Source organism: Perna viridis, chromosome 7, assembly GCF_037379345.1.
Source record: "Perna viridis isolate PV_CMFRI_1.1 ecotype Kerala chromosome 7, ASM3737934v1, whole genome shotgun sequence".
Classification (NCBI taxonomy): domain Eukaryota; kingdom Metazoa; phylum Mollusca; class Bivalvia; order Mytilida; family Mytilidae; genus Perna; species Perna viridis.
Window position 1 is genome coordinate 39,955,676 of NC_142451.1, and position 118,630 is coordinate 40,074,305.

A 118,630-nucleotide genomic window follows, 5' to 3' on the forward strand; every position below is an offset into this window, starting at 1 on the left:
AGGAATCTACAATCCATTAGTTGTCGTTGCGTTTTTATATCCTTTGTTATTCGTTTTGCATTTTTACTATCTATATTAGGTCGATTTTCGTATTTTATTCATAGATTTACTTCACTTGTATTGGGGCTTTTACAACTTTCTTCATGGTATGGGTTTTGTCCATTATTGAAGGCCACAAGGTAACCTGTAGAATTTTAATTGTTCTTTACTTGGTATTTGGTGGATGTCTGTCTCATTGACGATCATACAACATCTATTTTAATAGTTCAGTGGGTTGTCAATCCGAAAAGATGTGAAATATTATTTTGCTAGTTTATCTAAAATTATTTATAAATACAGTGATACGTACAACAAATAAAGAATTAAAAAAATATATTGATATTTAATAAATACTAAATATAATTTTAAAATTATCTAACTTGCTATATAAGTATCTGCAAGAGTGGACCTAAATCAAAACATTGAATGATAAAACATATTTTTTTAATCTTGCTTATTATCAGCGTATAATTTTCGTTGTACGTCATTTAATTTTTAATTGATAGTCAATGATTTCCTATAACAGATTGGCGCCTATTTAAATTTACGTAGACATTTCAGTTTTCCAAGATGCCAAGTTATCTTGACCATTGACCCTTTCTTGATATTAAAGTTTTCCCTAGCTGTATGACCCAAATTTGGATTTTTGATCAAAATATTTATAATCAACCGTCAAGAATGTTCTTCAATTGACTTACTAAATGACCTTGAAATAATTTGATGTTTTTCCTGAAAGAAAATTATGCTTAAAATCAATATGTATTTATTTTCTTATATATCTAGAAGGAAGTAATCGAAACATAGTAATTTAACATAACAGAACAAATTAGATAACAGATGTATTCAGGATAACTGTTTGCTTGTTTGTTTTGTTTATTTCTATATTTTGCACTTTTTTGTAAACTCCACTGTTAATGTTTCCGAGCACTGTCCGTTTCATTTCAGACAAAATAAAACTAATTTTGTTGAAATCTTCAATGTTTAACCGCTGGACGAATTCACAAGGAGTAATACGTTGCATATCGGATTTTCGCGGTTAACTAAATAAATGATTCTATCTAAAATGTGTCAAATAAACACGGTATGTCTTTTGTCCGTTATCTTCAAGTGTCCTTGACCTAATCAAGACCTGATCTAATTTCATGTCAAGGTATAATACAACTCCTCAAACGGATCTTAGTTATTGGCGTAAAGACAATATTCAACAATTATTGTTTTTTTTATGGAATGTTATTATGCCTATATTAAGTAGTCTTTGAATCAATCTCAATATTAGACAATATATGTGTCTTTATAGGAGATGTGGTATATTTGCCAATGAGATCAAATGTCATCCACCAAACACCAATCAATAAACAATTAAAATTGTACAGGTCACCTTACGGTCTTCAATGATGCGCAAAATCCACACCTAAACATTACACTGTTTATTTTTCAACATATCACTTCAGGTAAATGTATGTTAATCTTAATCATTATTTGATACATTAAAATTTGATTCATTTGTGTTTTACAATGAATTGGAGAGTTATTCGAAGATGAATTTAGTTAATACTTTATATAGAGACATTTTTTTTCTCATGTTGTTATGTTGCGACCTTGAAATCGATATAGCCCTTTCTCGTTTAGACCACTGCGCAATAACGCCAAATTATATGTTTTTATGCAACCAGTATGTATGTGGAAGACTAATGTATATATACTGTAATTTATTTTAGCAAGGAATTGAAAATATTTATAAATGATAACCATATATTTCTTAAAATTACAAATGTATTAAAATATTTTCTACTCAGAAGTCCACATAAATAGGCAGGGACTATAAAGGCATAAAATTGCCCCTATATAAAGTATCTTTTTACTAACTGAAAATGTTCGCATTTGAATTTCTGATAGACAAACTGATTTTAAAGTAACAAAAAAAAAAACAACAAAAAACAAAAAGTATGAAATGGTTTAATGAAAATTCCTAATTTTTCCACTAAAAAGTCCTTCTAATATGTTTTGCATAGTTAATTTTGGTTGGTAAAACCCCTACCACTTTATTCATAGCTACCTGTGATTGTTTAATATAGTCCGAGAAGATATTAAATTTATTTTTTAAAAGACCAGCTATACTTTGAATATGATTTTAAAACAGAAATACTTATACACACAAAACAAGAATCACGCTGTTCTTAAAGCAGTATAACATGTGATACCGTCATTTATTATCTAAAACCTTGATAGGAGGATTGCGACTACGACGATTTTCAACTTTATTTGCTTATCGCCAACAAAACACATCATCGGAAATGGACTTTAATTGTCTAAGGTCAAGGAAAAATTATGTCTACTGCAAGAGTCATTACGTAATTTACTTCCTTTCTACCGTATTATTGCTTTTTAAAATTCACTGATATACACGAGGAGCTGACGGACTATTCTAAACATAGGTAAGTCACTCCGTTATATTTATATGTTTAACGATCGATATCAGTAATATCAATAATTGATGTAAATGAGGCACAACAGAGATGTAGCTCAGTAAAATAGGCACAACAGAGAAGTAGCTCAGTAAAATAGGTAAAAAGTGTTATTGTTAAATCGACCTATGACAAAATATGCGATTGATCAATGGCACTTGACGAGATATTGATGCTATTTTCTTTTTATCAGTGTAAATTACATAATATTGCTCATGTCATTGCCAGTGTTCGAAGTTAAGCATTGTTGCGTAGTCTGTGTACATTTTGTGATACTGACTAAGTTTTAGCATCAGAAATAACGTTTGTTTTAAATTTTAGAAGGTCATTTCTTCGTTGTTTTACAGGTACTACAAAATGTTAAATCAACTTCTACTGCTAGTCATCATAGTAATAGGTATGTCTTTAAAATTAATTAAACTACTTTATATATTCCCTTTTTTTGCAAAAATGTTCAAATAGTTTACCTTCTTTCCAGTGTTTCAATTGTAGAATACATTTAATTGGTATGTTTTTCTTTTGTTTTTTTTATATTGAAAAACATATGCTAACATACTGAGATAATATGATATAGTGATGACATTTTGTCTTTGTGTGTAAAAAGAGATCAACAAGATGCATTTTACAGGGGCGTATTCAGGCGGGGGCGTGGCGGGCGTTCGCCTCCCCTTGTCTTTTGTCATATTTGTTAAGCTGTTTTTATCCTCTATCGATGTCAAGAGAGATTAATTCAAATTCGACAGATTTTTTATAGTTCGTTTATTACATTTTCTCACGACTGTCTTAGGTGAGGAGAGGGTTAAGCGCCCACAAACATTTTAACCCCACCACATACGTTATGTGCCTGTTGCAAGCCAGGAATCTGTAATCCATCAGTTGTCGTTGCTTTATTATGTCCTTAGTTGTTCGTGTTGCGTTTTTACTATCTATATTAGGTCGATTTTCGTATTATATTCATAGATTTACTTCACTTGTATTGGGGCTTTTACAACTTTCTTCATGGTATGGGTTTTGTCCATTATTGAAGACCATATGGTAACCTGAAGAATTTTAATTGTTCTTTACTTGGTATTTGGTGGATGTCTGTCTCATTGACAATCATACAACATCTATTTTAATAGTTCAGTGGGTTGTCAATCCGAAAAGATGTGAAATATTATTTTGCTAGTTTATCTAAAATTATTTATAAATACAGTGATACGTACAACAAATAAAGAATTAAAAAAATATATTGATATTTAATAAATACTAAATATAATTTTAAAATTATCTAACTTGCTATATAAGTATCTGCAAGAGTGGACCTAAATCAAAACATTGAATGATAAAACATATTTTTTAATCTTACTTATTGTCAGCGTATAATTTTCGTTGTACGTCATTTAATTTTTAATTGATAGTCAATGATTTCCTATAACAGATTGGCGCCTATTTAAATTTACGTAGACATTTCAGTTTTCCAAGATGCCAAGTTATCTTGACCATTGACCCTTTCTTGATACTACAGTTTTCCCTAGCTGTATGACCCAAATTTGGATTCTTGATCAAAATATTCATAATCAACCGTCAAGAATTTTCTTCAATTGACTTACTAAATGACCTTGAAATAATTTGATGTTTTTCCTGAAAGAAAATTATGCTTAAAATCAATATGTATTTATTTTCTTATATATCTAGAAGGAAGTAATTGAAACATAGTAATTTAACATAACAGAACAAATAAGATAACAGATGTATTCAGGATAACTGTTTGCTTATTTGTTTTGTGTATTTCTATATTTTGGACTTTTTTTGTAAACTCCACTTAGTGTTAATGTTTCAAAGCGCTGTCCGTTTCATTGACAATGATATATGTTTTAGTATCATTGTACAGTAAGCGTGTGTATGTGTGAAAGTCACAATTCATAACACATTTTAATTTACATTGACATTTTTCAGATTGTGAGTGTTTAGCATGATCACAAATAAATTTCAGACAAAATAAAATTAATTTTGTTGAAATCTTCAATGTTTAGCCGCTGGTGGATTTCACAAAGAATAATACGTTGCATATCGGATTTTCTCGGTTAACTAAATAAATGATTCTATCTCAAATGTGTCAAATAAACACGGTATGTCTTTTGTCCGTAATCTTCAAATGTCCTTGACCTAATTAAGACCTGATCTAATTTCATGCAAAGATATAATACAACTCTTCAAACGGATCTTAGTTATTGGCGTAAAGATAATATTCAACAATTATTGTATTTTTATTAAGCGTTTTTATACCTACATTAAATAGTATTTGAATCCCAAGCACTCTCAATATTAGACAATATGTGTGTGTTTATAGGAGATGTGGTATGATTGCCAATGAAATAGTCATCCACAAACACCAATCAATAAACAATTAAAATTGTACAGGTCACCTTACGGTCTTCAATGATACGCAAAATCCATACCTCAACATTACACACTTACTACCACATGTTTAACTGATGATGAAAATGTAAGTTACAATGACTTGTCGAAATGTGAAGATTATTAACGCTTTATTTTAATTACCAAGTTAATTTTACATTACTTTTCAACGTATCACTTTAGGTCAATATATGTTAATCTTAATCATTTGTTGATACATTAAAATTTGATTTATTTGTGTTTTACAATGAATTTGAGAGTTATTCGAAGATGAATTTAGTTAATACTTTATATAGAGTAATCAAGGGAACCAAGGTTATAGCGGTAATCAAAAGAATGTAATCCAGGGACAAAGACCAGACAAGGAAAACAGACATACACAACAAAGAACATAAAGTAACTAAAATCATACATACAAAGTAACAAAAGTAAATGAGCAACTCGGACTAGAAACACCCGCCGAGTTGCTCATAAAAAGTCAAGTCCGGGGTAGACAAACGAGGGAAGGAAAACTATGACCCGTTTAATAAATCAGTTCTCATGGTGCTGATGGATACACCATAACGATCCACGAGTTCATGATAACGACCATAAAACTTTTGTAGTGATGACTTCAATCTTGTAGCAACTTAACCTTGTTCCAGAAGCCTATTTGTGAGAGTTGTAGCGCGATACAAAAAGTCTGCGTAGGTTCTGGCATAACGTATGAGTTGTGATATGAACACTCCATACACAGGAGCCGAAGTTATGTTGTCAGAGATGAAAGGAAAGTTGACAATTCTGAATGAAAAGTCATCACGTCTATCGTAAAGTTTGGTCAATAGTTTTCCTTTACCATCGTATTCTAAGTGTAGGTCAAGATAGAGAAATTATCATTTTTACTCACGGTTGTTATATTGCGACCTTGAAATCGATATAGGCCTTTCTCGTAAAGAAGGTACAACGGCTAAATATATTTTTATGAAACGTTCACATATCATATAATGCCACTGCGCAATAGCGCCAAATTACATGTATTTTATGCAACCAGTATGTCTCTTTCGATATGTATAGTTTGCAGAGAGAATGCTATGTGGAATACTAATATATAAATACTGTAATTTATTGTAGCAAGGAATTGAAAATATTAATGAATGATAACTATATATTTCTTAAAATTACAAATGTATCATAATATTTTCTACTCAAAAGTCAACATAAATAGGCAGGGACTATAAAAGCATGAAATTGTCCCTATATAAAGTTTCTTTTTACTAAATGAAAATGTTCGCATTTGAATTTCTGATACACAACCTGATTTTAAAATTTTACGACATTAGAAATATCAATTATTGAGAAGATATAATGAGGCACAACAGAGAAGTAGCATAGTAGAATAGGAAAAACATTTTTACTGTTAAACCGACCTATGACAAAATATGTGATTGATCAATGGCACTTGACGAGATATTGATGTTACTTTCTTTTCATCTGTGTAAATTACATAATATGTACTAATGTCATTGCCACTGTACGAAGTTTAGCATCGTTGCTTAGCCTGTGTACATTTTGTAATACTGACTAAGTCTTTGCATCAGAAATAAACTTTGTCTTAAATTTTAAATGGTAATTTACGTTGTTGTGTTACAGGTATTACAAAATGTTGAAACAACTTATTTTGCTTGTCACCTTAGTAATAGGTATGTTTTTTTAAAATTAATCGAAATCCTTTCACATATTCCTTTTTTCTTTTGCAAAAATGCTAAAATAATCATTTTCGGTGTTTCAAGTGTAAAATGAATTGAATTGGAATTTTCTTTTTATATTGAAAAACATATGCTAACGTACTGAGATAATACGATAATGATGAAAATTTGTGTTTGTGTGTAAAAAGAGATCAACAAGTTGCATATTTACACAGAAACTGGAAAGACATTTATGTTTCATTCTTTTAACTCCGTGTAATAAGTGGTAAAAAGGGTATCATTGACTACCACAAATTTAACACACACACACACACACACACACACACACACACATACAAACGTCTCAGAATGTGACGACTCTATTCGCTTCACTTCTCCATCGGATCAAATTGATACAGGGAAGGTCAATGACAACGTATAGAAAGATCTGAAAAATTCCCAACGATGTTAGAACTGTTAAATTTGCGATGCATATATATATATTGGTCGCTCAATCCGAGGACTCGAACTCGTACCGCTGTGACATCTGTGGCAACACCATCTCCTGCACAAATCCAGCGCCTTAGACAACTCGACCAGCTATTATCTATATAAAAATATAGCTTATGCTGGCCGGGTCATTCCTCCTCGTAGGATTAATCTAGGGCTGTAACTTAGTACACGATGTATAGTAGTACGGGATAGTTCATCTAGGTGTCATTATTAGGATAGAGGAACAAATTAACGATACATGTCTCACAAATCTATACTATGAAACGTCTCAGGATGTGACGACTCTATTCCCTACACTGCTCCATTGGCTCAAACTGATACAGGGAAGAAAATGTAAGGATATAAGTGTCTGAAAAATATTACAACTGTCGAATTTGCAATGCAAATATTTGGTCGTTCGCTCCGCAGGGCTCGAACTCGTACCGCTGTGTCATCTGTGGCAACACCTCCTGCCCAAAGTCCAGCGCCCTAGACCACTCGGCCAGGTAGGCTATATAAAAAAACAATTTTTGCTGGCCGGGTCATTCCTCCTCATAGGATTAATTTAGGGCTGTATCTTAGTACACGATGTATGGTAGTACGGGACAGTCTATCTAGGTGTTATTATGTAGGATAAAGGATCAAAGTAACAATGTCACAACAAATCAATATTATCCAACGACTCAGCTATGTTAAATTGCATTTCAGGCAAAGTTGTGTGCCAGAACTTTGTTTGTTTAAAAGCGGTTGTCATCAAGAACCAATTACTCCTAGAATGTAAGATCGACATATTCGCACACAATGTTGAATTTGTTACCCCAAATGGGTCATCGTACGGATCGTGTAATGCCCTTACTCCCCCTGAGTTAGAGGCTAATGATCATATTTCCTGCGGGAACAACATCACCCAGTACATTGATAGAAAAACCACTGTGCTACGACTAGAAAAACCCACAGAATGGCTTGGTGTATGGACTTGTAAACATGGCTCTGGTTTGTCAAACGATACAATCAATATCACCAGCTTGTTCATTGAGCAGAACATTCGACCGGACATAAATAACAGTAAAGTATAGCTGTATATCCACATTGCAACCGTTTTCTATACTTCGCTGCACTAATGATTAACTGAATGTACAAACAATTGATTCTTTTTTTTTGCATAAAAAGCGGTTGTTTTCATACCCTCTTTCACTTGTAGAGAATTCTGTGAATTAATCAGAACAGAAAATTCTTAGGAAGTAAACTTTTATTCGTTTTAAAGTACACAGCATATTTTCATTAATTCAAATGTAGTGGTATTTTCTTGTTTCATACTGAATATATTATTTATTATATTTTTTAGAACCAACTACATGTAGTAATGATAACAGATACTGTGTTGGATTAGCATCTGTTATTTCTCCGATTTTCCTGATTGTCGGTTTTTTATTGTCTTATTTGGAACCCCTTCGAACTTCTGTTGACAGCGTGAAAGGTAGATATATCTAGTAGAAAATTACAAAAACTGAAGATAAAAATACAAAGTATACAAGTACTGCAAACTATAATTGAAAATTAGGATGCATGCATATACTCACAGCCAAGTACTTAACAAATTAACAGGTTCAAATGTATTAGTTAGCCACTTTTCTGTTGATTGATGCCATATAAATCATTTAACTTGATATTGTTGTTACCTAGTCCATCACTCAAAAACATTGCCATGGAGATTCAATTCTTGATTCTATTTATAGAAGCCTGAGGTATTCCTAATAATCTATACACTTAAAAATCCTTCTACATATACTCCCGTTTAGTCACCTCCTCTCTCTCTCTCTCTCTCTCTCTCTCTCTCTCTCTCAAGATAAATTGTGTTGAATAAAGTTGAGGTCAGCTGCTTGAACATATTTGAAATGTTTCATGATGAAGTGAACCAACATTTGAGTTGTTTAAAACAGACTATTAATATCACGCACTAGCAAAACAGAACCCATAGATTCCAGCAGACCTCTTTTTTAATCTGTTCTACATGTTTCACCACTTTAAGAGGTGTCATCAAGTCTTAAATCCTATAGGTGCTTGTTTTGTAAAATCTTTTTCGCCTTTTTCTTCTATCCGATATATACATGTGCTTCACAATTGATCTGCCCGAGCTTATATCAATATTTTGCACAAATTAGATAACTTAATTTTGGTCATGTTATAATTTTGTAATCTGCAAATAAACATCTTATATACGATGAATTACTAAATTGAAGTTGTTCAACATATTATTGTAGATGATTTTATTGGGTGGTTTAAACGACGCCGAGGCACTCGTGAGGACATTGAATTTTTACATCACTTCGGTAAGTCAATAATCTACATCACACAATATTAGTGTGTGTTTATTCAACATTTTTGCCGCTTAGTTACCTTATGAGTACTATAATTTTCGGAAAATGTTGTCTCTTGACAAATCTGTTCGAATTGCTTCTTGACCATACATGTATTTGATTAATGATTCAGTAGTCAAAACATTTGACAGTAGTTATTGTATTGTAATACCATTTTTAGGATAGCAGTTTATATCGTTGTGTAATCACAATCGAAGTATGTGGAAATACTTACTAGTATATTACCAGCTTTTCATCAATATAATGGTTAGTTTAATGGTTTCAGACAAGACAAGTTAACGACTATAAAGTTTAACATCTGCCATGGTCCGCATAAGAAGCATTTACAAGTCAATTAACCCTGACTTCAGTCACATAATGAAAAGACCATGTTCCATGTTAATTATAACGACTATCAACTCTTTGAAACTGAAATAGTTTAATCACAGTCAAACACAACAAATGCACCATTTTATAATCTTTATACTTACGGTCTTCAATAAGTGTAAACACACCACTAACTAAGCTCTGAAAGACCCGATTAATAAAAGTAATATATTGCGCAGTAACACAACGATGACACCTCCTCAAAATAACCTAAAAAGTCAAATAAATACACGAAGACATATTAATGACCAACATCTCCTGACTATTTATGGACAGGCGCATGTCTGCATTGGGTTTAAAATAATTCTATAAGGCCTTAATTATCCCTTTTATTGTAAGGTAAAAATGAACTGAAACAACAAATACACACATTATACAATTCGCTCAGTAATAAACGCAATTCTATTCCATTGAACGCCGTATAACATATGGACACAATGAAATATCTAATTAATGAACGCTCGCAGTTTGTACGACAACCATTAGTTTCTTAGGGGGGACCTGACAAATTTATTTGGTCAAAAATGTTATTTCCTGCCTGGTAATAATTATTTATTTTCATCATAACCTTGGCTAGATTAGTGATTTCCCATACTCATAAAATAGTCTAATGTTTTTCTTTGAAAATTTAAATGTGCATATCTGGGTTAATAAAATGTATGGTTTGGGTTCTATATCAAAGCATGTGTTACTTTTTATGTATATTATTAAAGACATTATTAAATGAAGTTTTGAAGTTTATTCTCTGTAACACAAGGCATAGTCTCTACTATATCCGACAGCTGGCATTCCTGGGCCTGAAATATGCCCCAGATGTAACGGGAAATGTTGCGAGAGACATTTTAGGGGACAGATTCGCGTACACATGTATATGAATGAAATCTACAATCAATTGCAATGTTCAACTATAGAACGTGGGCTGAGATAACATCCCGTGCAAGCCCCCCCCCTCCCTGCTTATCCGACAAAATATGATATTCAGGTACCCTTACACCTCTTATTTAGAAATCTGTTTGTCGCCAATTAAATATTCTGAAGCATTTTTGTAATTTGTTTTTGCTACTTTTTATACCTCGTTGAGACAAAAATCCGTTTTTGACGTTTTTTTATTTTTTAATCTCCAAAAAAGTGAAAAATGGGATTTTTTCCATTTTACCCCAAAATCATAAGTGTTACCGCAACTGTTTTGGTACCATTGTGAAGTTGAGACATTGGGCTACATGATGATATCCGTATATTTGTTTGGTTTGTTCACACATACTGCCCCAAGAAGACTTAGACGCTCAAACAATGGAGTCACAAAAATCTTGGCTTTTTGACCCAGTGGGATACAAATATAGGCTTAGACTGAAAAAGAATCAGGGGATATTCTTTGGCGACAAATTGATTCGGTAATGGGAGGTATAAAGATACTTAAAATTACCATGAAGTTGATGAGTGGGGGTGCATGGTGGACCCTCCCACTGGTGGTCAGAATATTTATTCTCAATTTACTAGCCAAGGTCAGAATATTTATTTTCTGGTATAATGAGGGCAGATCATTTATTTCCTAAATAATCAGAGACATATTACTTATTTTTCAAAAGCCTCCCTAGGAATCTAATGGTCGTCCCCTTACTGAAAGCATACTCAGAACAACTGATGAAACAACAAAAAAACAATACCAGCATTAGAGATGTAATACTTGGATAAGTTCCAAAGTATCATTTTCCAGCTCATTTTCTTCTTCAGATAAGCTTCCGACCAAGATGAACTGTCAGATGTGTAAACAATCAGCTTGTTCGTTGTGTGTCGAATGTGTTGCATATTTTTGTGGTGTCTGCTTTAACGTGCATCAAGACAAATACAAAGATCATGATGTATGTACATTCGAACCACCATTAAAGGCAAAAGGTAAATTTGATGTTAAGTGCTTAATATGCAACGATAAGCAATGTAAATATCACTGCATAACTCACAAACGCCTGGTTTGTACTTCATGCGATTGCAGACGCTTGGAAGACTTAGTTACGAAATGTGAGCGGATTAGAGTAATTCCACCGACTGATCAAGCTGTAGAGGAAATAAAGACCACTAATATTAAATGCATCCGGGATATAGATGTGAAGGACAAAACCGTTTTTGCTGATCAAATACGTATATGTGGACTTTGTACGTTACCCGACAATATTCTAGTTATTGCTGATACCAACAGCAAAGAAATCTTGTGGTTTCAGAAGTTTGAAAACAAAGGTAAAATGCAGCTTCCCGGAGAACCAAAAGGCCTAGTTCATTTATTCGATACACGTTTTGCGATCTCTTTTCCACACATTGTGAAAATTGGGGTATACGATTTTAAAGATCAAATTCCAACAGAAATCGACACAATTGACATGAGTGAATATGGAAAACCAATTAGTATGGCTTACAACGATGATTGTTATGCTGTTGAGATTGGCGAAGGAGACAGCGGTTACATTGGTATCTTTAAAGACAATGGAAAAATTTGGAAGGAAATAAGAAATTTCGATTCAGCATACTTCACTGGAAACACTATACGATTGGCCTTAGATACCAAGCACGAAAAAGTTTTTGTCTCAGCATTAGGTGTTAAGCTGTTGTATTGTCTGAATTTCTCTGGAGAAGAGGTATGGAATATTGAAATGCCTAGTCCACGAGGTGTGCTGTGGATTCCCGATATCCCTGACGGTAATGGAAAAGTATTGGTTGCAAGCAAACGGAATGATGTCATCTACAAAGTTAACCCGGAAGATGGCAAGCGCGAGATTATCGTGTCCGACAGCTCGCTTAATCGACCCCGTTATATGACTTGTGACAAAGCAGAAAAGTTGTTGTACGTTCATGTGCATTATGGCAAAATCCGTGTGCATGAATACCCATCTGACTTATAAGATTTCATCATTTTTGCATTAAAATGATTAGTTGCCTTCCTTACGTGATTATGAAACAGAGAATGCTTTAAAAAAAGTCAAGCTGACAATTAAAAAAAAAGGGAATTGCTTATGTTAATAACATGAGAGTAATGCTCCAATTTGCAAGGCCCTTAACACTGTTCAATAACTAATCAGTGTTAATTTTTGCTTTTATTTTTTTACCTACATGTAATGGTATGTATGTTCTGTCACCATAATAACCTTCATACTTTTTGGTTCATAAAATATGTTTATGTATCGTACGTAATTGTTGTTTATATTTCACTACCTAATTAATTTTTAATTTCTGAAAAATATAAACTTGTATTGTGTAAATAAACAATACTCTTTTCAATTTACACACCATATTATATATGTAACTATTTTTTAGTAAAAAGCATACATTTATGTCCCTCTAAAATTTGCCAAATGAAAGACGATATATGTGAATCTTGCAGAGTGTCAATATTTCATACACGAACTAGAATGAAAAGCTATGACTTCTTTTTACGTGTATATGATCTGTAACTGTTCTGTATAAGAATTAAAATTTTGTAACATGCACGTATCATCTCATGTCTGTTATCGAAACTACTGAAAATGCTTGCGAAATACTTCTGTGTTAATTCTTAGCATTCATTTAACCAATTGCATCATCTGTAAGTACGCCTTTTCATATGTACATATGCTCTGGAAAAAATGTGATTTTGTTTTCTATTTATTAATGGTATTATTTTTTTTTATAAAAAAGTGTTTTACTAGTTTTTATAATACTTTTCTTTATATTGTTTTACTAGTTTTTATAATACTTTTTGTTTTACTTTATAGTTATAAATATCTGTACTATCAAAATGAGGTTTTCTTTCAATCAATTTTAATTGTTTGAATATATATCCTTGGATTTTTCATGTATCTTTATTTTAACTTTAAGCATTTAATGACGAACAGAATACTCATAACTTTTAAAGGTACCTGCTATTAATATGACTTCCGTTATATATACCTGACACTTAGCATTTATTTAAATGATCTTACATAGATGCACAAATGCTTATGCTTGGTAAGGTTGTACTATTTACATGTAAAATTTGTTTTTTATGTAAGTCAACCTGATATTAAGCATTTTTCATATGTTAATATGAAAGTATATACTGTTGCACATTTTACTTCAAGATTGAATTTTTAAGGTCAACCAAGAGCGATTGATATTTTTGAACTTTTAAAATTTAATGTTAGATTTGATTAGTAGTGAGCACATCGGACCGAAATAATTATTTCACAAATGCCGAGCAGTATAACACATTGAGCCATTGCACTTGAAAGAATATACCTAGGAAAGGCCAACCTGGTATTTACTATATTATTTTGTTAATTTACATAGTCATTTTAATGGTACATTCAAGTCAGCTGCCGTAAATTGAAAAATTATGGCCGTAGTTATATTTCGGTTTATTTGGGGTCTCTCTTAAACACACCAGAACATAAGTTTTCGATAATTAAGACAGACAATATATATCGATGTATTAGTAGGTTCAGACAAATACAAGATTAATATAGTCATTTGTGTCTGTATAGCAAATGGACCCTTTGTTTCGCCCAGGTAAAATGTAGTAATGAATATTACGCTAGAAGTGCTAAATTCTTGTAAAGATAGTTTGATTCTACCGTGATGATAATGCAAAAAGAAAACATTTATTATTGTGAATGCACTAAAATAAAACACACCAATATTGAACAGGCATATTTTGACAGAAAACTGCCAAAATAACTCGACGCCAAACTATTCCAATTAAGGGTGTGATATCTTTACGCTGGTCACTATCTAAAAACGTACGTTAACATACACGTTAAAATCATTTTCTTATATCATTTAAATTTACCTTTTGTAAAAATATACAGACACATTTTACGTAAAGAATATGAGTAAATTGTCTTTTATTAATATCTCATTAAGTTTTCAGGAATAGCCATATTAATTAATATAAAAAATCAATGCATTCTTTGGATGTTTAGAAAATGCGTTATAATAGCTTAATTTTAATATATATATATAAACATACTAGTCTAAAATGTCTAACATTATTTTAATATATAACATTTGATATATATATGTTTACCATTTTCTTTTAACGTTGTTTGGTTTGTTCACACATACTGCCCCAAGAAGACTTAGACGCTCAAACAATGGAGTCACAAAAATCTTGGCTTTTTGACCCAGTGGAGTACAAATATAGGCTTATACTGAAAAAGAATCAGGGGATATTCTTAAGCGACAAATTGATTCGGTAATGGGAGGTATGAAGATACTTAAAATCACCATGAAGTTGATGAGTTGGGGTACATGGTGATTCCTCCCAGCCCAGCAAACTTTGTCAAGGCGGAGACACGAAGATGTTCAATCAAAAAGAACAGAGCGACTTCAGAGGCGATTCAAACCAGGGTGTTTTTATTGATCTAACAAAATTTCATAATACGAATAATATGGGTACTGTTGAAAGAGTAATCAAGGGAACCAAGTTATTGCGGTAATCAAAAGAATGTAATCCAGGGACAAAGACCAGACATGGAAAACAACAAAGAACATAAAGTAACTAAAATCATACATACAAAGCAACAAAAGTAAATGAGCAACTCGGAATCCACCAAAAACTGGGAGTATGGACCAGGTGCACCGGTAGGGTAAGCGTCATCTGCTTTTCTAGAAATACCCGCCGAGTTGCTCATAAAAAGTCAAGTCCGAGGTAGACAAACGAGGGAAGGAAAACTATGACCCGTTGAATACATCAGTTTTCATGGCGCCGATGGACACACACCACAACGATCCACGAGTTCACGACGACGACCACAAAACTTCTGCAGTGATGACTTCAATCTTGTAGCAACATAATCCTGTTCCAGAAGCCTATTTGTTAGAGTTCTAGCGCGATACAAAAAGTCTGCCATAACGTATGAGTTGTGATATGAACAATCCACACGCTGGAGCCGAAGGGATGCCGCCACAGACGAAAGGAAAGTTGACAATTCTGAATGAAAAGTCATCCCGTCTGTCGTAAAGTTTGGTCAATAGTTTTCTCTTACCATCGATTTCTAAGTGTAGGTCAAGATATGAGCCTGACTTCACATTGTCTGTAGTATCCCTTATCTCAAGCTCCCCTGGGCAGACGCGATGTATCAAATCCCCGAAACTAGGATTGTTTAAAGATAATACGTCATCTATATAGCGGAAACTGAGATTGAAGGATCTAGCCAAACGATATTCTTTCTTTCTGATCAGATCAGCTATAAAGTTGAAAATGATTAAATAAACAAACTAAATGTCAAGATAAAAAAAAACACATTAATACTGAGAACAATTCAATCTGAATAATTGAATTTACATCTAAACAATTCCATGCGAAAGGTAATATCAAAAATTTATTTAAAAAGATTCTCAAAGGAAAGGAAATGTATCTATCTCATTTCAACGCCCTTAAATATTAGCAGTGTGATAAAAATGAAGAAAATATATGTTTCCAACGTTCTGAATCAGAAGACTTAGCCCTGAAGCTCCCAGTCGAAGCTACACCAATGCAGTTAGTAAGTGTCTAAAAATAATAAACAATTCTCGAACTTCGTATTCTGAACAAAATTAATATTTGACTTATTCTTAGCTTATTCTTTAGTGTTGTCTTCACCGTATCATTGTTAGATCTTTAAATTATGTTAAACTTTATATTGTGTTTATACTGGCTAGATTGACTCTCTTATTAATGAATTATATATTGATTAACTCTATACAACGGTATTATATTCCCTGTTTTTTTTGGGGTTTTTTTTTTGTATGTCGGTGGCGTTTTATTGTTTTTTTTACAAAGTTCAAGATTACCGAATCTCGCTTAACGTGGTTCTGAGTGTGTCATCTCTTTTTATTTTTGCATTTGCACAAAAAATTGTTTTGCTTAGACTTTGTATGATATTTTTTACTATGTTCAATGGTACGTGTTTTCATTGATACTTTTTGTTAAGTAAACTGGGTGTATTTATCTTTTCCTTTTTGGATCTTGAACTGACTTACAGAAAAAATCGAGTACTCTTTCGAGGTAGATACAGCTTATTGTCTTTTTTCCTATTTGTTAAGGTGTTTTTTTTATCCTGTATCGATCTAAAGAGATGAATCCAAATTCGACAGATTTTTATAGTTTGTTTTATTCTTATATTTTCGTACGACTGTCCCAGGTTAGGAACGTGGGTTAAGAGCTCACAAACCCCACCACATACTTTATGTGCCTGTCGCAAGCCAGGAATGAATCCTTAATCCATTGGTTGTCGTTGTTTTTTTTAATGTCTTTTGTTATTCGTTTTTGCGTTTTACTATCTAGATTAGGACGATTGTATAATTGTTTAATAGTTTTACTTCACATTTTCATTGGGGCTTTTTACTTCTTCCTTGATGGTATGGGTATTGCCCATCATGGAAAACCGTATGGTGACCTGTAGAATTTTAATTGTTCGTTGTTTGGTATTTGATGGTGTGGCTTTCGTACAACATCTATTTTTAGAGTGCGGTGGGTTGACAATCCGATACAACAGTAATACCTTTACCAAATAAAGATTTAAAAAATAAAATTTTTAATAAAACATTGGCGCCTAATTAAATTTACGTAGACATTTGATCTTTCCAAGATCCAAGCTATCTTGACCATCGACCTTTTCTTCATATTAACGTTTTCCCCTGTATGCCCCAAATTTGGATTCTTGATAAAATGTGTATAATAATGTGTATAACGTCAACAATGCTTTACAATTGACATGAAATGAATTAACCTTGAACCAATTTGATCTTTTTAACCATAAAGATAAATATGATATAAAACTCTATATATTTTTTATAACTCTGGAAGGAATTTATTTAAACAGAGTATTTTAATATAACAGAACAAATAAGATAACAAATGTATTCAGGATTTTGTTTGTTTTGTTTATTTCTATATTTTGCACTTTTTGTAAACTCCACATAGTGTTTATGTTTCCTAGCGCTGTCCGTTTCATTGACACTGATATATGGTTAAGCAACATTGTACAGGAAACTTTTGTACGTATCAAAGTCACATTTTTTCCAATGTATCATTCATATACAGATATTCATGATATTGTGAGTGTTAAGTATGATCAACTATAAATTTAAGACAAAATTAAACTAATTTTGTTGAAATTTTCAATGGTCAGCTGCTGGTCGAATTCACAAAGAATGGTACATTGCATATCGGATTTTCTCGGTTAACTAAGTAAATGGTTCTATTCAAAATGTGTCAAATACACACGGTTTGCCTTTTGTTCATTATCTTTAAATGTCCTTGCCCTAATCAAGACCTGATCTAATTAATGTAAGGATATAATAGAGCTCCTCAAACGAATCAAGATCTTCCATGTCTGGTCTTTGTCCCTGGATTACATTCTTTTGATTACCGCTATAACTTTGGTTCCCTTGATTATTCTTTGAATCCCATTCAATCTTAATATTAGACAATATATGTGTGTGTTTATAGGAGATGTGGTATGATTGCCAATGAGATAGTCATCCACCAAACACCAAGCAATAAACAATTAAAATTTTATAGGTCACCTTACGATCTTCAAGGATTGGCAAAACCCATACCATAATGCAACCCGTATAAAACTCTTTAAACAAATGAAGTGTAACTTTTCATAAAAGAAGAAAATCACCCTATACATTACACACTTACTACAACATGGTTAACTGACGGTGATAATGTAATTTACAATGACTAGTCGAAATGTGAAGATAATTATTGCTTTATTTCAATTACCAAGTTAATTTTACATCACTGTTTCAACATATCATTTTACATAAATGTTAAGTTAATCTTAATCATTAGTTGATACATTAAAATTTGATTTATTTGTGTTTTACAATGAATTTGAGAGTTATTCGAAGATTAAATTACTTAATAGTTTATATAGAGAAATTATTACCTTTTACCTTGTTATGTTGCGACCTTGAAATAGATATAGCCCTTTCTCGTAAAGAGGGTTCAACGGCTAAATATAATTTCAGAAACTTGCACATATCATATAATTCCACTGCGCAATAGCGGTAGATGAAATGTATTTATGCAACCAGTATATGTGTTTCGATAGGTATAGTTTGTAGACAGAATGCTCCATGGAAGACTAATACATGTACTGTAATTTGTTTTAGCAAGGAATTGAAAACATTTATGAATGATACCCATATATTTCTTATAATTACAAATGTATCATAATATTTTCAACTCAGAAATCCATATAAACAGGCAGGGACTATAAAGGCATAAAATTGCCCCTATATAAAGTTTCTTATGGCAAACTGAAAATGTTTGCATTTGAATTTGTGGTAGACAACCTGATTTTAAAATAACAAAAAACCAAAAGTATGAAATGATTTAATGAAATTCCTAATTTTTCCACAAAAAAGTCCTTCTAATATGTTTTGCATATGCACAGTATTTATGAAGAATTTGTTGGTGTTATAATCTGGAGATTTTTAAGAAATTTGAGGGTCAATTTTGGTTGCTGAAGCTCCTATCTCTTTATTCATAGCTACCTGTGATTGTCTGATATAGTCAGAGTAGATATTAAAACTATCTTTAATTGACAAGCTATACCTTATACACACAAAACAAGAATCACACTGTTTTTAAAGCAGAGTTACATGTGATACCGTCATTTATTGTCTAAAACCTTGATAGGTAAATAACGACCACGGCGATTTTCAGCTTTATATGCTTATTACCCACAAAACATATCACAGGAACATTGATTTTAATTGTCTAAGGTCAAGGAAAATTTTCGTCTGCTGTAGGAAGCATTACGTAATTTACTTACTTTCTACCGAATTACTGCGTTTTAAAATTAACTGCTTTTCACGAGGAGCTGACGAACTATACTAAACGTAGGTAAATCACTCCGTGCTATTCATATGTTTAAGGATATCAGAAATACCAGTTATTGATAAGATGTAAATGAGGCAAAACAGGTAGGTAGCTTAGTAGAATAGGTAAAATAGTTTTACTGTTAAATCGATCTATGACAAAATATGCGATTGATCAAAGGCACTTGACGAAATATTGATGCTAATCTTTTTTTATCTGTGTAAATTACGTAATATTTACTCATGTCATTTTTCACTGTACGAAGTTTAGCATTGTTGCTTAGCCTGTGTATATTTTGTGATACTGACTAAGTCTTTGCATCAGAAATAAACTTTGTTTTAAATTTTAAATGACATTTTTTGTTGCTGTGTTACAGGTATTACAAAATGTTGAAACAACTTCATTTGCTAGTCACCTTAGTAATAGGTATGTCTTTAAAATTAATCGAAATCCTTTTATATATTCCTTTTTTGCAAAAAATGATTAAATAATCATTTTCAGTGTTTCAAGTGTACAATATATTTAATTGGCATGATTTTTCGTTTCTTTTTATATTGACAAACATATGCTTACATACTGAGATAATACGATAATGATGAAATTTTGTCCTTGTGTGTAAAAAAGATCAACAAGTTGCATTTTGATAGAGCAATCGAAAAAGGAATAAATTTTTCATTCTGCTTGCTACGTGTCCACGCGTAATAAGCGGTAAAAAAGGTATCATTGACTACCACGTATTTAACATATATATATTAATCTCATCTCAACATTTCGTCTGTTTTAAGTGTAACAGTGTTGACGGCAAAGTATTTCTCAAATGCAAGGTAGATAAAATCTCACATTTTATCTACTTCCATGGACCAAAAAGGCTGCTCCATGGATCTTGCTTTCCTCCAATACAGGGAAATACCAGCAGAATAAATTGTGGTGATTTTATCACCCAGTATCCAAACAGAAATCTTACAGTTCTAGAGCTTGACCTATCGGATAACGTGTTAGGTGTTTGGAATTGTAGTCATGGAACTAGACTGTCATCTGACATTGTGAATATAACATATATACCAATCCAAAAACGGTATTACAGTTTACAACCTGAAACAGATTGAGAAAAAATGCTTTTAGAAACCATGGATTTTACAAAAGTTACTTTTAAATACAATAAATAAATATTTTATTATTAATAATTTATCTTTCATGTTATTATTGTTTGATGATTTTCCAAAATGTCTATGTAATTTGTATAAATTATTCTTAAACAAAATAGATCGAATGTTATTTGTTTATACAGGACCTGCTGAACAACAAACTGACTGCCGCTTAAAGACTTGTTTCTTTATAGCAGTGCCATTTGTTCTGCTTTCAATCCTCGTCACAATAGCTGTGTCTACTGTAGACGCTATTCGCCCAAAGCTTTACAAATGTAAAGGTGAGAATTATTCGTATAGAAATAGAAATAAAAAAAGTATTTTTCATTGAGTGTTATTCAGCACTTTAAGTAAAGACCCTCGATGAAATGCAAGTTCTAAGATATGATCACTAAAATTATATTAGCCTTCGTGTTCACTAATAACTTGATCTAAGTGTATTTGACTTTATAGTTGTTCTGATCCAAAAGAGGGAACATCGTTTAGCTGGATCATTCATTTAATTCAGTTTCTGCTATGTAGATGACATATTATCGTTAAACAATCCTAGTTTCGGAGATTTGATACATCGCATCTACCCAAAAGAACTTGAGATAAAGGGTAATACAAACACTGTGAAATCAGCATAATGCATGTATCTTGACCTACACTTAGAGATCGATGGTAAAAGAAAGGTATCGACCAAACTATACGACAAATGCGACGACTTTCCATTCTGTGTTTTCAACATTCTTTTCATCTGTGGCAACATCCCGTCAGCACCTGTGTATGGAGATTTCACATCTCAACTTATACGTTATGCCATAAGTACGCAGACTTTTTGTTTCGCGCTCGACTTCTAACAATTAGGCTTCTGGAATATGGTCATGCATTAAGTAACATTTCTATTTCTTTGAATGGAAGAGAAAGTTTATGTTTCAATCTATATTACTATCCAGTTAATAACAAACACCTGATTTGTAAAACAACACACTGTGCATTATTTTTCTCTCCAGTCCATTTTTTGGTTAACCGGTCCATCATTATAGCTTTTCGGACAGGTCCATTATGTCATTATAAAATAGGTCAGGCTACATCATCAATTGTAATAAAAGTTATGATGAAAGTGTAGGGATGTCAATTTCAACTAAAAGGACTAATTGCAGATTTTAGATAACTGGTTATTTAATGTTTTACGAAATGTGTTTTTCTCATAATCGACCAATCACGTATCCTCAGTCAGTAATGACGGCCCGCGTCGTTGCCTGGAAGCATTACAGTCTTACTTGAGGCAATACAGACTTTGGACCAATATATTGCAACTGCATTATGGACAAATACATTTATTTTACTATATTATAGTATAGTACTCGAAAAACACTAAACACTAAACATTTGTAACTCAGGGCACCATTCATACTACCGACTTATTGGTCATTGTCTAGGACATTATCTGCTATTGAAGCCCTATGGCATTGAAGTACCATTAAAGCTCGTCCGGAAATATTTTATAATCAAATGTTACTCACACGCGTACGCATTTATGGAAAAATATTCTAGAAAAAATATTTTATTCATATCATATATTTAGAAAAAAAATATACCCTTTTTTATGCATTATAAGTGTTTGTTTGAACCTCATATACCTTATATCGGATACCCTATATCTTACCTCTCGACCTATATAACATTTATCACACCCCTAGACCTATGTCGTATACCCTATATCGCATCTCTTCACGGACCATATTTGATGTAAAGTTAAAATACAATGTATATGATATACTGAACACATGTCAAAATCTGTATCACATGTGGTATCAACCATCAAACCATATCACCCCGCGGGACGGTGGCCCTTGGGTTGATACCGCATGTGATACAGTTGTAAATAGTAGTGTTCAGTAAATAAGCATACTTTTTACGATAAATCAACATTAAAATGATTTAGTTCGATTTGTAACAAGCTTTCTGATCTTTATCGTATGGAAACCATGTGTTTGTGTTTGCCTGGATTAGACCTGTGACGTAATGAGCATATGTTGGTCCTAAGCCAGGGAGTTATTATTTAATACCAACTAACATTTTGATTATGAACATATTATTTGTAATCCTAGAATATGAATTAAGTTTCTTGTTTTGAAAAAAAATTATACGATAAAACATCTGCTTTAGAGATGTTTACACTTTAATTAAACTCATCGTGATTTATAGGTGATAATACGCTCAAACCAGGTTACTGTATATCTGTTGTTGGCAGATATGATTTTCCATTCCCTTAATCATAATAATTCAGATGTTACATATATAGATCTAGCTAATTATAAACCCCAATATCATACATTCATAAATGAACATCATCGGACAGATCAAGAGCAAAAACAACGCACATCATGTCTGACACTGAAGGGCCAAGTGTTTGCAAAATATTTAATAATTAACATGATATATAGCCAAATGGACTTACAAGTCACCACTACAAACATTCTTGGTGGTGAAAATTTCAATATCGCAAATGTTATTTAGTCTTTCATACAGTAAATACTGATTTTCCCGCCTAAGTCAAAATCTAGGACATATTTTCATTTATAATTTTGATGTTTTAGATGTCTTGAAGACAAAATGTTACTGCGCAATCGAATCGCGAACTACGGACCAATCGACATTAATGACGTCACAGTACCAAACCAGCATTTACCGACTTCAATGTTACATATATTGATCATTGTCAGAGTGGTTAAAGGCCCTGAGGTTTTTAATTTTGAAACGAAGGAAATTGTTTTTGTCGTTTTACAAAACGTTTTACATCCAATGTTTATTATCAGAGGTAGACGTAGAAAATGATCGCAGTGATAAGACCTATACTGCTACCACACTCTCCAAAGAAGAGATTGTGGAAAACCATAAATATGTGCTATCCTCTTTTGGTCTCTCTACCAAGGCCTATGATCGTAATCTACCGTCTATGTACAGGATTCCTAAACTCCACAAGAATTCATACAAACAACGTTTCATAGCGGATCTGCAAAATGTACCACCAAACCTCTTTCAAAACTTTTAACTTCTATGCTCACAACTGTCAAATAGGGTCTGCAGTCCTACCACAACACTTGTTACTCCCGTAGTGGTATTAATTCAATATGGATCCTGAAAAATTCGAAAGATCTTTTGGAGACAAGCAGTTCAAGACTATTATCAGAATATAATAGCATTAAAACCTATGATTTTTCAACACTGTATACTTCTATTCCCCACACTCAGTTAAATTCCGACTTAAAAACATTATAATCGTTGTTTTTTCCAAAAAAGATGGTACACCTAGATACAAATATATAGTTCTTGGTAGAGATTCCTTATACTTTGTAAGAAATAATTCCAAATCATCTTCCAAATATACAGAGGAAGATGTTTTCAAAATGTTGAAATTTTTGATCGACAACATATTTGTCCAGTGTTTTCAACAAACCAATGGGAACAAACTTGCTGACCTATTCCTTCACTCTTCTTAGGCTGACATTAAAGCTGATCTGATCAGAAAGAAAGAATATCGTTTGGCTAGATCATTTAATCTTCCGCTATATAGATGACGTATTATCTTTAAACAATCCTAATTACGAAGATTTGATACATTGCATCTACCCAAAAGAACTTGAGATAAAGGATACTACAGACACTGTGAAGTCAACCTCATATCTTGACCTACACTTAGAAATCGATGGTAAAGGAAAACTTTTGACAAAACTTTACGACTAACGTGATGACTTTTCATTCAGAATTGTCAACTTTCCTTCCATCTGTGGCAACATCCCTTCAGCACCTGCGTATGGAGTGCTCATATCACAACTCATACGTTATGCCAGAGCTTGCCGAAACTACGCAGACTTTTTGTATCGCGCTATAACTCTAACAAATAGGCTTCTGGAACAGAGTTATGTTGAGATTGAAGTCATCACTACAGAAGTTTTATTGTCGTCATCATGAACTCGTGGATCGTTATGTTGTATCTATCTGCACCATGAAAACTGAAGTATTCAACGGGTCATAGTTTCCCTTTCCTCGTTTGTCTACCCCGGACTTTTTATGAGCAACTCGGTGGGGGTTTCTAGAAAGGCGGAGAACGCTCACCTTACCGATGCACCTGGTCCATGCTCCCAATTATTAGTGGAGTCCGAGTTGCTCATTTGCTTTAGTTACTTTGTATGTATGATTTTAGTTACTTTATGGTTTTTGTCCCTTGATTACATTCTTTTGTTTACCACTGTAACCTTGGTTCCCTTGATTACTCTTACAAGTATCGCATGCGAAGCTAACGATAGACATTCAGTTAAACCGGAATGGCTATACATCATATAAGCCCGGAGAAACGTTTCAAGGAAGTGAACTGAAATTGAAAGTAGCCTTTAAATTAATTAAAAATTAAAATATGCAATTTAAAAACAAAGAAAAAAATTTAAAAAAAGAATTATATACAATAACTTGTTCCGTTACGCTGAATAATTTTTTTAAAGGACATTTGTTTACCTATCTTATATCGTCCCTTTCATCCATCGCCCCTTTTGCTGTTTCTTAACAACCGAAGGAAAAGTGCATGTATGTGTGATGCTCGGTTGTAGACTATGTTAACTCATATTTGCTTACCATTCTTTATTCTTTATTATACCGAATGATAAGTCAACTGGCGTGAAAGAATTATTATATCAGACATGAAAATTTGAATTAATCATGTACATGTTGTATATAAATGCACTATAACAAACTACAAATTAGTACATGACTAACAAGTAAAATCTTGTTTAAAGGAAGTCACCTCACAATTTTAAAAGCTCTATGTATAAAATTCCCAGGATCATTTTTATATTTAACAGCTGAAGTAATTTGTAAAACTGAAACTTTTTTGGGGCGACTATTTTGTCACATCTATGATTTACAAACAATTAAAGTGCAATTTGTATATTATGAAAGAAACATACCGGCGTCAGAAACTAGAACTAAATTTAAAATTCAAATATTCTTGTTCTTAAATGCATTACAAACTGAAAATTTGCTTCTATTAGCTTGATAAAGTTTGATTCCTTATCCTGTTTTCAAACTAGTTTAATTATTTAGGTTAAAGTTTTCATTAAAAATTTGGTTTCTTATTTATCAGTGCTGCTAGCTTACATTCACAGAAGAGTTGCATAGTAAATAATAAATCTGCTCTAGTAGAGTTATACAATTTATTTCAACATTGATGTTAACAACTTTATTTATTTGCGGAAATCTGTAGTTCAATGCCCACTAGTGATACCCCCCAAAATCAAATTAAGTGTATTGTATGAATTCGTGTTCAAACAAACCCAAAATTATATTCCGCTATATGGCATACATGTACTTATATAAACTTGTTTCAAAATATCAAGTGGATTGACAAGTTGTTGCAGAGAAAACTGTAACAGAAATGTGTATGGTTTTGACGGAATGACGAAAACAGGTAATTCTGTCATTTAAATCCCTTTCTTGAGGAAAGTTTTAATATTTACTCTATCACAAACGAAACTACTTTTTTCATAACTGATCTATTGTCCAGCTACGCAATCAAATTGAGTTTTTATATTGTGTTTTGCTACCATTTTAAAGACTTTCTATAATAACAATTGTGCGGGTTACAAAAACTTCACTTAGATACTTCACAAACGAAACTACTTTTTTCATAACTGATCTATTGTCCAGCTACGCAATCAAATTGAGTTTTTATATTGTGTTTTGCTACCATTTTAAAGACTTTCTATAATAACAATTGTGCGGGTTACAAAAACTTCACTTAGATACTTTGCAAGGAAAGGGTTTTCGGTAGGAAATTTTACGGCTGTAACCACATCCTGATTTACAAAGGTTGATTTAAAGGTTCGACAACGACTGCGTCTTTTCACCATCATTCCCATTTGAGAGAGAAGCATCCAATAATCAGTTAGAAAGATCACAGATCATTCAAACCATGTATACGTGTGATCTTTTCTTGTAAAACAAAACGTTTGACATAGTAATATGGGCATTATCAGTAAATTTCCATTTAAAGTATAACTTTTTCGACAAAGTAAATTTGTCTCTGTCCATCAAGTAAAGCTGTGCATCTGTCACGAAAGGAAGTGTAATCGGCATTCTAAAGCCACTTCGTCGAAGGGTATGTTAATGGGACATCTGCGTTTATGATAAAAAATTAGAGTGGTCAAAAGTTTGGCATGAACAGAGGAGCTAAAAGTAATGGTAAAACTTTCAAACAGCCTAGTAGAAGAATTCAATTGGAAATAAAGTTGATCTGATTCTTCTTCCTTTTCTTTTATGCAAGGAGAAATGCTTAAAAGTTCTTTTTTCGCATCTGTACATTTTCCTAGACCACATCATGATTTACGGAACACATGTACAGCTGTTTGTGCGTTTTATACTTAATTTCATTGGCTTATTTATATGTTACATTAAGCAGATCGATTTATTAATTTCATTTTGTTTGCTTTCTTATAGAAAAGGAACAATATCATAAGTGCACTATGTGTAACAAACAAACAGTTTATGCCTACTGTGATTGTGGAAGCTGGTTTTGCGAACATTGTGCAAAATACCACAATGATAATTCCGATGATCATCATATAGTTCAGACAATACAAGATTTCAATATCAGAAAATATAACATGCATTGCACAAAATGTTTAAATCTGCCATACAAATTTTGTAAAGATTGTTCTGAAGTTTTCTGTGATAAATGTGAATGTAGGTATTCGAATCATTTTTACAAGAACTTCGTACCTACTAATCCAAAATCACTTCTTCCTTATTCAAAAAAGAAATGGAACCAAGATCTTTAACTAAAGTTCACCATGATAAAATAGCCATTTCATTTGCAAATGAAAAATGCATCCGTCTCTTTATGATACATCACGATAAGGTTGTTGAATTGCTTGAAAAAAAAATCGATCTCAAAGGTGTCGGCAAGCCTTTTAACATTTCATATAGTGATGGTTTTTATGCTGTAGAAGTTGGTGAACGTACAAACGCGTTTATTTCTATTATTTATAAAGACGAAAATGGCGATTTGGCGACCAATTGCACAATTCAGCATGGAGGTTACTCACTTGGCTACTTTACTGGAAACACTCTTAGACTTGCTCTATATATGAAGAAAGAATTATTTTATACATCTGGCATCGGGAAAAAGGCCGTCTACTGCATAAATTTTCAAGGAGAGACCCTATGGCATAGAAAGGTGCCCAGTCCTCGAGAGATACACATTATACCCTCAGATTCTAACACTATTTTATTCGCAAGCAACAAGGGTAATGCGATTCATCGAATGAAAGGGGGAAATGAAACAAGGTTGAGTACAGAAGTTGATGATATGGTATTATTGAATGAAAAAGACGAAATCAAGAACCCGGAATATATCGCTTACAACCCAGAAAGTAATTTATTGTGTGTAGGGATGGACAAAGGGATCATTAAAGTGTATCATTTTCCTGATGGTTTATAAGACATTGATAGATTACATATCCATAGTAAATACAAAGCAAATGCAAAATAATAACATATTTTCGTGTGAGATTTGTTGTAATCACCATGCAAAAGCATATTAATTGTTTCTCCTGTTTCTTTTTATTCAACGATTTATCAAATCGTTGGACATTGTTTGTGTAAGGATAGTCATTACTCTGTATTCTTTTGATATAGTAATGAACAAATGTAATGGTTGAATAAGAATTGTTTTTGCGCGGCTTTTCTTCACTTTTTATCATTAGAATATATTTGAATATGGAACTATACGTCTGTTACAGACAAAGTCTATATTTTACGAAATGAAAACGAATTTCGTCTTTAGATGGATGTAGTAATATGATATAAGCACTTGCGAGTAAAGTTTATGCATTTAATTTAAGGATTTCATAAATAGCTTAAAATATAGCTCATGACGTAGGATTGTTTTCACCTTAGATGGAGATAGTTTTGTATACTTTGATCTATCATAAGAATTCACAGTCAGTCTGTCACTTTCATACCTTAATTTGTAGAAGGCATAGCTTATATAAGCACACATTTCGACCCTGCATATTCTTTACTTTTCATTTTTATCCCTTTTAGTTTCAGGGGGACAGATTCACCTCAAACCCAAAGCTTTATAATTTTTTTTAATGATTGCCTTTTCTGACGAAGAAAATATACTTCAATTTGAATAATACGGGACTATAATTTCCAAGGCGAGTTATGGTTTTGAAGAATCAATCAGTGGGTGATGAAGCAGAATAAATGATTACAACAATCCGTTGGAGACAAGTCTATAAGTTAGTACAAAAAACTTTCCCGGAAATTTTTAAAACATAGCTGTTCCTATTACTAAAAGAAGTAAAGAATGCATTAAAAAGGAGTGTATATATTTTCAATGAGAAATCTATTTTTGTGAATAGATCCGGATAAATGTCAATTTCTTATTTTCTTGCTGCGGAACATCCTTGTTAAGACTGTTCCTGCTGATAACCAACCGCATCCGGCATGGATGATATAACTACCACTCGGGCAATCTCAAGAATGTTTTTACTGTACGTTTTACACACACGCGCGAATATGCTATTGTTGAGGTCATTTTCTTGCTATCCTCACTTATATACCCAATCGTACTATGGCTTATATTAAATGAGAGAACTCTTCCACGATATTGATTGCTAGCTATTCGATTAAACGTGGGCTTTTATCAGCCTTAGCTTTACATATTTTCTTTCGTGTCGTTTTACAATGTAGTGGTGAATATAGTAAAATTGACATTATGTTTTAAAAGACTTGTTTCTTAATCAGAATAACAAATCAAATTACACGAAACGGTCATATGCTTATATGAATTGAAATATAGGGGTTCATTCGCATATATATATGTCTCAGAATGTGACTATTCTATTCGCTACACAGCTTCATCGGATCAAATTGATACAGCTTAGATTTAATTTTATGTATGTATGTATGCATCCTTGTATTAACATCAAATGTTGATCCTCGCCGTTCATGCTATGTACCTACATAATAATGCACTAGCAAGTAAGATGGTAGAGTTGCCACACCCCATTACACTTCGTATATGAATTATATACTTGTGTGGCTTACTGTCTTACTCGAAACCATCAGAGGTTATCCTATTCAGTTACATTATTTGCTAATGTATGCGCTCTAAATTTACTTACAAGGAGGTATCACTCGGTAAACGAAAGCTATATTTTCATATAGCTTAGTTGGCCGAGTGGTCAAGATTATTGAACTTAGTGCAGGTGATGTTGCCATAGCTGTCAAAGAAGGGGAAGGTTTGAATCCCCCTGAGGGATCGACCAAATTTGCATTGCGAATTTGCAAACTTGCATCGATTCTAGAGTTGGGGCGTAGCTTAGACATGAATATATATGTATGTATGATTATATGCATAAGAAATGCTTTATTTGTATCCTTGTTCATGCATCTATATTGATCTATTTTAAGAACATACTCTTGTGACTTTTATTGATAAATACTTTCTATTTCCATTTTTGAACTTAAGCCTCAAATGATGTACAATCATTGGTGGTATGTGTTGTTTACATTTAGGCATAATTTGTTGTGATACTAAATATGTTTCATGCAGTCAATATGACTATGTGATATAGTTAAGTATATAAGACACGATAACATTATTCGGTTTTAATATTCGTATCTGGCAAGTCACATAAAGCGTCGAACTCAATGAATGTCCAATTTAATATATTTGTATATTGTACACTGAGCGCGAAGTTGCATTACCGAATGAACAAACGATGGAAGTTTTGGAGACAAAATACTAAACTGCCATCAAAGGAACAATAAATCGAACAAAATCACGAAACCATTACAATTCGTAGAAGACTCATCTGCTCCAGAAGGGTGAGCAGTGATTGTGTTGTTTTTTTTTTTTTTTCGAGAATTCATGATATATCTTAACGTCTTTTTCATTATTTAAGCATTTTTATAATCCTGTCCTATTTGGTTCATAGTTGTGAGCTGTATTGCATACATTTCAATATAAAAAGAAAATGAATGTAGACAAATACTTTATATCTTTATAACATAACTTTGGTACAACTGGATGAAGTGAATTATTTGTAATATAATGATTTTCCCATTTTAAGCGTCATGCGCTTTGAAACTCCCATTAAGATTGTTTTGAATGTTATTCTGGTTAATGAACGACCTTATATTTAAGAACTAGTGGAATTTCAAAATGAGAAATATAGATTTGATATCAACACTTATTAATATGTGCAATAGGATGTCAAAACAGTAACGATAACAAAATATTTACAACTCTTCCTTGAAATAAAATCAGTAACGTCATATAATATGTAATGTGATGAGATACTATCATTATGCATTGTACATGGTTATAATTTTTGCGTTTGTTTTAAAACTTACATGACATATGAAATAAGTTACTACAATTTACTGAACAAAAGTCATGACTATTATAAACTGTTCAACTCTACAAGCAGTAATGCTCCACAATGTATTTCTTATTTCGATACTCTTGGTGTTGAGTACTGACTTTTGTATAAAGATCATATTTATCTTATTTTGATGCTGCTAATTAAATATTATTCCTTTAAACACTTGTACAGGATATCAAAATTTGAAATAAATAAGACTACTATTGTTGTATCTAATAACCACTGGGTCGATGCCACTGCTGGTTAATCTAAGATCCCCGAGGGGGTATTCACCAGTCCAGTAGTTAAACTTGCCTGACGCCGAAATTTATCAGATGTTATTTATCACATTTATCAAAATTTGCAGTGTTACAAATTTCAAAATACCTAAAACATTCCGTTTTCAAAATAAGAGGTTTTGAAGTTACGGTTAAAATGCCTATGTCTTTGTAAGATGAAGAACAGTCTAATTCTCACATTTAAACAGTTTTGGAATAATCGTCGTTATGATGTATTTCATTCAACCATTATGATAACTGCTATGTTTTTTTTAAATAATTGAAGAATAAACATGGTAGAAAAGTCAAAAAAAAAAGGACAACTCTAAAACGGGTCGTTGGAACAACATGCATTTTCAGAAAGAGAAATCATCTACAAAAATAGAAAAAAAACGCCACCTGACAACAAATAAAGACCATAACTAACGCTACCACATAAGCGAAATTCATATTTCAAGTGGCTCACGCGACGTACAATATTTGAATATATCGAGGAATTTAGCTAGTTTGCTAGATTGCTATGGAGGTCAGCATGTCGCCTGTTAAATATATGCCAAATATCTAGATTGCATCAAATATGTAAAAAAAAGACTATTTTCAAAATATGTAATGGGATCAGGAAACGTCTGTAAAGTATTATCGTTTTATCATACTAGTATATCACAGATAATTTACCAAAATTTGTTATTATACGAGATAAAATTTTTCCTTGCGAAATATGACATCCTATTTCAATGTACTTTGGTTCAGACTACTTCTTGTACAATTGATTTAATATTTTAGATCTCCCTGCTTACTTTGTTCTTCTTAGACTACCAATTGCATTGTGTGTTCAGTATACCAAAATTTACAAAATTTATATAATCGGTACTTGTATATGTGTTTTTATTTCACTAGCGGTAGCATGATGTAATCATCCAGTTATTGCCATGTATTGATATATAAAATTTACAACTATATCAAATTGTTTTTGAAATTTTTAGTGAGAAATTTCATAACCAAATCGCTTATTTTTTTTAAACGAAAAAAATCCCCAAATATAAATAGCATGCGAAACACTGCAATTCAGATTAGCCCACAAACCTGTTGAGTTCACACATATATATCACATACCACACTACGGCCGATAGAATACAAGCATGGATAAAAACACTAGATTTGTTTTACTACAACCATCTAGGCTGTAATGAACACTACAACATAAAGTGGCGTGATGAGTCCGAGTCGTGGAGAGACCCTGAAAGTGAAAACCTTGAAAATGGACAGGGAAATACAATCATCATAGAAGTGCATGACAAAAACCAGAATCTACAATACAACCTTACCTTTTTCATAACCACTGGAATTCTCCGTGCAAAGGGTCAAAATTTATGACCTTCGTCAATGAACATTTCCCAGTGCTGAAAATCATTTTGCAGAAAATCCTTGAAACAATTGAGATCACAGAGCAAGACACAAACCCTAAAGAAGTGCTTGAAACTGCTGACAAAATTCCTGAATCTCATAAACCAGTTATCATGACCAACAGGAAGATGCAGAAAACCAAGTAAGGGTTGAAAACCTGGAGCAGACACTAGTGGGTGCCTTGACTAAAATGGAGGCCTAGCAGGACACAAACATGAATAAACTTATCACAGCGACAAATAATGCTTCCTCGGACACATATCAAGAGACACTTAAAAACTTATCAATCCTCCAAAACAGGAAAGTAGCGATAAGAAAACTATTCTAGAGAAGAAAATAAGTATACTAAAAGAAGAGAAAAAAACAACTACAAACTGTAAAACATAATGCAGCACTATCACAATCCCAAAATGATGCCTCTATGAGTCACACCAACAAGCTGTTACAGGAAACTAGAGAACAACACAAACAATTAGTCAAGACCGTTGAGGAAGACAGGAAAATTCTTACAGATTCCGTTACATCAAAAAGCAGAGATATTGAAAAACTGGAACAAACTGTGCAACTTCTACAGGCAAAGTTAGATGATGCTAAAGAGAAAATTATTATGCTGAAGACTCAACTAGCAACAACAAATGATGTTAACCAGAACAATCAAACCAGTTATAAGTCTTCTCGTCAGGAGAATACGCAAAAACCCAAGATTTTGCTTATTGGGACATCAAACACGCTCGGAATTAAGGAAGATAAACTTTCAGATGCAGTTTATGTTACCAAAGTTATTCAATATACCGTAGAAGAGGCATCACACTTCATAGCTGAGTACAGAGATACAGCACCCGACCTTGTATTACTCCATGTACTGACTAATGATATAAAAAAATCGGAAGCCAGAATTATGTGTCAACAATTTTGAACAATTTGTTTGCATGATTAGGGAAAAGTGGTAAAATGCAAAAGTATTTTCCCTTTGTACACCTAGATGAGATGACATACGTAATCAAACAAATTATCAGATAGTAAATGCTCTGCTAAAACAAAAACTCCTGGGTGACCCATCCCCTTTGGTATCTTTCTGTGAGCATAATAATATGTTTTATGGGGGTAATCCTAATAAGGAACTTTTAGACCAAGATGGCTACCATCTAAACCAGGAGGAATATCTTTTTTGGCGAATAATTTTAAGAAAGCCATTCATTCAGCACTGAACATACCCCTACCACAAACTTTACAGAAAAGGGGAAGATCCAGATCTAATAGAAGTGGGAGGCAGAGACTCACAATAAATATTTTCATTTACAAAATGTACACAAACTATTAATTTGTTATGTCATGTGCACCAGGATTAGTGAAATACTTTTTGGTTTCGTACATGTAAATGCTTTGAAGTTAATTTAAACATTTTCCGTATATGTATCACATAAGTTTATATGGTGTATATATATATTACTAGTATTATGCTGTGTTTAGCTTTGTGCATTACATTGTGTGTTTTTTTTTCTAATCATTAGTTCAGATTGTAATATTGTTTATATGATATGTTACTGACATCCATACAGTGTTGAAGGAATCAAGACAAAAATGGGGGAAAAAACAAGTAAGTACTTGCAATATCACAACTGACAAAGAGTTAATTATATTATACATATACATACATGTATATATAAGACAGCCTTGAAACATCAAATATTTCCTCTGTTTGTTAAGTTTTCCTCAATTGAACATAGAAGCTCTAAAGCCCCAGTTTAAGTTAAAGTATACATTAATATAAATCATAAGAAATATTAAGACCCAGTAATTGAAATTTATTAGAATCCAATTTCTATCTTTATTTTTCGGTAGCAGGTAAACTTAAATTGTTGAAAATGACCTCAGTTAAATGGGGTTTTGGAACATAGGGGGCATGATTACAAAATATAACAATAAGACAGAAGACTCATCTTTCATAAATAAAGTTAACAATTTTGACATACTGTTCTTTCAAAATGACCTTTTTTGTGTTTTGTACAATCCACCAGATGTGTCACCTTACCTACAAAACTTAGATTATGATATTATGGAGTGAATTGAAAAAGATATTTTGACTTATCAAAATCAGGGGGACATACTAATCTGTGGAGACTTAAATGCTCGCGCTTCCACACTACTTGACTTTACTGAAGGAGACAGCAGTATGTACATGCCCTTATATTCAGATTATACTCATGATACCCCACTTTTGAAACGTCTAAGTAAAGTTACTAAAATTGATATTATCAACAGTTTTGATATCCGTTTCTGCATCACTAATAATGTCAACTGTAGAAACTGTTCACCTGAAGCTTATTAAATGCAAAGGTAACTTTTACGCACCATTGGTTTATAGAAGAACTTTTAAATACAACTTATAGGTCTTGAACATGTTAGAGTGATCCAGAGTATTACATGTAAGAAGCGTATCTGAGTTTTTTTTTTCTAAATAATTTGAATTTTGAAAATTGATTTTAGACTGTAAAAGTAATATAGTGCCTACAACATGCATTAGCCATAATCTGCTGTTATCATTGAAGTTACTGGCGATTTTATTTGGATTTTCTTTTCCGTGAATCAATGTCAATGTAGTATAACGACAGATGTCGAACAAAAAGAGGGATTATAAATCAATTATAATTTGCGCATGAGTGCGTATTCAAAGAGAACGTAAACGAACTTTTAATCTGCATTGTAGCATTCATATACAATCAAACTCGACAAAGGTGGCAAAGGCTTAACAGCGAGAGAGAGTATTTGGTAGGTAAATCTAAGTTAGAAAAGCGTTGTACATTTTGTACTAAATGACAGATAACTTCTTTATACCGTATTGTTAATTAGCTTTTATTGTTTCTTAATACTTTTAATTAGTAATAATAGTACTTGCTTTGATGTAGCTTATTTAAATTGTACGAAGTATCAATTAATAATCGCATCGTAAATTATGTTGTCATTTTTTTTTACAGTTCTCCCGCTCCCTGTTCCTAATATTTATATTCTGTTCGCATTACTTGCTTTAAAACTTCCATATTTCTTGTCAAGTTTGATCACTGAATTTGGGAAGTCAAGAATATTCTTTTTATTTGAATACTGCGTGTTTTCAACATGTTCTTTCTGTACTTTGTCATAACCACCGAGTTGTTTCTGAAGTTATTTCACTTCCTTCTTGCAGTTAAAATTATATTGGAATAGTAGATTTCTTCAACATCACTATATAAAACTAATAGTTTTTGTAATATTGTTCTTTATTCTTGTACTTTTTTTCACAGACGAACATCACAAATGCAGAATATGTGGTTTAGAGACATAGTTTGCATTTTGCGAGTGTGAACGCTGGTTTTGTGAACATTGTTCCGAAGAACACAATAAATTAAGCGATCATGACATAGTTCAGACGATACGTGAATTTAATATTCGTCATCGCAATTTACGTTGCAAACGATGTCTTAATTCTTTACCACAGAAAGTGTGTAAGACCTGTTCCGTAATTTACTGTAGCAAGTGTAAATGTAACGATAACAATCATTCATCGAATCCGATTTTGCTTTCTCCTTCACAAATAACGTCAAATGTTCCCCCCACAAATGCAATCCTTTACTGGACAAAGGGAATTGAAAAATGAATACTAACTGCCGTTAAATGATCCATTAAAAAATATATGTTCTCTCTATTATGAAAAAAACATAATCCATTAGAGCAGTATAGCGATTAGAATGGCCACATTTTAGCAATAAAGGCAACACATGATATAGCTTTGATGTTGGTTTTTGTTCTCTAATTTAACTACCTTCATTAATTCATACTGTCAAATTAGTTTATTCTAAAATATTTTGTTGCTCCCTTACCATGTGCTCAATTTGATTACATTAAATAAAACGACGAAACGCAGCTCTGAGGACCCATAAAAACAGCAGTTCATTACATGCAAAAATAAAAGCTGGATATTATTGTATTGTGCATGTACAATTGTTTCTTTGTACGTGTTATTTTGGGTATTTCATGTTCTTTGTGTGTGTCTTATTCCCTATTCAGTATTTATCCTTGGAATATATTCTTTTGATTTCCGGTAGAATCTTGGTTCTAGTAATTACTCCAAATGATAATTGCAAGAATTCTTAGTGATTTCTTGAGATAAAAATATCGCTCTGTCGAATTAATTCAACCATAACTATTAACAGCATCACGTGTTTTACCCCAAATGGATGTTTTATCATAATTGCTGATCGTACCTGTTTAGAGTAATCAAGGGACACAAGGTTATAGCGGTAATCAAAAGAATGTAATCCAGGGACAAAGACCAGACATAGAAAACAGAAATACTCAAAAAAGAACATAAAGTAACTAAAATCATACATACAAAGTAACAAAAGTAAATGAGCAACTCGGACTCCACTAAAAACTGGGAGCATGGACCAGTTGCACCGGTAGTGTAAGCGTCCTCTGCTTTTCTAGAAACACCCGCCGAGTTGCTCATAAAAAGTCAAGTCCGGGGTAGACAAACGAGGAAAGGAAAACTATGACCCGTTGAATAAATCAGTTTTCATGGTGCTGATGGATACACCATAAGGTACCAGTATCGTATTGCATATCCTGAGCAGGTGTACGTCAAAACATGGATGCTATAAAAATATAGTGCATTTTCTTTTTGCCTCTCTACAAACTAATATTTTGTCAAAAGATATGAACAATGACTTATAAAATAGAGCAAACATCACACTGTAAGATGAAGAACTTTTTTAAAAGAAAATCTAACATAATATCATAAAAATGTTCCACTGAAAAGGTTGGTTTGGTGAGTGCAAAACGAAAGTGAAAGAAGGGAAAATGGCTATTTATAGTTCGAGACTACTTTTCTGTCCGATCTTCGTGGACTCACCCTATTTTCTTTGCGGGAAATTATTTTTTCACATGTCCTTAGAAATGCTACATAAGTGAAAGTTTTATTGAATCAATTTACATATTTTTTTAAAAAATCCTAAAAATATGCACTTCACTATAGAAGTCTGTGAGAAAATTAATACGATACTGAGACCTAGTAAGCCAGTTTTTCAAGTAAAGTTGGATATTCAGCAAGTTGCCTTTTACCGGCTGAAAAAGTAGTAGCCCAATGCAGGTAACACTTTTAAGATGAATTAGCCAACTTTTGAACCTGATTTTTTATGGTAGCTCTGGTTTTTTGCATTTATGGTTAATCTTTACCGAATTTGGAAATGCATTTTGTTTTCATGAATTTTTATAATATCAGTTCAATAAAATTATTATATTGACTGTTTATGATGAGCATATCTATATTCATGTAACCTAAAGCAAGTAATACACCTGCATAAAGGATAGTTTTCAAGTTACAACACATTTTAAGTATGTGGTTAGGACTTGAAAATAGTCATTTTCCATACATTGCCTCTTATATATGAAAAAATGAGAATATTTTTTCACATGTCCTTAGAAATGCTACATAAGTGAAAGTTTTATTGAATCAATTTACATATTTGTTAAAAAATCCTAAAAATATGCACTTCACTATAGAAGTCTATGGAAAAATTAATACGATACTGAGACCATAACGATCCACGAGTTCATGATGACGACCATAAAACTTCTGTAGTGATGACTTCAATCTTGTAGCAACATAACCCTGTTCCAGAAGCCTATTTGTTAGAGTTCTAGCGCGATACAAAAAGTCTGCGTAGTTTCGGCAAGCTCTAGCATAACGTATGAGTTGTGATATGAACACTCCATACGCAGGAGCCGAAGGGATGTTGCCACAGATGAAAGGAAAGTTGACAACTCTTAATGAAAAGTCATCATGTTTGTCGTAAAGTTTGGTCAATAGTTTTCCTTTACCATCGATTTCTAAGTGTCTGTAGTATCCCTTATCTCAAGTTCTTTTGGGTAGATGCGATGTATCAAATCCCCGAAATTAGGATTGTTTAAAGATAATACATCATCTATATAGCGGAAACTGAGATTAAAGGGTCTAGCCAAACGATATTCTTTCTTTCTGATCAGATCAGCTATAAAGTCAGCCTCATAAAAGTGAAGGAATAGGTCAGCAAGTAAAGGAGCACAATTTGTTCCCATTGGAATGTCGACCGTTTGTTGAAAAACACGTCCACCACACTGGACAAATATGTTGTCGATTAAGAATTCCAGCATTTTGTAAACATCTTCCTCTGTGTATTTGGAAGATGATTTGGAATTATTTCTTACAAAGTATGAGGAATCTCTACCAAGAACTATATATTTGTATCTATGTGTACCATCTTTTTTGGAAAAACAACGATGTATAATGTTTTTAAGTCGGGATTTTAACTGAGTATGGGGAATAGAAGTATACAGTGTTGAAAAATCATAGGTTTTAATGCTATTATATTCAGATAATAGTCTTGGACTGATTGTCTCCAAAAGATCTTTCGATTTTTTCTGGATCCACATTGAATTAATACCACTACGGGAGTAACAAGTGTTGTGGTAGGACTGCAGACCCGCTTGGACAGTTGTGAGTATAAAAGTTAAAAGTTTTGAAAGAGGTTTGGCGATACATTTTGCAGATCCAGCTATGACACGTTGTTTGTATGGATTGTTGTGAAGTTTAGGAATCCAGTACATAGACAGTAAATCACAATCATCGTCCTTGGTAGGGAGAGCAAAAGAGGATAGCACAGATTTATAGTTTTCCACAATCTCTTCTTTGGAAAGAGTGGTAGCAGTATAGGCCTTATCACTGCTATTATTTTCTACGTCTACCTCTGATAATAAACATTTAATATAAAACGTTTTGCAGACAAAAACAATGTTGTTTTGGGCTTTGTCTGCTGGTACGACAACATATTTGTCATGTATAGTAGACAATGTTTTTGCTACATCAGGGTCTTTGAAAACTGATGTAGCCTTGGCACTCATTGACCTACTTAAAACTTTCATTCTCACAGCCTTTAACCACTCTGACAAAGAATCAATGTCTTCTTGTTCTCGTATTATCCATTTTCTTGCATAGTCCTCGACGGCATCCATAAAAACTTTAAAGTTATAATTCCAATTTATGGAGCGTGGTTCACGGTTCTTGGGACCTTTAGAGAGGATATTACGCAGAAATTCGTTTTTGATAATGGTTAAATCTCCCGTAACGAAGTGACCAGAAGGATGTCCTATTATGTAGGACAGAGGATCAAATTAATGTGCATGTCACAACAAATCAATATTATAAAAACGTCTCAGAATGTGGCGACTCTATTCGTTACATTGCTCCATCTGATCAAATTGATACAGGAAAGATAATGTAAGCATAGAAGGGTCTTTAAAATTCCAAACGATGTTAGAACTGTCAAATTTGCGAGGCAAATATCTGGTTGTTCCCTCCGCGGGATTCGAACTCGCACCGCTGTGACATGTGACATCTATGGCAACGCCGCCTGCACAAAGACCAGCGCCCTCGACCACTCGGCCAGCTAGGCTATATAAAAATATAGCATCCGCTGGCCGGGTCATTCCTCCACGTAATATCTATCTTGGGCTGTAACTTAGTACACGATATATGGTAGTAAGGTACAGTTCCTGTAGGATAGAGGATCAAATTAATGATGCGTGTCACACAAATCAATATTATACAAACGTCTCAGAATGTGACGACTCTATTCACTTCACTGCTCCATCGGATCAAATTGATACAAGGAAGATAATGTAAACTTATAGAAGGGTCTAAAAAATTCCCAATGATGTAAGAAATGTCAAATTTTCGAGGCAAATTTTCAGTCGTTCCCCCAACGGGACTCGAACTCGTACCGCGGTGACATTTATGGCAACACCGCCACATGCCATGAACAAATGTACAAATAAACAAATATAAACAATACGGGAAAACAACCAGACCCTATTCCCTTTCACACAAAAATAAAAATCTCAAAAAATTCCTCCACACAGATGTACTTACTACGTTAACGATATCCATTCCTATCGAAAAATTCCTAAAGATATAAAAGACTTCATGTGGTCAACGTCATTACCTTAATATCTGTTATTTGACCCTCTCCGTCAAAGTTATGCTTTGTTCCATAATTATTACGAAGTGATACAATCAGGAAAATGTAATAAAATAAAGATAAAGTTTACAAGCTGCCTAGTTTTTGCTAAGCAATCTTAATGTTAACATCTTTATATGTGACCCCGTTATAATATTTAGATTACTAGTGAATAAGTTCGTTAATAATTTGTTTCGGTTTGCAATGTACACAGACCAATCTTTCATTAAATACTTTACAGCTTTCCCTCTGGTGTAAAGTACAAATGTATATGGAATACTTTCTTGCCATGTGCATAATTGTCGTATAATCTTTCTAATCTGCTGTTTTGATCTACACTTACTGAACTTCATATTGAATAGCACAAAGTAAAGTGTATTAAGCATCTGCGTGTGGAGTTTTCATATCACAACTCATACGTTATTCCAGAACTTGCCAAAAACTACCCGGACTTTGTGTAACGTGCTAGATTTCTAACGAGTAGGCTTCTGTAATTGGAATACGTTGCTACAAGATTAAAGTCATCACTACAGAAGTTTTGTGTTTGCCATCATGAACTTAGGAATCATATCCATCTTCACCTAAGAAAACCGATTTGATCACCGTGTCATAAAGTTTCCTTTCTTTTTTGTCTATCCCAGACGTGGCATTTTATAAGCATAACGATTGGTGTTTTTTTTCTAGAAAACCAGCGGACACTTACACTACCGGTGCACCTGGTCGGTGTTCCCAGTTTTTAATGGAGTGTGGATTGCTCATTTACTTTTGTTATTTTTTTGTACATTTTATTTTGGTTATGTCATGTTCTTTAGTTGTGTGTGTCTGTTTTCCCTATATAGTCTTTATCCTTGGAAAGTTTTCTTTTTATTTTCGCTCCAATTTCGATTCCAGTGTTTACTAATATACATAAATCTACTACTCTTGCTGACACCGTTCCAACTAAAACAGGGTACAGTACAGTTAGAGTCTTATTGTGATAACTGTCCCATTCGGTCATGTCCAAAATTAAAATTCCGACAATTTTATGGCCAGTAAGTAGCTGGAGGGTCATCAGACCATGGTATGGATGGTCATAAATAGTTCTTTAATCATTACCGATGCTACCTGAATAATTAATGATTGAGTGCTTCCAGGTTCAAATATCTGTAATTTATATATATACTACGTATTTTGTGTCTTTTCAGGTACATTTACATGTATGAAGCAAATCATTTTTACATGTTCAAAAGTTTAACCTCTTTTTATTGATTATTAACACATTCTTCTTCATGCTGTTCTTGTCATTAAATGCATGAGTTTATTTTCTTTTGTTACTATAATAAATACATATTCCTAGTACAGCATGTTCATCCTACGCATTGTTATGACGTTTTTTATAATATTTTTAACATACCGCATGTGTTTTATTTGGATTAGTAAATTTAAAACAACCTTAGGCAAATTGTGCGAGTTCTATTTATTTTTACGTTTATAAATACAAATCTATAAATACTTTTATTTATCTGACGTCTAGATTGTTTATTGCAAGAAAACGTTTTTTTTTTTTTTTTTTTTTTTTTTTGCTTTTTGTTTTTTTTTATTATTTGAAACGCTTTTGCATTTTTTTTCTGTGTGTACAAGGGATTTAATTTTAACTGAATTACATGTAATACAATAATAGTTCAGCGTTGCGTTACCCTGAGGTTGATTAGAAGATAATTCATAGTAAATGAGGAGGGTAGTAATTAACTAGTTTTTTTTATATAATAGCTTTTTTTCAGTTTCAGCGATATTTGTGAAAAATGAATACACTATAAATTAAAACAAAACTTGTATGTTTCGAATATAATATTGTATTATATTAAACACCTTTTATAACATCAGGTTCTACAATACACAATCAACGGGTCAAAGATTGTTTAATTCTTATGCACGGGTTGGCAAAAGTACTGGTTTATCTTTTCAATTACCATGGCGTAGTAGGCTGTTTCTTCTTCCCATGGACAGGTAGAACGCTGTCACATATCTTCTTATAAAGTCCTTTCTTGTGTTGTCTAGTGGTTTTCTACTGAGTTTACCTCCCCCACGGTATGAGTAGTATACCCTTAACTGGTCTGGAGTGAATACTTCTGGGAAGTGCTTTAGAAGAATTGCGAGTGCTCCAGGGGTTTTGGCACTACATAAATATCTGTTTAGGTCGTCTTCTGTCAGGCAGCTGGATGCTGGAATATCGTTGAAGAGGTGCATAGGAAGACGGCTGAAAGTGGTTGGTGTGTGTGGTGAATCAGGTACTGTTGATATTGGGTCTGGTAAACTGGGTGTCTGGTTTGGTCTTCCTGTTGGTGTTGCTGGTAGTGAATCTACAAGTCTTCGTGGAGTCGGAGGTACAAATAATGTATTTGACAGTATACAAAAATGTACATTTCAGTACTATACTTATATTGGTATTATCAATCTATGGACCACAGGTGCCAGACCGGCAAGATAGGCTACGAAAACTTGCAAGAGAAAAAGATTTCTTTCAGATACTTGACCGACCGCGACATTAATTTTGTAAAGAACACATTGAAAGAAAACCCAACCCAAACATCTTCCGATATTCAGCGTTCGCTAGCAGACAAAGGTCCACATACCAGCAAATCGACCGTTGAAAAGGCAGATAGCCCAACCGGTTATACAGCTTCATCACCCAGATATGGTCAGATGGTTCGGGAACCAAATAAACTCAAACGCGTTCTGTTTGCCAAAACAGTAATAGCCGACAACGACAATTTCAATAATGTCATATTCACCGACGAATGCTCTGTACAGTTACATGACAACAAATCATCATCTACAGAGAGAAAGATTCGGTTGCTCCTGTTCTACCAAAACACTTGCAGGTTGAGCGTATAATATTAATAACTTGTACTAGTTGATTTACATGCTCATAGTATAAAAAAATTGAAATTTTTGCTCATTTCTTTTTTTTAAATAACTGCATTTAAGTATTTTAGTAATATCCTTGGAAAAAAAGTCTGCTGTATGTACACTGTCCGTCGCCTGCAGAGGTCTAGCTATTCACTTAACAAACACAATTCTTAAACATTTTATTTTGATTATACAACATTTGTTTCTGTATTCCTCCTCCTTTGTCACGGCAATTATACAATATTATTTACTTACATAATAATATACTATAATTCGCCAGTGACAACTGTGCCTAAATCTGTAAGTATACCTTAATAGGTAGAATAAAAAACGTAATGATATACTTCACATGTGCATTTCAATCTATTTATAGCAATGGGGATGTAATGTAAAGTTTACAAACAATACATTGTAGTTTCATTACCGGACGTTCTACATGTATTTATTCAAAAATAATTACATAGACATTATAGAATCATGTATTTTGAGCCAAGAAAAAACCCAAAATGCATATATGTGCTTTATATATACATATATGTTAAGATTTATTGATTTAAAAACTATTCACAACTGGATTAAATTAACCAAAATCTAAAGTAGACAGGTAAGATTTAATTATCACAAGTGATCAGCCAGGTACATATTTACGACCTCCCCACGGCTTGAAACAAGGCAATAAAAATTACAGATATTTATTACCCTTAATTGACCGACAGGACCGACATAATGACGGATTCGGACAATTATCATCATAAGACTCTACCTGTACTGTATATGTATCACATACTGTCACAGCACTACATTTATTCTTTATGTAATGTCTCTGAATACTCATAGAAATGAAAGGCATTATACTGTAAACAATGCTCGTGGAAAGCAGTGGGCCAGCTATATATTAAAGCAGAAGAATGTAATCAAAGAAAAGATACTCCAAATTTTACCTGAATCAAAAAGGCTCAAGTGAAGTATGACAAAGCATATTTTATTTTATAAACTTCTGGAAATCTTCATTTCTAAAAGCATGATTTTATTGTTGTCAAATATCAATGAAAATATATGTGCATACAGCTTTATTTTAAAATTCGTAATGCATGTAAAGTTTCCAAATAAACTCGGTAAAAGTATTTTTGACAAAGTTTATTGTATATCTTTTGAAAGGCAAATGCCAGACACATCATATGAATTGCACACCATAGGCCTAATACAACAATGTACAGAAGCATGTACATGCACTCAAAAGGATCAAAAGTTTTGTTAATGAAGTTACTATGTTCATTTGAGTTTTTCCCATGAAACATATGGTTGAAATTGCTTGAAATGTATTTATTTTTCTTCTTTTATTAAAGTAAAATACTAAATAAGGAATTCAAGGAATTTAAAACAACCAAAATAAATTTTAGAGAAAATATTAGGAACATTTGTACCCCTTTAAATTAAAAAATAAACAGTCTATAAATGTCCTAATGTTAAATATCTATGCCCCAATTCTTTACATATTCTTTTATAAAATCTATCCACTCACATTTTTTAAGCAATTTTAATGCTATTTTTGTTAAGATTGTGCATTTGTTGCCTTTTACCAAAGTCGTGTCTTTCATATATAATCACTCAACACATATCATTCTACAATCAATTTTATCATGTAATTCTTGTATAAATCCACTCTACATGTAATCTACCTCTAATATTGTATGTTAACCTTATATACAATCAATCAAAACTCATTTTGCATTCAATTTTATTCAGTAATCCTAATATAAAATCCCCACACACACATTCTATATTCAATTTTATTAAATTATCCTTATATAAAACCACTTTACATACAATCTACATACAATTGTGAGAGTTACTTTTATTTAAATCATTCTACACACATTCTAAATTTGATTTCATTAAGAAATTCTGATATAAAGTCATCCAACACACATTCTTCATTGAATTTTATTAAGTAGCCTTTATATAAAACCACACTACATATAATATTCTTACAATTTTGTGATATCCTTATATTGCATTACCTCACACATATTCTACATTCAATTTTATTAGGTAATCCCGATATAAAATCACCCTACACACATTCTACTATCAATTTGAATAAAAAATAAATAAATAAGATATATATTTTTTAAATGAAATTGACTTATGCATTGTTGCCATAATATATGTCAAACTTTAAATGTTCTTGTTATAAAACATTATTAATTAGATAGAATGTTTTATAGAATGTTCCCAGTGTAATAAATTTCGATAATTCACTTCAAAGACTCCAGTTTTTGATATGATTCTATAATAAACGATCTACAAAGCATGTCATATTTCTCTGTCTGTGATTCGTTTACAAATGATAGTCTTGCGTGCTTATCAAATAAATGGGAACGGGGCTTCATTACAACTGAATGAAAGAATAATGAAGGGAACCTATGTTCTAGCGGAAATCAAAAGAAAGCAATCCAGGGACCACAACGAAACATCGAATACTGACATACACAACAAAGAACATTAAGTAACTAAAATAATACATACAAAGTTACAAAGTCAAATGAGCAAATCGGACCAGACATGGAAAACAGACATACACAACAACAAACATAAAGTAACTAAAAATCATACATACAAAATAACAAAAGCAAATGAGCAACTCGGACTCCACTAAAAACTAGGACCATGGACCAGGTGCACCGGTAGGGTAAGAGTCCTCTGTTTTTCTCGAAACACCCGCCGAGCTGCTCATACAAAGTCAAGTCTGGGGTAAACGAAAGAGGAAAGGAAATTTACGACACGATGAACAAATCAGTTTTCATGGTGAAGATGGATGTATCGTAATGACCCACGAGTTCATGATGGCGACCATAAAACTTCTGCAGTAATGACTTCAATCTTGTGGTAACATAACCCTGTTCCAGAAGTCTAACTGTAAGAAGTCTAGCGCGATACAAAATGTCTGCGTAATTTCGGCAAACTCTGACATAATGTATGAGTTGTGATATGAACACTCCATATACAGGAGCTGAAGGGATGTTGCCACAGTGAAAGTTGTCAATTCTGAATGAAAAGTCATTTTGTCGTAAAGTTTGGTCAATAGTTTTCCTTTACCACCAATCTCTAAGTGTAGGTCAAGACATGAGACTGACTTTACATTGTCTGTAGTATCTTTATCTCAAGTTCCTTGAGGTAGATGCATGTATTAAGTCCATGAAGGTATGATTGTTTAACGGTAGTACGTCATCTATATAGCGGAAACTGAGATTAAAAGATCTAGTTAAATGATGTTTTATTTTTCTTTTGGATCAGATCAGCCATAAAGTCAGGCTCATAAGAGAGTAGGAATAGGTCAGCAATTAGAAGCGTACAATTTGTTCTCATTGGAATGCCGACCATTGGTGAAAAACGCGTCCATCACACTGGGCAATTATGTTGTCGATAAAAAATTCCAGCATTTTGAAAACATCTTCTGTATATTTGGAAGATGATTTTTTTTTATTTTTTTATTTTTTTATTTTTTTTTTTGAATTCTTTTCAATAAGAACTGTAAAACAGTTTTCTGTGTAATTATTTATGAGAAACTCTGTCAAGTTTAATCGTATTTTATAGAACAAAATGACGTATCAATTACTATTTCAAAGTATTTGGAGTATTGATCAATGTCTAAAAATATCGCTTTGCCTGGTTTAAACTTGATAGTTTTTTAACTTTAAATTTTCAACAGTCTGTTTTATATAACTTTCTTACGATGACTACACAGTTATTTACTAGAGAACGCTGAAAGATATTCGTCTTTCCGATTGACATATTACAGCTAAAATATTATTCAATTAGTTACCACAGTTACTTTTTGTCATTCATTGCACTGTGATGCATTTATTGTTTTTACATTGTAGTTTTAGATATCAGCATAATATTCTGTTTACTTTACGTTCTTTGTTTGTTGACATGATTTTGCTTCTTATAGAATATATTTTTTATGATGTGTAACTTACGCATTTATTGAATTTTGTGTGGTGAAATGTTGAGTCGTTCAATGAAGACAACTCAGAATTAAAAAGACAAACGGTGAACAAACCTCAATTGGTAATACCATAGCTTCCCTTCCAAGAAACCATACAGGATACTCCCATAAGTCATTTAAGCAAATTCAGGTGCAAACACAAAAAGGGAAGTGCACAATGGCAACATGTAATAAAGAATCTGTGGTAGTTCATCGAATTACATTCAGCAGTTTCAGAGGAAATGCAGATTAGAAGGGGCTCTCTCCTTGAAAAATGAAAATATCCATATTTTCCGGCAGGAAACCCCCAAAAGCATTCAGAAGTAAAAAAGACAGGAGATGCACAATGGCATCATAAAAAAAATCTTTCCTCAAGCTCCTGTCATCTGCACCATGAAAACTGATTTATTCAACGGGTCATAGTTTTCCTTTCCTCGTTGTCTACCCTGGACTTGACCTTTTATGAGCAACTCGGCGGGTGTTTCTAGAAAAGCAGTGGACGCTTACACTACCGGTGCACCTGGTCCATGCTCCCAGTTTTTAGTGGAGCCCAAGTTGCTCATTTGCTTTTGTTACTTTGTATGTATGATTTTAGTTACTTTATGTTCTTTGTTGTGTATGTCTTTTTTCCATGTCTGGTCTTTGTCCCTGGATTACATTCTTTTGATTACCGCTATAACCTTGATTCCCTTGATTACTGTTTCAGCGGCTTCAGAGTAGTTTCGGATTAGAACAGTGGACAGACTAATGGACTGATGGACGGACCGACGCTTTGATCACTAAATATATCCGCTTTTCAACCAGAGTACATAATAAACATACATATTTTCACAAACAATACTTTCTTGTTATTTCGTCATGCTCTGTACTCTTGATTTGAAAAGTTATATAATGATATTTAAATCTAGTAATCTACTGGTACTATATATGGAATTAATTACTGACCGATTTATCCCCTGTCTTAGGTAATGTAAAACATATTTACAAAAGAATCACCGATAAAATTGATAATTCAAAAGTTCGTACTAAATAAAATTATCTAATGCCAACAATATTCATAATGTAAAGTAATTTTGAAAAACATACCTGAAGCCAATAAAGAACACACGTGTTATAGATCAAAAGGTATTACTTTGATTTTCATTTTGTAAGGTTTGTACCAAGTCAAGATCATTGAGATGAACAGCTCAGAAATCATGACTGATTTAGACATTTAGTGAATAAACTTTATGTACGTGCTGCGTCACAAGTGCGCTATACTCTTCTGGAAATATCCGAAGAACTGTAAATGTCATGTCATTAAAATTCAGCTAAAACTTAAAAGTATTACTTTGATTTAAAAAAAACCAATGAGAGTCAAATCAAATATTTATCATATATGTTTTAAATTAGACATTGCCATCAGAAGCAAGGATTAAAAGGAAGATTTCCATATCATTTTAGTAAAATGAGTTTAAATTCCTAATATTTGCAATTGGGAGCAGATAAGCCTGTCAAAAACATCAATTTGCTACAATTCTATTCAAAAATAAATTTCAAGCATCTCTAGACATGTAGATAAAATATGGATCATTTAAAATAGAAAAAATTTCCTGAATCAAATTATATTGTCAGATCAGTTGGAATGCATGATAAGTGTCAGTCTTTGTAAGAATCAGGCAGAGGGTGAATTATGGTATAAAAAAAACCCATCATTTTGATGATTTAATTTGACTATTTGCACCATCAGAATCAAGGAAAGCAGACAAGATTGTCCATATCATGCTGGACAATTCAGTTACAATTTCATTGAAATGCATTGAAGATGAACATTTCAAGGGCAGATAACTCTGTGGAAAACCTCATTTTTTATTGAAAAATTTCTGAGCAAAGCCAGTGATGCAGAGAACAAATAATGGTCTTTTCAAATAGAGAAAGCATCCTTGAATGATACTTTATTGTAAGATCGGTGGGGTTTTGACATGCGTGTTTCTGATTTTACAAATTTGGCTTGATTCTTACAAACACTTACACTTAAATAATCTTGTTTTCACATTTCCCTTAACTTTTGAAAGAACATGTAATTAAGTGTTTCTGGTAAGCATTTCATTTTGAATTTTATCTTCTTAAAAATTTGTTACTTTATGTCTCATCGATTAAGTGATTTCATTCCTTATAGGTAAAAGAAAATTTGTGTGGTTTCCAACAATGAACATAATTCTCTTAGTTGTTCTTGGTGTTATGTTAGGTAAGTACCATTAACATTATATACAAGAAAGGCGAAAAAAGTCTAAATTATGGAAAGATAAGGAGAAGCAAATGGCGCAATCGCGGACCACTTTAATTGACAACTGTTCGGAAATGAATGGTTTATGGTATATACATGTATTTGTCTTTTCTTTTTTTTTTTTTTTTTTTTTTGTTTTGTTCGAAAATCTGTAACATGAAATGCTTCAATCAGTCAGATACAAATGAGAAAATACGTCTTACTTTGATATTAGATTTTTTTTTATTTTTACGTGTAAAATTGAACATATATTGATTTAAAATGCAAGTGCTACTTTCTCACTTCTGTTTATAACTTTAGAGTCAGTACGATGTCAAGATCGTGTCTGCCTGAAAGCTAACATTACAGATAATGCCATACTCATGTAGGATCGACAAGACATTGAATGACGTTTACTTTTATAGCCCGAATAACACACTGATTGGGTCGTGTTTACTTCCATTACGTCAGGAGTACAGACCTGAAAGTTATATTGATTGTGGTCAAAAAATCACTCAGTATTTTGATGACGAGACCACGGTTTTAAAAACCATCTGAATGGATAGACAAATGGACATGCAAACATGGATCGGCTAGATCATTCGACGTAGTCCATATTACGAAGTACCATATCGAGAGTGATATGATTTTGTCAAAAGGGAAAGAAGATGGTAATAACTTGTATTATCATTAAGAATGAAAAAAGAACACTACCAAAATTATCGTTGAAACTCATTTTCTAGTTCATCATGATGTATTTTAAAATTTTCTTCAAATGTATGATTAGAAAACCTTGATCTGGTATCATTTTCGATTGTATCTTCATACGTATTTCCATATGCAATCAATAATAACCTAATTCGTTTTGAAAAGACCCTTTCAGTTTATTTATTTCTATTTTTATTTTTATTTATTTTTTTTTGTGCAAACAAGTCAAAAAGTCAAAAATTTCATTAAAAAATAATATTTTACAGTCCTTACAGCTTCATATTTTTTTTTGTGTTTCTTCGGTTAGCTGTATTTTATTATTCTTGTTGGAGATGTATATGAATCGCCATCTCCTGATAGCCATAATAATTTCTTATATATTATTCGTACGATTGTATTGGTGGTTATTGTTTCAATTCCTGTATGTATTTGGAAATTGAAACACCGTTGGATATGTAACAGAAAGAAAGGTAAGACAGTAACTATGTGTTTAAAAAGAAGGGCAAACAGAGAAAGGAATAAATATTGGTGTTTGAATGCAAATGAAAATCGTTCACAGTTGAACACAAATTTAAAAAACGAAAAGTATATTGATGTCGCTACACATTGGGTTAATTTTCAGTTTAGATTATATTGACAGATACTAGTCAACGATACAAATTTCCTACCTTGGCTTTTATTATAATGATTGAGTCTGGATTTTTAACCTTTATATCAAACGTTGTATGGTTTATAAAAGAATTTTTTGTCAACCCAGGATATTTCAATTTAGCATTTAAAAAAATGTTCCTTATGTAAATGACTTTGTCTAAATACAAAATCAAAAGTTGATTCATCACGATTCATCCATTCATATACAAGCATAAATCGGCTTGGATATTGCATCAATGGGAACAACGGTTTTCAAGGATTTTCAATACTTCAGTGCAAAGTGTATATGGTGAGACCTGTCTATATCGAACCCGGAACAACCAAACTCCTATCTAAACCAGACAGTCAAGAGTATCTTTGTGTCAATTTAAATGTATTTTGAACCTGAATTAATCTAAACCAAACAAATTTTACAATCCAAAAGTAGTTCATTCTGGACATATTTCGCTGTAGAACTGCTAAAAAACAAGAACTGGTAAAACACTGGTGTACTTATTGTAGTTAACTTATGTCAGTATGTGTCCTGCTTGTGTTGTTTTGTGTCTGTTTATGTAAGAGTCGTTACAAGCTTAATATGTACATGCAGAGAAATATGACACTTCGGTTGAGCTATCGATAAGAAATGATAATAATTCATCTGATAATCTAGCGGTCAACGAAGATAGTACAAAAGCCTCTGATTAGCCAAAGATCTAAAGCCAAAACTGAGAGTTCATTTTCTAACAAAGAAGCCATACTTGGCCGTTTGACAGAACAACCTATGGCCAAGAATGAGAGTTCGAATGATAAGCAAGAAGCCATAGATGGCAGTTTGTCAAACGAACCCGTAGCTTAAGATGAGAGTTCCTTTGGTCAGCCATATTTATCTGAAATCAAAGATTACAGCTCTTCTGGGCAAGACAAAGGTATAATACTGATTTTTTTATGTACACATTTTGTGTACATACAAAATGTAAAAATTGTGCATGCCATTCTATAGGATCAATTTCCACATCCCAAAGTTCCATACCCCTTTTCCCATTGATTTTAACTATCGCCACATACATGAATTATACATGTAATGAAGACATGTTTTTTTTTTTACTTTTATATACTAGTACATTACATTAAACAAGATTCAATGTCGTATACTAATTTAATTTCCCACCAGACCAATTCTTCATTACATAGAAAAAGGATAATATGTAGATCGTTTAAGAGTAATCAAGGGAACCAGGGTTACAGCGGTATTCAATTGAATGTAATCCAGGGACAAAGACCAGACATGGAAAACAGACATTCACAACAAAGAACATTATGTAACTAAAATCATACATACAAAGTAACAAAAGCAAATGATCAACTCGAAATCCGCTAAAAACTGGGAGCATGGATCAGGTGCACCGGTAGGATAAGCGTCCTCTGCTTTTCTAGAAACACAAATTATTCTATAGTTTTTAAATCTTCCGAATTGGAATATTAAAAACATAACGTTTATCTTTTATTTAAATACTCGGTAAAAGAACCAATTGATGGTTAACTTTCAATAATGTCATTCGCATGTCTTCATGAACTGAAATGTTCCATTTTAGTCAGTTTTCCAGAGTTACTCAGATTTTTCTTATAGTTTGACTGATCCATTTTCATCAGTCTCCACTGCATTGAGCAACTTATATATGTTGCACGATTCTAGTAGAAATATCTCATTAAGTACGGATTTGTACGATAGTATTGAAATAATGACACATTTTTTATATACATTTAGAGTTCTGTTTTTGCTGTACTGTGATTATTTCCATATGCCGTTCATTGATCTAAACATGTTTTTAGTCTGTCTTTTCTGCATTGATTGGATTACACATTATTGTCGATCGTTCCGATACAATAAAACTAACAAAACATACGTATGAAACATATGTCTGTAGAAACAAAAATCATTTTGTGCATTAAGATTTTCAACTGCATACATCCAAAAGCTTAATTTGTTCATAGTAATTTCTATATTTTGGTTTTGGAACGTCACACATGTATTTTATTTCCACCCATGTATTTTTTTTCAAATTGAAGTTGAGGTAGACCGACATCACAATTGCAGAACTTGTAAAAAAAGAAACGTTGTATGCTTTCTTTTTTACCTGCCCTGGCTGGTTCTATGAACATTGCTCTCATCAACATAGTACAAATCGAAACAAACATGATATTGTACAGATAGCCCATGCATTAAAAAACAGTGAAAACAGAATGCAATGTGATAAATGCAAATATGGGATTCTAAATACTCTTTGTAAAGTATGTTGGCATGCGTCTTGTCACAATAATGAATGTTCATGTGATCATGACAGTACCTTAAGTAGGGAAATAATTTGGCCAAAAGTTGTTGTGTCCTTCGCTTATCAAAAATTGATACGTATTTTTTAAATACAACATGATAAAATAGAAGAAATAACAGGAGAAAATATAGACCTTAAAAAAGTTGGAAAGCCGTACAGTTTTGCTTTCAACTGTGATTTTTATGCTGTAGAAGTTGACGAAAGAAAATACGGTTTTATTGCTATTATTGATACACAAGGTAACGTTATGAGTCGTATTTCACATGTCAACTATTTCTTTGGATATTTCACTAGCAATACTCTAAGACTTGCTCTAGACATGCGGAAACATGAATTTTACACATCTGCCATTAGCAAAAAAGTCATTTATTGTGTAGATTTTAACGGAAAGATTAAATGGTGGGTAAACGTACCAAGTCCACCGGAGTTATAGGTTATACCAACAAACGATCAAAGTGTAACGCATATTCTTTTTGTCAGTAACAAAGGAAAAGCGGTATACAAGATAGTAGAAAATGATACACAATTACAGAAAAGCGACGATATCGTTGGAATTTTTATGGAAGAAATTCCGAATATATTGCGTACAATGTGGAAAAGAATTTATTATGTCTAGGACTCGAAGATGGTAGAATAAATGTTTATGAATTTGAACATGAGCTCTCATCATGGTAGTGGGTAAATTCCGTACATGGTCTTAAAGTAACATAAGTTTTGATAAAAGCTTGATCAAATTTGCTTGATATGTTAGCAGGTTAGCAAAATATTATTTGTGGCTAGTAGACATATCGAACAAGTGGTGTCCCAGGCTGACGAGTACAGCTTGTTAAATTAATTCTTTATACAATATTTCTTTATTTGAAACCCTGTGTTATGATATTGTCATGTACACATTTTGATACTCATTTGCAAATACAATGTCCATTCTTATTTTTACTGTTAAAATTTATCTTGATTTTTTTTCTTTAAAATTGCAATTCATTATAGGTTTTGGTATATAAATTGTTTAGTGGATTAGGCACATCTAGGGTTTTCAACTTTGTAGGGTCATCTCGTTAAACAAAAACAGGTATTGGTTACATACCTCTAATTCAACGGATATTGCAGCCTTATCTTCCTTGTGCTGTCAAAAATTAGTAACCATTTTGCAAATTTCACAACTACATTTATCTTCTGTGGTTTAAAACTTCATCTCCATAATGACACCTAAATATATTACATAATTGGTGAAAATAAGGGAATTTCCCCATGCTATTTATAGGTCCGTCAATATCGTTGGTCAGTGTTTCACTACGTGTCTGCTGAAATACCATATTCCATTTTGAAGAATTTAAGCTGAAAAATGTAAAATTTTGCTGATCTATCACATATTTAATTGGTTGAAATAACATCGTTTTGCATATGTAATAAAGGCGTTGTTTTCTTATGTTATCTGCCCCTGGGCAATGGCATTTTATATAAGAGCAATATCTGCCTTTTCGTGAGCTCTTCTGACGTCACTTCCGCACAACTGTTCAAAACGTTAACGACAGAGTCGATTTGATGAGTGTTAAAAAGATCACTACATGGCCTTTTTAATATTGTCCTTGTTATCAGCCTTTAATTGATATCGTCTCTCGGTCTGATACATGTATATAACAAGGGTAACATTAAAAAGGCCATTAATCTATAAGTATATACTTCTTGTTTAAGTTAAGTTATAGTCTTGAGAAATCATTTAACATTGTTCAATTACCATCCTCCTCTACTTACGGGTAGAGGATAAACTGGTTTCAAACCTACATCATGTACAACCCCTGGAGAAATAATTTGACAAAAAATAATATCATCAATTCTTAATTCTATTCTTATGCATATATCTTGGACTCCGAATTGACTCTTTTATCTTTCCGGCAAGACGTACCAATTCATTTAGGCTACATAAATTCAGTGTACAAAGGTCTGGTGCATCAATTCTAAATTTGACTGAAAGGTTTGCGCTTTGTAAACGAAAATTGTTGTTATTGAAATACTCCTTTCATGTTATTTTGTATCTTTATTATACATAGGAAAAATTGCAACATATATTTATATGTTGCAATTTTTCCTATGTATAATAATGATACAAAATAAAATGAAAGGAGTATATCAAAATCAGATTAAGACACCTGCTGGTTTTGTAAAACTTACTGTTTTGTTGGACTTGATGCATTCCAGATATCATGAAGGTGAACCGTTTAATTATGAAACAGTTGTTTGAGAAAATGTATTTACACTAAATTCCCTTTTTGGCGATTTTATTTTCGAAGAATAACATTTAACACCCTGATTGAAAAATATATAGACTTTCCAACCAAAAAATACATTTGCATAATTCTTAGATGGAGTGCTACTTATAACACTTACATATATACATAAGTCTTAGCTTGATTTGATTGAGTAAAAATTCTTGATACAATTTGAATATAATGTTGAACCTATCATTATTGTGGTCTTAAATTGTCATGCCTTTTATGTGCAGTCCATGCCGATAAAGTTTTTTATATATATATAGAATATATCACTAACTTTTTGCAAGGGGCTATGTTTTTGTTGATATCAATATGTACAAGTTCAAATGTACATAATAATAATATAACGAACATTAATGCGTCGCAATAGACATACAATTTTGGCTTTCAACACGATTTGTGCATAGATACTCGTGACACATGAATGATAATAGGATAGTTATCCTTGACGAGGTTTTTTTAAATGCAAAATGAAAATACTCATTTGAATTTTTTTCATTCAGTATTGTAAATACATTTTTACCAAAGATCTCTATACATGTTTGCATTCTTATGGCATTATGCGTTGTTTTGACACTATATTACTATAGTATATAAGATTGACTTTTGTATATGCATTTAGTTTTATGTATTTGTTCAAATATTTGTACCCTTATATTTTATATTTGTGTTCAAATAATATTTTTAATATTCATGCATTGATTAAATTGTGTATTCTTATTTCTCATAAATCATAGGTTGCATCAATCTGTGGTATGTATTGCAAACGTGATTGCACGCTCAACAAACTTGATATATTGATTTGCTTGTTCTGGGGCGGATCCAGACAGTTTGAAAATGAGGGCTGTCAGCAGGGGTTCTTCCGAAAAAAAGGGTGCTAGGACATTATTAACCATTTTTTGTCGATTTTACTCATGTAAATGACATTTTTTTCCTTAAAAAGGAGGGATGCATACCCCCCCCCCCCCCTTTGCACCCCCTGGTTCCCTCACTGTTGTTTGCTTCCAATCAGTGTTACTACAGCTGTATCTAAGTAAATCACAATTATAATTATTATGTATGATGTACGAGTTAATACTATTATTTCTATTAAGGATGTAGTGCATGTAAAATATTCGGAAGGTAATAAGTATACCAAACAATCATAAATTCGATTCACCACGTGCATTGATATTTACAAAATTTGATAAATATTTTTTTCATTTGCACTTGCTGTATCATCACAAAGACTTGCATTCTTGAAATGGTGTTTAATTTATGTTGTCGTGGTTACCTTCGTTTATAGCTTTCTTGTATCCGGACAACTTGAGTAAAGAAGCGGTGATGGATTTTTTTTTTTTTTTTTTTTTTGGGGGGGGGGGGTTGTGACGAACGAAAAATTAGGAAAAAGCAATCAACAAGCATTAATGAAAGTGAATAGACTAGGCTTGAACGTTGTTCCCGAACCTGCTCCAGTCGTTTAGGGTTTCGAACGGCCTATAAGAGTATTTAAGCAAAAGGGGAACGCCTTATCATGTTTTAGTGTCATCTGTCGTTATCGGGAGAAAATTATCATATTGTAGAAAAAATTATTTTTGATGGATTGATTAGTTACTTGGCAATATTTTCTGTACTGCGTATGTATTTATGTTTCAATTATTTACATTGGTTTTAGAAATATCCATATGAAAGATACATAAACTTATTTACAATACACACGTGTTGCTTTCCATTTTTTTTTTTAATGGTCATTTATTAGTATCATTTTTTTTTACAAATGTGTGTGTATACATATACGTATACTTGTCAATGAATGTGTGTTTGATTTTGAGCTGTTGGAATTTTTTTTTTAATTTATACGCCTGTCTGTCTAGACAAAGCGTATAATGTTATACCTGAGTCCATCCGTCGTTCAAACATTATGCAATAACTCAAAAATACGCCGCTCACTTTTGTGAAACTTTAATGAAATGTTTTTTTTCTATTGGTATGAGCGCCCTTTCGATCTTATTAAAATAAATTTCCGTCTTTTCGTTTTTGAGTTTTGGAAATTTATTCACACAAAAAATTGGTAATTTTCTGACTATAACTCAAAATGCATGCATGTAGCAATGTCAAATAAACTTTGGTGAATTTTGGTGAATTGTTCACTTATGTTGATGTATGGTCCTTTTTATTGTTTTGTAATTTTTTTTATTTTACTACTTTTATAGGACTTGGTTCATCAAAGGAGAAATTATTTGTTTTTGGACTATTACCTATGTGCGGCTGTACCCATTTTCTTGAAACGTTGGAAAATAGTTTATTACCACTAATTTTAGCTACCCTTGTGAATTTCCGAACTCGAGGTTTTGGACTTTATTCTTAAAAAGTGGGAAATTCCCATAATTACATAATATTTCACAATGCTTCCAGCAATTTTCCTGAAACTTGTTGAATTTGTTTTGCTTTTTGTTTTTTTTTCCTTTGTTGTTTTGTTTTGTTTTTTGTTTATGTTTTTTTTGGGGTTTTTTTATTTGTTTTTGTTTGTTTTTTGTTTTGTTTTGTTTGTTTGTTTTGTTTTTTTTTTTTTTTTGTTAATAGTGGTAGCTTCTTTTTAATTTTTATATATTTGGGTCAAATACATGTATTTAATCATTATCAAATGCAGAGTTGTGTCAAGCTTGACTTTTGTGTCCATTTTTTGCCCATCTACCCCAAAGAACTTGAGATACGGGATAATACAGACACTATGAAGGCAGCCTCATACCTTGACCTACACTTAGAGATCGACAGTAAAAGAAAAGAAAACTATTGACCAAACTGTACGTCAAACGTGCTGACTTTTTTGCGTATTGTCAATGTTCCTTTCATCTGTGGCAACATCCCGTCAGCACCTGAGAATGTAGTTTTCATAGCACAACTCATACGTTATGCCAGAGCTTGCGGTAACTATCCAGACTGTTTGTACCACGCTAGACTTCTTGCGATTAAGCTTATTTAAAAGTGGTATGCTGCTACAATTTTGAAGTTATCACTACATAAGTTTTATGGTCGTCATATGAACTTGTAGGGTCGTTACAGTGTATCCGTCTGCACCATGAGAACCGATTCGTTCAACGTGTCACAGTTATCATTAAAAAAAGTTTCCTCTTTTGTCTACCCCGGATTTGACTTTTTATGAGCAACTCGGCGGGTGTTTTTAGAAAAGCAGAGGACGCTTACCATACCGGTACACCTGGTCCATGCTCCCAGTTCTTAGTGTACGTATTATTTTTGTTATTTTATGGTCTTTGTTGTGTGCGTCTGTTTTCCTTGCCTAGTCTTTGTCCCTGGATTGCATTTTTTTAAAATTTCCGCTAGATTTATGGTCCCCTTGATTACTCTTGCTAAAATTTGTTTAATAGAATGTTAGAAAAACGAAGTTTTTAAAAAAGTTATCTGCCCTTGAAATATTAATTTTCAGTGCATTTCAATGAAATTAAGTTCACCAAAATGATATAGAAAATCTTGTTTCTTTCCCTTGATTTGGGTGGTGCAAATAATCAAATTAAACAATCAAAATGTTTTTTTTTCATACGATATGTTTCACCCACTGCCTGATTCTTACAGAGACTGATACTTAAATATACGCTTATGTCGGGAAATTAAGACACAAATAAGTTCTATTCAAATATACTGACCATGTGTATCACAAATTTCCTTAAAACTTCAAATATCATAGAAAAGGCTTGTAGCCTAATTTATATTCTTTGTTGTGTATGTCTGTTTTCTATGTCTGGTCTTTGTCCCTGGATTACATTCTTTTGATTACCGCTATAACCTTGGTTCCCTTGATTACTCTCTTATACCAGACCAATTATTACAAGTCTTTATTCATAATAAATGCATTACTATCAATGTTGTTTTTATTTGAGAATATAAGTAAAAAGGTCTGCATGTCATATAAAAATATATGTAATTTACTATGTCTTAAAAGCTCAGTCTATTTGTAAACAATTGTATTGACCTATTAAATATGACCATTAATTCAACGTTCTTTAGTGTTAGTCGAAAAGAAGCAATGATCTAAGACCAACCAAAATGAACGTTGGCGTGCCGACTGAACTGAAAAAAGGTTATTAAATGTCGTTGGCTTAAGATGTAGCGTCAATATGGTCTGACCAATTTTGAAAACTGCTCATATTTGAGAGAGGAACCATCAAAGAGTATAATTCAATTTTCAGTTTACAAACTCGACTGTTTTATTCGTATGTTAAGCTAGATTTTGACGACGCTTAGTTAAGCAATACAGAAAAAAAGAGGAGCGAGTAGCCCAGCCCTTCAAACAGTTTCCGTTATATAGATGAAATACATGTATTATATTTGAATAATTACAGTTTCAGAGATTTACTGTATCTACCCAAATGAACTCGTAATGAGGCAACTGATATCTTCCCTGTATCAATTTGATCCGATGGAGCAGTGTAGCGAATAGAGTCGTCACGTTCTGAGATGTTTGTATAATATTGATTTGTTGTGACATGCATCATTAATTTGATCCTTTCTCCTACATAATAACATCTACAATGAACTGTCCCGTACTACCATACATCGTGTACTAAGTTACAGTCCTAGATTAATCCTACGAGGAGGAATGACCCGGACAGCGAAAGCTATATTTTTATATAGCCTAGCTGGCCGAGTGGTCTAGGGCGCTGGACTATGTGCAGGCGGTGTTGCCATAGATGTCACAGCGGTACGAGTTCGAGTACCGCAGAGGGAACGACCAAAAATTTGCATCGCAAATTTGACAGTTCTAACATCGTTGGGAATTTTTCAGACTCTTCTATAAGTTTACGTTATGTCCTGTATCAATTTGATCCGATGGAGCAGTGTAGCGAATAGAGTCGTCACATCCTGAGACGTTTATATATATATATAGAGAGAGAGCAAAAAAAGATTTTGATTTATCCACACGGGTTGAAATCAATAGTGAAAACAAGAAGTCGGAAATGCACTGTTTTGTATTTATAGATGCAATACAATTAAAAAATACACAATATATATATATATATATTCATTTGTGTTATATATATCTTTGGACATCTATAAAGGGGTTCCACAGGGATCAATTTTAGAATTTTAGGACCGGTCCTTTTTTATATGCTGATGAAAATACTTTATCATATAGCAGCAATGAACTACAAAATATTGTAAACGTACTCGAACAGGAGAGTAGTATATTAATCAAATGGTTCTCAGATAATCATATGAAAGCCAATCCTGACAAGTTTTAAGCTATTGCGATTGGCAAGTAAGACCCAAAAAGAGAACATTACTTTTAATTTAGATGGAAATGACATCCTCTGTGAGGACGAGGTAAATCTACTTGGTATAACATTTGATTTAAATTGAACTTTAATAGTCATGTCTCTAATGTATGTAAAAAAGGCATTACAACAATTAAATGCATTAAAAAGAATTGGAAATCGCCTAAGTAAATTTGGTAAACTTACAATGTATTATTCTTTTATACTTGCAAATTTCAACTATTGTCCATTAGTATAGCATTTTTGTAATGAAAGCTGTACAAAAAAAGTTAGAGAAGATTCAAGAAAGAGTTTTAAACGCTTTATTTATAATCATGATAAAAGTACATATGAGGAGTTGTAAATAAAATCTAAGATGCTATCCTTAAGAGTTAGACGATTGAAATTTTTAGCTATACATGTATATAAAATAATAAACAAACTTACTCCTGTATACTTACATGATATGATAACTGCTAAAGAAAGTACTTACTCTTTTAGGTATACAAACTTGGTGAACATACCAAGAGTAAACACAACCAGGTATGGCCTAAAAAGAATTAAGAGGGGACATGGAACTTGATCAATTTAAATGTTTGATAAATAAGTGGGAGGTGAAGGGACGTTCTTGTTCCTTTTGCCGATAGTTTGGCTCACCCAACTTACAGGTACAACATCATCTTCTTAAATTCTTTCAATTATTATTTTAATCTTGCTGGCATGTTAATTTTAGTGCTTTTAGCTGCTTAGTAGCATCTGATTTTGAATTTAGTCTGCATTGCTTTTATTATAGTGCTTTTTTTTGTGTGTGCTTGATTACTTGCATGTTATTTATAGTTTGTATGTCATGTTGCTTTAAGTTTATGTGTATGTCTTGTGTTTATTTATGTCGATCTTAAAACCTCTACAGAGCTTATATTTATTGTTTGGTATATCGACTTAAAGTTTACTTGATTAGACTTGACTTGCATATCTTTGTGTATGTGTGTGTGTCTACCCCAGTCAATCATGGCTTTGGAAGTATTTATCAAGATCGCTTGTAAAACCTCAGATATTGTCCATTTCACCTTTATGCACGTCAACTGTTGATTTTTAAAATATGAATCAAATCTGCAACAAGCTTATTTGGGTGCTTTTTCAAATTTTAGCAAATGGGACGTCGCCTCACACGCTGTCAGATATTCATCGGTCTTTAGTGAAACCAACTGAAACTCACGTGACAGGTAATATGACAAGAAAATGGCGACGTCTAAAGAAAAATTTGACGCTGCAGTTAATGTTATCCATAGTTTACCAAAGAATGGTAGAGTAGTTTAACAGTTACGATAACAGAGCTAATGATCAAATCAACTGTTCCTAAAATATGTGGAGCAGCTACATTTTTAGCGCTCCTGAGTGAATAAAATTCTAGATTTACATTAAAACATACGAACATATCAATACAATCAATGTCAGTAATACACTATTCACTATTCATACAGGAACCAGAAATCTTAAATATATGCTGTAAATAGCTCGAAAACAAGTGTTTCCTAGCAGAAGAAGCTTCTCTCATAGAGTGAACCACTGTGGTTGTCTAAGGAGAGAAGCTCCTTGTGATATTTTACACATTATTATTATATTAATCACTGTGTCATTATTGAGCTATTTATTAATAATTTATAGCATTGATAAGATTTCTGTATCCTGTGTAGTATAGACAACTTTAACATTCACCTCCATTCTGGAAAAGTTCTCCAATTATATTAAGGTCAACATATTGTAAGATCCTGTGACATTGTAATAGGAGCCAGGGGCAGGGCTCAAGCTATTTGAGAAGAACAGGGAGAAGTGACTCCTCTTTCAGAGAGACACCAGGGAGAAGTGAAGGCATAGGCGCATCATTTACTAATGCTTTTTTCAAATTATGTGTTATATGTTACTTACATGCACACAAAATAAGCAGCATTTTCATATGTTTTCTTTTTTTGAGGTAAATGTTACTTTTTTCTTCTTTAAGCTAAAATGTACATGTACATACATATATGTAAGTAAGTAAATATTTTGGACAAAAAATCAGCCTGCTGACTGAATTATTGACTGTATTATAAATTCATAAAATTGAATTTCTAATCTATGCCTCTACCCCTTACCAAATTTATTACAGCAAAATTAATATATGTTTGAGTAAAGCAAATCTAATCTTGCAATGCAGCACTGAAATAGAAAATTTCAGTCAGTGACATTCTGTTGCAATTTTCATTTTGTTCTGTTTTTTCCTTATTCCACTTAATTAATAATGATTTCTTGTTCAAAACATCCAGCCTCTTGATGTAAGTTGATCAAGAGTATCAATAATCATGTTCAAAATTTATTACTGACAAATCAAAACTGAAATTTAATTGACGCATATGCATATTGTAGTGGTTGGAACGAACTCGTCTCAATCTTAAGATGTGTTCCATTGAAATGGAGAATTTTCTATTCAGTTATGAAACAAGAAGATGAAAAGAAACACTTGGGGTTTTCACCAGATTATCAATTGAGACCAATTTAACCAAAGTCCCAAGAAACTGCAAGACAAATTTGCATGTTTTGTAATGAAATACGAACAAAAAATCATGGAATTTCGTAAGCTGAAGTGAGGAATTTTCATTCTGTATCCTGTCTTAAAGGTTTGAAACAATCATGGGCGATGTCTGAAAATGAGAGGGTGACTTCACTTTGCTTTTGGTGTAGTCTGAGGGCGAAGTGAGCTACAATGTACCCCAGGGCAATAATTTGCCTGAATTGCCCAGTAGCATGAGCCCTGGGAGCCAAGGGAATAGAAACTATTCCCTATCTATAAAGAATGCTTAAATGATAAATGTTCTACATTTATTATTGGAGCATTTCAGATATTTTATGTTTAGAGATGTATTTCCATACATGTATTACTAGAGGGTTGCCTAGACCAATTTAGCATGGTGCTGCACCATGCTGCCCTCATCATGAATTTTACATTGGGCCCCCTGATGTACAAACCCAACTTTCAAGTTATAAGATTAATTTAAGTTTTTTAAACTTATTTGCATGTTAACATGTACTCCTGTTGTGTTGACACCCATTTATGATACTTTTACAATACCATACAAGGGTGAAGGCTGTTTATTGCAGGTTTCAATAAATAAATTGCCCTAGTGTTAAGATGTTGTGCCCCAATAAAACCCTCTTTGATAGTTAAATACCCTCAAAATACTTAAACAACCATGCCTTCACAATTTTTTGGGAAACACTAATTACTATTACTTTTCTAGCAGTCTTTAAATCCAATATTCTTTCTTTGCCTAGTATAAAACTGTAAACCAGTTTCCACCATATTCAAGGTACATGGCAAATGTGAAAGTCGTTTAATACAGTCATATTATAAGTATGCGCACATTGTGGAAGAATTATTTGAATGTTTTCTTTAACAATATATTAGAAGATAGACAAATTTTTCCTCTAACAGAAGACTGGATAAAAAAATTGAAAAAAAAATTAACAATAGGAGAGTTTGCCAATCTCATTAGTGATGTCATATTCACTAATTTGTATCTCACTGAATGTCAAATTGGTTGGCAGATACACAACATACATTGTAATAAAATTCCGTGGACTCCATGCATACCTGTTAAGTGCATAGAAACTCCTAGAACAAAAACATTCCCATCTTATCCATGTAAAAAATTCATCTTATTTGCATAAATATTTTTTTTCAAAATTTACTGAAAAATGTGCCTAAATGGGTAAAACAATACATTGTTAGTGAAATAACTCAGTTTTCCAAAGATCTTAGTTTTACCAATATTTTCTCTTTCTATGGCAGGAATCTAATTAGACATGATAAAAAAAAATGTCCCACTTAAACATCAAAAATATCGATATTCTATCTTGAAATGATAATTTCTGTTAATTGAATTTTTTTTTTTTTGACAAATAGGCTATGCAATTAACAGGACTCCACTGTATTAGCAATTTTAGGATAATAATCCCAGGGACATATAATCCCTATTTTCAAAACTCAATAACTTTGTTATATTACATGTATTACCATGTTAAGCTTTAGTTCTGTCAAATGTTTTATTGAGATGAAATAATTCATATTTTACATTTAAATTTATTATTCTCTTACTTGGAAAATAAATTAGAAGTGATCTTAAAATATAATCTACTATTTTTCCTACCGAATTTGTTTTAGCAACATTTTCTCTTTACATTTTATTTTTATACATACATGTAGAGTCTAATCACTGAATATTTATCTCAGGGGTTTCATTATTTTTTTGTAGGAGGTACTTTTCATCATTTTGTTTAATAAAAATGTATGAAATTTGAAAATTCTGGCAGGACCTTTCAGTAGTTTAGAAGGGTGAAGGTACCTCAAGTACCGCCTCTTAATGAAAAAGTAATAAAGGTAACCAAGGTTATAGCGGTAATCAAAAGAATATAATCCAGGGACAAAGACCAGACATGGAAAACAGACATACACAACAAAGAAGATAAAGTAACTAAAATCATACATACAAAGTAACAAAAGCAAATGAGCAACTTGGACTCCACCAAAAATGGGGAGCATGGACTAGGTGCACCAGTAGGGTAAACATCCTCTGCTTTTCTAGAAACACCCGCCAAAATGCTCATAAAAAGTCAAGTCTGGGGTAGACGAACGAGGAAAAGAAAACTATGACTCGTTGAATAAATCAGTTTTCATGGGCAGACAGATACATCATAATGATCCACGAGTTCATGATGACGACCATAAAACTTCTGTAGTGATGACTTCAATCTTGTAGCAGCATAACCCTGTTCCAGAGGCTTATTTGCCTGTTATCTATAGATTATCATCTTTGCTAAAGGATAAAATATATAGGTCCTTATTTAGCTGTTCTGGTTTGTGAAAAGTATGAGCTGGTCCATGCTCTACTGTTACACCAATACTTTTATACTGGTATACATGTACATTGTTCATACAAAACAAAATGGTTATTGATGATTTGTTCTATACATGTACAAATGTATTTATGATTATTTCTTTCATTGGGTAAGAAATAGTGTCTACATGATATGGATGAGTAAAATGGTACCTTTTTGTATGAAATGGTGAATTTTGTTATGAAGACATACTACTTGTAGCCTGTGTCTTACTCTTAGACTTCATTTATATACAAATGTATATATACACATGTATAAATATTTTATAAATACTTGTATAAATGTGTATTACAGGACCTTTTCAGCCTTCCTATGAGATGATGTTGACATTTTATGGTTTATACAAACAAGCATCAGAGGGCAAATGTACTAAACCAAAACCATGGAGCTGGGATATAGTGGCAAAGAAAAAGTGGTTTGTTTTATCCTTATTTTTATTGTGTATTTCATACATGTACATTTTATGATTACATTACATTGTAACTCAATCTCTATTATAACTAGCTTTATAAGATACATGTACATGTACCATGTAAATATACTTGAGAGGATTCTGACCGTATGCATGATCCAGTCTTATGAGCCTACATGTGCATGATGTGTGTGTGTGCTCCTAGGGAAAAATATTGTTTAGCATGAAATCTTTATTTTTATACAACCCTTCCAAACCTAAAATCCTTGATCTTACACCGATGTACTTTCACAGAAAAAGCTGATATAAGGGAAATAAGTTTGTTAAAATCAGCAAAACATTGATTTTGTGATGTTCTGATATCAAACTCAAAGCATGTTAGTGATCAAAAGTTTTATTGATGAAGATACTATATGTTCATTGAAATTATTCCCATGGAACATGTGATTAATATTTCTTGAAATTTGTGTATATTGCTTCTTTTATCAAAGTAAAACACTGAATAAAATTTCAAGAAATTTAAACGAGCCAAATTTTTTTAGAGAAGATTTTAGGTACCCCTTAAAAAGACAATATGATTTTAGGCTTTGCCTTTGAAGGACAGAGCTATTTGTACTAAAATAATTTTTTACCTAGATAATTAATGAATTGTATATTAGAAATAACAGAGGTAAACTTCTAAGAGTTGTGCCAGGTTTGCCAGGTATTGGAGGTACATGTATATCTGGCATTTATCAAACTATGCTGCGAGCTGTACTGTACCTGGCATTCATCAATCTGCTGCGAGCTGTACTGTACCTAGCATTTATCAAACTATGCTGCGAGCTGTACTGTACCTGGCATTCAACAAACTATGCCGCAAGCTGTACTGTATTTCACAGCTTATTTGTTGTATCACTGATGTCTGGACCTGTGGAAATATGCGAGACTTCCTATTACACGATGTGCATCTGTGTAAAATGTTCAAACAGAATATTTCTTACTGCTGTCATTTTCAACAGAAGGATTTGAGCCATTCATGTTTCAGAGCATACATATGTTTGACCTCATTGATGCTCCAATTCATGTTTCAGAGCATATTTGACCTTACTTATGCTCCATCCCCATTATGTTGCTTACAACATTTATAAAACAAATTTAGTGAACAATTGACAATAACTAACATTAGTTAAAAAAGTGATTGCATAAAGCATGGCACAAATTAGAAAGACATACCTAAGCCAATTTAAGATGGGCTGTAAACCTTCATATGTTTTTATATTTAAGCGTTACGATGTGGTAGTGTTGTCCTCCTTTTGAGTTTATATCTTTTTTTCATTACAGGGATGCATGGAGCAAACTGGGAGATATGGCACAAGAAGAAGCTATGGACCTTTACGTAGAAGAACTTAAAAAGGTTTGATAACATTGTTACACATATGAAATATGATATAAGGTTACTGGTATAAGATTGTTATTTGAATAGGATAAAAGGACGAAACGAAAGATGTTAATATGTTTTATAAATCAGGCATAACATTGTTTTTACAACATATTTGTAAACAGTACCAAAACAAGAACAAATTTCTTGCTGAAATGAGTGTGTAATTGAATAATTACATGTTTAACAGGGGCAGATCCAGGATTTGAGTTTTGGGGGCATTAATTGAATTAAATGCCATGCAAAGATGGGTTGAAACTTGTGGTGAAATTTTTTTTCTGACCAATTTAGGGGAGGCGTATGCCTGGCACGCCAGTCCTTGGATCCGCACCTGTTTAAAAACATTAATTAATTACACAAATGACTTATTCTAAATGCATGCAACTTATTTCCTCTTCTCTTTCTGTTTGTTTTTATGTTGTTCTCTACATTTCATTTTATGTTGTATTAATTTCTTGTTTTATTTTATTTAAATGTTTTGTTTGTTGCAACATTTCAGCTTTCACCTTTACCTTACCTAAGTTGTCCAATAACCATTTATTACACATTGTACATGTAATTAACAGTAATGGTGTACATGTACATTTTTTGTACCAATACCATCAATGCATTCTGTTTAAATACATGTATAGATACATGCTGTGATAAAAATCATGAAAGATATTCTGCACTACAATTCAAGTCAATTTTGCCTTTTCACAATGAAAGCCTAAACAAAACTTTCTATTTCACTGGTGAGCTCAAATATCAAAATAAAACTCCTTCTAAGCACCTTTGACAGAAATGAGAAAGGATCTGGTTGGTTGATTAAAAATTCTCGTCCTCAATTGCATGAAATATTCGCAAATGTTATAGGAAATGTAACTACAATCAATCAATTTTACTGGACATTTTGTGTAGTTTAATTTTAAGTATAGGACCCAATTTAACCAAGACATCTGCAAAATGTCAAAGGGACATTAAACAAATATTTTGAAATGAATATCTGTTTCCCTTGCCTGTGTTTTTTTCCCATTGTTATGTGTTTCAAAAGAAACTTAATATCCTGTAACAAAATATTGTTAAACTAGAAGATGGAAGGATGAATGAAATGTATATTTGTGGCCTTCCTATACCCAACTATTAAATTCATTTTAGTTATTAGAGGTTACCTGAATAAAATATGTCTAAATCAAATTTAGGTGTTAGCATCCACCATTTACAGGTTGGCAGTGTAAAGTCCACACAAGCTGTAGTGTATACTAGTCTCTGGAAGTAACCCTGACCAGCTGACTATTTACATTTTCAGAGTATATCATCGTCCACAGACAAATGGAATTCTATGGGCCAGAATGACAAGAGGGTAGGAAAACCCTGTTTCTTTATACTATATCCACTTCACACTTTTTTATATTTTAGCATTTTTAACAAAGCAAATTATCAAAATTAAAAATATCTAGTATCACTGCTTTGCAATATACTAAATTCTGATGCCTTTAATTGTATCAGTAGCAACTGTAACTGTTTTCAGAATTTCCAAAAACTTATTCTGTTTGTTGTTTTGTTTTGGTTTTTTAGCTTCATTTCATTTTCTTCTATTTCTCATCTACTTTCAAAAGTACATTATCTACTATTCAGTTTGTGCTTTACAAACAACATACATTGATGCAATGTATTTTAGCTGGATTATTCCCTAATTTTTTTACATGGTATGTTCATTGATTTCTTAAGATATTTTATAAGATTAAGGTTAGCTGAAATACATCAATATGGCTGTATTCTATACGCTGCAGTTCAAATTTTGTAAGTTAAGTTTATCTCAAATATCTTTAGTTTGATTTCTTAATCCTCTGTTATTTATGTTTCATTTATTCTGATCATTTGATGTTGTTTTCTTATCTAATATTAGTCATAATGCTTTATAAGGTTTTTTTCTTAGTAATTATACTGCAGGGTTTTGTATGTCGTCTCTCAGTTTAAATCTACTTCTATGTATAGATTGTATCATGTTTAGTTCCAATTTATAGATTGTAGAGGCCATGCCACAGGAGAAGCCAGTTCGAGATTTTATGGATGTGATTGGATCATTCTATGAGCTGATTGAAGAGAAAACTCCATTTGCAGGGAATCCAGATTATGAGAGCCGTGTTGTTCAGAGAGGTGTACTAAAAAACAGTTAGTACTATAGAAATAATCTACTGTGAAAGTACTTTTATTTGTGGATGTCAATTTTCGTGGATTGTAGTCAAATTGTTGGTTCTTGGATTCTTAAATTCATGGTTAGACATTTCCCAAATTACAAATAAACTGAAAATATGTATTTTATCAGGAATTTAGTCGTGGTTTGAGTGAACCACGAAATCCACGAAAATTGGTGCCCCACGAATATAAGTACTTTCACAGAAATTGGTAAATACATGCCTTTGATTAACTATCTGACAGACATTTTTTTTACTAGTTAAAACAGATTCATGTAGGATATAAATGACATTCAATGGGGCCAGCAGCAGACAGGGAAAATACTTTCGTAACATTTTTCTCAGCAGCTATAATCAGAGCTACTAGATACTTGGTATGCAACTTAAGTTAAGGGTCCTATCATCGTGGCATGTAATTTCAAGTTTGTCTACTTCCTATTTATGGCAACTCAGTCATTTCTTTCTTTGAACCATTTTATAAATTTTATTGGTAACACAATACCAACAGTAACTGGTTACCAATATGTTTAGTTCAAAGATCACAGGATCGAAGTTTGTCTAAATGTATGGATACTCTGGTACAGTGCAGAGGCAGATCAAGGAATTTACAGTTTTAATTTGCAAATAACTTAAAATGGAAGGACGCATGTCCCGTATGTAGGAACTAAATCCAAATATATTGTTTTATTAAGACTATTATAAGTAATACACCTTCTGATATGTCAGACAAAAATCAGAAATCAAAATTTATTGGATATTGGTATAAACAAATATATCCCTTTTAAAGGATTTTGCCAAGACTATTATATCATTGTAGACCCTGAAGTAGAGAGAGATATTGTGTTGAATGGTGTCAGGGAATTCCCAGAGTCAATGGATGAAGAATTTACAAACTATGACAATGAGACATCTGCTCTATCAATATTGGACACTGGTGAGGCTTTTAGATTGGACCAAATTAAAATTAGATTTGTTTCCCCTGACCCTACAACTGTGGTTGTATCATGCTGTACTCCGCATTACTTTTTATTGACATCTTTGATCCTGGTTTTTACAGAATTATACTAACTTAAGGACAAATACTTTCCCTACGTACCTACCTTAGCCTGAAGCTAGGGTCGGAAAAGGGGAAACAAACATATTTTAAGTGTGGCCTTTTTATATTGATAGGCAGGGAGTTATGTTACCCTCCTTGTTACTGGCTGGTGTCATATACATGAAATTGAAATGTGCTAGTTCCATTTAAGTGGGACATAGTTGATGACTAGTTAATAAAGAGCATAGGAACTGGATATGAGTCTATTAAAAACTGTTGAGTGAACTAAATGGATGTAGTTAAGAGTAAATTAATGTTTGTTTCACAAATATTTGTTGTGTGAGAGGTGTCCTGGGGTCATTATTGGTTGGAATGTTTTGTGCATATCCAATTTCAGAAACAGTCATATTGCGTAAAGGTTACGTTATTTTAATGTTGCTTATTGATTCTTTCTTGAATAAAATGAATTTAAAATGTAATAGCCAAAGCCGAGATACACAGCTCACTGAAAAGGACTTTTATTTATACATTAAAAGTTTTTGTTGTTGTATCATTTCAGAGAAAGAACAGTGGGAAAATAGACCAAGAAATACTGCCGAAACAACAAACTATGAAATCCATGACACTGAGTCAAGCAGAACTGAGCGTCTCCCTAGTGGAGATACAGTTTATGACAACATACAGCATGATACTGTGGAAGAGGTCCATAAAAGTTCACGAGGTCAAATAGAGAGCGAAAGTGATGATGAATTCTGTGATTCTTTTGATCAGCCTTCACCTGTATGTATTGATCCTACAATATTAATACATAAGTCTTCTGTACAAAGTTTGTTATGTGAAATTCAATAACGAGAGAGAGAGAGAGAGAAAAGTATCTTGAGTTATAAACATTGAAGCATGGTTTTAGCTATTGTTCTTAGTTGTTCATGAACTAATTATGTAAATTTTTAAAAGGTTAAAAACCAGCATAATGTCAGACTTTTTTCAACTGCAGAACTTGAGATTCGTTTTAAGATTCTTAAAATCTTTTTTTGGTAAAATGAATGATGGAATTTATGGTATTATTTCTACATGTAGCTTATTTTTCCTTTCACTCTGTCAGAACTTATTTAAGATGAATTCCCTTTCAACTGAAGTATGTTGTGAACATGCAAATGAAAGAAGGCGTAAACAAGAAAGCGGTCTACAATGTGGTTGGATTAAAAATAGCAATATCTACTCTTTGGCAAGTGATTATAATTAAAATTGTAATTTATTGGGCCTTTTAATTGCTTTGGAGGAACATTCAGCTATGAATTTCAAGTACTGAATCCCAATTTTTGCATGAAAACTGATTTGTTTAACGGGTCATAGTTTTCCTTTCCTCGTTTGTCTGCCCCGGACTTGGCTTTTTATGAGCAACTCGGCTGGTGTTTCTAGAAAAGTAGAGGATGCTTACCCTACCGGTGCACCTGGTCCGTGCTCCCAGTTTTTAGTGGAGACCGAGTTGCTCATTTGCTTTTGTTACCTTGTATGTATGATTGTATGATTGTAGTTACTTTATGTTCTTTGTTGTGTATGTTTGTTCTCCATGTCTGGTCTTTGTCCCTGGATTACATTCTTTTGATTACCGCTATAACCTTGGTTCCCTTGATTACTCTTTGCATTGTTTTGATCATTTTCTATGTAGAAAATGTAAGTTTAGTACTGGGTCCTTTCAAAATTTTACCTAACATTTTGTAACAGCTTTTGTTCAATTTGCAGGACAAAGTTATCAATGAGATTCACCATATTAATACAAACTCTGATGACAATAGTGCAAAACCGAATCAGAAAAAGAAAAATCAAGTGCATTTTACTGGAAATTCCTCACTGAAATCTGATGTGGAAATTAATTCAGATGTGATCTCAGAAGCTGGAGAGGCAGAAAAACTATTTTCTACACAAAATTTACATTCCAAAAATAACATATACAATCACAGTGAGTCAGAGTCACAAGAATGTTTGGAATCAGATTCAATGAACCATCAAGTGGGGTATCAGAGTTTACTGGTGGGTGGCAATAGGACAATGTCTCAGAAGTCTGTTGGATTACAACCAGGTATGTGCATGAATTAGTTTTTTTACAGAGGAGATTCCAGGATTTCAGGTTAAATAGAATTGAATAGACTGAATGAAGTGAGAAAAGAAAATTTGTTTGGGTAGAATTTATGAAAAATGCCAGGTGCACCTCCTTCCCCCTGAAGGAATTTGCACTTGCTTTATAGTCTAAAGGAATAATATTTGTAGGAAATATATTGGAACTCTACATGGGGCTCAGGTTTGTAGAAAAACAAGCCTTAATTCAATTAAAGTCCGGAAAATTTTGTCCCAATAACTATCCTCCTTGCAGATAATTTTTTTTATAAAAAGATGTGTATAAAGCTAAAGATTGTTAACTACCGTACATGTATAAACATTAAATACATGTAATTTAAGACATTTTTCATCCTGGTGTGGTTGTTATCTCTTAGACATATTCAGCATATCCATTCTCATTGTATATGTAAGTTTGGAGCTTGCAAAGGGTACCCTTCTTCATATGAATTCCTAGGAATTAAAAAAGAGCAAAGATCCAACTACCAGTAGATAATTTTGCAAGACAAAGGGAGACAATTCAAGCTGGTACATTATATGCATTTTGACAGGGTGCTGTTCACAGTATTTTTTGTTTTGTTTTTTTGGTTTTATTTCATGTTTGAATTTGTTTTCTTAAATTTTCTCTATATTTTTGACAGATATGGATCATAGATCAATACAGGCTGGTCCTGAGGTGAATTCTCAGATACTTACAACATTGCTCAAGATACAACAAGATATATCTGATGTCTTAACAAGGCTGGATAGATTAGAGGCAGTTAAAAAGAAGGAGGTAATTATCTCCCTTTCCTCTTAAAAAAACAGACTGGAATGGTTATAGAGTTTTGCTTTCTGTTATTCTTACAGTGTTCTCCCCAGGTCTTTGTAGCACTGTACTTTGCAGCGCTATGATTTCTTAGCACTATGATATTGGTAATTAATTTTATTTAGAATGTACTACGTACACTGTGCTATTTAAAAATTATTGGGAGAACACTGCTTCTTGTCATTACAGTAAACGTATTATTTTTTACAGTTACTAACTTATCCCAATTCTGTCAAGTAAACATATTGGCAGGTATTAATTTTTGCAGTTTCAAAAAATGGTTAGCGTTATATAGTGCTTAAAATCAATTTTGCAGATACTAATAACTATTCACCTATTTCACCTCAAAAATAGTAAAATTTAGGCAAAAGAATCTTAGGTGTGCTGACAGTTGACTTCTGGTCACTGAACAGAAATTCTTATCTAAGGTGTTTATGCTGTGCATTTAGATGCGATGAAATATAGTGCTACTTCCTTTAGTGAAAGTGTTGATACACTGCAGAACTAGTACATTTACAGTATTAATATTAACAATAACCTCCCGTTTGAAGACTTCTGAAAACGTTTTGATCATACAGTTTTGCTTGGGTATTTGGTTATCACATTTGCTCACAAATTTTGTAACTTATATGAAATCTCTTTTGTTGTGTGTGTTTTTTAAGACGGTTGAAGCCCAGTTGTTCCATCATGGGTATTTTTTTTTCTGCGATGTTAGTTGATACATTTAACATAAAAAGGGTCATTTAAAAAAAAGTGGCCTTGATTGAAATTTTGGCTTTATGTATTGAATTGTTTTACTTACTCTATATTCTTTTATTTTCAGAATCCAAAATGGTGGCCTTTTCCTTTCCAATTTCCTGGAAAACAAATGTTATTTCTTGTGATCTGGCCAGTAATTCTGTATTGGTTTTTCAACCGAAGAAGAAAACGGTATTTTTTAAAATAATCTCTTTAATAAAATTAAAAAACAATGAATTCAAATGATGTGTCAGTATTCATACACTTTTATTAAAAAAAAAAAACAATGTAAATGTAATGTACAGTGAAATCTATCTTAACAGAACCCTTTTGTACTTTTAAAATTCTTTTACTTTAGACAGGTTTTCAGTTAACAAAGGTTCAAAATACATTTATACTGATAAAAAGGGACTTAAAAGGGGTTTTACAGTGGTGGTTTTAGACTGGCTTCACAGTATGAAAAAATACTTTTGAAATGGTTTCTACAATATTCATTTAAGAGGTCAAACTTTATGAACTCAGAAACAAACACAGAGTCAAAGTTTGGGTTTAATTAAAATGTAAAGTTTGAAAAATCAATCTTTTACATTTTTTTCTTCAGAGAAATGGGATAACCAGAGCTTGTAGATCTAGTCATCCTACAAAAAACACACTACTATAAAGTGCCCTATCTCTACATCATAGAACCTGGCCAGGCCAAGTTTGCATTGTAACATATAAACTTTTTAGCAAAACTGCTTTGATTGGTTTTCATCACACTTGTAATATAGTTCTTAAAAATTCTTTTTTTTTTTTTTTTTTTTTTTTTTTTTCCAATAATTTCAAGCCATATTTTTGTAACTTGCATGTCATGTCTAAAATGCCATTATTTTTCTGTTTAAGGTCCATAAGATGAAGATGTTTTCAGTTTTTATTCATTGAAACAGTAAACAGAGAAATGATGATCAAGAATGAACGATGTTAATGAGAGCTGTATTTGTTGTGATATCATAGTAATTTATTTCCTATTAAAATCCATGAAGTTACAGTTGTTTGTGTTTAATTAAGCCTAAATAAGGATAACAACAAAGTTACCCAACACTAATGATGATCTATAATCAAGTGAAGTCCAAAATAAATCTGACAAAATAGTTTAAGTCACTGAAACAGCTGGTACCACAATGGTCCTGACTTGGTATAGGCATTTCAAACGAAGTAGTTGGTTTAATCTAGGTTTTACAGCATGCCAAACTCACTCTTCCATTGCGGTGTGAACGTACCGGTGTTGATTAAATAATATTCGAATGCTCTCAAGTCAAAATCAGTAAATCAATGGTATTACTTTTGTTGTCAAAGAATATTATACAAAAAGCAATCATTACTAAATGTTTTAGAGGAAACTGAGTATTTTTCAACACACGACTGATGTCTGAAAAAGAATTCCATAAGAGACCTTTTGAGATGCATTTACTCGTAGCCATGATTCAGGAGTAGTAAGTACTTGCTCTAGTGTAGCTAATTAATTGTGCTTCATAAGGAAAATTTATAATTTTAAAGCTAAATTGGTCTCTTTCATCATAAATCTTAGCATTGAGATGACCACTGTTGTCAAATTAGAGATGCAAGTCAAAACAGATGCAAAACAAGCTGTTTCTGTAGTCTCCTTTAACAAAAAAGGGAATTATTTGCCAAAAAGAAGGGATGTTAATGGACACAACATCAATATATCTATGTGAAATTAAAGGATTCAGCATCTTTTATATTTTTATTTTTTCCAGATTTTGAAGAAATTCAGTCTTATATGAATACAAAAGCAAGTCTGCTAGAAGAGGTGCAAGATTAATGCCCATTGGAATGAAAAATAGCTCCTCTAAATTTGACAAATATATTATCAGTAAGAAAATCAAGGATGCTACAAACCTGCTGTTCTGTGTAGCACACTTAATCCTTCTTCGATGTTTTAGAAAAATATATGGATTTGTAACCTAGAACAACATAATTTCTCGAATCAGCAAAAGATTTTAAACCAGATTTCAATTTAGCATGTGACAACGTAGTGTAAAGAGTTGAGAAGTCAAAAGTTTGAAGAGAACTTATTACCGAAAACTGCGGGATTTTAGGTTTTCAAGTAAATCTTTAGAATTTTAAGTATCCACATTATGATTAATGCCACTACGTGAGTAAGTGGTATTGCAACTAGCTTGCTGTCCATCTTTCACTGCGAACAATATCTTTGTAAAATAGAATCGACATAGATCTTTCGCGGGGCCCAGATGAAGATCCAGCTTTATACTTTTCTTTGTATCGAATTCTTATTAAGTTAGAGAATTCACTTTAAGTAAGGCATGTCCTCAAATTTTGATTCGATTTTTGAGAGAATACACGAAGGACTTGCGGTCGTTTAGGATTTCATCTTTGTCAAAAGTAGTACGTTTGTATGTGGCATTACTTGGGGTGTTACTATCAATGCCCAATTCCTTGATAAGGCAGTCGGGGTATTGGGCTTAACAAACAAAAACAATGTTGTTTGAACCTTTAAATTTGTTCGCAGGGACGATAACACTTTTGTTATGCCTTAGGGGAGGGCATTCATGATCGCTTAATACGGTCTTGGGTCGTTGATTGATACACTTCTTGAGATTGTCAATACGATTCCGTGCCAACGATCTAATTAATATACATTGTGTAGTATAACCAGTTTTTATTGACCTTCCACAGGAGAACAAACTCGTAGTCGCATAAGACAGGTGGTCTTTATATACATGTTAAATTTACGTAAAATGCTAATCATAGTCTGTTAAGAGAGGTCATTGCTGAATACATGTGTTCGCTAACATGGGTTTGACTGTACATAAATAGCTAAGAAAAAAAGAAACAACTTTCTGTTCGCACTAACATATGTAACTAAAAATGGAAACAACAAGTTTACCAATCAACAAATTTCTTTATTAAAAAAATATCTACCTACTAAAATTTGGTTCTGAAAATGAAACTAAGACACATACCATAGAATAAAAGAATAGATAATTATGGTGAAACATAACAAATGCACCAGGGTACTATAACCTAAATGCAAAATAGTTAATACTTCCACAGATCACCAAGTGTAAACACACCTTTGTAAGTAAGTTCCGAACGTCCCCGACAACAAAAGTAATACAATCCACGGTAACATAACGATGACAAGTCTTCAAAATCACTTAAAAGTAATATAACGACACAAAAAATCATTGAAGACTATACTCGGCGTCACATAAATAACATACTGTTAAAATTTGAATAAAAATATTTTCTACGACTTTATTGACACCAACCGTCGTTTAAATTGTCTTAAATGACTTGCTCATTCGTTTAGCCAAACAGCTTCTCAAAAACAAGTCGCTTATTAGCTTAAATCATGCGTAACAAATCCTTACGGGAAAATCCCATACTAATATCCGCCATGTTGGTTTTTACGGGACGATTTGTTTACAAACGAAGTGCGTAAGTTCCCGTCAAACTCCGGTGACAATCGTCTGCTTGATCAACTTCTCGGTATTATACGTTGTTCGCGTAAAATAAATCCGAGATATCCGAAATAACGCAGAATTGCATTCTGGGTTCTTCGGTTTTTGGACAAACCATTTAAACGTAAACAACATCTCCTAGCAACCCGATCACTGTAAACATGGCCGACTTTTTACAATGTAAATATTGCCACCTAGAATTAAAATCTGACCGGAATTTAACGATTCAATGTTTAGGGAGAAGCCGTTTGGCTAAACGAATGAGCAAGTCATTTAAGACAATTTAAACGACGGTAGGTGTCAATAAAGTCGTAGAAAATATTTTTATTCAAATTTTAACAGTATGTTATTTATGTGACGCCGACTGTAACATGTACTGGCTGTGGCCAGGTGAATGAAATCTTCCTGGGGTTAAACTAGTTTTATAAGGCCTCAACCACCCCCTTTAATGTAAGGTAAAAAAATGAATAGAAAAACAAAGAAGCACACCATAAAATTCCGGAATTGAGGTTATTTTAAATAGACCGATAGAATGTAAGTCATTCATTATGATATAATTCAACGAGTGTATCACCAAAAAAAATGGTTGATGACGTCAGCTTGTTACTTCTGAAGTTAAATTATAAGGTTTTATTATCAATCGTCGTATATTTTGTCTAAGACGTGGATGTATTAGTATAATATATTCATATTGGTAAACATGGAGCTTATGTCATGCGTAGTTTTTCCCCAAGATGTTTAAAACTGATTTTAATGTCCGAAATCATTTTTTTCTATTTGATTCCTTAGGAAAATTTCTGCGTACGGTTTTTAATCAGATTAATTTCAAATATCTCTTACGGCTTTCGAGTTGCGAGAAGTTAAAAAAAAATATCCACTACTTTGTAAATTTTTGGTTCAATTAAAAAAATAATTCCCGATGAAAATCCCTGCCTGCATTTTTGAATCAGATTTCAGATTTCTCTTATCGTTTTCGAGTTGTAAGGGGTCAAATGGGTCACACCCCCAAAATTGACCTTTTTTATTTTTGGTTTGATTTCGAAAAATAATGTTTAATTAAATTTTGTACTATATTGTGTCCAAAACAGTTATTGTGTCCATAATGAACTGTACAATGTAAGTCACTATGCTCAAGTGTCTCAAAAACTAGTATTGTGCCCAATTGTTCAGGATTCGACCACTGAATATTTGTATCATGCTGCGCTCCGCGAAGATCTTTATTGTCCCATATCCCCTTATAAAATTTTAAATTTGTTACATAGTTTAAGTTGACAACTACATATTAAGCCCTTGCTTTCAAGTCTCTCTATTTTTATATTTCCATGCTCCCAGTTTTTAGTGGAGTCCGAGTTACTCATTTGCTTTTGTTACTTTGTATATATGATGTATATTCTTTGTTGTGTATGTCTGTTTTCCATGTCTGGTCTTTGTCCCGGGGTTACTTTCTTTTGATTTCCGCTAGAATCTTGATTCCCTTGATTACTCTTTCTGATATAGAACTATTGTCATATACAAAACCGAACTGTGATTTTACATGAACACGACTTTGTAATTGTGCTCGTACAAATAAGACCAGTTCTAACCTCTCAGTGGAACTATTAGAAGAGTCAGCTCTAGAACAGTTCTAACCTCTCAGGGGAACTGTCAGAAGAGTCGGCTCTAGGACAGTTCTAAACTCTCAGGGGAACTGTCAGAAGAGTCGGCTCTAGGACAGTTCTAAACTCTCAGGTGAACTGTCAGAAGAGTCGGCTCTAGGACAGTTCTAACCTCTCAGGGGAAATGTCAGAAGAGTCGGCTCTAGGACAGTTCTAAACTCTCAGGTGAACTGTCAGAAGAATCGGCTCTAGGACAGTTCTAACCTCTCAGTGGAACTGTCAGAAGAGTCGGCTCTATGACAGTTCTAAAGGTGTCATAGAACAGTTCTAGACCCAATTGTCCTGACAGTTCTGCTACTACAGCCAGCTCTTCTGAAAGTTCTACCAGTGCAGGCTCTACGAGAACAGTTCTACTGGTAGGGCCGGATCTATTGCCAGTGCAGGCTCTACGAGAACAGTACTACTAGTAGGGTCGGATCTATTGCCAGTGCAGGCTCTACGAGAACAGTTCTACTAGTAGGGTCGGATCTATTGCCAGTGCAGGCTCTACGAGAACAGTACTACTAGTAGGGTCGGATCTATTGCCAGTGCAGGCTCTACGAGAACAGTACTACTAGTAGGGTCGGATCTATTGCCAGTGCAGGCTCTACGAGAACAGTACTACTAGTAGGGTCGGATCTATTGCCAGTGCAGGCTCTACGAGAACAGTTCTACTAGTAGGGTCGGATCTATTGCCAGTGCAGGCTCTACGAGAACAGTACTACTAGTAGGGTCGGATCTATTGCCAGTGCAGGCTCTACGAGAACAGTTCTACTAGTAGGGTCGGATCTATTGCCAGTGCAGGCTCTACGAGAACAGTACTACTAGTAGGGTCGGATCTATTGCCAGTGCAGGCTCTACGAGAACAGTTCTACTAGTAGGGTCGGATCTATTGCCAGTGCAGGCTCTACGAGAACAGTTCTACTAGTAGGGTCGGATCTATTGCCAGTGCAGGCTCTACGAGAACAGTACTACTAGTAGGGTCGGATCTATTGCCAGTGCAGGCTCTACGAGAACAGTTCTACTAGTAGGGTCGGATCTATTGCCAGTGCAGTCTCTACGAGAACAGTACTACTAGTAGGGTCGGATCTATTGCCAGTGCAGGCTCTACGAGAACAGTACTACTAGTAGGGTCGGATCTATTGCCAGTGCAGGCTCTACGAGAACAGTTCTACTAGTAGGGTCGGATCTATTGCCAGTGCAGGCTCTACGAGAACAGTACTACTAGTAGGGTCGGATCTATTGCCAGTGCAGGCTCTACGAGAACAGTTCTACTAGTAGGGTCGGATCTATTGCCAGTGCAGGCTCTACGAGAACAGTTCTACTAGTAGGGTCGGATCTATTGCCAGTGCAGGCTCTACGAGAACAGTTCTACTAGTAGGGTCGGATCTATTGCCAGTGCAGGCTCTACGAGAACAGTACTACTAGTAGGGTCGGATCTATTGCCAGTGCAGGCTCTACGAGAACAGTTCTACTAGTAGGGTCGGATCTATTGCCAGTGCAGGCTCTACGAGAACAGTTCTACTAGTAGGGTCGGATCTATTGCCAGTGCAGGCTCTACGAGAACAGTACTACTAGTAGGGTCGGATCTATTGCCAGTGCAGGCTCTACGAGAACAGTTCTACTAGTAGGGTCGGATCTATTGCTAGTACTGTTAGAAGAGCTGACTCCAGAACTGTTTAAATCCGTAAAAGAACTGTCCAACTGACAGTTCTAGGACAGTTGTGTGAGAGGTTAGAACTGGTCTCACCTGTAGAGTGCATATATGTAGCTGACGAAGTGGAACACTACTGGTCCTTAATCAATCTAATTAAAATTAAATCTTTAATTACGCTACCCTCCATAGGTATATGTCAGATCGTGTATTTTAATCAGATTGGACTGATATATTGTTGTTATTGCGCAGATCCGAACAAAATGAGGATTATAAGTGCTACTTTTTCACAGCTTGATGGGTTTGACAATGCAAGTTCAGTAGGAAATCAAACTTACTATATATTGATATTCCATCACAAATTTTACAGCGAAAACTTGTTTTTTGTTTAATAATAGATTGTCGGACTAGGGTTGTCGAAGTAGTGAACTGTCGTAGTAATGGGTCGTCGGAATACCACAAAGCCCACGTCTACACAAGCACTTGTTTCTATCAGTTAACATTAAAATTGCTATCAAATAGTTCATATTTATAGAATAGTAAATGATTATTGTGGCTATTTCAAAATGCGGACTAACGAAGGGTAGTAATATGGACCAAGAATATGGTGTACGGAATGGTTCAAAGTATATTTAGTGTTTAGGCGATGTATGTAAACCGATTGATCAACAAAAAGTGTCATTTAATCAACAAAATTTCCGGTTATGCGATAAAATAAACCGATTAATCAATACAAAATGCCGATTGTGCGATTTTTACAGTTTATTAACCGATTAATCACATTTATTGTTGTTCGGTTGAGTATTACTCACAACGTCCTCAGCGGTTCAAAAGTAATAATATTGCATGATCGCTGTTCAGCTTAATATAATTTGAATTGGCAGTAATATGCATAGGTCTGAAATGTGATGATGTTGATCGGTTGTTTTAACTGAATTGAGTGGGGCAACTTACACGAACAGCAAGTTCTTGCAGTTCTTCCAGTAGACAACTTGAATGTAACTTCAATTTGTACTATGATACTATGCCAGCACAAGTCAATCAAGCAAATTTCACAAAACAATCGCATATGCGATATCAATTCTCGATTATTAGGTTTTAGTATCAAATACCGGATATGCGACATTATAAATTATGTCGATTAATCGCCTTTGATACCGGTAAATAAGCTTTTTTATCGCAAACCCACAAATAAATACTTTTGAACCATTTGGTGCACCATACAAGAAAGCAGATATTGCCCGAGCCGTAGGCCATTTAAAAACCCTTTCCATATTGGCTTTCGCCTATATGTATGGAACGACATAGCTGCCATATGGTGCTTAAGCGCTTGTTTCTATCTATGCGGGGAACACTATTAAAAAGGGGGTCGCTAAAAACGGCCATTAGAAACTTTCAGTTAATTTATAGCTACATGTACATGTTGTATAATTGCTAATATTTAACCTTTTTGAAGTCATTAAAGTTGTATTGAACACGTGTATTTCAGGGATATTTTATCATAGGTCCCGTCATCAGCTGTCCTGCCAGTTATATTTTGAATATTTAATTAGGAATGACGGTTATATGTTTTGGTCAATCACGTAGTGCACAATAAATAATCTGCGTAGCAGGTTATTTTGAATAGCGCACTACGGGAATTGAGGTTATTTTAAATAGACCGATAGAATGTAAGTCATTCATTATGATATAATTCAACGAGTGTATCACCAAAAAAAGGTTGATGACGTCAGCTTGTTACTTCTAAAGTTAAATTATAAGGTTTTATTATCAATCGTCATATATTTTGTATAAGACGTGGATGAATTAGTATAATATATTCATATTGGTAAACATGGAGCTTATGTCATGCGTATTTTCCCCAAAGATGTTTAAAACTGATTTTAATCTAGGAAGTAATAATCTAACAATTTCCCCTATATTTGGGATATGCTTGGTCTAGATTTTATGATCTCAAACCTGTTAGTTGAGCTTTCTAACCAGTTAATGATTCAAAAATTTAAGGACGTTTGTGTATCTTAGGAAAAAGGTTGAGTCTGCCACATTTCAATATTCTTCTCAATATCCTTAAATAGGATAATTTTAGTTGTTTTGTCAATTTGGCGAGAAGAATAGAGATAAAATGTAAGACACACATGACGCTATGTTTCAGTGTTGTTCGTAATGAATACTGTTTGATTGCCTTAAGGGTATTCGCTACTCTGTTTAAGAAAAACGAAAATTTCATAGGGTCGTGAAATCTTTTTAAAGGATCTTTCATGCTATAACAATACGAACAGGAAAAAAAATGATGCGTCAGTGAGCTTGCTTATGAGATATAATCATTTGAAATTTTGCATTGCGGGAAAGGGATTTCTCTTCATTTTCGATAGGTTTTGCCTTGGTAGTTTTTATCTATTAAAAACTCTGAAGAAATGGCAAGGATTTCAAAAAGCTTCAAAACAACATTGTTAGATGTGTTTAATGAAAATATGAAAAGAAAAGTGGGGGCCACCGGGCAAAAAATATTTATGCTAAGAAATGAATAAAACCAGAGGAGTCTGAAAATCTGACAAAAATGGCGAACATGAGCAGATAACATCACTTAACATTCTTTTACATAAGAATTCGTATTCCTAATTATTTTGTCAGCTTTTTTTTTTTCACACTCCATGTTTTGGGTGAAGTCCCAAGTACAATTTTACTTTTTGGTAAAGCCCAAATTCCATGGAATTTGATGCAAAAGTACGGCTGTTTTGAAATGTTATATCCATGGATTTGTCTGCCTAAGTTCACTGTAAAAATGACCAAAATCCCAAGTCCAAAAAGGGGGATGATACCCTCTTTTATAGTAATGTCATTTCTGTTGCGAAGTGATTTCAGTGCCAGCCATTCAGACTTATTCATATCGGTAACGCAGTGCAAAATTGCGAGGAAACTAGTGGTAGAGGTTAAAACGAACAACACAATCATAAGTTAAATGTTCTAATGAATATGATAAATTGCAAAGGTTGCAAAATATATTACAATGCGGTATCCACAAAATGTCATTATCGGGAGTCAGAATTTCAGTAAAATAGCATACAATATTATGATTCAAGTTCAAAAATCCATAAGGTTTTCCATACAAAACCAACAGAAATATTCCAATTGAAAGTCTGGCAAGTACAATTCGGCGTCCGTACCTTAGCTATCGGATTTCCGAACTGTCCATCATAACAATTTGTAAAACAAACTCTGTTTTGACAGATATGTTATCATGCCAACTTAATGGATTATGAAATACAGTGAAGTACATATATGCTCAGATATCAACCAACATGGATAGGAAAAGGGGATTAACCGCTCTCTAAATTTCACAAAAACTCTAATTGACACAAGGGGTATTATGTAAGAATTACTTAATCCTTTTTTATAAACACAAAATGGAATGTGTTAAAAAGAAATCTACTTGTGCAAACAAAATACAAGCCGCCGAAAGAGTTCATTTTGTCCTTTAAATACTGAGCGACACTCGTATTATGAAATTTTCTATAGTAAATCAGATTTTATCCAGTTCCATATTTTGGTTTTGAAAATGTAAGTTCCGATTGCATTATCTGCAAAAGGTCATTCTCCCAAGTCAGGGTTTCGAGTTCACCCTCGCTCCCTCAAACCCCTGACATCACTCATTCATACGTTGCGGGTATTGTCCAGCGCCATCTAGTGAGTTACTTAAATTTAACCCGGATCCAAAATCCAATCAAATCACTCGTAATAGAAACTCTTCGATATAACTTACAAAGTGGCTACATATAACGTTATTTTTTCAGTAACGACTCTAAACAGAATCTACAGTTATCATTTTTGCTCATATTGCATCATTTGTGACATCATACAACTTTCTATATCGTTACTATATCGGATCGTCCATTACCTCGTATTATTGTTTACCTTTTATGTTAAATCGATTTTCATTGGTGCTTCTCATCCGGAGAAGCAACCAATCGGAATTGGCTGGACGATACCCGCTAAATATGAACGATTTGTGTCAGGGGTTTGAGGGAGCGAGGGTGGACTCAAAACCCTGACTTGGGAGGACGCAAAAGGTGGTTTATAACTTAAAGTTGACATAGAGTGGATGTAGTGGTTTATATATGCCACAATAGCATCTAATTCATATTTAGATGTCGTTTTACAGCTATAAGACTCTAATTCTCTTAGAAGCTTGTTCTTTTTTTTCTGTGCATAACACGTGGGTACGGTGCAAATTTAAGCCCTAATTGCTTGGTGAGATATCAGAAAAAAATACAATGCTATTTTATTGCAGATGATAATTCACAGGTCTGCTTGAATTTTCCTTTCGAATAAATCCTATGTTTTTAGGTCTTGTTTTTTTTATTGTTTCGCTATTTACGTCTGTTAGCCATGACGTTTAAATAAGGCTGGAAAATCATTTGAAGAAGTTTTTTTTTCTGTTTATACAACGGTATCATTTTACCCAATGGCATCATAAAGATGCATGGTTATTGGGTGATTGAAATGATTTTTGGTATAGTTGAATCATAAAGAGTAAAATCTATTAATTTAAATAGCTTAATTGATTAAGATCTAATTACGAACACATATCTCTGTTTTGTGGATTAAACCATAGCAGACGATAGGTCTGTACCACAACTGTGTTATATTATAATTGTTCACATGCACGGGGATAATTTCTAATGAATTCTTGCTGAAAAAGTTTTTCTTAAGTCCTGGTTTAGAGCGGCTTCTTTTCGTGACCCTACTGTCTATTCACTGTTTTTTTGTCGGCCTGTACATAGAGTTTGACTGCATATACAATGTAGCACCCTCTCCGTCCTGAATTTTGTGAGTGTAGCCTCAAATTTCTTTGTTAATAGATAATAGGATAATTTAGGTAATAAAACCTAATATTCAAAATATAACTGGCAGGACAGCTGATAATTGGAGGTCAATGACAAAATATCCATGAAATTTATATAATTATATACATTCAATTACCAATTTAATGACCTTAAAAATGTCAAATATTAGCTATTATGCATTGTACATGCAGCTATATACTAAAGTAGCAGTCTTTGTAAGAATCACGCAAAATCTGAAAACTATAATACATCCCAAAAAAGGCTATATATTTTTATTTTTGTAATTAAGTTGTTTTATGGGTCTATCATATGAAATGTATTATTCATTTAAATCAGCAGTGTAAATCCAATAGATTCTATTGTATTTGAGTGTCATATACAGTTATCTCCCTTAATTTTGAAATATACAGTGCATTCTATATAATTTTTATCTCCTAAGAACACGGGTTATATGAAAAAATGAATATTAATTTCTGTTACTATGGCAATTTAAACAAAATATCAAAAATAAAAATATGTAGGCTGTTTACCCATGAATCACATTTTGCATGATTCTTAGCTGGAGTGCTATACTTAACTGAAAAAGCTTCTGTTACATTCTTGCCAAATCTTTCAGTGTCAATTTATATCAAGAACACTTCAATACTAGCGATTCCTTATATTTAATTTGACAATTTATGATGAATTCAGTTGTGGCGCTGGAACTGTTTGGTTCCACAAATCGGCCATTTTTTTTTTTTTTTTCATTTTTTTAACATGGGCGGGAAAAGCATCGTCAAATAATGAAGAGGTACCAACACATCAATAAAAAAAATACAGTCACAAAATGAAAAAGACATTTAGTACCATCACATAATGACAAAGTTTCACCACATAAAAAAGAAGTATCATCACAAAATGAAGAAGTACCATCACATAATGACATAGTATTATCATATAATGAAAGTCTTCATCATAAGGCAGCTGTGGCGTTCCATATTTATGATATGGATAGGAAAATCAGATTATTAATATATATGATAAAGCAATGCAATTTAATTGTAATTTACATTTCTCAGACCTTATTGTCATGACATCATGTCAAAAATGGTGTGAGTGCATAAACTCATGTAAACAGTTATTTTAACAAGCATCAACAAATCTGTATGGTTATAGGTGAGCTTTTTCGACTGATTGATTGATTGTTGTCTGTTTGAATCAGGACGAGAACAAATTGAAAAAGAATCAATTAAAATTGTAATGTATAAAATGAAAATGGGATCGAGGGACAGGAAGCAAAAAAAAAAAACAAAACTTTTACTGCTACCAGAAAATTGGAGGAATTTGTAGGGCTACAAATTTTGCAATCTGTAGCGGGCGCAAGTAGCCTATTTGGAATGTAAACGACAGATGGTGTATTTACGCGTATGAAGCGTGGCGCTCTTCACACCGTTGGTCCCAGACCAGGTTATTTTCCTCTTATAGTATGTTAAACCCTGAACTGATATGATATCAAATTCACATATCTTAAACACTTCTATAGCTAAGCATCCGATCACTAGCCTTATTTCTAAGGCACCGACATTTTTATACTGAGGTTTGGCGGCAGGGATTATTATGAAAACAAATAAATACTTCCTTTATATAGAACAGTATATACAGACCTGCCGCTGGATGGGTCTGTTTTTTTTTCTACAGTTAAAATAGATGATTGGGTCATAATTTTTTCCCTTTCCTATGTTAATGTGCAGTCATTAATCAATGGGTCATTTTCCTTCAAAATTATTCTACAATTTATAATTAATTTTTTTTTACAATCTACCGGAGACCTAAATGGTCTCTTAATTCAAGAAGATGTTAGGTACACAGATCTAGAGAGTGTACGCAACATAATTTCTCTGGTACACAGTTATAGAATATATGATTGGCTATGTATTTCTTGCAGACAAATTTATGAATGGGGGTGTTTTTCCAGCTCCAGCTGCACCCCGTACCAAATTTTAACAAAAAGTGACCCCCACCCCCCTCCCCCCGGCCGTGCTCACCCTATCTGTATATATGAAGTGACTTCCCGGTCATGGACACGTAGATCTCATTCTGTATGATCTGTAACAATACATAAAGGGCAAGGCTAGCACTCGTCTTTTTGGTGACTGTACATATTTGTTTTCAATTTCTATAAATTCTTTAGAGTATTATCAAAAGCCTCCACTAACTGCGGTTATCAGTTATTTTAAGTCCCAAGATCTCGAAAATAGGCCATCTGCGCATTCCGCCGTTTTCGTTTGACTGTAGGTTACAGACCACCAATTCAACCAATGAGCATTTGGAACGTACGCAAAAATAGTCCTACGCAGAAATTACCCCTGTTCCTCATAGTGCTGTGAAAAAAGTTCTCATCTTATTTTAAAAATTTAAACAGTTTCTGAAAGGAAAAACATTTCTGTACATTTTATAGGTGCATTTTGCTTCTTGTGATGTGAAGCCTAATCTCCATAATGATTTTTAAATATACCCCTATCTTGTGAAAACACTGGGATTTCCCATACTATTTATAGACCCTTCACTTCCGGTGACCAGTACTGCACTGCAAGTCTGCTAACCCCACATGCCATTCTGAGGATTGTGAGCTGACATATGTAGAATCATGCTGATATATAGTCATCTGCAGGTTAAAGTTAAGGTAAAGTCCAGAGAAGCCATTGAATATTGTGAAATTAGCATAGAAGCCTATGGGAAGTGGAATTAGTGGTTTTTAGCCTGTAGATAAACATGATAGATAAAGGTGATGAATTACATGGGTATTTGAGAACTGAGTAACGATTAATCGTGCGAAATCTATAAAATGAGAAAAAATATTTAGATGACGTATGAATTTTAATAATGTGACTATCTGTTTCCAAGAAAAGTACAGCATATACTTGTTTTTAATATATATGCTGGTGATTATATTTTAAGCACGCTTTTAAATACATATACCTAATTTTAATAGGTTATATATCATATATATTGAGATAGTAATATACGATTGTTTGTATATGTATTATACATTGGAAGTGATTGCTTTAACTCTATATAGCATACCCTTTACCACACCCCTAAGCCTTTATCGAAAACCCACTTGAAACGCACTTGATGTATAGTTGAAATATATGATATGATTAACAGATTAACAAACTTGTAAATCATAACATATCAAAATCAGTATGACTTGCAATATCAACCCTCGACCTATATCATCCCTCAAAGCAGGGTAGATACACTCAGCACACCAAAGAAATTCCAAATATACATGAGTGTCAAGAAATCATTCAAACTAATTATTTAAGAGTCTCATTTGGCCCAAACCGATCCCAAAATACCTTTTTGTACAACAGTAAAATACTTTCAGTTGTATAATGGCATCAAGCGGCCATCGCCGTCTTCGTTCACTGACATTTCATATTTGGACAGTAACTTGTGTACTAAGTATCTATGAAATCGTTCAACAAGGTACCATACCAAAAAGGTAAATTTCATAGATTATTGGGATTGTAACCATATAGGAATATAAAGGCCCAAAAGGGACTTGAAACAAGCATTTCTTGATGTCCAGACAACGTTGTGTATCTTAGTTCATGGGCTAGGACATCACGTTCAAAGAAACTAAATATACGTATAGGTACTACCATTTAGTCTCATGTCTCAGCTTCCAGGTGGTACTAAGAAAATTTCAGTAATACCTACGATTTTTTAATACAAAGACAAATATATACTCCTACCCCAACGAAAAATCGCTTAAATTGACGTGAATAGTCAAAACTCCTAGAATATGCTTCAGTAAAAAAATGCTTTATTTTGGTTCCTGCTTTGATCCATCACAGTCAATACATCTGATCTCGAGGTTCGTTTAATTCATGTGCGCGATTTTCAGTAAGAATTTATCAAAATTTGCCAAGAAATAGGACTTTCGATTTTTACATAAAAAGTCGCATAAAGTCGACTCTACAAGTTGTTGCTCGACCGAAACGTCTCAAACTTGGTATCATACGACATATAATTGAATTTTGTACATCATAAAACCACAAACAACTAACTTTCATGAGAGAATTTTCAAAAAAAAAAAGTTTAAAAAAAAAAATTACCCCTTCCAATAAAATATTTGTGTCGATAAAATGCATTGTACAGTAAGCTAAATAAAGGGGCTTTGTCTGCCTTTCTTAAAACAAATTCTTATAGTTTATATTTTATTGCCCATCTTTCAATGACAAATGATTATTTGAGAATGAATTGTTCGAAATCAACTTGATAAATTATAAAATATTACTATAACAGGATCTATAAAGCGTGAATCTTATCCGTGCGCCGACTATCTCTACTCAATTTACAGCAAATGTGATAAGTTAGACCAGTCGATATCTGGACCTGCGTCTCATTGCAGCTGTGACATAGTTGCTGAGGAAAATTCGACGAAAGAGGTATTACAGACGGAGATACGGAACTACAAAACATGATTCCCATAGAATTTAGGGAATCAAAATGTCCAGCTTTTAAATGAGCCCAAGTAATAAATATTTGAACTTTTTCAATAAAGTCTAATTAGGTGTAAAATTGCCACCCCTGTTGAGGTGGAGGTATTTTATTCAGGGGAAGGGGTGACAATTTTTTTTGTAAGTAGGAGGTAAAATTGTACTTGCAAATCATATGTTGGTTGATGAGTCGGGTAATTTCATCCTAATATGCACGTACATTGTTTTATCTGTTTCAATATTGTATCACAAGCTATCATTCCAAAATGGAGGACTGGAATTGATTTTGGGAGAGTTGTGACATGGACCGTTACGGATCTAGTGGTCACTCCGAGTCTTGTCAAATTCGTATTCTGTATCATAAATGTTTAATTGCAATCAAAAATCAGAGCTATGTCGAGCTTAAATGGTGTATCCACATTGTCCCAAATCTTCAGGGTTCGATTTCTGTGGTCCATTTTATTGTTGTAATTTACCGTGAGTAACAATTCCGGTAACAATTTCAAAAAGATCAAAACAATTTTACTCATATTGCTGTCCAGAAAATGAAACGTGCTGGTTTTTTTACTCTTTGAAGGCGGCCCTTATTCTTAACAGGAAGGGCAATAACCCGGTCACCAAAATCATTTCCTAGTTTTCTTTGTGATATGGATTTTATAGAGATTTATGGGCAAGTCGGTGGAAAAAGGATTGGGTTCTGGCTCCGGATTCCTTATCATTAACGGTTATTATAAGTAAATAAACCATCACCCCAATACCACACACACACACCTTTCTTTCCATGGTATGGAACCATTTGGTTTGAGATTCATAAAACATATGATTGTGTTCAAGTTTTTGTCCGGAAAATATAAGCAAATGTTGATTCCTGAGTAATGAAGATCTGATAAGTAAAAAAAGCATTTTCATGCCATCTCTTGCTCACGGACGTATAAAGAAGCAGGTTACTATTTTCTAAATATAGGTGGTGCAGAAAATGAATAAGGTAATCATAAGACATTAACTATTTGCCGTATTTGTCAAATTTACACATGAAAATGACAAATTTCTAATAGAAAGGGGGTGCAAACCCCCTGCACCCACCTCCTCCTGGACCATTCACTAGCTAGAGAAAAAGAAAATCAACAAAAAGACATTTGAAATAGCGAAATGATTTATACTAGAATTTTTTTCTTCGATGCAAGAAAAAGGTCAGGCGAATATTTGTGTGAATCACAGCACTATTGGTCCTTACAGATTATAACATTGATATGCACTTATAAAAAATCTATTTATATATTTGCTTGGCGGAACTTTTTTTTATATCTCAAGCACATGATCAAAATGATAAATATTTATGTTTCGTTTCGCCGTTCAGAATTTCATTTAACATTTCGTTTCACAGTTTAGAAGTGTACATGTCCGCATTAAAAAATTGTCATGGCGGCGTCAGATGAAGGTAAGCAGTGGCGTAGCTTGCATGTACATGAGTACTTTGATTTCAAATTGGGAACTACCTCCAGGGGAAAAGCCTTATTCAGTAGTAATTTAAGGCAAACAATACCACTAAGTCCAATGTAGAATTATTATAATATATATTTTAAAGGTTCTTTAAAGCTTTTAATCAAAAATAAATATGTAAGTACATAGCATGCTGAAACACACAAGCATTACATGACACATTTGAAGGTACATATTTCAGTGAATAGTTTTATTTTTTCATAGCTTTCATTAGTATTACTCTCATTTGTCTGTATATGTGAAAAAAAAGGTAATTATGCAACTTTTGCATTAAACAACTATATTAGGGGTCATTATAGAATACTGTTTAAACTTTAAATGAGAATTGACCATTTTCAGTGATAATGGGAAACTATTTTTGGTAGCTCAATGTTCCCAAACCCTTTTTGTTGTATAGATTGCTTATATTTTTAAACAGTAAAATTTTAGTTCAACATGATTATGGATTGTTATAGTTGAGGTTCACTTTTAAGCTTGTAAAAAAGCAAGTGTATGGAGTTTTAACCCCTCATGCCTTAAAGTATTGAAGTAAAATGATTTAAAACTCCCCTCACTAGATTTTTAAATCATATTAGTTTATGGTGAATAGAAAATTCTCTAATTCTAACACATTTTATACAGATTAAGGGAAATGTCAAGTAATCCCTAATTCGTAAGCTTAGAAGATAGTGTTGGAATCAAATATACTGTATTTACTCATTTGCATTACATTTTGAATAATAAATATTGTTACAAAAATGTATATTGTTGTATTATTGGTTTTTTTTTTAATCCATGTTTAATAGTATATCATTAATGCCTTACATATTTGAAAATGTTGACTTTTTTGCTATGTTGATTTGCTTAAAACTCTGAAGTAAAAGTATACAGATGTAAAGGAAATAGAAAATTATGTCCATCTTTAATAAAATTGGTTAAAAAACAGGACTTTCTCAAATACAAAAGCAGTGCCAGGAAATGGATGGATTGCAGGATATTGCACCAAATACCCCAGAGCTTCTGGGGGTCTTGAACGGCCCCAGACCCCGGCCGTGAAGGTCGTGCCCCGATTGAACGTAACCCCCCCCCCTTAAACATTTCTGGCTACGGGCATGGTAAAAGGCGACTGAGTAGTGCTGAGAGACCTAGCCGGGGCTAGGCGCTCTGCCCAAATGGCAACTGGGATGTGTGCCCCAGGTGGTGGAACGGGGTACCCCTGGCATGTTACATGCTGGGATTGTCAGGCTATAAAGCGGAAAACCTGACCGACAACCATAGTGGTGCACCTTGTTGCGAAAGATGCCACCTTCCTCGCACATTAAAGAACCCAGCTGTCATATTCGATAGGAGTAGGAACCTTTGCGCTCCGCCACAGGAGGCTAAATTCCCTGACCCAACCCATACCTCCCGTTTACGTTGTGGCAAACAAAAGTTATCGACCCTATTATCCTTGCGTCCCATACCTTTTTAGCTCACCTGGCCGAAGGACAGGTTAGCTGTTGCCATCACTTGGCGTCTGTCGTCGTCTTAACAATTTTTCAAAACTCTTCTCCTCTGACACTACTTGACTAATTGTAACCAAACTTAGTACGAATGTTCCTTGGGGTATCCTGCATAAAACTGATGTGGAATTTTTTATCCGTCAAAAAACATGGCGGCTGTTACTAAAAATAGAACATAAGGGGTCAGACAGCAGTTTTTCGCATATATCTCCAAAGCCGTAAGGTTTAGCCAATTCTGAAAATGGGGTAAGATTATCCTTATTATGAGAACTACAAAAGTCTTCAGGGATCAAAGTTGTCAGACGACTCTTTGTATTACCCTTGAAAGGGGAAGACTGATGTCTTTTTTTTACAGTTTTCAGCTAATATCTTTGAAACTATGATTGATTAAAAGAAACGATCAATTATTGAAATGATCATATGATAAGTCCTACCAAAGACTTCCTGAGTCAAAAATGTTGGACAACTTCATGTTAATTTTTTTGCCTTTGAAATGCAAAATTCAACCAGTTGAGCGATTCAGGCTCCTGGGAGCCTCTTGTTTCATTTCATCATTATCATTTCATGTTCATTTTGTCATTTATTTCAAGTTCATCGCCTGAATATAGCTGAAATGCTGCTACTCAGGCATTAAACCCCAATAATCAATCAAACAATCCATTTTTTGAAATTATAGGAAGTTTCGGTTCAAACGACTAATTGTTTCTGTTTCTCTTCCACTGTTTCAATGAACTCGTATCAATACAGGCTAAAAACCACTAATTCCACTTCCCATAGGCTTCTATGCTAATTTCACAATATTCAATGGCTTCTCTGGACTTTACCTTAACTTTAACCTGCAGATGACTATATATCAGCATGATTCTACATATGTCAGCTCACAATCCTCAGAATGGCATGTGGGGTTAGCAGACTTGCAGTGCAGTACTGGTCACCGGAAGTGAAGGGTCTATAAATAGCATGGGAAATCCCAGTGTTTTCACAAGATAGGGGTATATTTAAAAATCATTATGGAGATTAGGCTTCACATCACAAGAAGCAAAATGCACCTATAAAATGTACAGAAATGTTTTTCCTTTCAGAAACTGTTTAAATTTTTAAAATAAGATGAGAATTTTTTTCACAGCACTATGAGGAACAGGGGTAATTTCTGCGTAGGACTATTTTTGCGTACGTTCCAAATGCTCATTGGTTGAATTGGTGGTCTGTAACCTAAAGAGTCACTTTTTGTCTTAGAAAAAATAAATAGCTATACAGGTATCTTCCTACACACATACTGAATGCATTTGCAAAGTTTCAGTGAAATGTGACAAGCACTTTTTTAAATATTTGATTTTTAAATATAGGGTAACCAAGTTGTGCAAGCAAAAAAGTGAAAATATTCTACCATACTGAAATGCATTAAATATTTGCAAAGAACTTTTTCTGACTTTTCAAATAAAAAATATCAATCACAACTTGTTTTTTAACAATATTAATGAAGAAATAGTTTTAAAAGTAATCATTTTCTGAGAAATTGGTCTATTTTTAAAAATTTATTTCTGACATGCCTCCCCCTTTTTCTTGATCACATGTCAAAAATCCTAAATCTTTAAATTTTCACAAAAGGTGATATATTTGGCTTTAAATTTGTAAATACAGTGTTTTCACATTAAAACATGACCAGTAAAGGGCACCTAAAGCAAAAAAAGTGCTCAATAATGGATTTTCCATGTTGCCATAGGGGAATGCTTATATGGCCTTAACCGCAGTAATGAAAGTGAGTTTTTCCTCATTTCTAACCTAATTTTTGCTCAAATCTACACAAAACTTGATTTCAAGTGCTTATTACTACCATATTTAGGTAAATATAGCCCTCAAAGTTTAATATTTGATATTTTTACTAAATTTTCTACACTTTTTACAAGATAGGACATAAAAATCAGCCAAAAAGACCAATTTTCCATAATTTGGACCTATAACTTAAAAAAATGCATATTTTGAAGGATTTTTGTAGTGTATTCCTCTCATGGCAAAGTTAACAAGATCTTCAAGTAGTTTAAAGCTATTTCAAGAAACTTTTCATTTTGCCATGGCTTCAGCTTAAGGCTAAAAACCACTAATTCCACTTCCCATAGGCTTCTATGCTAATTTCACAATATTCAATGGCTTCTCTGGACTTTACCTTAACTTTAACCTGCAGATGACTATATATCAGCATGATTCTACATATGTCAGCTCACAATCCTCAGAATGGCATGTGGGGTTAGCAGACTTGCAGTGCAGTACTGGTCACCGGAAGTGAAGGGTCTATAAATAGCATGGGAAATCCCAGTGTTTTCATAAGATAGGGGTATATTTAAAAATCATTATGGAGATTAGGCTTCACATCACAAGAAGCAAAATGCACCTATAAAATGTACAGAAATGTTTTTCCTTTCAGAAACTGTTTAAATTTTTAAAATAAGATGAGAATTTTTTTCACAGCACTATGAGGAACAGGGGTAATTTCTGCGTAGGACTATTTTTGCGTACGTTCCAAATGCTCATTGGTTGAATTGGTGGTCTGTAACCTACATTTGCTGACAAAATTGTTAAGGCAAACGTGTATGTGGCAAGGCAAAATATATGGACACATTTCTTGAACAATATATGTATTTTAAACATTCGACGGTCTTTGTCTGTAGAGAACCTGCGAAGAACATTTCCCCTCTCATCTTCACCCATTGTCGATTTAGCCTACGTAACACTGAGAATGACCCTTCACAAGGAACATATCTTACTGGCATTGTCATCAAGACAGTAAATATGGTGTTAACGTTAGGATAATAATCGGGATCGGCCAATTTGAAAGCTAACGCAGCGCTCAAAGTGTGCTTGTTGGGCCCTGATACTTCTTTACATAGTTTTTTTTTTTCCAGCGTTCAAGCGCGACCGTAAAGCCCATTTCATATGGCAGATCGGGTGCAAATCGTTCCTTGATAGCCGTTATCTCATCGTCTGAAATGTCTGAAACTCTGCATGGAACTAACTTAATGTCAAGAAGGATAGGTGCAGGTTAGAAAATCGTTGTCTTAGCTCGATCAGACAGTGATCAATAAATGAGAAAAACACGTTTAATCGGTAATACTTTCTGCCTCCATTGAATCGGCATGCGCCCTGTTGTTCTCGTAGGTGTAATTTCAATGTCTAGACTATCGCCAATTGCTGTGACTTTCGCCCAAACTTAGATCGAAACACCTCATCTGTTCTGTGATCTTCTACAACTTTGATGCTTGTTTGTGCGTCGGAGTAGGCTTTGACGATATTACATTTCGGGCTTTGAAGTGAAAGTGTCAGTGGCTTTGTAAAACTAAGCACACGATGAGCCGCAATCAACGATACTAGAAAGTTGCTTCTCCCTCATCGTGTGTATAAAAGCCCTGGCAATTGTCTTGGCATCAGTCATAGTACTTTCACTCTCTTCGTCCTCCACTGATATCAGAGCCTTGTATTTTTCTATTACCAATGACAAAGTGTCAATCCTTGCTGATCACCTGGTTTCGCACAACTTTGGTAATTGACGTTTTGAAAAGCTTTACAAATGTTTTAATTGCCTTCATTAACATCTTTCTTTCCTTACAAAACTATCGAAATTGCCATTTTCTTGCATTGCCTGTTTGTCCCACGCGTGACCGCTAAAGGGTATATTGCGCTGCCCGAGTATGATGAAGTCATCTACGATGCTTTTCAAAATTTCCCTGTTTTTGCTAATATTATCCTCGGAATATTCGCTCGAGAATAATTTGACAGGTCATCAACTTGTTTATAATATGCCTTTTTTTTGTGCTATCGAAATACAAAATTTTAACGAACTTGAAATATCATACACATGTTATAAATCAATATGTTAAAGTTATATTGCGGATAAATTCCTGCCTACACAGAACATAATACTTTAGTATACATCTTACTTTTAATTTTTATATGGTATAATATATGAAAATACCCCCCCCCCCCCACCATTTTATTCGCCCCGAAAAAAGTGAGGCAGATGTCTAATTGCCTCAATACACTCGTATGAATTTTATTTATAAATTGCAGTTGAAAGATTTTGGTATGGTATTCTATGTATAATATCGAGCATCCGAAGCGGTGTGAGTTCTACGGATATTACTGTGTACCTGTGTATTTTTAATTTCACACAAGGTTCCCGATATATGGCAAGCCAAAGTGGACAGAAATGCGTATTTATTTTAATTATGAAATATGTATAAATCAATTATAAATATTTATAATTCAATGCAAAGTGGATAAATGCCTTTTTATAAATGATTATAAATATTTATAATTGAATTATTACTATTTATAAATTGAATAAATAAATATTTATAAATGAACATGTAAGCACAGTATAATTGACTTGGATTTATAAATATTTATAATTCAATTCTATCACCAAACAAATAAAAAAATGAGTTGCATATAACGCGATTGGATAAAATGATTCTCTTTTTTATTTTGCTTACTTTTGTCAAAATATGCGCATTTAGTTTTTTCATAAATATATTCCGCCCCACCCACCTCAGGTTCTGAATGAGAAAGTATGAGAATACGGGGGGGGGGTGGTTACTTCCTATATACCGTTAATGTACGGGGTGTGCATTTTTATGGGTTCATTCTTCAGAATTTTTTACATAGATTTTGGTATATTTTTTACTTGGTAGGCATGTGTTTAGTGCCCTTAAAATTGTCGAATGATATCTGACATATTTATGTGTCATTTTACCAAATCATAGATGATGCAATAATCTATACAATTAGTATAATGCGTCACAAGAAAGTTTTGTCAGTTCGCATGTCATTGATTATATCTTCAATATTTTTTTTGATACTTAATATTATATAGAGAAATAAAGTACTGACGATCTTTTTGTTGCAAGGTTTACAATAAGGGGAGGCACCAGCCCAATTTCACTGTTCCCTTCAATAAAATCACCTGTTAAAATTTGAAATTTGTTACAGAACTTAAACAGAAAAACATGCTGATTTCACCTCTTCAAATATTAATTTATCCTGTTGAAATAAAAGTTATCGAAACCCGTGTTGTTGATGTAATAAATTGTTCGCACAAATTCAGGTTTTGATAATGACTTCAAACATAGGTTTGAGAATAATGAATTTGTAAACGGAAGCCACTGTTAAAAGGTAAAAAAGGAACTAAATACAAATGAAATATGAATGAAACATAAATATAAATTAATAAATGTGAGCCAAAATTTTCGGCCTCATGGCCTTCATCAGGGGCAAAAACTAAAAAAAGTAAAACATAGATTTGGATATGGTAATCCAGGCTGAAAAGCTCACATAGGTGTGGGTATACTGCTTTGTTTACACTAAAAATCACTTATCGAAAATGATTGAGAAATCGGTGCACCTGTACCTCTGCAGTCAGGCAAACGTCAGTTCAGCATACATGTATAATCTTTTTTTTTAGGAAATGACCGCAAATTACATCTATTGTCACAAGCTCTACGCTCCTTGGAATTCAATTCAAACATCGTTTAAAAATCAACTGTCCACGGTTCTTGCACTTTCTGTGAGAGCTTGCTGCTGTGTCCAGAGTTAAACCGTATGTCGGAGTAATATTTTTGTTTCACAAGTTTCTCACAAATATTCACAAAAAATCGGTGATTTCATGTTTTATAATAAAAAAAACAAACTAAAAAAAATGAAAAAAAAACAGCTTGTGCTTTGAATGTAATATTAATGTACAAACAAGCAATTGTATGTGGACAAAATTTAATATTTTCAAAGATTTTATTTTCTTGTAGCTATATGTGCCTCATATAATCAACGAACGACTAACTGCGGACCATGTGAATCCAGAAAGGAACAAAGTAAACCAGACTATTGGTGCACGGTATGCGAAGAGGGACTTTGTCTTAATTGTTGCACACACCATAACGCAATGAAACTTCTTCGAAATCATAAAACTATTTCTTTCGAAAAATTTAAAGAATTACAAGGAATGCTTGGTCCTAACAATGTTTTTTGTCATCTACATGGCCGACAATTTGATTTGTATTGTCCAAGCCACGAAGCCTCTTGCTGTTCGAAGTGCACAGAAATGAGTCATTCCTCTTGTAAAGGTATCAAGTCTCTTCAAAGTTTTGCGGCCGAGTACCGTGAATCAACCTCGCTTGATGATATAGCCGAACAATTTGAAATTCTCTTAAACAACCTGAAAAAAGTAGAAACAAATCGAGAAAATGAAAAGAAAAACGTCGCTGAACTTAGTACAAAGGTCAAAATGAGTTTCTTTGAAGTTAGAACTAAAATCATGAATGCATTAGGTAGTATGGAACAGAAATATCTTGCTGAGGCTGAAGTCGAAAAAGTCGAAGAAACGTCTAAAATTGATGATTTTTTGTCAACAATTGCAAACAACAGACTTAGAATAGAAAGACTTAAGGACCAGTTTCTTCAACTGAAGGAGTATGGCAATGATATGCAAGTCTTCATGCGCAGCAGAGAGATTAAGAAAGAGATATTGGCAGAAAATGCATCACTTGAAGCCACGATAAAAGATGGATGTTTTTCAAATATTAAGCCAAAAGTTTTCAGTGGAATGTTGTTTCCACAGAACATCTTTAAGTCTTGGATGTTAACATTTCGTCGCGAACCAGAGAATATTGATCTGGAACCTCTTGCAAAAGAATCAGGGGTCGCCCAGGTTCAGTTGGGATTCGATGGTAAAGTAGGGGCAAAACTTAGGAAAGAAATTGATATTTCACCTTTACAAAATACTTGTAATTGCAATGTCTCGAGTATTATTCACTTGGAAAAAGACACATTACTTTTTACCTCCCGCAACGAAAATAAGGTTATCAAACTACAAAGTGGAGGGTCACAAGAGGTAATTTATGAGGGCAGTCCCTTTTCAATGACTGTATTGTCGCCTTATAAATTTGCAGTTTCTTTTCCCGACCTCTGCCATATAAAACTTATATCAGCAATAAAAATGACGGAAATGCATCAAATCAGACTGGGTAAAGGCTGTCAACCGTGGGGTATCTCCCACAGTCGGGGGTTATTGCTTATTGCTTTCAGATATTGTGGCCTTCAGATCCGAGATTTGCAAGGACAAATTATTAAACAAATTTTGCCATATACTAGTGAGGTATGCGACATATACGTGCATTTGACTGGGAATTTTTTGTACAGTTCAAATTTTGAGGCTGGCCATATTTGTTGTTGGGATCTTAACGGAAATAAACTCTGGACTTTCCGAGATGAACAACTATTAGGAGCTAGAAATATGTGTACCGACATAGATGGTAATTTATTTGTTGCATGTACCGACACTAACAACATCGTATTTCTTTCGAAAGATGGCAAAACTTGCAAAACCGTCATCAGAGTTGAGCAACCTAAAAGTGTCTGTTTTGACATGTCAAAGTCTCTTCTATACGTTTGCAGTCTAACTGGTAAATGGTTGAACTCGTATGAAATTACATACTAGAACTTGTAACTGGAACATTCTTTCTGGAGAATTCACGAAACCAGATGATTCAAAAGAAATCATGAGGTGCATTGATAAAGTTCCTTTGTTTTCGGATTAAATCCTTTTAACTACAAAGTACTTTTATGAAATTTGATATTGAAATTGTATCAACAAAACAGCAAAATGAACTTTAAGCAACAGCTGGTATTTTACTATGGTTACATTTTATAAACAAAAAAGAAGACGCAATGAAACGAGGGCGCATTATCCTATCAATTATTATTTTTTATAAAAACTATGATGTGTATAGAAAGCATTGACTGCTTGCTAAGGTTTATTATTCTGTAGTTTTCCGAGCAATTGAACAAGAGCACCTTACTCTATCAATCTTTTTCCTTTTATTAAAAACTACAGAAACGCAATGTGTACTTGCTAAAACCTGTCTGTCATTATGTATTTCTCTGCGTATCATACTTTCCACCAATGTATACTTGTAAGCTGGTTCTTGTAATAGTCTTCGAAATTGATGGAGTTTCAGAGTTGCTCGTTGTTGCGAAGTTTCATGATATAGCGGCGACAGTTTAGATAAAGATACATTTTACAAACAGTGACATCTTTCAAGATGCACGCATTCTGTGTCCAGATCGATATAAGAGCTTGATCGTGAATGGGGATGTTAAGCAAAGTGAACAACGGATTAGTTACTTTTGCGGTTGTATAATTTTACCACGCTACAAAAGGGGGTTTGTATTAGATATTTGAGGTTACAAAAGATGTAAGATTGAGAGTTAATGAATCTCTATTTAAATCGTATCATAAATGTAACGTTCCAATGGGAAGAATTTGATTGATTTTTGAGGTTATTCTAGTTACCCCTGCTGTTTAGAATATGAGTTGAAAACCCAAAAGCAAACCGTTTATAAAACAACATGTAACTATATAATTTTAATATGTGTGTATGAGTTTCTTTGAAGTTTTATCATAAGGTTTTTTGTCAGTAAAGTCAGGTCTGAAGTGATTATCGCGTTCTTGAAGGAATGGTGGGGCAACATTTTTTTTCTCTAGGCAGTAACTGCAAATTAAATTATTCTGTCGAGTAACCAAAAGTCTTAAATTATCCAAATAAAGATCTTTTCCAAGTTTGTCCATATATTTGTCAGACATTTGATGTTTCAAGGTTTGTCCCTGCAATAATTTGTCGAAAGGTGCAAATTTCACGCACAAAATTAAACAAAACCAAAAAACAAAAGAAAGATAATTATAATTGCATATTTTACATAAAATTCTCATATTAAATATTGAATAAATGGTTACGTTGCTGGAGTCTAGATGAGCAACCTTTCGCTCTTACTTTATTCTTCGCTGTATAATAAATATGATGTTTTGGGGCCAGTTGCAGCCTGCCCTGTGGTATGAGGGTTTCATCGCCGTTCATTGAAGACCCTTGGGTGCCCTTGAGGTGACATTTTTTCATTCCGCTGGCGTTGTTGTCTCCTTGACATATTCACCAAATCCAATCTCGTTATAAATAATAATGTTTTGTAAAATGTAAAGTATGGGAGATCCCACGAACAGTTCATTGCCCTGCATGATCACGCATTTACATACTATCGGATCGATCGTGAAACGGACGGTATACTATTTGAGTCTTTTCAGTTAAGTCGATGAGCATGCACGGTTTATACTTCCGGGATGTGGGATTTGGAGAGTCGATTTGGAATGAAAGAATTTACTTACGGATCCTAGGGTCTTATTTCGAAACAATTAAACATTTTTTAGTGAAGACAGTACGCGTAAAGCCAAAATAACAGGGTGGTCTGAAATAGTCTTATACAAACAAAATTGGAAAACAAATAAATGTAGAAAACTCAGCTGAGGTGGCTGACCGATCCACTATGCACAAGGGACTTTATTTCTTCAGTTTTTAATAATCATTTGAAAAAGTGCAGGCAAATACGGTTACTAACATAATACATTTTTGGCGACAAATTCATTCATGAGGTACCCTTAAATCATATTTGAGTTGATGAGTGTGGATACACACGGGTTATCTCGACCCAAGAGCCTTCGTGTTCACTTGTGCTAATGTTAATATGTTTCAGTACTGTTGTTACAGCAAAGTCTTATTCTTTCATAGACAAAAAGTAACTAAATGCTTTATTATGTTCCAGTACAAAAATGTCTCCCAGTAACCTGTAATAGTAGATCTATGCCACGTGATAAAAATCAAACCTACTAAGTGTCCATTCCGCCACTATCAGGGCGTCGTACTCAATTTTACTGTTAATACTCAAATGTTTGAACATTTTCCAAAACCGGCTATTTTAGCGTTGTTACGTATACTAAAGTGCCATAGTCTTAGAGTAAATATGTTACGCCCTGAAGAAGTTGAGATGAAAAGTATGATCTACTTGTAGTTTCTTAACGAATTCACAGACAAATAAAAAAACTGATAAAAATCAGCAACAACTTATAAAGAAACATTAGTTCTATAACATAAAACCACGCATTTTATGTTTATCTTTCATGTTTTCATCAGACATCACCATACCACACCGAAATATTGGTGCACAACCTGTGAAGAGGGCTCTGTTCTGAATGCAACAAATACTACAAGGCCATGAAGTTATCGAAAAACCACAAAGTTATAGCACACGAGAAATATAGTGAGTCATACGAAATGTTTCGTCCTACAACTGCAGTATGCCGTCACCATGACCAGGTGCTGGACTTGTACTGTCCAAATCATGAAGCTCTTTGTTGTTCCAAGTGCTTTGAGGGTAGCCATTCAAAATGTGTAGGTATAAGGTCACTTCAAAGCTTTGCGGCTGAATACCGGAAATCGGCTACACTTTGCAATATAGATGAGAAATTTAAAATAATAATGAACAACATGAAACTAGCAGCAGAAAATAGAAAGATGGAACATACAAATGCTTCTAATATGGATACCGAGTTTAAGGTTAGATTTTCGGAAATTCATAAAGAAATCATCAAAGAACTTGATAGAGTAGAGCAAAATTCTTTAACTGAAGCACAATAGAGGAAAATAGAAGAAACATCTAAAACACGCAATTTACTGGAAATTATTCAACAAAGGAAAAATGCTATTTTTGAATTAGGGAGCGATTTCACTGGCTTAAAGAAAGTGGTAGTGATTAGCAGGTGTTCATGCGCAGCAAGGAAGTTGAAGAAAAAATAAAAAATGAAAATGAATTGCTTTTGACTATGGTAAATGAGGGAGAGATAACTCATATGGGCATTACTATTGACCAAACATTGCGCCTACGAGTCTTGGAATACATGTACGCCATTTTCCTGCGAAATTGAACAATGTAATTTAAAATTAGATCGGCTTGATAAGGAATTGGATACGGCCCAACTGCAACTGGACGCTATTCCTAAAATATCATCTAAGCTAATGAAAGAGTTTGAGATTATTCCTTTGCAAAACAGCACGCGCACCAATGTTACATGTATTATTTTCTTAAATGAAGAAACACTTCTTTTGAATGCTTCGAGTGAAAAAAGATTGATTAAATTCAATCAAGAAAGTTTGGAGATTCAGGTTAAAGTGTTTGATAATGTTCCGTTTGGTTTGTGACGTCTGTCATCAGAAAGGTTCGCTATTTCACTTCCGAGACCGTGAGTTGTTAAAATTGTCCGTGTTATAAATTTCTATGAAGAAAATGAAATCAAATTTGAGAAAGGTTGTGAATCTTGGGGTATAAGTCATAACAACGGTTTGTTAGTTGCTGCAATAGGAATGTTTGGCTTTCAAATTCGTAGCCTAAAAGGTGAAATTTTTCATACCATTTCTAACACTGCAGATGAAGCCTATGTTAGTTTTAGTGGTAATAATTTCTTCAGTGCTAACTTCGTAAAAGGCTACGTTTCTTGTTCCAACCTGTCTGGGAAGAAACTTTGGACGTCATATGATGAACAACTGAAGGCTCTAAGGAACATGTGTACCGACGCACATTGTAATTTATTCGTTGCCTGTACAGATTCAAACAAAATTGTAGCCTTATCGAAAGATGTGAAAATCTGTGCAACTGTCGTCAAAGTTAGACAACCCAAGAGTGTTTGCTTCGACAGTTCAGTCTCTGTTGTAAGTTTGCAGATTATCTGGTGACCTGTTGAATTCATACCTCATAACATATTGGAACATGTAACCAACTAATTTTTGACTTGTTATATAGTGTAAGGATCGATTTTTTTTCTATGCCTATTTATTACAGATTTATCATGACTTCAAAATTCGTTCATGTTAGATTAGTTTATTTTAATACAAAGAATTACTGCGATCGTGTTAGAGAACTTGGAGACTTTACTCAAGTGTACATGTACATGTATATTATGTTGCGTTATAGTTTTAATTTCAGATAAAATCATTCCACTGTTGCATGCATTTGAAAGCTGTAGATGTATTTTCATTCACGATTCATCCATTTGATTTTATTCCCATCTCTCAAAAGACAGATGGGCATATTATGGTATACTGCTGTTTATCCGTCTGTCCTTCACACTTTGCACAATAACTCAAAAAAGCTTTTACTAATTTGCATGAAACTAATAGTGAATGTTCTTAACGGTTTTGAGCGCCATTTTAACTTTTTAAAAATTCAAATGTTGCCTTTTGAAGTGGACTTAATGAATATCCCCTAAAAAGGTTGGTTGTCACGCTCTTTAGGAATATTATTCAAAGGGGTTCATGAAACTTCGGATGTTTAAAGCTGCAACCGGTGAAGCATACTATCAGGTAATGATTTTGTTTCATCCGGATAAGTGTTTAAAACAGGCTGTAATTTTTTTGGAAGTGTCCTTAATTGTTTTTTTATCAGTGATTTCTTCTAAGTCTTGTCTGAAAACATTATTAATTTCCAAATTCTAATTAATGTAAGCATTGCACTTACTACAAGAATAACCATTTTGTACTCGTTGCAGATTGCTTTTATTGTCTAGTTAATCTTTTTTAATCGTATTTTGCCTGTTCTTCTGCACATGTATCGGAAATACATTTTGTATCGCACAGAAAAAAAAAGGTTTTTATGACCTATAAGTTATAAAAACGAATTATCTCTACCAGTACTTCGGATTGTGTGATATGCTTTATGATAGGGGAGCTTAAGAAGGGATTTTTCTTTTTTCTTCTTTGTTTTTATTTTGAAAAATTATTATAGGTCTTGTAATTTTTTCTTCGTCGAAAGTGCCGATTTTTTTTTGAATCTAAAACAAAAAAAAATCAGGACAATTAAAGATCATGCCTATTTTTTCTAATGGTCTGTCCTGCCTTTTTATTTCAAATTGCATATGTGCAACCCTCCCTTATTTGTCAGATAATTGGGAGTTTTTTTGTGTTTTCACGAGAGCTAGAATGGCAGATGATTTTACTAGATTCCTAATTTGCGGTGTTGGGTTTCCATATGATTCAAGTTAAGTCTTCTCTGTTTAAAACATATTTTCTTTATTTATTGTAGAGAATACTAACTGCTAAGTTTTATTTCATTTGATGTGCCAATTCTTGATGTAATATTTTGTGATTCATTGGAGAGTGTGGAAAATACACCGTCAGTTCGACAATGTTCAAAATAAATAACTACCTCATATCCATTCACTTCTTTCTCTTATTGAGGAATTAATTTTAGGTTTAGCAAAATCCTCTGATCTTAGTGTATGCTATAATCCAGATTTAGGTATTGTATAGATCGCATCTACCCTCAAAGAGAAATAAAGGATACTACATGCACTATAGAGCCAGCCTCATATCTTTACCTACTCCTAAAAATCGATGGAAAGGAAAAACACAGGAGTAAAATATACGACAAACACGATGACTTCGTTTTATATCGTCAGTTTTCCTTTCATTTGTGGCAACATGCGTTTTAAAAGCTTTCATATCGCAAATCATTCGTTATTCAAGAATTTGCCGAAACCGCAGACTTTTTGTACCGTGTTAGACTTCTTACGATTTGATTTCTGGAATATGGTAATGTTGACACAAGATTAAAGTCATCTCTACGAAAGTATTATTGTCGTCTTCTTTTTTATTCTGAAAAACCCATGTATACAATGGTTGTTGTGGTGTATTGATTTGCGCCATGAGCACCGATTAGCTGACCGTGTTATCTTCTTCATTATTCCCCCTAGAAAAGAATGCAGATAGCGCTTACCTCTGTCGATTCACCTGTTTTAGTGGAGTCTACTGTTTTTTGCAGTTGTTTTGTTATTTGTTTTGTTATTTCAGATTCTTTGTTGTATCTGTTTATTTCCTTGTCTAGTCGTTATCCCTCATTTATGATCTTTCTGATTAGTCCATCTACCGGTTTTTTTTTAGGTAGGAAATTGTACTTGCCTGCTGATAAACAGTCACTATGTATTTGTATTTGAGTCCTTAGATTTCACATGCAAATTTTACTTTTTCTCTTTTACTTGATTTAAATAGGACTAATTATTCATTTGTTTTTAATCCATATACAGAACCTACCATAGAAGATTCGGACGATCATTCAAAATGAATTAATGATTTGTATCACAAAAGCCTGTAAAATATACATAACTTAAGTGCAAGTATTTGTACATGTAAGAATCAGGCAAAATTGGGAAAAATCAGAAACAAGCATGTCAATAAAACACCGAGCTGACATTACGATTTCACTCAAAGATTTCTCTATTCAAAAAGACTACGATTTGATCTCTGCATCACTGGATTTGTTTAGAAAATTTTCTATAGTGTTAGACAAATGAGGTTTTTGACTGAGTTATATGCCCTTGAAATGTTCAAATCACACTTCCAAAATGTTGAATTTTTTTTCATACCATGTTCCACCCACTGCCTGATTCTTACAGAGACTGACACTTTAGTGTCATATTCAATCGGCTATTTCCGCTACTCTAAAAATAACCTCGGATGCAGAAAGGAGAATTTCTTCTTGTAAAGATTGCCGGAATTGAAGTCATACGGGAATCAAAGGAGTTCTATCTACCAGGTGGCGCTGAAAAAATTAGTTGGATAGCACTGGAAATAAAGAACAACAACTCTTACAATAATTTTGGCGCGAAGCAAGGAGCTAAGGTAAAAAATTCAATCAGTTAAACTATAATTTTAGAATCGGATCGGTCAAAATTCCGGACAGATCCGCCTAGTGCCTTCGAGATTTTTCTTTTGGTAACTAGAAAGGCTGAGGTGTTCCGATTGGTGTCATATTTTGATTATTGGCTCGTTTTTTGGGGGGTTTTTTTCCACATATTTTCATCTATTTTTATGTATCAAAAATTTATCAGGCTCGTTTGTACTTAAATATAGCGGTAAACATTGTAGATACCAAACTGGTGAAAAATGTCCCAATAGTTCATATCACTACCTGATTGTGAGCAGCTTCTATAAAAATCTCTCTGAAAGTAAAAATGATATGAAATAACCCAAGAATTTGACAACGTAATATGACCATTTATACCATCATATCAAGAAACAAAGATTTTCCATATCATTTTAGTTAATGAGTTTATGTATCATCGAAATGCGCTGCAAATGAACATTCCAATGGAAGCTAGATAACTATGTCAAAACTTTTCTACCTTCCAATTAAAAACAAATGCAGAAATGTAGAGACAAAATATGACGTCATTTCAAATTGAATATTAATGTAAACTATCAGATCTTTGGTTTTTTTTTTTGTCATTTTCCTATTTCAGTTCGTTCCCATTTTTGCGTAATTCTTACGGAGACTTGCACTTAAGTTTTTGCTCAGTCTTCCTGTCCGGAATAATATTTATATCATTACAAAATGATATATCAGTATATAATAATTTTTAAAAAAATATTTAGAAGAACTGCATGTTCTCCTTAAAGTTTGAAGATACATGCATTGTCTTAATAACAAATACTATGCTAATACCGTTTTTAAACTTGATAACTAAATTTAGAAACCAGGAAGTAGTATCCATTGGCATTGCATGAAAATGGCGGAATGCTCAGATAAGACAAACCTATACCGACTCGAGATGATTAACTGTGTGTATATACCTCAAATTTTCTATACATGTTTAGCATGTTAAACTAATACAGTGGCGGATACAGAGGGGTGCAGGGAGTTGCACCACTTTTATTTGAAAATTTGTTATTTCCATGTGTTGAGCATTGACAAAAAAAAAAAACAACAAAAAAAAACAATAAAACAAAACAAAACAAAACAAATAAAATCCTAGCACCCTTTTTTTTACCGAGGAACCTCGGCTGACGTTCCCCTTTTCAACGTGTCTGGATCCGGTCCTGCTTATAGCAAATCGTCGCTCAGAAGTCGTTGAGAACTTAGTGTTACTTACATCAATTTTGTAATAGTTGGAAATTCCTATGACCCTGCAACCCTCCTCTTTTTTTCTTTGGACATTGATATATCAATTTCCAAAGAAAAAAGAGGAGGGTTGTAGGGTCAGAGGAAATTCGGTCTAATTTTGTAAGTGTTAAAATTTTGCTCAATAGTGGACTTGCTACATGTCCCTATTAATTATAGATATGACATAGGAATATGGCAAGCCAAAGTGGACAAAATCAATGTTTTGTAATATTAGAAAATGAATTTCTAATATTACAAAATCATTTTTTAATAATAGAAAAGATTTTTTAATATTAGAAAAGATTTTTTAATATTAGAAATTCATTTTGTAATATTAAAAATTCATTTTCTAATATTACAAATTCCTGATTTAGTAATATTATAAAATATTATGGCAGCCAACGTGGACAAAAATCAGTATTTTGTAATATAAGAAAATGAATATTTAATATTACAAAATAATTTTTTTAATGTTAGAAAAATTAATTTTGTAATATTAAAAATATTACAAATTCCTGATTTAGTAATATTATAAAATATATCGCACATTTTGTAATATTACAAATTGAATTTGTAATATTAGGAAATGAATTTGTAATATTAAAAAATGAATCTGTAATATTAGAAAATGAATTTGTAATATAAGAAAATCAGTCACATTTTTAAATACTACGAAATGATTTTTTCTTCCATTTTCTTATATTAAAAATCAATTTCTTATATTAAAAAATCGTTATTTAATATTAGAAATTCAAATGAATTTTTAATATTAAAAAAGTGTTTTGTGATATTAGTAATCTAATTTGTTATATTAGAAAATGAATTAGTAATATTAAAAAAGTCATTTGCTAATGTTGGCTTGCCATAAAATATCATACATTTTGTAATATTACAAATTGAATTTGTAATATTGGAAAACGAATTTGTAATATTAGAAAATCAGTCACATTTTTAATATTACAAAATCATTTTCTAATATTAAAATATCGCAACTGAATATGGCAAATTCATTTTCTAATATTAGCAAACTCAATTTCTTGTATTAAATAATCGTTCTTTAATATTAGAAATTCAATTGAATTTTTAATATTAAAAAGTGTTTTGTGATATTAGAAATCTAATTTGTAATATTAGAAAATGAATTTATAATTTTTGAAAAAAAACATTTTTTAATATTAGAAAACACTTATTGTCTAATATTACAAATTCAATTTCTAATATTATAAATTCATTTTCTAATATTACAGATTCCTGATTTAGTAATATTATAAAATATCACACATTTTTTGATATCACAAATTAAATATGTAATATTAGAAAATGAATTTGTAACATTAGAAAATGAATTTGTAACATTAGAAAATGAATTTTGTAATATTAAAAAATATTTTTTTAATATTAGAAAATGCTCATTTTTGTCCACTTTGGCTTGCCATATAGGAAATCTATGTAATTAACCTCTCTGATAACACCACAAATAAATTCTTCCGAATTAATTCGTAGATTTGCTATCAGAGGGATACATAAATCAATAAACTTTTTCATATATTTTTTTAATATAAAGAGAGGGACTTGTAGCAAGTCTAGCTCAATAGGTGCTATATAGATCTGTGCACTCCCGTCTTAATATAATTGAAAGTACTGAAAGTAGTGTAAGATTCATTTTTGTTTAAATTGCATCTATGTTACTGTAATATGCATACATGGATATATCATTCTCCTCACCCTCTATTTAATGCAAAAAAAGATAACTCAAATTTTCAGCTTTTCCTTTTGGTGCTATAATATTAAGCTTTACTTTAAGAACAAAAACACGATAATTTATAGATACATTGAATAAATATTCATAAAATGAATGATTTTGGCTTCAAAATTAAAAGTTAGAAAAATATTTCAAATTTATATGTTATAACTGTAATAGAATGATAGTACAAATAAAGGCTAACATCAAATATATTTAGCGTAATGAGTCTGTGTGAATGTGATACAATGATTCTACCTTCATATTTCCGCAGTCCGTGTGAATGTGATGTAATGCTTCTGTCTTCATATTTTTGCAGTCCGTCTGAATGTGACATAATGCTTCTATCTTCATATTTCCGCAGTCCGTCATTATGCTGACTCTTACGTGCTTCTATATGTCAAGCTACACTTAAAACTGTCTATCTATCTATTATAATATTTTTTTTATTAACTGTATAAAAATGACAGAATCTTACCTACAATGATCGTGAAAAAGGCGGTTAAGAACTATTTTAGTCGTGAACAATTTACTTGATTTAGAGTGCAGCTACAAGAAGTACATTTGCTTCTGTTTAGATTAGTACATGTACAATATATTTTATTGTCTATACAGTGGCAATTGAACCAAGCACAAGTAGTAAAATTCATCATCTGTACTACATAACATAAGTAACAACGTAATATTATACATAATGTAAACTTTAAAACAGTTCACACGACTATTTTCCCTGAACGCATTCACGATCAAGCTGTAGTACTTATTATTGATAAAATATAAGAGAATTCAAATTTCCCTTCATGGATCAAAATTTAGTATCAGTCGAAATCAACTTTCTACAACCATTTGATTTTACATCGCAGATTTCATAGATGAAATTCAGTCTTTCTATTCAAATAAAATTAATACACAGCTATTCAGAATCAGGAAACCTCCGACGTTATGGTAAAATTTATCTCGTATTTGAACTACAGAACTCACGCGTCTTCAACTTAGATAAACAATTACGTTCAAATTTATCAAAACTAAGAATGAGTGCTATGAAACAGGAAGATATTGCCGACCCTTTTTACAGCGGACCAAAGATTCTGCAAGTACTTTAAAAATTTGGTTGAAAGTGAAATAAATTTTGTTTTGCATTGCATAGGGCTATTAGCTATTAGGGGAAGGTTTACAATTCTTTTGAAAAATAAGAATAAACTGCCAGGAGGAATTTATTAAAATCCTTCCCAACCCACAAAACCTGCAGGAACCCAAAACACTTGTATATTTTGAAAAGAAATGTTTTCCAAACGGGCATAGACTTTAAAAACTCCACAGATGCTGAAAACATTATTATTTCGTTATGTTTCTAAACCCTTTCATCTGTATGTTTATATACTATGCTTCTTTTTGCTTGGATTACACATCTTTGTGCTCTTATCCAATTGAATAACTCTATTTGATTTGACATACGCATATGTGGTTATTTTCGCCGTGATTTAGTTTTCGCTATTTTGGCGGTCAAAATTAAATAACGTGAAAAAATAAGAGTTATTCATCTTTGTCTTATTCGAAAAAAGAAAAAAACGCGGAAATTTTTCACACACGTGAAAAAAACCACTGAATATACCGTGCTCTTATCAAATTTAATTATTTGATTTGATATATATTTCTATCCGTTCATATTCAATATCTCTCGCTTGACAGTGTACAGATATTGACTTCTACGTCGGCCACATTTTTCGAACATTTGATATTCACCGTTACCTGGTTACCATTTGTTCCAGAAATCTATCTATCTATCTATCTATCTATCTATCTATCATACTTTGAATTTAGATTTGTAACCCACATCTTAGTTTTTTTTTAACTTGCATTAGTAGTGTTCATGCATAACTATCTTGAAGATGTTATATAAAATGCTGACAAATAAATTAGAATAACGCAGGTCTGTAGACGTGTTATATATCAAATTGTTAACCAGACTAAACCCCATTCAAAATATAACTTGGATACCTGTAAATATCATGAATACATGTATAATGATTGCGGCAAAATTAAGTCACAGTAGAAGGAAATTTGACACTATATTCTGGACAAACCGCTGTAATAATGACACGATGGTGTCCCGTTGCTAAGCGACATTTTTTTATCTTTATTGCAGCATGTTTTTTGTAGTTCCTTTGCTAAATGAAGTGATATTTAACGATGTCGTACCGCACATTGTAATTGTGAATCGCTCCGTTGTTTTTATTATGAGACCTCTCACATTGTTCCGGAGAGTTGCGTTAATGTTCTCAAGCTTTACATAGAATCTTACTGGATTTTACTTATACTTGCAATGTGGCGGATACTGCTGGTGGAGCAAGGCATGATTTCTGATGTCATTCTCGCCTTTTTTGTGAGAATTAATATTGCCAGTGCTTGAGTTTCTAATATGATGTCTTGTTTTTTACTCGATATACCATCAGAGGTTGTCCTATTCAATTACCTCATGTACTAATGTTCGCGTTCTAGATTTACTAACGAGGAAGTATCACTCGATTAACGAAAGCTATATTTCAACTATATTCAGACGATGAACATGAAATGGATAATAAAATAAACATGAAATGATGATGAAATGAAAAATGGGATAGGACACAGGGATGATGGAGTCTAAATATTTTGATTGCCACTAGAAATAGGAAGAGGTGGGTAGGGTCGGGCAATTTAGCCTCCTGTGGCGGAGCCCAATTGTTCCTACTCCGAAAGAATACCACAGAAAGGTTTTTTAACGTGCAAGGAACGTGGCATCTTTCCCAACACTTTACACCACTATGGTTTGCGCTCAGGTTTTCCGTACTTACGGCCTGACGACCCATACCAGGGGTACCCCATTCCACCACCTGGGGCTCACAACCCAGTTGCTCTATGGGCAGGGCGTTCTTGCCCCGGTCAGGGTTCTGAGCACTATTTAGTCGCCTTTTACAAGCTTATTGCTGCTGCAGGCCTATTCTTCTGACACCTGGACCCGCACGGGCCTACAGCATCGATTCTAGTGTTGGGGTGTATAGATCGAACTTGATTATATTTATATTTATATATACATAATTATTTGATATGTAGTTTCATGGCTGGTTTATTTTTATTTTTCAACCGGCATGGGGACCACATTTGCATGGTTCGCTATGTGCAATAGTCTTGATTGTTTTATCACCTTTTTTGCAGTAACCGTTGATGTTTCCCGTCCACAAGATGCATTCTGTGGTCCATGTGAGTCAAGACAAGAATATAACAAACCGGAATATTGGTGTACGGCCTGCGAGGAAGGACTTTGCTCTGACTGCAACAAGCACCACAAAGCCATGAAACCTTTGAGAAACCATAAAGTTGTTGCTTACGATAAATTAAAAGAGCTGTTAGAAATGATGAACCCGACATCTACATTATGTAAAGTGCATGAACTTACACTTGAGTTGTACTGTCCGAACCATGAAATCCCGTGTTGTTTAAAATGTACTGATGTTAGCCATTCCAGGTGTTTTGGTATGAAGCCTCTTTCTAGTTTTGCCGCGACGTTTAGAAGGTCGGCTGCTCTTCATGTCACGGAGAAGCAGTTGGAACTTTTATTGGACAATATAGAGAAGCATATGAACGATAGAGTTGATAGAAAACTAAGCATTAAGACTGTCATGCTTTGCGATCAAAAGCGAAATTTCAAATTTTTGTGATGACGTTGCAAAACTGGCTTTCAAGAATGTTGATGAATTAGAACAAGACAAAATATCTGAAATTGTACATGTTCTGGTACAAAAGAAACAAGAATTAAGTAGTTTTAGACAGAAGTATATAGCGAACAAAGATTGCGGTACTGACTTCCAAGTTTTAACTTACAGTAAGGAAGTCGAGGAGAAAGTTCACTCCACTCGTTCATTTATTGAGACTATGATTCAGAATAATGAATTGTCGAATACGATATTAGAACTATCTGTCGATGAACAGCTGAAAGAGCGAATTTTATATGCTTTAAAGGAGTCTATTCGGCAAATTTCTTGTGCGATTTCAATGCATTGCCTGGATGAAACATCTGGGGATGCCCAGTTGCATTTGCAGAATGTCAGTAAGATTATTGCTGAAACGCAGGTCAAAATCGACACATCCGCAATTAACGGAATAAAGAATATCACAAGCATTATTCTTGTAAACGGTAATGATTTGATTCTTGCTGATTGTTATGATAAACATATATGGAAATTATGCAAAGACCAAGAAAGTAAAGTTAAATACGAGGACAGCCCATTTGGGTTAGCTTTTATTTCGAGTGTCAAGTTCGCCGCTTCATTCCCTCACGCAAAGATCATTAAATTTGACCTCTTGGAAGATTTTAAAGTGGTATATGAAATAAGATTTGAACTGGACTACGAACCATGGGGTTTGGACTACTATAACAATCTTGTAATGATCGCTGTCCGAAATAAAGAAATTCAGTTTCGTGATATTGTTGGTAAAATTGTTAAACGAGTACCCTGCGATTCAAATGAAGTATATGTTCATTTGAGAGCTGATTTTTATTTTATAAGTAATTTCCAGAAAGGTTGTGTATCCTGTTTTGAGTTAGAGAGCAGCGAAAAAATTTGGACCTTGCAGTCTGAAAAAACAAAAGGTGCCCGGAACTTGTGCTCAGATATTTATGGCAATGTGTATATTGCATGCATGGATTACAACGCTATTATTGTGATATCAAAAGACGGGAAAAACTGCAAGGTCTGTCTGAGCATTGATAGACCAAAATGCATATGCTTCGATAGGATTCGATCAATTTTATATGCGTGTAATAGCGACGGCAGTGACTTGAGGTCTTTTAAAATTGTCTATAACATGTTGTCGTATTGGATGCATAGCAAGCATAAGTGGAATTCATTAATTATCTGTTCCTGTACAAGTATTCTTTTGTATTATGTGTGATTTGTTGGAAATATTTAGGGCGTAACTAGTACTTTTAAGGAATGACTGTTATATTTTTTTCAGTCTATCAAGAGATAACTCCAATTACGTGGTGCACAAGATATTTTTATGAATTGTTTATTTGCATAAGACTTATAACGGGAATGAATATGGTGAAAAATGTCAAAGAGACAACAACCCCACTGGGATGAAAAATACCAGCTCAAGACCACCCATGGGTCTTCAATGAATCACTCTCACACTACAGGGCAAACTGCAGCTGACCCCAAAATACCATTAAACACAGGTACAGAGAAATAGTTGTCCCCACGTACTCAGCAACATAAAAGTAAACTGAAAGTGAAAATGAAACATTACAAGTCATACAGAAGCCAGAAATTCCTGACTTGGGACAGACACAAAATATATTACACAAAGACACTTAAAAATGAGTTTAAAAGGTCTGAGTCAGAAATAAAGAAACTGATTAAACGATACACAAATTTAGTATTTATTCTGGAAAATACGTTGGTGCTTATAAATTGACAAATTAAGTATTGTATCAGATTTCAAATTGGTTCGTGTATCTACGAAATATTTTCCCCTGTTAAAAATCTCAGTTGATTGTTTTTTTTTTATTCTTAAACGATCGAATTCGTAATATTGTAAAATAATTTCAAATTTAGTTGAATAATTTGATTTTAGGATTGAACACGGATAAATCTGGTGTTTTGCTGTGACAAAACTCATGCAAAAAGAATGACTGACAGATGGACAAGTTTTTTTAAGAGTATATGCCCGAATCAAAATAAAAACCATAATGGTTCAGTCAGTCTCTTAGTAAAGTGCATTTTAGGCTTAATATGTTTTCGAATTATGGGAATTTATTCCCTTGAAAACTGATTGGCTGATTTCATTGTTTGCTTTGCTAAGAAAGATAATATATATATCCTACAAGGTTGCCAAGTTTTAAATCCGCCTGCATTTTCAGTGGTGTAAGTGTGCCGCAGACTTAAAGTTTACAGATCTCTTCGTATTCAAAATATGCCATGCCACAAAATGAAGACTGTGATTGATTTTTCGGGCTGTGACTTAATCTATTTATACTATAATTGCATATATAGAGGGCATTACCATGATAAATTGAAGGCAATATCGCTGTTCCAAGGGCTGTCGACTTATCATGGTATATATAACTATTGTATTTATTTCATTGAAGACAATATGATTTAAAAGATACAAATCGTGTTTCTGCGTCAGTAGCAGCCGCGCGGCTCCCAAAATTTACGTTGACAACTGTTTGATCACGAATTTGCGTTTGAATAAGGGGATGTAACTCTAAACTCGTAACCAGGCATTATCACATCATGGTATTGACTGGTAAATTTTTTTACTGCAGATTAATTAATACCGCGTGAAAAGATTTTATCCAATTGAAATTACTGATTTTTCACTAATATGGAATAATAGGTAAAAAGGGACCAAAGTGGTACCAGAAACAAGTATTTGCATTTTGACTGAACAATTAAAGCTTGATGGTAAGTAAATAGAGCTCTTTGAAAATGCACTGCAAGGTGCCATACCACGACAGGAAGGCTGGGTTTGATTTTGTGGGATGTTCCTTGAACCAATGGGTCCAAAAAATCAGCAATTTGACCAAGAAATAATTTTATTGATTGATTGATTCAAGGGTTGTGCGGTCGTATATAAGTGTGCCCTGTGAGGCATTTTATTTTCAAATTGCACGGTTGCACATAGAGTAATCAAGGGAAACAACATTCTAGCTGAAATCAAACGAATGTAATCCAGGGACTAAGACCAGACAATCATGGAAAACACACACTCAACAAAGAACATAAAACAAACAAAATAGTACGTACATGAACAAAGCAAAAAAGGTAAATGAGCAACTCGAACTCCACTAAAATTGGGAGCATGGACCATGCTCAACGGCAGGGTAAGAGTACTCTGCTTTTCTAGAAAGACTCACCGAGCTACTCATACAAAGTAAAGTCCGGGAAAAACGAAAGAGGAAAGAAAAACTGACACGTTGAACAAATCGATTTTCATGGTGTAGATGTATACACTGTAACGATCCACGAGTTCATGATGACGACCATAAAACTTCTATAGTGAAAACTTCAACCTTGTAGCAACATAATCCTGTCCCAGAAGTCTAATTTGTTAGAAGTCTATCGCGGTACAAAAAGACTATGTAGTTATACGGCAAGCTCTGGCATAGCGTA

The 118,630-nt window shown here is 33.3% G+C and overlaps 5 protein-coding genes across 12 annotated transcripts; all 5 read left to right on the top strand.

Annotated features, from left to right (window-relative positions):
* Nucleotides 1-1,470: 1,470 nt before the first annotated feature.
* On the top strand, nt 1,471-14,840 carry LOC148612677 (uncharacterized). The gene is made up of 7 exons (XM_088594323.1): nt 1,471-1,490; nt 2,852-2,901; nt 6,534-6,583; nt 7,769-8,125; nt 8,406-8,537; nt 9,322-9,390; nt 11,536-14,840. The coding sequence occupies exons 3-7, from the start codon at nt 6,544-6,546 to the stop codon at nt 12,693-12,695; spliced, it is 1,758 nt and encodes a 585-aa protein (XP_088450449.1). The 5' UTR covers nt 1,471-1,490; nt 2,852-2,901; nt 6,534-6,543; the 3' UTR covers nt 12,696-14,840.
* Nucleotides 14,841-17,484: 2,644 nt separating this feature from the next.
* LOC148612678 (uncharacterized) lies at nt 17,485-50,818 on the top strand. 5 transcript variants are annotated; one of them, XR_015924464.1, is made up of 6 exons: nt 17,489-19,731; nt 20,004-20,053; nt 20,916-21,053; nt 32,649-34,469; nt 35,580-35,641; nt 36,151-36,632. XR_015924464.1 is itself a non-coding variant. In XM_088594332.1 (5 exons), the coding sequence occupies exons 1-5, from the start codon at nt 19,718-19,720 to the stop codon at nt 50,411-50,413; spliced, it is 339 nt and encodes a 112-aa protein (XP_088450458.1). In that variant the 5' UTR covers nt 17,485-19,717; the 3' UTR covers nt 50,414-50,818. The 5 variants fall into 5 exon arrangements, 3 of the variants coding, with proteins under 3 accessions (XP_088450458.1, XP_088450457.1, XP_088450459.1); XM_088594332.1 differs by lacking the exons at nt 32,649-34,469; nt 35,580-35,641; nt 36,151-36,632 and adding exons at nt 49,938-50,006; nt 50,346-50,818 and having other exon boundaries at nt 17,485-19,731; XM_088594331.1 differs by lacking the exons at nt 32,649-34,469; nt 35,580-35,641; nt 36,151-36,632 and adding an exon at nt 27,250-31,785 and having other exon boundaries at nt 17,488-19,731.
* Nucleotides 50,819-62,408: 11,590 nt separating this feature from the next.
* On the top strand, nt 62,409-75,876 carry LOC148612679 (acyl-CoA-binding domain-containing protein 5-like). Of its 2 annotated transcripts, XM_088594329.1 has the most exons (11): nt 62,409-62,514; nt 66,438-66,558; nt 67,879-67,951; nt 69,264-69,317; nt 69,982-70,129; nt 70,970-71,086; nt 71,748-71,968; nt 72,932-73,268; nt 73,945-74,078; nt 74,935-75,041; nt 75,732-75,876. In XM_088594329.1, exons 1-11 carry the CDS (start codon nt 62,451-62,453, stop codon nt 75,742-75,744), a joined length of 1,389 nt encoding a protein of 462 aa, XP_088450455.1. In that variant the 5' UTR covers nt 62,409-62,450; the 3' UTR covers nt 75,745-75,876. The 2 variants fall into 2 exon arrangements, with proteins under 2 accessions (XP_088450455.1, XP_088450456.1); XM_088594330.1 differs by lacking the exon at nt 69,264-69,317.
* A 16,458-nt stretch (nt 75,877-92,334) lies between these two features.
* LOC148612680 (uncharacterized) lies at nt 92,335-101,821 on the top strand. Of its 3 annotated transcripts, none has more exons than XM_088594324.1 (2): nt 92,335-92,391; nt 99,727-101,821. In XM_088594324.1, exons 1-2 carry the CDS (start codon nt 92,373-92,375, stop codon nt 101,415-101,417), a joined length of 1,710 nt encoding a protein of 569 aa, XP_088450450.1. In that variant the 5' UTR covers nt 92,335-92,372; the 3' UTR covers nt 101,418-101,821. The 3 variants fall into 3 exon arrangements, with proteins under 3 accessions (XP_088450450.1, XP_088450451.1, XP_088450452.1); XM_088594325.1 differs by lacking the exon at nt 92,335-92,391 and adding an exon at nt 98,058-98,139; XM_088594326.1 differs by lacking the exon at nt 92,335-92,391 and adding an exon at nt 98,888-99,524.
* Nucleotides 101,822-109,341: 7,520 nt separating this feature from the next.
* On the top strand, nt 109,342-116,508 carry LOC148612681 (uncharacterized). The gene is given in 3 exon segments (XM_088594334.1): nt 109,342-109,413; nt 114,669-115,177; nt 115,179-116,508. Coding segments are annotated over 3 exon segments (1,788 nt in total). The 5' UTR covers nt 109,342-109,361; the 3' UTR covers nt 116,406-116,508.
* The last annotated feature ends 2,122 nt before the right edge of the window (nt 116,509-118,630 follow it).

Excerpts from the sequence above, each read along its gene's own strand:
- LOC148612677 (XM_088594323.1), top strand. The coding sequence starts at position 6,544 with ATGTTGAAACAACTTATTTTGCTTGTCACCTTAGTAATAG. Across the intron at positions 6,584-7,768 it reads GCTTGTCACCTTAGTAATAG|GCAAAGTTGTGTGCCAGAAC; the intron begins GTATGTTTTTTT and ends ATTGCATTTCAG. Across the intron at positions 9,391-11,535 it reads TGAATTTTTACATCACTTCG|ATAAGCTTCCGACCAAGATG; the intron begins GTAAGTCAATAA and ends TTTCTTCTTCAG.
- LOC148612678 (XM_088594331.1), top strand. Across the intron at positions 20,054-20,915 it reads GCTAGTCACCTTAGTAATAG|GACCTGCTGAACAACAAACT; the intron begins GTATGTCTTTAA and ends TTGTTTATACAG. Across the intron at positions 21,054-27,249 it reads AAAGCTTTACAAATGTAAAG|AAAAGGAACAATATCATAAG; the intron begins GTGAGAATTATT and ends GCTTTCTTATAG.
- LOC148612679 (XM_088594329.1), top strand. The coding sequence starts at position 62,451 with ATGGCGACGTCTAAAGAAAAATTTGACGCTGCAGTTAATGTTATCCAT. Across the intron at positions 66,559-67,878 it reads ATAGTGGCAAAGAAAAAGTG|GGATGCATGGAGCAAACTGG; the intron begins GTTTGTTTTATC and ends TTTTCATTACAG. Across the intron at positions 70,130-70,969 it reads GAGAGGTGTACTAAAAAACA|ACCCTGAAGTAGAGAGAGAT; the intron begins GTTAGTACTATA and ends ATATCATTGTAG.